This window comes from Mya arenaria, chromosome 12 (genome assembly GCF_026914265.1).
Source record: "Mya arenaria isolate MELC-2E11 chromosome 12, ASM2691426v1".
NCBI classification, from domain to species: domain Eukaryota; kingdom Metazoa; phylum Mollusca; class Bivalvia; order Myida; family Myidae; genus Mya; species Mya arenaria.
Window position 1 is genome coordinate 66,244,888 of NC_069133.1, and position 122,052 is coordinate 66,366,939.

General features: G+C 34.8%; 3 protein-coding genes across 8 annotated transcripts; all 3 read left to right on the plus strand.

Moving 5' to 3' along the window:
• The first annotated feature begins 293 nt into the window (after positions 1–293).
• On the plus strand, positions 294–31,180 carry LOC128212203 (uncoordinated protein 58-like). Of its 3 annotated transcripts, none has more exons than XM_052917531.1 (4): positions 294–486; positions 25,173–25,685; positions 29,636–29,844; positions 30,021–31,180. In XM_052917531.1, exons 1-4 carry the CDS (start codon positions 414–416, stop codon positions 31,065–31,067), a joined length of 1,842 nt encoding a protein of 613 aa, XP_052773491.1. In that variant the 5' UTR covers positions 294–413; the 3' UTR covers positions 31,068–31,180. The 3 variants fall into 3 exon arrangements, with proteins under 3 accessions (XP_052773491.1, XP_052773493.1, XP_052773492.1); XM_052917533.1 differs by lacking the exon at positions 294–486 and adding an exon at positions 22,319–22,422; XM_052917532.1 differs by lacking the exon at positions 294–486 and adding an exon at positions 22,655–22,779.
• A 3,279-nt stretch (positions 31,181–34,459) lies between these two features.
• LOC128212297 (uncoordinated protein 58-like) lies at positions 34,460–65,384 on the plus strand. 3 transcript variants are annotated; one of them, XM_052917680.1, is made up of 4 exons: positions 34,460–34,675; positions 59,383–59,895; positions 63,841–64,049; positions 64,225–65,384. In XM_052917680.1, exons 1-4 carry the CDS (start codon positions 34,603–34,605, stop codon positions 65,269–65,271), a joined length of 1,842 nt encoding a protein of 613 aa, XP_052773640.1. In that variant the 5' UTR covers positions 34,460–34,602; the 3' UTR covers positions 65,272–65,384. The 3 variants fall into 3 exon arrangements, with proteins under 3 accessions (XP_052773640.1, XP_052773642.1, XP_052773641.1); XM_052917682.1 differs by lacking the exon at positions 34,460–34,675 and adding an exon at positions 56,532–56,635; XM_052917681.1 differs by lacking the exon at positions 34,460–34,675 and adding an exon at positions 56,867–56,991.
• Positions 65,385–68,644: 3,260 nt separating this feature from the next.
• Positions 68,645–105,908, plus strand: LOC128210969 (uncoordinated protein 58-like). 2 transcript variants are annotated; one of them, XM_052915322.1, is made up of 4 exons: positions 68,645–68,878; positions 94,960–95,472; positions 103,124–103,332; positions 103,487–105,908. In XM_052915322.1, exons 1-4 carry the CDS (start codon positions 68,806–68,808, stop codon positions 104,462–104,464), a joined length of 1,773 nt encoding a protein of 590 aa, XP_052771282.1. In that variant the 5' UTR covers positions 68,645–68,805; the 3' UTR covers positions 104,465–105,908. The 2 variants fall into 2 exon arrangements, with proteins under 2 accessions (XP_052771282.1, XP_052771281.1); XM_052915321.1 differs by lacking the exon at positions 68,645–68,878 and adding an exon at positions 90,729–90,906.
• The last annotated feature ends 16,144 nt before the right edge of the window (positions 105,909–122,052 follow it).

Sequence of the window (122,052 nt, forward strand, 5' to 3'; positions counted from 1 at the left end):
TATAAAGTTTTTAGAACATGCATGGCGATAGGGAAGTCTATTCAATATAGATATACAATACAAATACAATAGACATTTTCGACGTACATTTGTAAAAAAGTCAATCCTGTTGTAATATTCTGACTCATGCCAGTCGACGAGTAATCTACTACCATCCTTCCGACTTCATTCGTTGTATTACTTTTTGTGTTTATTTAATGTAAACAACGCAAGCAGGTTTAAGTAGTTTTAACGCATTGTATTGCACGCAGACATCATATGAACTTCCCCTCAGTTTAAGTGGTGTACTCAGATAAAACACTTTCACGTTGTACATGCAGCTGTGCTGTTTTTTAGCAAACATTTCGATTGTACTTTTAATATAATATAGTGTGTGAAAATCAGTGAAAGTTTAAACAAGGATCCGTTTAACTATGGCGACTGTTTCTACTGGTGACGGTGATGACCTCCTTGACGACAGCAGCAGGTTGGAGACAGAGGGTCAAGGTAAACGTCATGAACAGATATTTTTATTTCTTCTTTTGCTTTTGTCAGATACAGGTATAAGAACCAAATTTAGAGAAAGTATTGCCTTGTTTTTATTTTCATTTTTGCATGCCAATATATGTTATCAGCTGCATAAAAATGTGGTGTTTATCATAATTTTGAGTAGTCTTCGTATAACCATGCAATAAAAGAGCAGAACTGTTCACTTGCTCTACATGACTAGATGTAAATGTTATGGATTTTTAATTAGCTGAGACCCATAATGCATTTGTACTCAGATTTGCAGCAATTTTGTCTTAAAGACTAGTCTCTTGAAACAGGTAGACAGATAGTCCTTCGTCACATAGGCAGTGCTGTATGTTGTGACTTGCATTCGATCATTAAACCATAGAAACATGTATAGTTGTACGGCAATTCCTCTGCTTAAAATCATTCAATTGATAAAAAGGAACACTTTATGTTTTAACGAGGAAAGTTTTAATCCCAAATATTATGTTGCTAACAAAGCCTTTTCATCTTATTTGTTTTTTGAAATTGAGTCATTTCATTTTATTTCGAAAACAAAATGAAATAGCTACAGAACGATACTCAATTTAAAAGATAAGAAATATTTAAGCAAAACACTATTTCATTTTTAATTACGTTACTTATACATTTGCGGATAATTGAAGCCTTTAGAAAGGGTCTAGTAAACATATTGAATTTCGGCAACAGTATTTAAGCTGTTCTAATTGAGTAGTTGAACTTACTTTTATGAGCAAATACTTAGAATCAACTGGCAGATACATAGGAACATAATTGTATTTATGTTAAACACAAGATGTAACGTTCGAGATGACTTCAATAATATTGAAAAATCTTGTTTCACAATCGTTGTTCAAATAAATAAGCCTTAAGTAATTATATTTTTATAACTTTACTAACACTATCGGCACAACAGAACATTAAGTGTCGCATTTTCCTATATCGGTTAACAATGGAGCTCTTATTTGAAACTCGTGATGATGTTTTATCATTGTTAAAACTACATTTGTTGTCATTTTAAATCTACGTTTCAATGTCTAATTCAATAAAACGACAACGAGTCCCTTTTTAACTTTTGAGTGTGAGTAAGTGTACGACGGAAGTTCAGTATGTAAAGCATAATTGCTAGGGTCATTCAAGCCGAGATTCTTATGAAACTGCTCCTAGGCTTGATCGACCCTAGCTGTGCTCACCTATAACAATGAACATCACAATCAGCTGATGTAAAAAAGGAAATATTTGAAGAATGGAACATTTGAAGGCTTATTTTGAAAACGCGTACGAAAAGGTTTGCTATTTTGATTTCAAGCCACTCGTTATTTTCCGCAGCTATTGCCATTCAATACCATTTTGTTATATGTCATTTTTAAGACTTTCAGACTACATGCTAATTATATGACATATCCTTCATTATTCCACCAAATCATAATTTTAAATCCATTTGAAATCATTGACAAATGACAAACATATGTATTATACAATATAATACATGGTTAACCATGGCTTTTGGTTGATAATTGCCCCAGTGGACGGAATAATTGCCCGAGGGTTTTAGCCATGTATTATTCTATAAATAACGTTGTCACGACGTTAGAATCTTGAGGTTTTCTTCACGTTGTAACAAGGTTACTTTTGGAAACCAAAACACAACCTTCATACAAGGTTTTCATATAGTCGGGACAATCTTGCAAAATAACGTTGTAATACAGCTTACAAATATATTTAGGCGATAGCGTTGTGACAACCTTGTGACACAGTTATACAATAACCTAATCATGCCATAACATTAACACATCACGGTATGTATTTGCTGGGTTAGAACTACTTTTATTGCCAATTATTGTAACTCTTCTTTTATTGGTCATGAATACCACACTTCTAAACAGCGTAAGCCAAATCACAGTAACGACTGATTAAGAAATTCAATATTTTATAGATTTTATATTTGTATGTAATTACTAATTTGTTGGTAACTAAAAAAAATATAGCGTTTAAAATAGCAATCCTAAGCATGTTTCAACATTTTCTTTGACCTGAATAATAGTGTATGATTCCTTTTGCTCATCATTTCAAACGAAAACAAAACATGCATCATCATAAATAAAATGTTTTATCATCCTGTATTTTTTTAGAAACTTGTCTTACCTATGAGTATATAATTACGGTTAAATTTATGTTTGAAACTATCAATTATTTTTTTTAACCCACATACATCATTTGAACGTTTAAAATATTTCTTCGCAAAAATGATGTTTCAACTGCGTAAAGTTGCCATGGAAATGGTATTATCCCATCAAACAAAATACGACGAGCTCGAAAGTTCACTCTTATCTCTTCATGGCCGTCAAACTCAAAATAGCAAGAGGTCTCACAGGTTATTCTTGCGCCTTCAAAGTAATGTATTTGTTCGCAAAAAATTTTTTTTAAGTTTTAATATTCAATTATAATACAATTCACTGTTCTAAACATATTTTGTGAAAAGCTTGTTATATTCAAAGTGCATTGTGGACGGGAGGCCGCACAAAGGCGTGTACTTTTAGCAAAAACAAATAATTATCCTCAAAAAATAAACAAAATATTAACAATAAAATGTTTATTTTAGTGCAAGATGGTATTCCATTTCATAGAAAAGTATTATGAAAATTCATATCTATCGTGAAATTAAATACTATCTTACACGAAATCAACAAATATTCTCTATAAATTCTATGAAAACAAACATTTCTGTTGCACGAAATATTAATGATTCGTTTATCAGATGCAATTTTGTTTGTAAATCCAAATACAATACATGTTATTTCTAAGAATATTAAAATTTAAATGTTCAAACGATCAAACGTTATACGCGGATGATAACAAGGGTTAAATATGATTGACAAATAACAATAATATTTCAAAAAGGATTTATATTAAAGCATGAAAGCTGTAGTATTGTATATTCATGGTTAGGTTTCAGTTTGAATAAGCGATTCCCTGTTTAAGTCATGCATATACTAGTTAACTGTTATTCCATGAATCGTAAACACATGCTTTAAACGATAAATAAATAATTGCCCATTGTATCCACGCATAACTAAAGCATAACATTCAATGTTCCAGATTTTATTGGCAAATCGGCATAAAATACCCATTGGCCATTAACAACATAAATATGGCAATAACATAATATCAACTATAGAGAACTGCGGAATATTAACATAGACATTATGTAACTATATAAAAAAGCAAAAGTTGTTACACCTTTAGAAAAAAATAAATAAACAAAGATTCACATTGTTATTACAAGGAACATTGTTATTGTACAAGGACAATAATTCTTTTATTCATGCTTCTTTAATATAGTTGTTCTTTTGCTTAGCATAGGTCGTTTAAACATATCCAAATTTGGCCATGGTATTCTACCTTGGTATTTAAAGCTTAAGAATCTTAATTTACTACAGCATATTAAACAATGATATTAATTTTCAATTAGATTAGCGTTACAGCATTTGCATAGTCCATTTTCTACCAGTATAATTTCCGGTTTCAATTTAAACCTGTTGGCAGATAACATACTGGAAGAATAACGTTTTCGTATATTATCATTTTTAATTTCAGCAAGATATTCTTCGTATTCATTGATATGGCATGGAAATATTGGTTTAAAAATTGCAAACGCTTTAAAAAGAAATGAACGATTTTCAAGATTTTAACTTGATGGCAATTTTTAGGGAGCTTCAAATTTTTGTTTTTCGCATAAACAATTGTCAAAAAGTTAATAATATTTACAGTCAACTTTACAGTCAATGTCAATGATCAAATCTAGCAGATAAAAAGATTGGTGATTTAGAAACAGTTAAAAACTACGTTTTCAAATGCAAAGAACTGCAGGAAGAACCTGATGCATTGGAATTTGATGGGGTGAATGAAAAGGTATCATGATTCCCCATTGTACAATATTTCAAAATATCCAGAAGGTGCTAATTCATATTCACCTTTTTCTTTCGAGGCCCTGGCAAAGAAAACTATCAAAACGACTTATACAGACAATACAAGTTAAGGAACATTACATATTGAACGTCCCTTATATCAAGGTAACAAAAAGAAGGAATTGAAACCATGAATTACAAATCCAGTTGCGACCAATAAAATATACGGCGTCTACTTTAAGATACCGAATCAATCTACAATGCTAATTCAGGGGCTTGAACATTTGGCATCGTATATGATTCAACAAACCTATAAGTTTTCAAAGTAGGTCTACAAGAAGACAATTGATACCTCCTTCACAAGATAAATGATAAGAATAAGGCTGTAAAATTGCTGAACCTTCTTTGCTTAGAGGTATTTAATCCTGTACTCTTTGATTCGGTGTTTACTCATAGAAAAGCAGCACCTGAAGTTCGCGTCAATTTTACTATAACATATGACAAAGGCTTGTTTTATCTCACAGGAAACAATACTATCGATGATATTATCAAAGCTTCCGGTAATGAATCAATGAATATTATTTAAACATGTGTTAATAAATATAAAGCATTGCTGTGGAGTCTACCGTCGGTTCCGGCTTAGTTAATTACTTTTGACTACAATTGACATCAAACAACAACAGCAAGTCAAACACAATATTACTGTCCCTTGTCGCCAGCATGACTAATTTCGTACTTAAAGTACAACACTATTTGACAAGAAGCACTGTTTTACCGATTTCAACAAAATTATAGAAGCATTAATGTTAATGTAATATTCCGTCTTAGCCTGAATAAAGAAACCTCATACATCTGTTCTAAACATTCTGCTTGTGAACGATGAATTGAATACACTCTTTGCACTACCCCTTTTTATTTATAATTTGCTCAACGAAATTAGAGCCTATGTAAGTATTGTAAACTACTGCTTTGTTTATTCGTTGTATGAGAAATCTAGTTCTGGGGATTTTACCTTCTCACAAATGTCTTCTCGTCATCATTTGACGAAGTTATTGTTAGTCATGAGAAACCCAGTACTATTGTTGTTTTTTCATGCAACTGCTATTTAGGATTGAGAGGCTCAGACATTTAAATGCTCGGGCTTTACAACCTGGCAAGCTAATTTGTGGTGGTTTCACCGGGTCAATTAAAACGGGGTTTCATAGTTTTTTAGACCCTCCACGACTGACCTTCCTTAAAATGCAACACACTCGTGCCAAATATAGGTCACGGTTATATTGTAGAACATATAAAGCTTTACGTTTACAGCAGCTTTTCTGAACGGATATTAATATATGTGTAAGCATATCGCATAGTAAATTGCTTTGAGAAATGTATATTAAAACACATGAAAACTATTTCACTTACATTTGCGTTTATTATGACTTAAGAAAGGTACCAAATATCGTAAAGACACTATAATATGCTATTACGACTACGTTTTGGAAGAACGAACACTCCCAACCTTTGTGCCTCAATCGTGAGCTAAGACTTATTTATATATACAATTTGGCAAGTTTGTGCTCCTTAATTTACAGTTATCGGTTCTATATTTTCTTCAAACAGATATATGTGACTTTAATAGCCATGTATACCTTCATATAATTTAGAAATCACGTGAATCTTTATCTGGTTGGATAGCCTCACGCCTTTGGAAATAAAGATATCTGTATTGGAACGTCAAAGACGCACTCGACTAAAGCTGGTACTAAAATTTCATCCAATGACAAATACGCAGTGCCAGTCCATACACAGTATACGGTGTGCACTATTTTTTAACATGAACAATTTTAACCGAACATTTTACTGGACTTTTTAGTAATGTTATGGGCTAATCAAACACATAACTGTTACCCATAACATGATCAATATAGTGTGGGTATTTGAGAAAACAATTAATGCCTTCATTAATTAATTTACATTGTCAGTTACTATTACTTTCTGGGTATATGTATGCCTTTCAAGCTATTATTAGAGACAGGGAATAATTCCTTCTAAAAACCTCATCACTTTACATTTTAGTTAGCATTGTTGTTCTATTTCAGTATTAAGGGTACGTCATAACCTACTATGATAATAAGGGTAATTTTGTGTGACTTTTATACCGCGCATACAACGGATGACTTATTCAAATGATGTCATACCACATAGTCAGCAAATCACTTGTCTCAGATATTGTTAGAAATACAGCAGATAAATAGTGGAAACGTTAAACTTCAAGAGCACTTACAGAGTGAAAGTTAACAATGGTGATCTTAGGAACGACGTTAACTTGTTCCAAACATCAGCCTTGTCTTCTCGCTCATATATGTCTCTTGAAGATGTGACGAAATCATTTATATTAACCTTTGAATATCTCTTTGAATCATTACATATGCATAGCCACTTTTCGACCAACTTGTTATGTTTCAGTGTATGTTATGAAGTTCTGCAGTACTGTATACACTAACTTCTTGAATCTGTGTTTCAGGCTCAATACACAAAACTGCATATCTACATGTTATTGAACAGTTGATATTTAAATAGAAAAAATGATTTAATTTCCCTTTTTTGTTGCAAAACAAATATATTTAACAGTTATCTTAAGATTTCTGTAAAATAATAACTATGAAATTTTCAAGACAGACACATATTCACTTGTCTGAGTCTGGCTCTCAAACAAAGACTCAAATTGTTAGTGAATACGAACCCTGTTTATTTTCAATCCAAAAGGCAGCCATTTGAAGAGATTGCTGCTTGTCATGCTTGATTTACCGGTACACTTGGTTATGTTACTCACGAAAATCCTAAATTCATCAAAATAAATAGATTCTGCCCAATGTTCATCAATAAAAAAATAATCCTCACTTTATAAACAGATGGACGGACGGCAAGCTCTAAAAATGTTTTTCTTTCCAATCAGTATCCTAAAGTAAAATTCTTAAATCTTCGAAATGTATTTCACTATACATGTTAGCCCCCTTGTTTCCAATAAAAATAATTCATTTATAAGTTGACAGGAAGGATGAGATACGTCATTTGTTTTGAGGGAAAATACACAAAGAGCTAAACTAGCTATTCAAATAGAGCAACGAACAGTCATACATAGTGATCTTATTCAAGAAGACTGTTTCGTTTCATGATTGTTGATAATATCAAAGTTGTATAGCAATATTAGCATAACGAACTTTTAAGAACGCTATGGCAAGTACTAATCAGAACTACTAAGACCTATAAATAGGGGGTATTATGATAGGGCGCTTTTTGAATACCATAGGACGGGTAAGGTCGAGGGATAAGGTATTGAAAAGGGTAAGCGAAAATTATAAACCATTGGTGCTAAAAGCAAAGGAGGGAGTCTATTGGATAGTTCTCGTAACATACTCGACGACGAACGCATGTGCGATGTAGACTCTGCTGCGTGTCATAGGAATTCACAGGAGTGAAGAAATATCACGTACTATGCACGCCGTCAGGTACTAGTTGTGGCTCTGAGAGCCAAGCTCAAAAACCTTCACCGCTAGTGCATACATTTTCGCAGTGGTGCACATTAAACATGATATAATATCACATTTTAGAGCTTCATTCTGGGGCGGTTATATTTTAAAATTGAGGTTTATGTTATAGTTTTCCTTTTCTGAAATATGTTTACGCTTTCCGGATCTGTTTTCTTCAGTCTATTTATATTATACATAAGCTTAATAAATGAGTTATTTATATTATTATTATGACAATGCTTTACTATAGCGCGTTCGACCATTACAATAAAAGGTGCATAAATGTCCATGAAAGAAAAAAAAACGTTTAAAACTTATGTTGAATATTGGTAGTACATGTAAAACTGCTGTCATACCAGATCCTTTTAATTTTATTTTAAACATAAATGTATTTTGAGTATGCCTTAATCGAGACCTCTCTTTTATAAGTAACCTTAAATGACAACCTGCCATCGGAAATTGATTTACAGTATAACATTAAAAGTTATGTGTACATCTGAGTAGTTCTTAGTAGATCTAAGTAGCTATTAGTCCGGTAATATAACACATATCATATGTCGCCATAATTTAATGTTCTAAGTCATGCTCAGGTGTATTGATTTCACATGGTAAGGGATTTGTGAGATATTCATACGTTCTTGAAACAGACACTTATCCGTTCTTTATGTGAAGCTTGTGATCATTTTCATGCTATGAATCTACCAACTCTAAGACCGAATTGACTTCATTGCGAAATTGCAGCGAGGAAAATGCATGGCTTGATAATTTCTGATAGAAATTCCGGTCCTTAAGTACAGACTAAAATATGTTAATGCACCATTAAAACACTAATCTGTGTGTTATACATTTTACCACAAAAACAAATCAATGTCAATTGTGCTAATCTTGCCTTCCCTTAATTGATATGTTAGTAAACAGTGTGATCGTACGCATATTCTTTTCTGATAAAATATTAACCATGCAAGAGGTCATATCATATCACATCGTCTTGTTTACTACCTGCTCATCAAAGATCTATGATAGGTTTTTTCAGTCTCGACTGATGTAGGAACCATCTGCGTAAATGAGTTGCTTCTTTCGTGCTAATTTATGGTGCACGTATGCTACATGACGGATTTGAAAACTCGTTTGCTGCACGAATTGAATGAAAATATTATAGATGTGTAGAATTGCTTATAAAGTTGTGTACTTGTTCAATTATTTCGCTATGGTTCAATAGGTAAAAGGGAATGGATCCGTGCATATGAATTCAATCATGCTTTTAATCCCAAGTGTGCGAAATGCATATCAAGTTGATGCCTGTTTTAGGTGTTCCAGAGATCGATTATTTTGTGTGGTACGTCAAAGACGGTAGGATGTTCGAATGTTTAGAGTGGAAGGTTAAAAACGGTAGGTTGTTCCAATGTTTAGGTTGGTAGGGTAGAGTCGATACACAGCTCGAATGTTAAAAGTGGTTGGTTAGAGTCGATAAGACATTCGAATGTTTTCGTGGTGTTATATGCGTTACACATGTTTACAATGTTATGTTCTACATTTTCTTCCTATTTGCTTTATCCTTCCGATTTCATTTGATATAGCTTGCTGTTCTAAAAATGAAAAGTTACTATTAGTATGTAATGCTTTTAGCAATTTCAATTGTATGCAATCTTGAGGTAATATTATGTTTTGAGTTCAGGCAATAGCCAAACGGAACACCTCGGTCTGTCATATAAAGCTTGCCGGCTATGATTGTTAGACTCCAAGATATCATATTTTCAATTTAAAGAAACTATAATATTAAAAAAATGTATCAACATAGCATATCTTTTCTGTAAATCGGTACATTCCTCTCTCTATTTAACAGACCCCAGACATCTCACCATCCAAGACGTTTATCTCTTTATACAAATGTTCCTTTTTACGTCTTTTCAGTCACAAGTGATTTCTTGTTCAAACGGAACGACAATTATCACCGAGAGTATTTCTTTGCATAATTGAAGTGTTGTTCCAAACAAATAAGTGATTTTACAGTTATAACCTTTTTTGTTTCGGTAACATATTTGAACGTCTAACAAGATACTTTTACGTCATATCTTCTTGAGACCATCACCTGCTGTTTGACATTAAAGATAAAAACTTAGACACACGATTGAGGCAACATTCTAACGGTGAGATGCGACTCAGATATCGTTTGAAATTTGTGTCTTTGTAAAATTTGTGGTTAAGTATAAACTTGATATATCGGGGTAAAGGAGGTGTTTTATAAGTATGGTTGTAGCGCAACGCCAAGCGCAGTTGTTTCCTGAATAGGTTTACTAGTACAATATGAAGTCAAAATCGTAATTATATGAGATGTAACAACACTAAGTCGGCCAAAGCAGAGACACTGGTAAATGAATTATACTTAACTATTAAAATATAAAGGCACAGATTTTTGAGGATTAATCTAGGATAACATCTCCTCTGTTTCATTAGTTCGTAGTCGTGTCTTTTGTTTAGTCTATGAATAACTTATTAAGCTATTGCTGGACATAAAACAGCTTGGAATTTAAAACCTGTCTTAGTGTATTTTTCCGAGCTCATTGTGTCTGTAGAAATCTGGTCCGTCCTAGATTTTCCGCTTTCGAAAGTGGCATATGTCTACAAAGCAACACAAACAGAAGATTTAAGGATATGACATTTCAAATTATCAATAATTATGCGAAAAACTAAACTTGAATTAATATCAGAAACTCTTATCTCACTTCTTGCTGCGAAACCCTTCTCAGTTTGATGCACTCATTTTAAAAAAGCGTTAATGGTTTATTATAAATATTTATCCCTCTTTAATTGTGCAAACTAAAATACCAGGTTGATTGATAAAGCATCCGTTTAACATCAGAACCATCCTAGCCACTTACAAACTGAAGAGGGCACTTATTATGCATTGTCGGATCCACTTGTAAAACGGAATGAACGGTGTGAAAACCGTGGTTGCCGACAATACTTATTATGAAGCTGTACAATTACAGGTTAAACTAATTACAGCCTAAATTATTTCTATTGATATTAAAAACTACCGAAATTTCAAAATGAAATTAGAAAAACCTATAAAATAAACGTTTCCATGAAGATTTATTTATTTTGAGGTATGCTCTTGTTGCCAATGCAAATAAATGATTGCTGTAAAGTTGGCATTTGGCAAGCGTCGGGAGTATATCGGTTCCAAAATTAACCTTCGACAGTTACCAAACAATGCATATTAAATACTAATAAACAGTTCAATACCGCTTTGACTCCGTGAAAACTTTCAGAATTCGGTTCGTACGTCGACCTTAAACTATATGTTAGTTATATGTATCTGTAATGATGACATTTATTGGCACAAACTTTACGAGACACTCCTGTTTCATAGCGTGCAACCATGAAAACGCATGCTTGTTTAGTATAAAAATGAGTCGAAATCTGTCCAGGGAAGTCTAGGTAATCTTTTAGGTAAAGGTACCATTATTTATGATTTTCAACATTCATTTTATCAACATTTTCCACACAGACAGTCATGAAAACATTCACATTTTTCAACACCTTACCAATGTAACGTTACTAAGCTAAGATTTTTCAATATATCTAACTAACAATAAAAGTGTCATGTCATGTTAAAAATAGCTATATTTTGTATAATTCTCAAAATCAACACATGAATATAATTATTTATATAATTATTAACAGCCAATATGACATAACCGATCGTGTAATTTGTTCCTCAAAAACAATAGAAATCACAAAGCAAATTACACTGTAAATTATATTAGAGATTACAGCGGGAATTTTGGATTAACATTACGTGTAACAATGGAACCTACAAAGGGAGGTGAATCACTGTCAGAATAACAATAGGAATAACATTGAGAATGGTTATATTTTGTGTGGTTATATCTGCTTTAACTTTAATGTCTTCATGTGTATTTTAATGTCTTTCAAACCGCCATAAGCGACAGTGTCACAAGATCTAAACTTCGTTTAACTATGACTAGAATCCCATAACCTTCAATGTGAGAACAAGGAAAATGCGACTTTAAAACGGGCATACAACCTAAAATATTGTTGGGTTTCACCAAACTAATCTAATGTTCCCATAACATGTCGTAATTTCAACCTTTTTCATGTACTTTAAACATTTTGTGAAGGATGCTTTGTAGTGTATGTGTGTTTTTGTTTAGACCAAGTCTGTTAATTGGTGATTAATTTGTTAATTGATTATTTGGTTATCGAACAAAATTGCGTATTGCCAATATTTTAAAGACGATATTGCCCAGATTGATTGAAAGACGATACGGTCCAGAGATTTGAAGACGACATGGAACAGACTGAAAGACATTAAAACATCAGTTATTCGTAAAGGAAAAACCGCTGACAAATTATTTTATAGAATGATTTTCATATGAATGGTACGTAGATACACGGGATAAATTTCCATGTTACAAAACAAATGCAAAGACTCTCACAACCTTCATTTTTCCACATAAATCACATCTTTAAAAAAAATAATGTCAGAAATTATGTTGCATATTTATTATACATACTATGTACGTGTTAATTTATATGAACACTATTAATTCCAATTGCTGATTTACATGAAATAGTTTGAATTGATATGTTTTCTCAGAAAGAAACATTTGTATATGTATGTATCACGTTTTCTTCGCACAAGGCCACATTTTAAATATGATGCCTTTTGTTGAACGCCCTCTATTTATTTTCAAAAGCTCATGTAACTGAGTAAAATTTATTTTAAATATTTTCTTGTTAATACAACCACGTTTATTTATGGCTTACAACTTTAATCTGATAAGAGTGATATAAGAAACTTACCGTGGAGAAATAAACGCTATTTAAGGTCACACAAAGGTTATAAATACAAACAACAGCAGAGCGGCTTGCTCATTTCTAGGAGTTCTTTGGAAATGTGGGCATACATTTAAGACTGAATGGGAATAACATTGGGAATGGCGATATTCTATAAATGTTATTAGTGCTTAAACTTAATCATTTATCTTGTCTTTATGTGTATATTAATGTTTTTCAAACCGTCATAAGAGACAGGGTCACAACATCGCATCTTCGTTTCAACAAGGTAAGCATCAAATAACTCTCATTGGGATAACAGGGAAAATTGGTGTGACTTCACATCGGGCATACAACATTATAACTATGTTAGGATCCATCAGACTTATAGAAAGATCCCTTAACGCCTCGTTATTACAACCAATGTGTTCTTAATGTATATTGCGTAGGAATTTATTGTAGTGAATGTATGTTTTTTCTTGACATTGATTGTTTTGGCACATTTCGGGGAATTGGTGATTCAAATGTAAATAAATTATTCGGTATATGGACAAAACGGTATACGCACATCGTCAATATAATTTAGAATTAATTGTGGAAATTACAATGCAAACTAAGGTTGGAATTGGGGTAGAGAATTACAGTTGGAATTACAATGGAAATTACATTGAAAATGGTAATATGTGTTAACTTAATCATCAATTTTCTTGTCTTCCTCTGTATTTTAATGCTTTTCATACCATTATTAGATACAGGGTCACAGGGTCAATAACGTACTTTAAAAACGGGGAAATTGTGTGACTTCACATCGGGCATACAAAGTTACAATGTTTGAATCCATCAAGCTAACAGAAAGATCCCATAGCACGTCATTTTCTTCATAAATCACATCTTATAAAAAATGCATCGCAGTGATTAGGTTGCATATATATTGCAAATACTGTGTTGATGCTAAATAATATGCTAAATAATATTAACACCAATAATACTTAATGTAATTGACTGAATTTTCGGTGAGCTCGTCAAATAAATTGTATTTTAGAACATTATAATCGTTGTAGTAGTGGTAGGAGTAGGAGGAGTAGAAGTAGTAGTAGTAGTGGGAGGAGGAGGAGGAGGAGGATTTGTGTCTTCTAGTCTGACGGTCTAGGTCATGTCGTCTGAAATGCATCGGCGATGGGCAAAGATACTCAAACATTCAAAAATGGTATACACGAAGGTACTGTGACTACTCGGGCAGAGTACCGGTTCTCGTATAGAAACGAATACAGGTATAAGGCGTTTGGTTGATATATATCGTATCGAGCGTTCGCGTATCGGTCAAAATATCGATGAAATAAAAACTTTAAAAAAATATTTTCTTCTTTTATTTTATATCATTTTCATCCATGCGCGCTGCCATATTTGTTTTCCGAAACAGTGTCCGGTAACGACGCCATCTAGTAGCACGGTACTACTGGCGGGTTTGGTCACCCAACAGGTGCGTGTATATAAATGAAAGTTTAATTGGGTAATGTTTCAAAGCACAATAAACAAATAAATAACCGATATAGACTAGCCAAAACTGGAGTTATAGTACAACAGTTAGAACTTAGGCTCCGTGGTAATTCAGCAAACATAATGATCAGATAATTAACTGGAGCGACTCACTTGCATGGTAAATTAGTGTGTGAATGTTCCACAGAGAGGATTTTACAGAACATTTCGTGACGTATACACTTCTAAGTGTTATTGTCTTTCATTTAAATTGCTTTCAAGTTCATAAGAATACAACAAAATTGGAATCCATATGAAAGTACTAAATAAATGCCTGCGATAGATCAAATGGCATTTTATGGCAGTGAATTGTATGTAACGTCCATGACGAGTCTTGTCATTGACGCCGCCGCTGATCAAACAGTTAAATTAATAATACGTCAATTGTCAAAGAAGCGTAATATTCAGTGTTGGAGTTGCTTTTATCCCAACAAATATTGCAAATAAAGAGTGAAAATATAAAACATGAATATCAAACACTTGGGATTCGGACTTATATGGCCATGCAGTAACCAAATATAACGATAAACTTCAATAGGAAAACATTGTGTGACGTCAGTTTGTCCGTATTTATATGCATTTTCAGAGAGCAATGTAGAAATTTCCATTCATTCAGACAAAATATTGTTACGACGTATTTCCTGACAATAATTGTGAAATATGTATTTTCTTCTGCTCAGTATGTTCTTGAAATGGTATTTCTGTATGAAAATACCACAGAGCTCAACGAAACATGCGTTTTTTACGTTTTGTTTAGATATTTTGAAACCATTTGACTCCCGTACACAAGAATGCTGATAATATTGATATGATAATGCTATAATCTCGGGCATGACCGAAACCTCTAAATACTTGTAATACGAGTCCTCGATCGTATTCAAATTAATTCCCAATGTACGAAATTCCAGTCACAAGTGATGTATATTCCTAGCTTGGTGACACAACGTCGTCCGTACGATAATGGGAGATAAAACCAAAACAAACATTCACTTTGATGCCAAGTGGTTATTTCGCAACTGGGTTGGTTCCTGTTGTAAGTTGAGTACTGAATGAATGGAACGAGGGCATATCAGTTAAAAGTGGCATGCCCTCGCAACTAACAAGGGTCCCTCCTTGTGTGCATTCATCCGTGGTCCAGAAGTAAGACACTGTTTATTTCTGTGTTTGATAGTGTATTATCAAAGTGCTCTTATCTAGTAGAAACTTGTGAAAACATGGATATAACCAGGTCGCTACTTTAATGCTTATTGATGATACAGGGATGCTACATGGCTCAGTAGAACACTAGTTGTATGCACTTATTGATATGCATAAATCAATAGTTGTTGTCAGTTATTGTGTTGTTGTTTTATTATTTGTGTATTTAACGGATATGAAAAAAATATATTCAAGATAAGGGGTTTATAATAGGATGTGGATGTTTAATGGATGATGCGAAACAGCTGCTTATAAATTTTGTGTATGCTATAGTTTCACGGAGGCTTCTTATAACCATGTAATAGAGTCATCAAAATTTACTTGAATGTTCTACATACGTTTACATGTCAAACGAATCGAATATGTCTTCGCGTAAACGTTATGGATATTTAATCAGCTGATGCTAAGGTATATCCAGTCTTTACACTAATTACTAAGATATTTTTTTTCTGGATATTACACATATAACTAATAGTTTGTAAAACGAGCAGTCCCTTGTTATTGACGGTGGTAGTTTTGTACTTAAGGCTTAATTGATGCACGCATCAATACGACACGACTGGCCTTGATTTTTAACAGAAAATAAAACGTTATAATTAATTTATAATTATAGTTGAGAGGCGGTGACGTGGGGTTTCTTTGAAACTGAATCTACCTTTAACCAAGTCTGTGTTAGCATTGAATGCTAATAGAAACATTCTAAGTATTGTATTGATTGCTGTCAACATCATGGTTTTTAGTAATTTGTCGTGAAGGATACCTCTTTCCCTGATGTAACACCTCTGACCAAAGCAGAATACAGATTTAAATTCTGAAATGGGAGAAACTTCATAATATTGGCAATATAAATGACGTCACTGCATTGACTGAAATTAATGAATAATGAATGAATCTCCGGAAGGTCAATGTAGCACTGTGAAACACTATACAACGCATCTACATTAACGACATACACATCGTGCATAGTGCTTTCAGATAATATGACAACTAAACGCATAGCAATACTAAAACAGTTGCTTTTAATGCATTGGTTCAATAAAGAAAGTGAATATTGGACCACATCTGGGCTCTTATTAATGAGTTACTAAAACAAACCTATATTTTCTGAGTGATCACAAAGCGGTGAGATATAGACTAGAGTTACAGAATTATTGAATAAGTAGATTTTGTCATAAAACAATACTTAAAAACAACATTTGTTAAGTGAAAAGCTGAGTGTATTTCTTCTTTGTGTTTAAATACAACTAGACTAAGTACGGTCATCGGTTGGAGCCCAAGGCGTATTTGTAGAAACAGGTGAACTGGTACAATATGAAATCGAAGTTGAAATTATATGAGATAAAACAAGACTAAGTCGACCAAAGCTGACACACTAGTCAATGAATTATACTACCCTATTAAGGTATAAAAGCAGAGGATTTATCTAGAATAGGATCTTCTCTGTTTAGTTACTTCGTAGTCGTATTATACTTTCTGACAAGAATACTTCGGAATAGCGGTGTTTCGGATTAACAATTTTCCGAAAATGACAGTGTTTCGCGAATTATAGATGACGTGAAATACTAAGTCGTGAAAATTGCAATGTCGGTTACACGTTACCAATACGATCAACTCGGTTTGAGTAATCTTTCGTATACAAAAATATTTGTTGATTTAGTGTTTTATAACTGACAAATAATTCGTTATTATACTACTTTATTGAAACAACGTAAAACATTTTAAACAAAATGACAGCACATATATGCATTCGAAACATAGCATAGTTTATAAAGAGCAAATTTAATTTTAAATAGCATTGAAATCACATTTTGATAACCCAGTATCGTTCGGTCTATTTTTTAAAGCATGATGTGATGTATCGTATGTTTGTAACATACGCATGCTCAATGTCATGTTTTAACCAGCGCTAATTGTGCTCCATTGTCACCTCAAGCCGATGCCCGAGTGCATTCGCAGTATGGTGTGAAAAACTATGCCTTTTTCTGTAGCTTTTTGCATATATATTGATCGAGTTCGAAATAAGAATTGATAAATAGGTGTGAAATACCAAATCGGAACCGTAGTTTTTACTTCGGAATAGCGATTTCGGATAAAAGACCAAAAATTTAGTCAATAAAGAAGGAGTAAAATCGGGACCGACAAAAAATCGAAATAGCGATAATTTCAGTTAAAAGGTATTCGGAATAGCGGTGTTCAACTGTACAACAAAAATAGTGTACAATTGTTACAAAAACTTTATTATGGTAAATAGTAAATGTTTGTTAGTTTGGTTTTGCCCTTTCATCATTTAAAATCTGGTTTTGCATATCTAATAAGTACACAAGAATGCTGATAATAAGAATATGAAAATTGGTCAACCATGTGGGACAGCGTTGTCGTCAGTATCGTCAACAAAAAGGTCCCATTACAAAACGATAATCGTCAGTAGGCAGAGCCTAACCATAAACTAGTGTGGCGTATATTACGTCTGTTATTGAACGTAGTCCCAGACAACAAAATTCAGAACACTTACTTAACGCACAACCTTGTGATTGAAAATAAGTATAAAGTAAAAATAAGTAAGTAAATTTGCAATGACTCGAGTAGTACATGCAGTAACTATTACATATTTTTGTGAAACTATGCCAAGATATAATATGACTATCTATTGTCAGTATGCTAAAAAAATAATCTGCACCGTCATTTTGATCATTTCTTAAGTTTGAACATACTGAAATTAGATGGTTCGTAAGTCACTGTATGAGAAATATTTAGTATGATATATAATCAATATAATTAATATTTTTTCCCAATTCTTCCTCCGCTTTATTTGAGCAAATTAAAATTCCAGGTTGATTAATATAACATACGTTTAACATATGAACCTACCTAGCCACTTATAAACTGAAGAGGACACGTTTAATGCATTATCGGATACCCCCGGTACTATTATAATGGAATTAACGGAATGAAGACTGAGGATGCCGACGACACTTATTATGAAGTTATCCCATTCGAAGGCAAAATTTTATAGAGCCCATTTTTTTATTGATAATTGAAATTAACGAAATTTCAAAACGACATAAGAAAACTAACACAAAAACTTTCCGTGAAAAATTATTTATTTCGAGGTATGTTTTTGTTGCCTATGTAAATGTATGGTTGTTGTATAATTGGTATTTGGCATGCGTCGGGAGTATATTTTTTTCCAAAATGAACCTTTAACAGTTACCACACAATGCGTATTAAATACTATTAATCAGTGCAATATCGCCTTGGCTCTGTGAGGACTTTTAGAATTATGGTCGTATGCCTATTTTCAACTGAATGCACTTGATCAAGTATACTTGGACTGGTCTTAATTATCAAGTTACATGTACCTGTAATGATGATATTAATTGGCACCAACTTTACGAGCCTCCCCTTTTTCATATTTTTCAAAATGTAAAATGCATGCTGTTTAGAATTAACAAGTACTGCAATCTGGTCAGGGAAGTCTAGGTCAACTTCAAAATAGGGATATCATTAATAATCAATTTCAGCATTTATATAATCAACATTTTCCTCACAGATAGTCATAAAAACATTCACGTTATAGAACACCGTGCCACTGTAACGATATTAAGCTAAGCTTATTCAATGTATTTAACTAACGAAAAGAGTGTAATATCATTTTAAAAATAGCCATACTTTATATTAATTTCAATTTCGCTATTGTTCAGTTATCTTCAATCTGGGCCGTATATATGTCGCTTAATCTGAGTTGTATCGTCCTACGCCTACGAGTAGTAGCGTTTTCAAATCTAAGCCGTTAAGTCTGCTTATCGGGGCTGTATGTTTCATCAACATTGACCAAATGGTCCGCTAGCCAACCCTGCCCGTTTTTACAACAACCTTTATGTAGTTTTCATATAAATATTGGCTGCATTGTCCATAAACCAGGTAAGTATTTTCTGTTAACCTTGGCCTTATAGTAAGACGAGCATGATCGTATCGTTCGTTCGTATCAAGTGTATCGGCGATGGGAAAAGCTACATGCTCTTTTTTATTATTCAGTCAAACATTCTCAAAAAATAATGTAAACGATGGTATTGTAATAATTCAAGTATGTGCATTCGGTACTGTTCCAACAAACACTAAACAAATGAATAACAGAAAAAGGACTAGCCGATCAATATAATTAAATATAATTACAGCAAAACAGTAAGAATTCAAGCTCCGTGTTAATTTAGCATTCTTGGTTTTTAGGCAAAGAAAAGGTTTAGTCAATTTTCTGGAGCAAATCTGGTATGAGTAAAATAGTGCGAGAATTATCTGCGGAGAGGATTTTACAGAACATTTCCTGAAGAATACATTTCATTGATTGTGCATCATTCAAATTATATTCATAGTACGAAGATCGCAACATCATCGGAATAGTAGAACAATTATGCTACTTATAGACCAAGTGACATTTTATTGCCGTTAATTGTATTTAATTGTATTTTACGTCGAAACTAGTGACGACATTGACGACGCCGCTGATCAAATAGATAATAAATACTACGTTCAATTGGCATAGAAGTGCAATGTAGTGAAGTTTTGAAGTTGGTTTTATCCCTAGAAAATTGACAATAAAGGAGACGGTATAAACATTGAATAGTCAAAACTTGGGATTCGGATATAAATGACCATGTAATGACCAGATAGTTTAATATGCCAATGAACCTCAATACGGAAACATTGTGTGACGTCAGTAAGTTCTGTGTAAATGCAGAGAGTAATGATAATATTCCATCCATTCAGACAAAATATTATTATGACATATTTCCTGACAATGATTGTAAAAAGGGATTTTATTCCGGTCATTAACCTTAAGAATGTTCTAGAAATAATTTCACTGTACGAACATACGGCAGGGCTCAATGAAACATGTGTTACACCTTTTGTTTAGACATTTCGAGCCAATTGGACTATGTTTTGCAGTTTATATGTCATTTATGATAATGCCCTTATCTCGGGCCCAACAGAAACATGCAAACATTTTAGCTCCGATCTTTTGGTCGTATTCAAATGAAATAACACGTACAGAATCACAGAGACTTCCTAGCATTGTAGTAAAATGTCTTTCGTACGATTATGAGATAAAGCGAAAAACTGCATAGTTGCAAACAAAAAACATTAAAGGACGTTGGTGCCAACTTGCTTCTTCGCAACTGGTCTATTTACTGATGTTAGTTGTGTACACTAGGCATGTGGGTCAACAAACCAGTAAAAAATGACATGCTCTTGCCGCTTACATGTGTTCATCACCTAAACCGGCGAATCCGTGGTCTAGTGGTAAAACACTTAACTGTTTTTCTCATGTCCGCTAATGTATTATCCAAGAACTCTAGTAGAATCTTGTGAAAACATGGATACTATCGGGTAGCTACGGTCAAGCTAATTGATAATACATGGATGCTATATGGCTCATTAGAAAACAAGTTGTATGAACTAAGCATTCAGCAATAGTGTTATTATCCTTTAGGCCACATAGAGCTGTGTATGGTTTTTATATGATTTGTGCGTTTAACGGATATTTATTATTTACAATTGTATTTAGGATTAGGGTTTTAAGTTAGACCTTTGGATGCTTAATGCATGATGGATGTATTAGATTTCCCAGAAGACCGCTTTCCAATATGAGTAAAAAAAGTACTTGACAGCGGAAATGTAATGATGTCCTTAGAAGAGATGAATATGTAGTACGTTTAATTTCTCACGTATAAGAATATTGCAATAAATTGAAAAATGAACACCTCCACACATTCCATTGTCATTCAAGTGTATGAAAGAAGCAGAGCATAACCAAGGCACGGGATACCTGATATTGGAGGCATGTCGATCGGTATCTTGATGTATATGAACATTTCTCCAAGGTTTTCTTCAATCTAAATTAAAGAGACCTAAAGGGCTTCCTACTGTAGTTTAAAAATAGTAGATAAAGGGATTGGCTGGTCATACTATTGAGTTATTTTGCAGACGACTTACCGCATATCATTTTTATATTATATGTAGTATTATGAACATATTATGAACTCAACATATAAAACATAGTTCAAGCTTTCTTCAATAACCCCTTGGGTGCCAGCAAAACTAATATACAAAATGATTCCGCAAAATATGATGCTGTCATGGCGATAATATCATCAATGCAAATTAATAATGCATATTCTGCTATGAGCAAACCACACCGATATCGCGCTAAGGGAATAAATTAATTTGGCGACAGGTTAAGTAGAATAAGAGTTTGATTAGTGAATAAGCCGGACACAGGAGTGTTTTCTCCGATTCAACACCCCCCCCCCCAACACACACACACACACACACACACACACACACACGGACACGCACGCGCACGCACACACACACACACACGAAACAACACCACATTCTGGTGTCACATCTTGCTTACGGGAGAAATAAATGTTGTTATAACTTGTCGTTTTTCACGTATTGTTTCAAAATAAAGCATACTATAAAACAGTTTCAACTTAATTAACAAGCTTACGAAGAAGATATTTTCTTGATGTAAAATTATTCACAGTTCATTTGCAAATACGTTTATATACCTTCACTACTTTTACTGAAGCCATAATGATTAAGCCGTAGATGAGAAAGCTCGTTTCAATCTGGGATTGTTTTACACAGATGAGAAATGTAAGAGGCTTCATTGACAAGTCTATCTGATTTGTTTCTCTTACTTGGCTTCAGCGAAGAACTAATGACAAGCATATTAATATTCGGTGCGAAAGTATTTATTTCTTCGGGACTTCCCAGGGTAGCGCAGTGACTAGGAAAATACGGCTGAGCATGCCAACACTGTTCAACGATCTCGACGGAACCAGCATGAGTAATGCAGATAAGCATCGGATGGCAAACACGTGTTTTTGAAGAAAGGATAAACATTACACTATTTTGCTTTTACAATCAACTGGATATATATTAATTTGGTAAAACAATATTTTGTTTGTTTCCGTTATATCACAAAATCGTTTAGCTGGTATCGCGATAACACTTAGTCGTTCAGGCGTGTGCCAGTAAAATAGTCTTATAAGAAAAAACTGATCATACCTGCTGTGCTAGAAGCCTTAGTATTGATTTTAATAGTGTTCTGTTTATTCTGCCTCAATATTGCTAAGTAATCTGAGATCCTAACTTGGCGTGTCTAATTACCGGCGTAAAGTATCATCCTACGATGCATTATCGAGTATTTTTAACGTGTTGAAGTTTTGAGATTTCAAAGTTATACAAAGTATAAATTCCAAACCATTCGGAGATAATATGTGTGAAAGGTATAGATACAAGTGGTAAGTGTAGAATTAATTATATTAACCTATCGCTGAACAACATCTTTATTATGAAAAAGAGCTGGTGGTTTGTGACAAAACGGATTATCATCAAAAGCATAATTTTCAAAAGTTGTATCAGCAATGTTATTTATCTAAAACAATATTTTACTCATATATTTTTGTAAGCTAATTGACAAATTTTACTTTCGGCTCTTTTGCACATTCTTCATGATTGCTCTCATATAAGCGATAAACTTGTTCAATTCTATTCAAAGTTGCAGTTCGCTTTAATGTACGAAAAAACATTCTTACATGCATTAAACCCTCACTCGTTATTTTTTACACTAGTTCCGTTTTATCACAACAAGTGCATGGTCCGTTTTAGCTCGTCCAGTTTGTATTTATACCCTCATTCATCCTAGTAATGCTTAATTGTTTCAATGCACAGGTGATATGGGTTTAAATTAATTTCAATAATGTGTGTGATGTAAGTTACGGTGGTGTTGACTTGTATTTTGATGTTGAGGCCTCTAACGCCAAATGTTTGCCTTTCCGTCATTCTCATGATATATTAAGAATATTCAAAATCAAAACCAATACTTTGTAATGTTCTGTAATAGTTTTACAATTCGTAATTAAATGCAGGTTTAAATGCCAACCAAAGCGTTTACGCCTAGACGAAGTTTAAAAGTTTGCCAACGGAATAAGTGATTAAATTTCTTTTTATTAAGCTTGCCGTAAAATCTTTTTCGGTAATTAAGGTTGCATTTACTTCATTGCATTCATTACGTAGAAAAAAACGTAGTTGCTTTTCCTGCGGGAATGTCTGCTACATGAAACACATGAGTTTTGTTTTATCTTTAAACTGTCAAGTTTTTATGCATAGCCCTGTTTTGGCAGGATTCGAACTGTTCTTGGCAAATGTATGTATGAGAATAGACATGGAAGTGATGGTATTTCTCGAAACTTACTCTTTAGTTCTTGCCAATTAGAGGCAGACGATACCATTGCTGTTATAAGTAATTAAAATATACTAACACTAATTATGCCGTTATGAGTCAGACAATATTTGTTCCACGAAAATATAAGTAGTGACGTACTTTCGTGCACGTCCGTCTTATTGTTATGAAGTTCGGACAAGGTCGTAATCTGGACTTAATTGGTTAATTAGGTACCATACCAAGCGCTTACTAACATCATTGTTTTTTTCAGTATTCAATTCGTCTTTGTAACTACAAATAAGCTGAAATGTGTTTATGGGTCCAAGTGTTGTTGACATGATCAAATGCTCCGTAATTAGAAATGTTTCTTCAAGTGTAGATCCCCTAACATGTCCGATTCTATGAAATCTGGCGATGTAAATACGTAATCAACGTAATCTTGTCCTGAGGATTTAGAGAACATCATTTTTTTGTCAAGTAATGAGAACATAAAAATAAGGAGAGTTCTAGCATTATTTGTAGTTGAACGAACTTTAGGTAAAGCAGACCTATGTACTTGCCAAAGTGTCCCTCTGGATTGGGATTTTCTTGTGCCGTTTGAGTTTATTTGTGTTTTGTTTTAACCTATTTATATTTATTGCTTTCCACAACAAATTGAAAAAGGCAATTAGGTAAATTGAAGGGAAAACATGTTGACACTAATATGGCCAGACATTTTATGGCATTAAAACGCTCTAAACATTTCAAAGGTACTTTAAAACCAATGGTGAACATTCTTGGCGGTTTCCAGCCTGTTTCCATGATACACATCACCATGCAGCCATCACTCGCTCATTAAGTATGGCTCATGTTATTTACACTCATAGTTCGTGTCTAGTTACATGATCGGAAGAAATATCTTATCTAATAGATAGTATATCAAAGAAAGTTGTGTTTATGAACTATCTTTGATATACCATCTTGAGGTTTTCTACATCCTTTCATTTCAGTTTTTTAATATATTTTTTCTCATATAAATAAGATTATCGGATTTTATATTTCATATTTATATCAAAACATTAGAAATCAATGGAAAGTTACGACCTTTAATGTACGTGGGCTGATCATTTGTTTCTATATTACATAGCTTTTAAAAAGAATGAAAATCATTCAAATCAAAATGCACAATGTCAATGAATTTCCGGTGAAATTAAATTCGATAACATTTTAAACTCATACAAAATATTACGGTTGCATTATTCTTTCATGATTGTATTATCAAGAATTGATTCTGTTATTAATTCAAAAGACTAGACCATTATCTGGTGCGTGCCTGTTGATTGATGGTTTAACTTGGTTGTTCATTTTACATAAATGTTTCATAACAATAAACAAGGTGCAGGGAAAATATTAGAGTGGATTAAAACTGAACATTTTCTCTATTGATTAGGTGTTAATGCTTCAATTCAAATTACACATAAATATTTTCAGAGGACACTCGTCTCCTGTACAAACCGGAAAAGTCGATGGACGCGGACGACGACCATTTGTCGGCATCAGTGGCCGGAAGTACGGACACATTGGCCACTGACGTCACCATTTCCTCGGAAAAGCTGACCCAGCCCGAGGGATGCCTTGGAAAGACTAGAAGAGTTGCCCAGGCCGTGTACAAGGCGGCGCGGTCCCTGGTTGGGCTTATCATCATTCTTATAGCATACACTGCGCTCGGCGCCGCCATATTTATGGCCGTGGAATCATATCATGAACAAAAATACAAATCCAACATTACGGATATTAGAAAGAATCTAATTACTCAATTACTGCAGTCAGTGAATCAGGTCCAAGACGTGAACAAGTTCAGGGCGGACACAAACAAGCTCTTAGTGGACTATGAATCGGCGATCCGGGAGGCGATTAAGAATGATGTGACCACGGACTCCACAGTAGAGGTGTGGACGTATTGGGGCAGCCTTTTCTTCGTATGGACTGTCTACACCACTATAGGTAATAAGTGTTCAGGTTATTTTATATAAAAATAATTCTCGCGCCTTGTACTGTCTTAAATCTTAGCATTTCGATACAAAGAACAAAATGATAGATAATACATTATTCCAATTCAATATTAGTTCTTTAATAAGAGACAGCATGTAATTGGATTTTTTAACGATAATTATATAAGGCAAATCCTTACAAACTGACATTCTTATTAGGACTTCAGGTTAAAGCAAATTACTTCTAAAAAAGTATAAAAAAAACATATTACTATATCAAACAAGCTATCTAACAATTATATTTGATACAATTGTAAGTTTTAGGGTTTTACTCATTCCATATTGTCAAAACATAACGATTATGCATAAAGTGCACCCACAGTTCACAATGCAATAGTGTCGCCTGTCATAAGAAGCTTTGTTGATCTGAATAGGATGCTTTTTTACAAATAAAGCCCGTTTTAATGTATTTAATGCTTGTTTTTTGCAGTAACATGGTAAAATATTAATACATTTTTTATCAACTATTTCAAACATAAACCACTTCCTTTTATAATAGGCCTTTGGTTTATTACTAACCCGTTTGGACATTTAGGGATTAGAAGAATCCCGTTTTGAACGTCTATTATTCTAGACTAGTACAGGACCCGCTAGTCAACTAGATTGTGGTGACGTCACGTTCCAAGTGTACAAGAAAATGTAATGAACATGTTTGCATCATTTATTTACTATCAAGCACTCAATAATTGCTAAACTAGTCATCTGAGTAATTACTGGATGCAACATAATAAAATATATAAAAAAAATAGTATACAGAATGCGAAAGACATAAACTTTTTCAAACACCAGAACACGTTCAAAATGTGCTTATTCTATGTGCAGTAGAAATCCAAACTTACCAGTGTTACAGATACAAAACTAAGATATATCAAAGCGATATAGTTTCTACTTAGAAATATTTGATGCCGTTTTCTTATCTCGTTATGATATGAGATGCAAAACACCAGCTCTATATACAATAATGTAATTAGTCCTTTTGATTGTACATGTAGTGTATTCAAAGATGTATTTGATTGGGAAATAATATGTATACTTTCTCAGACAAGGCCGCATGTTTTTGTTTTCAGTTAGAAAAATATTTTTTTCTCGATTTTTTTGTTTTTTTCGTTACTTATGCATATTCGGATATTTAAGGGAGAAATAACTACCTTTTTTAGATTAACAAAATAATTTCCTTTATTTTAATAAATGTTTTTTTTATCTTGTTCATATAGTGCTAGCGATTGCTTTTAGCTTTAGTTTTAAATTGAAATCATCTCCCTCCCTCTTTCCTACAAATGAATGCCTGAAAAAATGAACAATTTGAAAGGCTTTAGTTTTGTTATATTTCGTCAGCTTATGGTTGCTTTTTTAATATACTGTGCCATATGCACAGCAAACATTGTCAATGACAACATTTAATAACTCACGTGTGGTATACGGGATTAGCATTTTAATTTATCCACACGCTTTACAGTCTACCTATTCGGTACAGTTCCAATATGAGACTTATGTATATACGAAAACATAGAAAACACCCTCACACATGATACAAATAATACCGTAGGCTTTCCGCTCATGTATAGAAGTTTAGCTACTCGGGAATTGTAATATCTACTTATTAATAACATTTCTTACTCTTTTCTTTTGATATTGTTTCTAACAAATTTATCATATTATAGAAACGTGGCATGAACAGGTTTGTTACAGATGGAAGCACAAGCAATAAACCGAGAACGTTTTCAAATGCTCAAGGCATATCAGAACCAGTGCATATCCAAGTAATATCTACACTGTTTTCCTGCAAAATGTGCAAGCATTGAGCGAGATTACAAGTTAGACCGTGTTTTGAAACATAATTCTGTTTCTCTCGTCGAGTTTTATGTATTAAAACGATATCAACAAAAACAATGCAAAACTTTCAGTTAGGCCTAAACAAATAGCTTGTATGTTTCTTGTTACCCGACCGACTGTAATTATTTAACCATGGTCTAAATTTTAGATTTAATGATCTCTGGGCGGTTATAACGATATTTTAGTCGTCTTCACACTCATCCTATGTTAAATGGGAACGTTTCATTTTTTAGACCTTTGTATTGACTTTTAAAGAAATATATTTTACAGTACTACTGTGAGATTGTTTGAACTGCTCTTTAGTCATTTGTGATATTATTGTTGAACGAGGCGTAATCATGTTTAAATGTTTTAGCATATTTTTAGCACTTTTATGTATTTTATCATCGGATATATATATATTTGGAGAAAAAAAGAATATAATTATAATTCAGACGAGTCAATTCTTCTGCACACCTTTCGTTGTTCAAAAATGTGTCTACCTCAAACTAAAGCTTATTATTTCTTGGCGTTTGGTTTATTGATGTATGTATTTAAGATAAGAATCCCTAATAAATAGCAGCGACCGTCAGTTGCTTTATGATGAAATATTAACTTTATAACAATGTAAAACTGTTAACATATTTTACATGAATTGATTTATTTAACGAGTTCATGAAATTAGTTTGCAAACGAGCATTTGGCATGATTGCAAACACATTTCAAGGAATTGTGTATTATACGATGACGAGTGTCTTTTTATCACATGATTTTTGTCTGGTAATAACTATTAAAAAAACCTACAGTTTCAGCTGCGCCTATGACGAGAAGAAAAATACCGCAAACTTAAAAGCAATGTTATTTTACGCGTAACATGCATTTCAGAAATGTAGTACCTTGAAGAATTTAACACAAAATATATATCCGATCTTTTTAAATCTATTTAACAGTATAATGATAATTTTATGTCATTTTCAGAGAAAATGATAATAAAATACGCTCTTATAATTCACCTTTCCTGACTACAAATTGTAAAAAAAAAATATTGACGGAGTAACCCAAATTCCCCATGCAAACTGTTTATGCCATACACTTTCGCTTCTGAGGGAGGGGCGCAACCTTTGGCATGCGTCCCTCCCTCAGAACCGAAAGGTACGTCTTACGTCAATTCCTGTATCCGCTTCGATTTTAAATACTGGAGGTCTTTAAAATATACTTCGAGAAATAAAGAAGAACTACCTTTTTTCTAATATATCGATCATGAACAATAGAAACAATCGTATGAATAAATTGCTGGAATAGTTCCATGAGTATTTTTAGATGAATGGTCTTTAGGGCGTTTCTTAGTTAGATTGAAAATAATTATTAGAATATAAATTATTTTTAGACGGACACATTAGTGTTACCTCAGTTGAATACCATTTGAAATGTGTTCAACATATGAAACAGAGAAAAGTGGACTAAAGTAAAACGTGCTAATGAACACAAATATTATTTTGAATAACAATGCATTTAAAAATTCCGAAACACTCATGAACATGCGCAAATGTTTTCCTTTTATAATGTGCCATTTGCAGACCAATCATCGTGCTACGGACACGTCTACCCGGTGTGTTAGTTCGCATGATGGTGGGTGGGGGTAGGGTTACATTAACGTGTTTAAAAGGTTTATGTTATTGATACTGATCACATTGTTACATTTTCGGCTTGCAGAAACTTCAATTTAGCTTCTATAGGGCGAGTGTTGGTGCGTGTCGCTTCTATCGGGCGAGCGTGTGTGCGTGTCGCATCAACCGGGCGAGGGTGTGTGCGTGTCGCTTCTTCCGGGCGAGTGTCGGTGCGTGTCGCATCTATCGAGCGAGCGTCGGTGCGTGTAGCTTCTACCGGGCGAGTGTCGGTGCGTGTCGCTTCTATCGAGCGAGTGTCGGTGCGTGTCGCTTCTACCGGGCGAGTGTCGGTGCGTGTCGCTTCTACCGGGCGAGCGTGTGTGCGTATCGCTTATGCCGGGCATTGTATGCCCTTAGAGCAGTAAATATGTACACTGTTTAGGTTATCATTTTGTTTAAAATAACAATGTTTTCTGTCTTCCAGGTTACGGGAACATCTATCCCGTAACGGGTATCGGGCGTGTGTTAACGATCGTGTATGCGAGTGTGGGGATCCCCCTGGCACTCTTACTGCTGGCGGAACTGGGGAAAGTGTTCACCCGCGGTCTTAAATACCTGTGGGCGTTCGTTAGGAGGTACTACTACACCGGCTACTTCCGGAAGGTCCGATCAACGCTGCAGAATAAATATCAGGTAGCACTGTTTGTCTTCTACTGATAGTGTTTTTTTATTAAAACGCTCAACGCATTGAATTAATTGTACGCTATGTCTAGAGGACCGTTTAGACTGTGTATATGCTACTAGTGTTTGTATAACATTATTTTTTTTTATATTTAAAACACTTATTTTCAACTACTTGTGACAATCAGGTTACGAAGGCTGACTTTAAGAAGACGAGAAGCTCCAGCGCACCTGCTCTCGTAGAACAGGCGCACGTTGAAGCAATAGAGACGGATAGCCTGAAGGCAAAGAGCCTCCAAAGTCTTGACGACGAGGAGGCCGCGGCAGGGCAGCGCAGTCGCAGTAGTTCCAAGGTGGTGTATGGGTACGAGGTGGACGATGAGTTTAACCTTCCAATCAGTATTGCGATTGGTATCTTGTTTGTTTACATCATGCTGGGAGCGACCATGTACACGATATGGGAGGACTGGACATTTATAGAGTCATTCTATTTTGTATTTGTGTCGCTTTCAACCATTGGCTTCGGTGATGTTTTACCTGCACATCAGAAGTTTTTTATTATCTCATCCATATACATGTTTGTCGGGTTGTCATTGGTTTCTATGTGTATCAATGTCGCGATTGAGTTTTTCAACAGTATGTCCAAAAGGGCTAAGCAGAAAATGGGCGAGGCAAAAAAAAAGATAGGTGATAAAGTAAACCAGGTAAGCAAAAATGCGCGGGAAAAAGTATCAGGTATGAAAAACAATATCAAAGATGAAACAAGCAGGTTAAGGCAGAAGACAGATGCACGTCTCACTAACCTAAGAACAAACATTACTGATGAAACTTCCAAGTTCAAACATAAGACTGACAAAGCGTTTACTGGTATTAAAACTAACATATCAAACGAAACAACCAGATTTAAAAAGCGAGCAGATGAGAAATTCAGAAAAAGAGGGTCAACTCCGGACGGCGGTAGCCCAGCAAATATTTCCAGAGAAAAAGTAGCAACTGTAGACATTCCCGAAGACATACCTGCCGCCGACGACACATATAATTCAATTGGTGACGTCCAGTCAACCACCAGTGAAAATACAATATCACCAAAACATCGGAAGGAGTGTAAGAAAAGGGCCCCAACACCGCCTACATCACCTACAAAATCCTCAACAAGGTCCCCTACAAAATCGCCGACGCAAACATTTGCCTCACTCGGAGCGTTCAGAATTTCGGTGAAGAAAGACACCAAATAGATATCTGAAATGCCTGGGTGCACTAGTTTGTGTTTAGATGCCAATTTAACCAAGATAATTTAACTGCTGTCTATATGTAATGTTGATAATCAAGAATTAAAGCGATACAGATTTGCATTTGTTTTAATATAATTAAATTATATGAGTTGTATGTTGTATATTTTGTCAAATTGATCAATGACATATATACGTAAAATGTATAATAGAATCATTAAGGTAATTTGAAATGCATTTACCAAAATAATTTGACCAGGAATGTCGCAGACCCACGGCGCAATTATTTGGTAAATACGTACGAATTATTCTTTTACTATCTTAGTGTATGGTATTATATTTTGTCTAATGTTCCAGCATCTGTTAAAATCGACCGATTCACCCGATTAAAATCAATAGCGGCACACTGTTGATTTACGAAAATTACAACATGTCATACTCGAAAGAAACTGTCATCGCAATGGACAAATATAATTTCAAACACCAAATAAAGCAAATTAATAACTATCGGTTTATTGTTTTAAAGTGTTTTATTTTTAAACAACATGCGAAAAGCGGGACATTTGGTTATAATGTTCTAAGGGCTAATGACTGTGATTGTGTTTACTTTGTTTAAGTGACGTGTGTATTCCACCATGCATCCATATCTTGCTCAAACCTGCCATAATTGTATATAGTATCCAATGTGTGTTTCATTAACATACAAGTCAGCTCTTTGTTTTGTTTAAGTTTATGATTTTACGTACTTGACCTTTTACGCGATGCCATTTCAGTTTGTTAATTGCGCTGTTTGCATAATTTCTAAAACTGTTTAAACTCATCAATTTTACTGTTTAAAATTATGGATCCTGTGTAGATGTAAATGAATAAATCTTCATATAAGTCGTATATACGTTCAAGAATTTTCAATCAAGGGGTACGGTATATTCCTTGGTTATCTGACTTATTCTTATTCGCTATGTAATGTACGAAACCTTTATTTATTATTTACGAAATATTGGACATGTTTATTTTATTGTGATAACAACGATTCGAATAAGCACCAGGCAATAAACTATATGAACCATTTTAACAGCTCCTCACATAATTGTACATACAAATATTTTTTTAAACGCCTGTCTTGTCGGCTCACCTACTTTAAAAGTGGTCAACGGCTGTAACCATGACGTCGGCTCACTAACATGGAATATTTGTCAAAGGCTGTAGTATGACGTCCGGTCACTCACTCACATTTGTACTCTAATGTACTCTAAATATATTTTAGTACGATAGCCATTCACACATCTATTATAAATTCGGGTTTATGGCAGAAAGGTCTATGAAAAAATAGACGACTTTTCCAAATCATGTAGATCGACAAAGTACTCGCTACGAAATGAATGTTTATGTTCACCGTCAAATTTGCACATCATGATATGGAGTAAATAGGGCAGATCCTCTATTGTTATTGTCCCACTACTCGTGTGGGATTTAAAGGCGGGAAGGTCCAGTGGCAAAACGAATATTTATGCAAAAGGCTACAGAAACAAGCTCAGTAGCAAAACGTCTAAACATAGACCCGGTTTAGTGCCACTGGGCAAACGCCAAAGACATAGAACACAAAATCACAAACAAGAAACATAGAAGAACAGCACAAAAACTCCACAAACAGCACAGTGCAAACATACTATATATATATATATAAAATAGGTATGTTTATCAAGAATTGTCAGGTACCGCCTTGGAACGTTCAGTAAAATGTAAATTTACTGGGGGTTTAAACCAGTTTACGTGAACAAACCTCACTCTTATCCCAACAATCCTTAATAAAGATAAAACGCAAAAGGTAAATCTTATCAAAGTAGATAAGACTTGGTAAACAAAGACTTGGGAAAATCAAATAGTCATATTGAGTTAAAGGGAGACCAGCAATTACCATTTGGCAGTCTACTCACGCATTTTTTAGAATGCAGACTTTAAAAATTATTTAATAATATTTGCTACACAGAAATTGGATAGGCCATGAAGGGGGTCATGAAGGGGTTTCAGTATGCAAATAAAAAGAAGCACGTTATTAGCATCAGAGCCAAAACAGATAACTGTGAATAATGAGGCTATGTAATTGCTGTATATCGTGCAAAATAAGGTTGAAATGGTTAATTAATAGATTTCGTTTGTTCCGTAAAGCTATGTTGGAGAAGGTTTTATTGCAACATATTTTGCTAGACGTTTCTTCAATTGATGTATTTGTTAACATGCTGATGTTGTTCGCCTTCAAAGAAGATTTCTTGATGAGCTTTCTGTCTGATAATTTATAATTCAAGTACTCTAATCTCGCAGATTCAAATTCACTTTTGACGTTCGTTTGGATGGATGGGCTTCATATCAATCGATCCATAGCAAGTACGGATTGCGTTCAACAAAGTTTGAATGTATCCATCGTTTGCGTTTAAAACGACCCAATTAGTTAAAATTTCAAAAATATATTTTTTCATAAAAAAATTCGTGTCAGGTGTTATACCAAAACGTAAATGGTGCACGTCATTCAATGGTGTCCTTTCGGAATGGCGACATATGCCTGACGTAAAATTTAGTTTTTCGAAATGCGCAATAAATACTCTCATGTTAACATGTTTTTTTACTAAATATAAATGATATTATTATGAGCGTTTCAGTGTTACTTTTTGTAATTTCATTTTATTCAAATACCCTATAAAATCATAAAAGCATAAAATATATATGACCAAAGGCTCGAAATCGCACGATGCTGCTCATATAAGCACAATGTGCGCGCATCGGATGAGTTTACCTTAATCAAGAAAGGGAATGACGTCAAACGCGTGACGGTTCATGCAAGTCAGCAGACATACCATTTGAACCTCGATTACGCTACGTCACTCGCAATCATGGAAGAATGTTTCATAGTTTAATTATTCATAAGGGTGTCAGACAAATAGTGCATCATTATTGCTAATCTGTGAACATGCCTATCGGTGCAAAACATACTTATCATGTGAGTCTGATCCGTTCGATAGACCGCCTTGTATGAATCGATGAGACAATGAGCCAGCTGTATCTTTATATAATATAATCGATGTATAGCAAACATGTGTGAGGTGTTTTAGGAAGAATACAGGACTTCTCTCTCTTATAAAGTTTTTAGAACATGCATGGCGATAGGGAAGTCTATTCAATATAGATATACAATACAAATACAATAGACATTTTCGACGTACATTGGTAAAAAAGTAAATCCTGTTTTAATATTCTGACTCATGCCAGTCGACGAGTAATCTACTACCATCCTTCCGACTTTATTCGTTGTATTACTTTTTGTGTTTATTTAATGTAAACAACGCAAGCAGGTTTAAGTAGTTTTAACGCATTGTATTGCACGCAGACATTATATGAACTTCCCCTCAGTTTAAGTGGTGTACTCAGATAAAACACTTTCACGTTGTACATGCAGCTGTGCTGTTTTTTAGCAAACATTTCGATTGTACTTTTAATATAATATAGTGTGTGAAATTCAGTGAAAGTTTAAACAAGGATCCGTTTAACTATGGCGACTGTTTCTACTGGTGACGGTGATGACCTCCTTGACGACAGCAGCAGGTTGGAGACAGAGGGTCAAGGTAAACGTCATGAACAGATATTTTTATTTCTTCTTTTGCTTTTGTCAGATACAGGTGTAAGAACCAAATTTAGAGAAAGTATTGCCTTGTTTTTATTTTCATTTTTGCATGCCAATATATGTTATCAGCTGCATAAAAATGTGGTGTTTATCATAATTTTGAGTAGTCTTCGTATAACCATGCAATAAAAGAGCAGAACTGTTCACTTGCTCTACATGTCTAGATGTAAATGTTATGGATTTTTAATTAGCTGAGACCCATAATGCATTTGTACTCAGATTTGCAGCAATTTTGTCTTAAAGACTAGTCTCTTGAAACAGGTAGACAGATAGTCCTTCGTCACATAGGCAGTGCTGTATGTTGTGACTTGCATTCGATCATTAAACCATTGAAAAATGTATAATTGTACGGCAATTCCTCTGCTTAAAATCATTCAATTGATAAAAAGGAACACTTTATGTTTTAACGAGGAAAGTTTTAATCCCAAATATTATGTTGCTAACAAAGCCTTTTTATCTTATTTGTTTTTTGAAATTGAGTCATTTCATTTTATTTCGAAAACAAAATCAAATAGCTACAGAACGATACTCAATTTAAAAGATAAGAAATATTTAAGCAAAACACTATTTCATTTTTAATTACGTTACTTATACATTTGCGGATAATTGAAGCCTTTAGAAAGGGTCTAGTTAACATATTGAATTTCGGCAACAGTATTTAAGCTGTTCTAATTGAGTAGTTGAACTTACTTTTATGAGCAAATATCTAGAATCAACTGGCAGATACATAGGAACATAATTGTACTTATGTTAAACACAAGATGTAACGTTCGAGATGACTTCAATAATATTGAAAAATCTTGTTTCACAATCGTTGTTCAAATAAATAAGCCTTAAGTAATTATATTTTTATAACTTTACTAACACTATCGGCACAACAGAACATTAAGTGTCGCATTTTCCTATATCGGTTAACAATGGAGCTCTTATTTGAAACTCGTGATGATGTTTTATCATTGTTACAACTACATTTGTTGTCATTTTAAATCTACGTTTCAATGTCTAATTCAATAAAACGACAACGAGTCCCTTTATTCTAACTTTTGAGTGTGAGTAAGTGTACGACGGAAGTTCAGTATGTAAAGCATAATTGCTAGGGTCATTCAAGCCGAGATTCTTATGAAACTGCTCCTAGGCTTGATCGACCCTAGCTGTGCTCACCTATTACAATGAACATCACAATCAGCTGATGTAAAACAGGAAATATTTGAAGAATGGAACATTTGAAGGCTTATTTTGAAAACGCGTACGAAAAGGTTTGCTATTTTGATTTCAAGCCACTCGTTATTTTCCGCAGCTATTGCCATTCAATACCATTTTGTTATATGTCATGTTTAAGACTTTCAGACTATATGCTAATTATATGACATATCCTTCATTATTCCACCAAATCATAATTTTAAATCCATTTGAAATCATTGACAAATGACAAACTTATGTATTATACAATATAATACATGGTTGACCATGGCTTTTGGTTGATAATTGCCCCAGTGGACGGAATAATTGCCCGAGGGTTTTAGCCATGTATTATTCTATAAATAACGTTGTCACGACGTTAGAATCTTGAGGTTTTCTTCACGTTGTAACAAGGTTACTTTTGGACACCAAAACACAACCTTCATACAAGGTTTTCATATAGTCGGGACAATCTTGCAAAATAACGCTGTAATACAGCTTACAAATATATTTAGGCGCTAGCGTTGTGACAACCTTGTGACACAGTTATACAATAACCTAATTATGCCATAACATTAACACATCACGGTATGTATTTGCTCGGTTAGAACTACTTTTATTGCCAATTATTGTAATTTTATTGGTCATGAATACCACACTTCTAAACAGCATAAGCCAAATCACAGTAACGACTGATTAAGAAATTCAATATTTTATAGATTTTATATTTGTATGTAATTACTAATTTGTTGGTAACTTAACAAAATATAGCGTTTAAAATAGCAATCCTAAGCATGTTTCAACATTTTCTTTGACCTGAATAATAGTGTATGATTCCTTTTGCTCATCATTTCAAACGAAAACAAAACATGCATCATCATAAATAAAATGTTTTATCATCCTGTATTTTTTTAGAAACTTTTCTTACCTATGAGTATATAATTACGGTTAAATTTATGTTTGAAACTATCAATTATTTTTATTACCCCACATACATCATTTGAACGTTTAAAATATTTCTTCGCAAAAATGATGTTTCAACTGCGTAAAGTTGCCATGGAAATGGTATTATCCCATCAAACAAAATACGACGAGCTCAAAAGTTCACTCTTATCTCTTCATGGCCGTCAAACTCAAAATAGCAAGAGGTCTCACAGGTTATTCTTGCGCCTTCAAAGTAATGTATTTGTTCGCAATTTTTTTTTTTTTTTTTTTCATATTCAATTATAATACAATTCACTGTTCTAAACATATTTTGTGAAAAGCTTGTTATATTCAAAGTGCATTGTGGACGGGGGGGCCGCACAAAGGCGTGTACTTTTAGCAAAAACAAATAATTATCCTCAAAAAATAAACAAAATATTAACAATACAATGTTTATTTTAGTGCAAGATGGTATTCCATTTCATAGAAACGTATAATGAAAATTCATATCTATCGTGAAATTAAATACTATCTTACACGAAATCAACAAATATTCTCTATAAATTCTCTGAAAACAAACATTTCTGTTGCACGAAATATTAATGATTTGTTTATCAGATGCAATTTTGTTTGTAAATCCAAATACAATACATGTTATTTCTAAGAATATTAAAATTTAAATGTTCAAACGATCAAACGTTATACGCGGATGATAACAAGGGTTAAATATGATTGACAAATAACAATAATATTTCAAAAAGGATTTATATTAAAGCATGAAAGCTGTAGTATTGTATATTCATGGTTAGGTTTCAGTTTGAATATGCGATTCCCTGTTTAAGTCATGCATATACTAGTTAACTGTTATTCCATGAATCGTAAACACATGCTTAAAACGATCATTAAATAATTGCCCATTGTATCCACACATAACTAAAGCATAACATTCAATGTTCCAGAATTTATTGGCAAATCGGCATAAAATACCCATTGGCCATTAACAACATAAATACGGCAATAACATAATATCAACTATAGAGAACTGCGGAATATTAACATAGACATTATGTAACTATATAAAAAAGCAAAAGTTGTTACACCTTTAGAAAAAATAAATAAACAAAGATTCACATTGTTATTACAAGGAACATTGTTATTGTACAAGGACAATAATTCTTTTATTCATGCTTCTTTAATATAGTTGTTCTTTTGCTTAGCATAGGTCGTTTAAGCGTATCCAAATTTGGCCATGGTATTCTACCTTGGTATTTAAAGCTTAAGAATCTTAATTTACTACAGCATAATAAACAATGATATTCATTTTCAATTAGATTAGCGTTACAGCATTTGCATAGTCCATTTTCTACCAGTATAATTTCCGGCTTCAATTTAAACCTGTTGGCAGATAACATTGTGGAAGAATAATTTTTTCGTATATTATCATTTTCAATTTCAGCAAGATATTCTTCGTATTCATTGATATGGCAGGGACATATTGGTTTAAAAATTGCAAACGCTTTAAAAAGAAATGAACGATTTTCAAGATTTTAACTTGATGGCAATTTTTAGGGAGCTTCAAATTTTTGTTTTTCGCATAAACAATTGTCAAAAAGTTAATAATATTTACAGTCAACTTTACAGTCAGTCAATGTCAATGATCAAATCTAGCAGATAAAAAGATTGATGATTTAGAAACAGTTAAAAACTACGTTTTCAAATGCAAAGAACTGCAGGAAGAACCTGATGCATTGGAATTTGATGGGGTGAATGAAAAGGTATCATGATTCCCCATTGTACAATATTTCAAAATATCCAGAAGGTGCTAATTCATATTCACCTTTTTCTTTCGAGGCCCTGGCAAAGAAAACTATCAAAACGACTTATACAGACAATACAAGTTAAGGAACATTACATATTGAACGTCCCTTATATCAAGGTAACAAAAAGAAGGAATTGAAACCATGAATTACAAATCCAGTTGCGACCAATAAAATATACGGCGTCTACTTTAAGATACCGAATCAATCTACAATGCTAATCCAGGGGCTTGAACATTTGCCATCGTATATGATTCAACAAACCCATAAGTTTTCAAAGTAGGTCTACAAGAAGACAATTGATACCTCCTTCACAAAATAAATGATAAGAACAAGGCTGTAAAATTGCTGAACCTTCTTTGCTTAGAGGTATTTAATCCTGTACTCTTTGATTCTGTGTTTACTCATAGAAAAGCAGCACCTGAAGTTCGCGTCAATTTTACTATAACATATGACAAAGGCTTGTTTTATCTCACAGGAAACAATACTGTCGAGGATATTATCAAAGCTTCCGGTAATGAATCAATGAATATTATTAAAACATGTGTTAATAAATATAAAGCATTGCTGTGGAGTCTACCGTCGGTTCCGGCTTAGTTAATTACTTTTGACTACAATTGACATGAAACAACAACAGCAAGTCAAACACAATATTACTGTCCCTTGTCGCCAGCATGACTAATTTCGTACTTAAAGTACAACACTATTTGACAAGAAGCACTGTTTTACCGATTTCAACAAAATTATAGGAGCAATAATGTTAATGTAATATTCCGTCTTAGCCTGAATAAAGAAACCTCATACAACTGTTCTAAACATTCTGCTTGTGAACGATGAATTGAATACACTCTTTGCACTACCCCTTTTTATTTATAACTTGCTCAACGAAATTAGAGCCTATGTAAGTATTGTAAACTACTGCTTTGTTTATTCGTTGTATGAGAAATCTAGTTCTGGGGATTTTACCTTCTCACAAATGTCTTCTCGTCATCATTTGACGAAGTTATTGTTAGTCATGAGAAACCCAGTACTATTGTTGTTTTTTCATGCAACTGCTATTTAGGATTGAGAGGCTCAGACATTTAAATGCTCGGGCTTTACAACCTGGCAAGCTAATTTGTGGTGGTTTCACCGGGTCAATTAAAACGGGGTTTCATAGTTTTTTAGACCCTCCACGACTGACCTTCCTTAAAATGCAACACACTCGTGCCAAATATAGGTCACGGTTATATTGTAGAACATATAAAGCTTTACGTTTACAGCAGCTTTTCTGAACGGATACGAATATATGTGTAAGCAAATCGCATAGTAAATTGCTTTGAGAAATGTATATTAAAACACATGAAAACTCAGACTATTTCACTTACATTTGCGTTTATTATGACTTAAGAAAGGTACCAAATATCGTAAAGGCACTATAATATGCTATTACGACTACGTTTTGGAAGAACGAACACTCCCAACCTTTGTGCCTCAATCGTGAGCTAAGACTTATATATATATACAATTTGGCAAGTTTGTGCTCCTTAATTTACAGTTATCGGTTCTATATTTTCTTCAAACAGATATATGTGACTTTAATAGCCATGTATACCTTCATCTAATTTAGAAATCACGTGAATCTTTATCTTGTTGGATAGCCTCACGCCTTTGGAAATAAAGATATCTGTATTGGAACGTCAAAGACGCACTCGACTAAAGCTGGTACTAAAATTTCATCCAATGACAAATACGCAGTGCCAGTCCATACACAGTATACGGTGTGCACTATTTTTTAACATGAACAATTTTAACCGAACATTTTACTGGACTTTTTAGTAATGTTATGGGCTAATCAAACACATAACTGTTACTCATAACATGATCAATATAGTGTGGGTATTTGAGAAAACAATTAATGCCTTCATTAATTAATTTACATTGTCAGTTACTATTACTTTCTGGGTATATGTATGCCTTTCAAGCTATAATTAGAGACAGGGAATAATTCATTCTAAAAACCTCATCACTTTACATTTTAGTTAGCATTGTTGTTCTATTTCAGTATTAAGGGTACGTCATAACCTACTATGATAATAAGGGTAATTTTGTGTGACTTTTATACCGTGCATACAACGGATGACTTATTCAAATGATGTCATACCACAGAGTCAGCATAGCACTTGTCTCAGATATTGTTAGAAATACAGCAGATAATTAGTGGAAACGTTAAACTTCAAGAGCACTTACAGAGTGAAAGTTAACAATGGTGATCTTAGGAACGACGTTAACTTGTTCCAAACATCAGCCTTGTCTTCTCGCTCATATATGTCTCTTGAAGATGTGACGAAATCATTTATATTAACCTTTGAATATCTCTTTGAATCATTACATATGCATAGCCACTTTTCGACCAACTTGTTATGTTTCAGTGTATGTTATGAAGTTCTGCAGTACTGTATACACTAACTTCTTGAATCTGGGTTTCAGGCTCAATACACAAAACTGCATATCTACATGTTATTGAACAGTTGATATTTAAATAGAAAAAATGATTTAATTTCCCATTTTTGTTGCAATACAAATATATTTAACAGTTATCTTAAGATTTCTGTAAAATAATAACTATGAAATATTCAAGACATACACATATTCACTTGTCTGAGTCTGGCTCTCAAACAAAGACTCAAGTTGTTAGTGAATACGAACCCTGTTTATTTTCCATCCAAAAGGCAGCCATTTGAAGAGATTGCTGCTTGTCATGCTTGATTTACCGGTACACTTGGTTATGTTACTCACGAAAATCCTAAATTCATCAAAATAAATAGATTCTGCCCAATGTTCATCAATAAAAAAATAATCCTCACTTTATAAACAGATGGACGGACGGCAAGCTCTAAAAATGTTTTTCTTTCCAATCAGTATCCTAAAGTAAAATTCTTAAATCTTCGAAATGTATTTCACTATACATGTTAGCCCCCTTGTTTCCAATAAAAATAATTCATTTATAAGTTGACAGGAAGGATGAGATACGTCATTTGTTTTGAGGGAAAATACACAAAGAGCTAAACTAGCTATTCGAATAGAGCAACGAACAGTCATACATAGTGATCTTATTCAAGAAGACTGTTTCGTTTCATGATTGTTGATAATATCAAAGTTGTATAGCAATATTAGCATAACGAACTTTTAAGAACGCTATGGCAAGTACTAATCAGAACTACTAAGACCTATAAATAGGGGGTATTATGATAGGGCGCTTTTTGAATACCATAGGACGGGTAAGGTCGAGGGATAAGGTATTGAAAAGGGTAAGCGAATATTATAAACCATTGGTGCTAAAAGCAAAGGAGGGAGTCTATTGGATAGTTCTCGTAACATACTCGACGACGAACGCATGTGCGATGTAGACTCTGCTGCGTGTCATAGGAATTCACATGAGTGAAAAAATATCACGTACTATGCACGCCGTCAGGTACTAGTTGTGGCTCTGAGAGCCAAGCTCAAAAACCTTCACCGCTAGTGCATACATTTTCGCAGTGGTGCACATTAAACATGATATAATATCACATTTTTAGAGCTTCATTCTGGGGCGGTTATATTTTAAAATTGAGGTTTATGTTATAGTTTTCCTTTTCTGAAATATGTTTACGCCTTCCGGATCTGTTTTCTTCAGTCTATTTATATTATACATAAGCTTAATAAATGAGTTATTTAAATTATTATTATGACAATGCTTTACTATAGCGCGTTCGACCATTACAATAAAAGGTGCAAAAATGTCCATGAAAGAAAAAAAAAACGTTTGAAACTTATGTTGAATATTGGTAGTACATGTAAAACTGCTGTCATACCAGATCCTTTTAATTTTTTTTATTTTAAACATAAATGTATTTTGAGTATGCCTTAATCGAGACCTCTCTTTTATAAGTAACCTTAAATGACAACCTGCCATCGGAAATTGATTTACAGTATAACATTAAAAGTTATGTGTACATCTGAGTAGTTCTTAGTAGATCTAAGTAGCTATTAGTCCGGTAATATAACACATATCATATGTCGCCATAGTTTAATGTTCTGCGTCATGCTCAGGTGTATTGATTTCACATGGTAAGGGATTTGTGAGATATTCATACGTTCTTGAAACAGACACTTCCGTTCTTTATGTGAAGCTTGTGATCATTTTATTCATGCTATGAATCTACCAACTCTAAGACCGAATTGACTTCATTGCGAAATTACAGCGAGGAAAATGCATGGCTTGATAATTTCTGATAGAAATTCCGGTCCTTAAGTACAGACTAAAATATGTTAATGCACCATTAAAACACTAATCTGTGTGTAATACATTTTACCACAAAAACAAATCAATGTCAATTGTGCTAATCTTGCCTTCCCTAAATTGATATGTTAGTAAACAGTGTGATCGTACGCATATTCTTTTCTGATAAAATATTAACCATGCAAGAGGTCATATCATATCACATCGTCTTGTTTACTACCTGCTCATCAAAGATTTATGATAGGTTTTTTCAATCTCGACTGACGTTGGAACCATCTGCGCAAATGAGTTGCTTTTTCGTGCTAATTTATGGTGCACGTATGCTACATGACTGATTTGAAAACTCGTTTGCTTCACGAATTGAATGACAATATTATAGATGTGTAGAATTGCTTATAAAGTTGTGTATTTGTTTAATTATTTCACTATGTTTCAATAGGTAAAAGGGAATGGATCCGTGCATATGAATTCAATCATGCTTTTAATCCCAATTGTGCGAAATGCATATCAAGTTGATGCCTGTTTTAGGTGTTCCAGAGATCGATTATTTTGTCTGGTACGTCAAAGACGGTAGGATGTTCGAATGTTTAGAGTGGAAGGTTAAAAACGGTAGGTTGTCCCAATGTTTAGGTTGGTAGGGTAGAGTCGATACACAGCTCGAATGTTAAAAGTGGTTGGTTAGAGTCGATAAGACATTCGAATGTTTTCGTGGTGTTATATGCGTTACACATGTTTACAATGTTATGTTCTACATTTTCTTCCTATTTGCTTTATCCTTCCGATTTCATTTAATATAGCTTGCTGTTCTAAAAATGAAAAGTTACTATTAGTATGTAATGCTTTTAGCAATTTCAATTGTATGCAATCTTGAGGTACTGTTATGTTTTGAGTTCAGGCAATAGCCAAACGGAACACCTCGGTCTGTCATATAAAGCTTGCCGGCTATGATTGTTAGACTCCAAGATATCATATTTTCAATTTAAAGAAACTAAACTATAATATTAAAAAAATGTATCAACATAGCATATCTTTTCTGTAAATCAGTACATTCCTCTCTCTATTTAACAGACCCCAGACATCTCACCACACAAGACGTTTATCTCTTTATACAAATATTCCTTTTTACGTCTTTTCAGTCACAAGTGATTTCTTGTTTAAACGGAACGACAATTATCACCGAGAGTATTTCTTTGCATAATTGAAGTGTTGTTCCAAACAAATATGTGATTTTACAGTAATAACCTTTTTTGTTTCGGTAACATATTTGAACGTCTAACAAGATACTTTTACGTCATATCTTCTTGAGACCATCACCTGCTGTTTGACATTAAAGATAAAAACTTCGACACACGATTGAGGCAACATTCTAACGGTGAGGTGCGACTCAGATATCGTTTGAAATTTGTGTCTTTGTAAAATTTGTGGTTAAGTATAAACTTGATATATCGGGGTAAAGGAGGTGTTTTATAAGTATGGTTGTAGCGCAACGCCAAGCGCAGTTGTTTCCTGAATAGGTTTACTAGTACAATTTGAAGTCCAAATCGTAATTATATGAGATGTAACAACACTAAGTCGGCCAAAGCAGAGACACTGGTAAATGAATTATACTTAACTATTAAAATATAAAGGCAGAGCTTTTTGAGGATTAATCTAGGATAACATCTCCTCTGTTTCATTAGTTCGTAGTCGTGTCTTTTGTTTAGTCTATGAATAACTTATTAACCTATTGCTGGACATAAAACAGCTTGGAATTTAAAACCTGTCTTAGTGTATTTTTCCGAGCTCATTGTGTCTGTAGAAATCTGGTCCGTCCTAGATTTTCCGCTTTCGAAAGTGACATATGTCTACAAAGCAACACAAACAGAAGATTTAAGGATATGACGTTTCAAATTATCAATAATTATGCGAAAAACTAAACTTGAATTAATATCAGAAACTCTTATCTCACTTCTTGCTGTGAAACCCTTCTCAGTTTGATGCAATCATTTTAAAAAAAGCTTTAATGGTTCATTATAAATATTTCTCCCTCTTTAACTGTGCAAACTAAAATACCAGGTTGATTGATAAAGCATCCGTTTAACATCAGAACCATCCTAGCCACTTACAAACTGAAGAGGGCACTTATTATGCATTGTCGGATCCACTTGTAAAACGGAATGAACGGTGTGAAAACCGTGGTTGCCGACAATACTTATTATGAAGCTGTACAATTACAGGTTAAACTAATTACAGCCTAAATTATTTCTATTGATATTAAAAACTACCGAAATTTCAAAATGAAATTAGAAAAACCTATAAAATAAACGTTTCCATGAAGATTTATTTATTTTGAGGTATGCTCTTGTTGCCAATGCAAATAAATGATTGCTGTAAAGTTGGCATTTGGCAAGCGTCGGGAGTATATCGGTTCCAAAATTAACCTTCGACAGTTACCAAACAATGCATATTAAATACTAATAAACAGTTCAATACCGCTTTGACTCCATGAAAACTTTCAGAATTCGGTTCGTACGTCGACCTTAAACTATATATTAGTTATATGTATCTGTAATGATGACATTTATTGGCACAAACTTTACGAGACACTCCTGTTTCATAGCGTGCAACCATGAAAACGCATGCTTGTTTAGTATAAAAATGAGTCGAAATCTGTCCAGGAAAGTCTAGGTAATCTTTTAGGTAAAGGTACCATTATTTATGATTTTCAACATTCATTTTATCAACATTTTCCACACAGACGGTCATGAAAACATTCACATTTTTCAACACCTTACCAATGTAACGTTACTAAGCTAAGATTTTTCAATATATCTAACTAACAATAAAAGTGTCATGTCATGTTAAAAATAGCTATATTTTGTATAATTCTCAAAATCAACACATGAATATAATTATTTATATAATTATTAACAGCCAATATGACATAACCGATCGTGTAATTTGTTCCTCAAAAACAATAGAAATCACAAAGCAAATTACACTGTAAATTATATTAGAGATTACAGCGGGAAATTTGGATTAACATTACGTGTAACAATGGAACCTACAAAGGGAGGTGAATCACTGTCAAAATAACAATAGGAATAACATTGAGAATGGTTATATTTTGTGAAGGTTATATCTGCTTTAACTTTAATGTCTTCATGTGTATTTTAATGTCTTTCAAACCGCCATAAGCGACAGTGTCACAAGATCTAAACTTCGTTGAACTATGACTAGAATCCCATAACCTTCAATGTGAGAACAAGGAAAATGCGACTTTAAAACGGGCATACAACCTAAAATAATGTTGGGTTTCACCAAACTAATATAATGATCCCATAACATGTCGTAATTTCAACCTGTTTCATGTACTTTAAACATTTTGTGAAGGATGCTTTTGTAGTGTATGTGTGTTTTTGTTTAGACCAAGTCTGTTAATTGGTGATTAATTTGTTAATTGATTATTTGGTTATCGAACAAAATTGCGTATTGCCAATATTTTAAAGACGATATTGCCCAGATTGATTGAAAGACGATACGGCCCAGAGATTTTAAGACGACATGGAACAGACTGAAAGACATTAAAACATCAGTTATTCGTAAAGGAAAAACCGCTGACAAATTATTTTATAGATTGATTTTCATATGAAAGGTACGTAGATACACGGGATATACACGTTTTACAAAACAAATGCAAAGACTCTCACAACCTTCATTTTTCCACATAAATCACATCTTTTAAAAAAATAATATCAGAAATTATGTTGCATAGTTATTACACATACTATGTACGTGTTAATTTATATGAACACTATTAATTCCAATTGCTGATTTACATGAAATAGTTTAAATTGATATGCTATGTTTTCTCAGAAAGAAACATTTGTATATGTATGTATGTATCACGTTTTCTTCGCACAAGGCCACATTTTAAATATGGTGCCTTTTGTTGAACGCCCTCTATTTATTTTCAAAAGCTCATGTAACTGAGTAAAATTTATTTTAAATATTTTCTTGTTAATACAACCACGTTTATTTATGGCTTACAACTTTAATCTGATAAGAGTGATATAAGAAACTTACCGTGGAGAAATAAACGCTATTTAAGGTCACACAAAGGTTATAAATACAAACAACAGCAGAGCGGCTTGCTCATTTCTAGAAGTTCTTTGGAAATGTGGGCATACATTTAAGACTGAATGGGAATAACATTGGGAATGGCGATATTCTATAAATGTTATAAGTGCTTAAACTTAATCATTTATCTTGTCTTTATGTGTATATTAATGTTTTTCAAACCGTCATAAGGGACAGGGTCACAACATCTCATCTTCGTTGCAACAAGGTAAGCATCAAATAACTCTCATTGGGATAACAGGGAAAATTGGTGTGACTTCACATCGGGCATACAACATTATAACTATGTTAGGATCCATCAGGCTTATAGAAAGATCCCATAACGCCTCGTTATTACAACCAATGTGTTCTTAAAGTATATTGCGTAGGAATTTATTGTAGTGAATGTATGTTTTTTCTTGACATTGATTGTTTTGGCACATTTCGGGGAATTGGTGATTCAAATGTAAATAAATTATTCGGTATATGGACAAAACGGTATACGCACATCGTCAATATAATTTAGAATTAATTGTGGAAATTGCATTGCAAACTAAGGTTGGAATTGGGGTAGAGAATTACAGTTGGAATTACAATGGAAATTACATTGAAAATGGTAATATGTGTTAACTTAATCATCAATGTTCTTGTCTTCCTCTGTATTTTAATGCTTTTCATACCATTATTAGATACAGGGTCACAGGGTCAATAACGTACTTTAAAAACGGGGAAATTGTGTGACTTCACACCGGGCATACAAAGTTACAATGTTTGAATCCATCAAGCTAACAGAAAGATCCCATAGCACGTCATTTTCTTCATAAATCACATCTTATAAAAAATGCATCGCAGTGATTAGGTTGCATATATATTGCAAATACTGTGTTGATGCTAAATAATATGCTAAATAATATTAACACCAATAATACTTAATGTAATTGACTGAATTTTCGGTGAGCTCATCAAATAAATTGTATTTTAGAACATTATAATCGTTGTAGTAGTGGTAGGAGTAGGAGGAGTAGAAGTAGTAGTAGTAGTAGTGGGAGGAGGAGGAGGAGGATTTGTGTCTTCTAGTCTGACGGTCTAGGTCATGTCGTCTGAAATGCATCGGCGATGGGCAAAGATACTCAAACATTCAAAAATGGTATACACGAAGGTACTGTGACTACTCGGGCAGAGTACCGGTTCTCGTATAGAAACGAATACAGGTATAAGGCGTTTGGTTGTTATATATCGTATCGAGCGTTCGCGTATCGGTCAAAATATCGATGAAATAAAAACTTAAAAAAAATATTTTCTTCTTTTATTTTATATCATTTTCATCCATGCGCGCTGCCATATTTGTTTTCCGAAACAGTGTCCGGTAACGACGCCATCTAGTAGCACGGTACTACTGGCGGGTTTGGTCACCCAACAGGTGCGTGTATATAAATGAAAGTTTAATTGGGTAATGTTTCAGAGCACAATAAACAAATAAATAACCGATATAGACTAGCCAAAACTGGAGTTATAGTACAACAGTTAGAACTTAGGCTCCGTGGTAATTCAGCAAACATAATGATCAGATAATTAACTAGAGCGACTCACTTGCATGGTAAATTAGTGTGTGAATGTTCCGCAGAGAGGATTTTACAGAACATTTCGTGACGTATACACTTCTAAGTGTTATTGTCTTTCATTTAAATTGCTTTCAAGTTCATAAGAATGCAACAAAATTGAAATCCATATGAAAGTACTAAATAAATGCCTGCGATAGATCAAATGGCATTTTATGGCAGTGAATTGTATGTAACGTCCATGACGAGTCTCGTCATTGACGCCGCCGCTGATCAAACAGTTAAATTAATAATACGTCAATTGTCAAAGAAGCGTAATATTCAGTGTTGGAGTTGCTTTAATCCCAACAAATATTGCAAATAAAGAGTGAAAATATAAAACATGAATATCAAACACTTGGGATTCGGACTTAAATGGCCATGCAGTAACCAAATATAACGATAAACTTCAATAGGAAAACATTGTGTGACGTCAGTTTTTCCGTATTTATATGCATTTTCAGAGAGCAATGTAGAAATTTCAATTCATTCAGACAAAATATTGTGATGACGTATTTCCTGACAATAATTGTGAAATATGTATTTTCTTCTGCTCAGTATGTTCTTGAAATGGTATTTCTGTATGAAAATACCACAGAGCTCAACGAAACATGGGTTTTTTACGTTTTGTTTAGATATTTTGAAACCATTTGACTCCCGTACACAAGAATGCTGATAATATTGATATGATAATGCCATAATCTCGGGCATGACCGAAACCTCTAAATACTTGTAATACGAGTCCTCGATCGTATTCAAATTAATTCCCAATGTACGAAATTCCAGTCACAAGTGATTTATATTCCTAGCTTGGTGACACAACGTCGTCCGTACGATAATGGGAGATAAAACCAAAACAAACATTCACTTTGATGCCAAGTGGTTATTTCGCAACTGGGTTGGTTCCTGTTGTAAGTTGAGTACTGAACGAATGGAACGAGGGCATATCAGTTAAAAGTGGCATGCCCTCGCAACTAACAAGGGTCCCTCCTTGTGTGCATTCATCCGTGGTCCAGAAGTAAGACACTGTTTATTTCTGTGTTTGATAGTGTATTATCAAAGTGCTCTTATCTAGTAGAAACTTGTGAAAACATGGATATAACCAGGTCGCTACTTTAATGCTTATTGATGATACAGGGATGCTATATGGCTCAGTAGAACACTAGTTGTATGCACTTATTGATATGCATAAATCAATAGTTGTTGTCATTTATTGTGTTGTTGTTTTATTATTTGTGTATTTAACGGATATGAAAAAAATATATTCAAGATAAGGGTTTTATAATAGGATGTGGATGTTTAATGGATGATGCGAAACAGCTGCTTAGAAATTTTGAGTATGCTATAGTTTCACGGAGGCTTCTTATAACCATGTAATAGAGTCATCAAAATTTACTTGAATGTTCTACATACGTTTACATGTCAAACGAATCGAATATGTCTTCGCGTAAACGTTATGGATATTTAATCAGCTGATGCTAAGGTATATCCAGTCTTTACACTAATTACTAAGATATTTTTTTTCTGGATATTACACATATAACTAATAGTTTGTAAAACGAGCAGTCCCTTGTTATTGACGGTGGTAGTTTTGTACTTAAGGCTTAATTGATGCACGCATCAATACGACACGACTGGCCTTGATTTTTTAACAGAAAATAAAACGTTATAATTAATTTATAATTATAGTTGAGAGGCGGTGACGTGGGGTTTCTTTGAAACTGAATCTACCTTTAACCAAGTCTGTGTTAGCATTGAATGCTAATAGAAACATTCTAAGTATTGTATTGATTGCTGTCAACATCATGGTTTTTAGTAATTTGTCGTGAAGGATACCTCTTTCCCTGATGTAACACCTCTGACCAAAGCAGAATACAGATTTAAATTCTGAAATGGGAGAAACTTCATAATATTGGCAATATAAATGACGTCACTGCATTGACTGAAATTAATGAATAATGAATGAATCTCCGGAAGGTCAATGTAGCACTGTGAAACACTATACAACGCATCTACATTAACGACATACACATCGTGCATAGTGCTTTCAGATAATATGACAACTAAACGCATAGCAATACTAAAACAGTTGCTTTTAATGCATTGGTTCAATAAAGAAAGTGAATATTGGACCACATCTGGGCTCTTATTAATGAGTTACTAAAACAAACCTATATTTTCTGAGTGATCACAAAGCGGTGAGATATAGACTAGAGTTACAGAATTATTGAATAAGTAGATTTTGTCATAAAACAATACTTAAAAACAACATTTGTTAAGTGAAAAGCTGAGTGTATTTCTTCTTTGTGTTTAAATACAACTAGACTAAGTACGGTCATCGGTTGGAGCCCAAGGCGTATTTGTAGAAACAGGTGAACTGGTACAATATGAAATCGAAGTTGAAATTATATGAGATAAAACAAGACTAAGTCGACCAAAGCTGACACACTAGTCAATGAATTATACTACCCTATTAAGGTATAAAAGCAGAGGATTTATCTAGAATAGGATCTTCTCTGTTTAGTTACTTCGTAGTCGTATTATACTTTCTGACAAGAATACTTCGGAATAGCGGTGTTTCGGATTAACAATTTTCCGAAATGACAGTGTTCGCGAATTATAGATGACGTGAAATACTAAGTCGTGAAAATTGCAATGTCGGTTACACGTTACCAATACGATCAACTCGGTTTGAGTAATCTTTCGTATACAAAAATATTTGTTGATTTAGTGTTTTATAACTGACAAATAATTCGTTATTATACTACTTTATTGAAACAACGTAAAACATTTTAAACAAAATGACAGCACATATATGCATTCGAAACATAGCATAGTTTATAAAGAGCAAATTTAATTTTAAATAGCATTGAAATCACATTTTGTAACCCAGTATCGTTCGGTCTATTTTTTAAAGCATGATGTGATGTATCGTATGTTTGTAACATACGCATGCTCAATGTCATGTTTTAACCAGCGCTAATTGTGCTCCATTGTCACCTCAAGCCGATGCCCGAGTGCATTCGCAGTATGGTGTGAAAAACTATGCCTTTTTCTGTAGCTTTTTGCATATATATTGATCGAGTTCGAAATAAGAATTGATAAATAGGTGTGAAATACCAAATCGGAACCGTAGTTTTTACTTCGGAATAGCGATTTCGGATAAAAGACCAAAAATTTAGTCAATAAAGAAGGAGTAAAATCGGGACCGACAAAAAATCGAAATAGCGATAATTTCAGTTAAAAGGTATTCGGAATAGCGGTGTTCAACTGTACAACAAAAATAGTGTACAATTGTTACAAAAACTTTATTATGGTAAATAGTAAATGTTTGTTAGTTTGGTTTTGCCCTTTCATCATTTAAAATCTGGTTTTGCATATCTAATAAGTACACAAGAATGCTGATAATAAGAATATGAAAATTGGTCAACCATGTGGGACAGCGTTGTCGTCAGTATCGTCAACAAAAAGGTCCCATTACAAAACGATAATCGTCAGTAGGCAGAGCCTAACCATAAACTAGTGTGGCGTATATTACGTCTGTTATTGAACGTAGTCCCAGACAACAAAATTCAGAACACTTACTTAACGCACAACCTTGTGATTGAAAATAAGTATAAAGTAAAAATAAGTAAGTAAATTTGCAATGACTCGAGTAGTACATGCAGTAACTATTACATATTTTTGTGAAACTATGCCAAGATATAATATGACTATCTATTGTCAGTATGCTAAAAAATAATCTGCACCGTCATTTTGATCATTTCTTAAGTTTGAACATACTGAAATTAGATGGTTCGTAAGTCACTGTATGAGAAATATTTAGTATGATATATAATCAATATAATTAATATTTTTTCCCAATTCTTCCTCCGCTTTATTTGAGCAAATTAAAATTCCAGGTTGATTAATATAACATACGTTTAACATATGAACCTACCTAGCCACTTATAAACTGAAGAGGACACGTTTAATGCATTATCGGATACCCCCGGTACTATTATAATGGAATTAACGGAATGAAGACTGAGGATGCCGACGACACTTATTATGAAGTTATCCCATTCGAAGGCAAAATTTTATAGAGCCCATTTTTTTATTGATAATTGAAATTAACGAAATTTCAAAACGACATAAGAAAACTAACACAAAAAACTTTCCGTGAAAAATTATTTATTTCGAGGTATGTTTTTGTTGCCTATGTAAATGTATGGTTGTTGTATAATTGGTATTTGGCATGCGTCGGGAGTATATTTTTTTCCAAAATGAACCTTTAACAGTTACCACACAATGCGTATTAAATACTATTAATCAGTGCAATATCGCCTTGGCTCTGTGAGGACTTTTAGAATTATGGTCGTATGCCTATTTTCAACTGAATGCACTTGATCAAGTATACTTGGACTGGTCTTAATTATCAAGTTACATGTACCTGTAATGATGATATTAATTGGCACCAACTTTACGAGCCTCCCCTTTTTCATATTTTCAAAATGTAAAATGCATGCTGTTTAGAATTAACAAGTACTGCAATCTGGTCAGGGAAGTCTAGGTCAACTTCAAAATAGGGATATCATTAATAATCAATTTCAGCATTTATATAATCAACATTTTCCTCACAGATAGTCATAAAAACATTCACGTTATAGAACACCGTGCCACTGTAACGATATTAAGCTAAGCTTATTCAATGTATTTAACTAACGAAAAGAGTGTAATATCATTTTAAAAATAGCCATACTTTATATTAATTTCAATTTCGCTATTGTTCAGTTATCTTCAATCTGGGCCGTATATATGTCGCTTAATCTGAGTTGTATCGTCCTACGCCTACGAGTAGTAGCGTTTTCAAATCTAAGCCGTTAAGTCTGCTTATCGGGGCTGTATGTTTCATCAACATTGACCAAATGGTCCGCTAGCCAACCCTGCCCGTTTTTACAACAACCTTTATGTAGTTTTCATATAAATATTGGCTGCATTGTCCATAAACCAGGTAAGTATTTTCTGTTAACCTTGGCCTTATAGTAAGACGAGCATGATCGTATCGTTCGTTCGTATCAAGTGTATCGGCGATGGGAAAAGCTACATGCTCTTTTTTATTATTCAGTCAAACATTCTCAAAAAATAATGTAAACGATGGTATTGTAATAATTCAAGTATGTGCATTCGGTACTGTTCCAACAAACACTAAACAAATGAATAACAGAAAAAGGACTAGCCGATCAATATAATTAAATATAATTACAGCAAAACAGTAAGAATTCAAGCTCCGTGTTAATTTAGCATTCTTGGTTTTTAGGCAAAGAAAAGGTTTAGTCAATTTTCTGGAGCAAATCTGGTATGAGTAAAATAGTGCGAGAATTATCTGCGGAGAGGATTTTACAGAACATTTCCTGAAGAATACATTTCATTGATTGTGCATCATTAAATTATATTCATAGTACGAAGATCGCAACATCATCGGAATAGTAGAACAATTATGCTACTTATAGACCAAGTGACATTTTATTGCCGTTAATTGTATTTAATTGTATTTTACGTCGAAACTAGTGACGACATTGACGACGCCGCTGATCAAATAGATAATAAATACTACGTTCAATTGGCATAGAAGTGCAATGTAGTGAAGTTTTGAAGTTGGTTTTATCCCTAGAAAATTGACAATAAAGGAGACGGTATAAACATTGAATAGTCAAAACTTGGGATTCGGATATAAATGACCATGTAATGACCAGATAGTTTAATATGCCAATGAACCTCAATACGGAAACATTGTGTGACGTCAGTAAGTTCTGTGTAAATGCAGAGAGTAATGATAATATTCCATCCATTCAGACAAAATATTATTATGACATATTTCCTGACAATGATTGTAAAAAGGGATTTTATTCCGGTCATTAACCTTAAGAATGTTCTAGAAATAATTTCACTGTACGAACATACGGCAGGGCTCAATGAAACATGTGTTACACCTTTTGTTTAGACATTTCGAGCCAATTGGACTATGTTTTGCAGTTTATATGTCATTTATGATAATGCCCTTATCTCGGGCCCAACAGAAACATGCAAACATTTTAGCTCCGATCTTTTGGTCGTATTCAAATGAAATAACACGTACAGAATCACAGAGACTTCCTAGCATTGTAGTAAAATGTCTTTCGTACGATTATGAGATAAAGCGAAAAACTGCATAGTTGCAAACAAAAAACATTAAAGGACGTTGGTGCCAACTTGCTTCTTCGCAACTGGTCTATTTACTGATGTTAGTTGTGTACACTAGGCATGTGGGTCAACAAACCAGTAAAAAATGACATGCTCTTGCCGCTTACATGTGTTCATCACCTAAACCGGCGAATCCGTGGTCTAGTGGTAAAACACTTAACTGTTTTTCTCATGTCCGCTAATGTATTATCCAAGAACTCTAGTAGAATCTTGTGAAAACATGGATACTATCGGGTAGCTACGGTCATGCTAATTGATAATACATGGATGCTATATGGCTCATTAGAAAACAAGTTGTATGAACTAAGCATTCAGCAATAGTGTTATTATCCTTTAGGCCACATAGAGCTGTGTATGGTTTTTATATGATTTGTGCGTTTAACGGATATTTATTATTTACAATTGTATTTAGGATTAGGGTTTTAAGTTAGACCTTTGGATGCTTAATGCATGATGGATGTATTAGATTTCCCAGAAGACCGCTTTCCAATATGAGTAAAAAAAGTACTTGACAGCGGAAATGTAATGATGTCCTTAGAAGAGATGAATATGTAGTACGTTTAATTTCTCACGTATAAGAATATTGCAATAAATTGAAAAATGAACACCTCCACACATTCCATTGTCATTCAAGTGTATGAAAGAAGCAGAGCATAACCAAGGCACGGGATACCTGATATTGGAGGCATGTCGATCGGTATCTTGATGTATATGAACATTTCTCCAAGGTTTTCTTCAATCTAAATTAAAGAGACCTAAAGGGCTTCCTACTGTAGTTTAAAAATAGTAGATAAAGGGATTGGCTGGTCATACTATTGAGTTATTTTGCAGACGACTTACCGCATATCATTTTTATATTATATGTAGTATTATGAACATATTATGAACTCAACATATAAAACATAGTTCAAGCTTTCTTCAATAACCCCTTGGGTGCCAGCAAAACTAATATACAAAATGATTCCGCAAAATATGATGCTGTCATGGCGATAATATCATCAATGCAAATTAATAATGCATATTCTGCTATGAGCAAACCACACCGATATCGCGCTAAGGGAATAAATTAATTTGGCGACAGGTTAAGTAGAATAAGAGTTTGATTAGTGAATAAGCCGGACACAGGAGTGTTTTCTCCGATTCAACACCCCCCCCCCCAACACACACACACACACACACACACACACACACGGACACGCACGCGCACGCACACACACACACACACACGAAACAACACCACATTCTGGTGTCACATCTTGCTTACGGGAGAAATAAATGTTGTTATAACTTGTCGTTTTTCACGTATTGTTTCAAAATAAAGCATACTATAAAACAGTTTCAACTTAATTAACAAGCTTACGAAGAAGATATTTTCTTGATGTAAAATTATTCACAGTTCATTTGCAAATACGTTTATATACCTTCACTACTTTTACTGAAGCCATAATGATTAAGCCGTAGATGAGAAAGCTCGTTTCAATCTGGGATTGTTTTACACAGATGAGAAATGTAAGAGGCTTCATTGACAAGTCTATCTGATTTGTTTCTCTTACTTGGCTTCAGCGAAGAACTAATGACAAGCATATTAATATTCGGTGCGAAAGTATTTATTTCTTCGGGACTTCCCAGGGTAGCGCAGTGACTAGGAAAATACGGCTGAGCATGCCAACACTGTTCAACGATCTCGACGGAACCAGCATGAGTAATGCAGATAAGCATCGGATGGCAAACACGTGTTTTTGAAGAAAGGATAAACATTACACTATTTTGCTTTTACAATCAACTGGATATATATTAATTTGGTAAAACAATATTTTGTTTGTTTCCGTTATATCACAAAATCGTTTAGCTGGTATCGCGATAACACTTAGTCGTTCAGGCGTGTGCCAGTAAAATAGTCTTATAAGAAAAAACTGATCATACCTGCTGTGCTAGAAGCCTTAGTATTGATTTTAATAGTGTTCTGTTATTCTGCCTCAATATTGCTAAGTAATCTGAGATCCTAACTTGGCGTGTCTAATTACCGGCGTAAAGTATCATCCTACGATGCATTATCGAGTATTTTTAACGTGTTGAAGTTTTGAGATTTCAAAGTTATACAAAGTATAAATTCCAAACCATTCGGAGATAATATGTGTGAAAGGTATAGATACAAGTGGTAAGTGTAGAATTAATTATATTAACCTATCGCTGAACAACATCTTTATTATGAAAAAGAGCTGGTGGTTTGTGACAAAACGGATTATCATCAAAAGCATAATTTTCAAAAGTTGTATCAGCAATGTTATTTATCTAAAACAATATTTTACTCATATATTTTTGTAAGCTAATTGACAAATTTTACTTTCGGCTCTTTTGCACATTCTTCATGATTGCTCTCATATAAGCGATAAACTTGTTCAATTCTATTCAAAGTTGCAGTTCGCTTTAATGTACGAAAAAACATTCTTACATGCATTAAACCCTCACTCGTTATTTTTTACACTAGTTCCGTTTTATCACAACAAGTGCATGGTCCGTTTTAGCTCGTCCAGTTTGTATTTATACCCTCATTCATCCTAGTAATGCTTAATTGTTTCAATGCACAGGTGATATGGGTTTAAATTAATTTCAATAATGTGTGTGATGTAAGTTACGGTGGTGTTGACTTGTATTTTGATGTTGAGGCCTCTAACGCCAAATGTTTGCCTTTCCGTCATTCTCATGATATATTAAGAATATTCAAAATCAAAACCAATACTTTGTAATGTTCTGTAATAGTTTTACAATTCGTAATTAAATGCAGGTTTAAATGCCAACCAAAGCGTTTACGCCTAGACGAAGTTTAAATTTGCCAACGGAATAAGTGATTAAATTTCTTTTTATTAAGCTTGCCGTAAAATCTTTTTCGGTAATTAAGGTTGCATTTACTTCATTGCATTCATTACGTAGAAAAAAACGTAGTTGCTTTTCCTGCGGGAATGTCTGCTACATGAAACACATGAGTTTTGTTTTATCTTTAAACTGTCAAGTTTTTATGCATAGCCCTGTTTTGGCAGGATTCGAACTGTTCTTGGCAAATGTATGTATGAGAATAGACATGGAAGTGATGGTATTTCTCGAAACTTACTCTTTAGTTCTTGCCAATTAGAGGCAGACGATACCATTGCTGTTATAAGTAATTAAAATATACTAACACTAATTATGCCGTTATGAGTCAGACAATATTTGTTCCACGAAAATATAAGTAGTGACGTACTTTCGTGCACGTCCGTCTTATTGTTATGAAGTTCGGACAAGGTCGTAATCTGGACTTAATTGGTTAATTAGGTACCATACCAAGCGCTTACTAACATCATTGTTTTTTTCAGTATTCAATTCGTCTTTGTAACTACAAATAAGCTGAAATGTGTTTATGGGTCCAAGTGTTGTTGACATGATCAAATGCTCCGTAATTAGAAATGTTTCTTCAAGTGTAGATCCCCTAACATGTCCGATTCTATGAAATCTGGCGATGTAAATACGTAATCAACGTAATCTTGTCCTGAGGATTTAGAGAACATCATTTTTTTGTCAAGTAATGAGAACATAAAAATAAGGAGAGTTCTAGCATTATTTGTAGTTGAACGAACTTTAGGTAAAGCAGACCTATGTACTTGCCAAAGTGTCCCTCTGGATTGGGATTTTCTTGTGCCGTTTGAGTTTATTTGTGTTTTGTTTTAACCTATTTATATTTATTGCTTTCCACAACAAATTGAAAAAGGCAATTAGGTAAATTGAAGGGAAAACATGTTGACACTAATATGGCCAGACATTTTATGGCATTAAAACGCTCTAAACATTTCAAAGGTACTTTAAAACCAATGGTGAACATTCTTGGCGGTTTCCAGCCTGTTTCCATGATACACATCACCATGCAGCCATCACTCGCTCATTAAGTATGGCTCATGTTATTTACACTCATAGTTCGTGTCTAGTTACATGATCGGAAGAAATATCTTATCTAATAGATAGTATATCAAAGAAAGTTGTGTTTATGAACTATCTTTGATATACCATCTTGAGGTTTTCTACATCCTTTCATTTCAGTTTTTTAATATATTTTTTCTCATATAAATAAGATTATCGGATTTTATATTTCATATTTATATCAAAACATTAGAAATCAATGGAAAGTTACGACCTTTAATGTACGTGGGCTGATCATTTGTTTCTATATTACATAGCTTTTAAAAAGAATGAAAATCATTCAAATCAAAATGCACAATGTCAATGAATTTCCGGTGAAATTAAATTCGATAACATTTTAAACTCATACAAAATATTACGGTTGCATTATTCTTTCATGATTGTATTATCAAGAATTGATTCTGTTATTAATTCAAAAGACTAGACCATTATCTGGTGCGTGCCTGTTGATTGATGGTTTAACTTGGTTGTTCATTTTACATAAATGTTTCATAACAATAAACAAGGTGCAGGGAAAATATTAGAGTGGATTAAAACTGAACATTTTCTCTATTGATTAGGTGTTAATGCTTCAATTCAAATTACACATAAATATTTTCAGAGGACACTCGTCTCCTGTACAAACCGGAAAAGTCGATGGACGCGGACGACGACCATTTGTCGGCATCAGTGGCCGGAAGTACGGACACATTGGCCACTGACGTCACCATTTCCTCGGAAAAGCTGACCCAGCCCGAGGGATGCCTTGGAAAGACTAGAAGAGTTGCCCAGGCCGTGTACAAGGCGGCGCGGTCCCTGGTTGGGCTTATCATCATTCTTATAGCATACACTGCGCTCGGCGCCGCCATATTTATGGCCGTGGAATCATATCATGAACAAAAATACAAATCCAACATTACGGATATTAGAAAGAATCTAATTACTCAATTACTGCAGTCAGTGAATCAGGTCCAAGACGTGAACAAGTTCAGGGCGGACACAAACAAGCTCTTAGTGGACTATGAATCGGCGATCCGGGAGGCGATTAAGAATGATGTGACCACGGACTCCACAGTAGAGGTGTGGACGTATTGGGGCAGCCTTTTCTTCGTATGGACTGTCTACACCACTATAGGTAATAAGTGTTCAGGTTATTTTATATAAAAATAATTCTCGCGCCTTGTACTGTCTTAAATCTTAGCATTTCGATACAAAGAACAAAATGATAGATAATACATTATTCCAATTCAATATTAGTTCTTTAATAAGAGACAGCATGTAATTGGATTTTTTAACGATAATTATATAAGGCAAATCCTTACAAACTGACATTCTTATTAGGACTTCAGGTTAAAGCAAATTACTTCTAAAAAAGTATAAAAAAAACATATTACTATATCAAACAAGCTATCTAACAATTATATTTGATACAATTGTAAGTTTTAGGGTTTTACTCATTCCATTTGTCAAAACATAACGATTATGCATAAAGTGCACCCACAGTTCACAATGCAATAGTGTCGCCTGTCATAAGAAGCTTTGTTGATCTGAATAGGATGCTTTTTTACAAATAAAGCCCGTTTTAATGTATTTAATGCTTGTTTTTTGCAGTAACATGGTAAAATATTAATACATTTTTTATCAACTATTTCAAACATAAACCACTTCCTTTTATAATAGGCCTTTGGTTTATTACTAACCCGTTTGGACATTTAGGGATTAGAAGAATCCCGTTTTGAACGTCTATTATTCTAGACTAGTACAGGACCCGCTAGTCAACTAGATTGTGGTGACGTCACGTTCCAAGTGTACAAGAAAATGTAATGAACATGTTTGCATCATTTATTTACTATCAAGCACTCAATAATTGCTAAACTAGTCATCTGAGTAATTACTGGATGCAACATAATAAAATATATAAAAAAAGTATACAGAATGCGAAAGACATAAACTTTTTCAAACACCAGAACACGTTCAAAATGTGCTTATTCTATGTGCAGTAGAAATCCAAACTTACCAGTTTACAGATACAAAACTAAGATATATCAAAGCGATATAGTTTCTACTTAGAAATATTTGATGCCGTTTTCTTATCTCGTTATGATATGAGATGCAAAACACCAGCTCTATATACAATAATGTAATTAGTCCTTTTGATTGTACATGTAGTGTATTCAAAGATGTATTTGATTGGGAAATAATATGTATACTTTCTCAGACAAGGCCGCATGTTTTTGTTTTCAGTTAGAAAAATATTTTTTTCTCGATTTTTTTGTTTTTTTCGTTACTTATGCATATTCGGATATTTAAGGGAGAAATAACTACCTTTTTTAGATTAACAAAATAATTTCCTTTATTTTAATAAATGTTTTTTTTATCTTGTTCATATAGTGCTAGCGATTGCTTTTAGCTTTAGTTTTAAATTGAAATCATCTCCCTCCCTCTTTCCTACAAATGAATGCCTGAAAAAATGAACAATTTGAAAGGCTTTAGTTTTGTTATATTTCGTCAGCTTATGGTTGCTTTTTTAATATACTGTGCCATATGCACAGCAAACATTGTCAATGACAACATTTAATAACTCACGTGTGGTATACGGGATTAGCATTTTAATTTATCCACACGCTTTACAGTCTACCTATTCGGTACAGTTCCAATATGAGACTTATGTATATACGAAAACATAGAAAACACCCTCACACATGATACAAATAATACCGTAGGCTTTCCGCTCATGTATAGAAGTTTAGCTACTCGGGAATTGTAATATCTACTTATTAATAACATTTCTTACTCTTTTCTTTTGATATTGTTTCTAACAAATTTATCATATTATAGAAACGTGGCATGAACAGGTTTGTTACAGATGGAAGCACAAGCAATAAACCGAGAACGTTTTCAAATGCTCAAGGCATATCAGAACCAGTGCATATCCAAGTAATATCTACACTGTTTTCCTGCAAAATGTGCAAGCATTGAGCGAGATTACAAGTTAGACCGTGTTTTGAAACATAATTCTGTTTCTCTCGTCGAGTTTTATGTATTAAAACGATATCAACAAAAACAATGCAAAACTTTCAGTTAGGCCTAAACAAATAGCTTGTATGTTTCTTGTTACCCGACCGACTGTAATTATTTAACCATGGTCTAAATTTTAGATTTAATGATCTCTGGGCGGTTATAACGATATTTTAGTCGTCTTCACACTCATCCTATGTTAAATGGGAACGTTTCATTTTTTAGACCTTTGTATTGACTTTTAAAGAAATATATTTTACAGTACTACTGTGAGATTGTTTGAACTGCTCTTTAGTCATTTGTGATATTATTGTTGAACGAGGCGTAATCATGTTTAAATGTTTTAGCATATTTTTAGCACTTTTATGTATTTTATCATCGGATATATATATATTTGGAGAAAAAAAGAATATAATTATAATTCAGACGAGTCAATTCTTCTGCACACCTTTCGTTGTTCAAAAATGTGTCTACCTCAAACTAAAGCTTATTATTTCTTGGCGTTTGGTTTATTGATGTATGTATTTAAGATAAGAATCCCTAATAAATAGCAGCGACCGTCAGTTGCTTTATGATGAAATATTAACTTTATAACAATGTAAAACTGTTAACATATTTTACATGAATTGATTTATTTAACGAGTTCATGAAATTAGTTTGCAAACGAGCATTTGGCATGATTGCAAACACATTTCAAGGAATTGTGTATTATACGATGACGAGTGTCTTTTTATCACATGATTTTTGTCTGGTAATAACTATTAAAAAAACCTACAGTTTCAGCTGCGCCTATGACGAGAAGAAAAATACCGCAAACTTAAAAGCAATGTTATTTTACGCGTAACATGCATTTCAGAAATGTAGTACCTTGAAGAATTTAACACAAAATATATATCCGATCTTTTTAAATCTATTTAACAGTATAATGATAATTTTATGTCATTTTCAGAGAAAATGATAATAAAATACGCTCTTATAATTCACCTTTCCTGACTACAAATTGTAAAAAAAAAATATTGACGGAGTAACCCAAATTCCCCATGCAAACTGTTTATGCCATACACTTTCGCTTCTGAGGGAGGGGCGCAACCTTTGGCATGCGTCCCTCCCTCAGAACCGAAAGGTACGTCTTACGTCAATTCCTGTATCCGCTTCGATTTTAAATACTGGAGGTCTTTAAAATATACTTCGAGAAATAAAGAAGAACTACCTTTTTTCTAATATATCGATCATGAACAATAGAAACAATCGTATGAATAAATTGCTGGAATAGTTCCATGAGTATTTTTAGATGAATGGTCTTTAGGGCGTTTCTTAGTTAGATTGAAAATAATTATTAGAATATAAATTATTTTTAGACGGACACATTAGTGTTACCTCAGTTGAATACCATTTGAAATGTGTTCAACATATGAAACAGAGAAAAGTGGACTAAAGTAAAACGTGCTAATGAACACAAATATTATTTTGAATAACAATGCATTTAAAAATTCCGAAACACTCATGAACATGCGCAAATGTTTTCCTTTTATAATGTGCCATTTGCAGACCAATCATCGTGCTACGGACACGTCTACCCGGTGTGTTAGTTCGCATGATGGTGGGTGGGGGTAGGGTTACATTAACGTGTTTAAAAGGTTTATGTTATTGATACTGATCACATTGTTACATTTTCGGCTTGCAGAAACTTCAATTTAGCTTCTATAGGGCGAGTGTTGGTGCGTGTCGCTTCTATCGGGCGAGCGTGTGTGCGTGTCGCATCAACCGGGCGAGGGTGTGTGCGTGTCGCTTCTTCCGGGCGAGTGTCGGTGCGTGTCGCATCTATCGAGCGAGCGTCGGTGCGTGTAGCTTCTACCGGGCGAGTGTCGGTGCGTGTCGCTTCTATCGAGCGAGTGTCGGTGCGTGTCGCTTCTACCGGGCGAGTGTCGGTGCGTGTCGCTTCTACCGGGCGAGCGTGTGTGCGTATCGCTTATGCCGGGCATTGTATGCCCTTAGAGCAGTAAATATGTACACTGTTTAGGTTATCATTTTGTTTAAAATAACAATGTTTTCTGTCTTCCAGGTTACGGGAACATCTATCCCGTAACGGGTATCGGGCGTGTGTTAACGATCGTGTATGCGAGTGTGGGGATCCCCCTGGCACTCTTACTGCTGGCGGAACTGGGGAAAGTGTTCACCCGCGGTCTTAAATACCTGTGGGCGTTCGTTAGGAGGTACTACTACACCGGCTACTTCCGGAAGGTCCGATCAACGCTGCAGAATAAATATCAGGTAGCACTGTTTGTCTTCTACTGATAGTGTTTTTTTATTAAAACGCTCAACGCATTGAATTAATTGTACGCTATGTCTAGAGGACCGTTTAGACTGTGTATATGCTACTAGTGTTTGTATAACATTATTTTTTTTTTATTTAAAACACTTATTTTCAACTACTTGTGACAATCAGGTTACGAAGGCTGACTTTAAGAAGACGAGAAGCTCCAGCGCACCTGCTCTCGTAGAACAGGCGCACGTTGAAGCAATAGAGACGGATAGCCTGAAGGCAAAGAGCCTCCAAAGTCTTGACGACGAGGAGGCCGCGGCAGGGCAGCGCAGTCGCAGTAGTTCCAAGGTGGTGTATGGGTACGAGGTGGACGATGAGTTTAACCTTCCAATCAGTATTGCGATTGGTATCTTGTTTGTTTACATCATGCTGGGAGCGACCATGTACACGATATGGGAGGACTGGACATTTATAGAGTCATTCTATTTTGTATTTGTGTCGCTTTCAACCATTGGCTTCGGTGATGTTTTACCTGCACATCAGAAGTTTTTTATTATCTCATCCATATACATGTTTGTCGGGTTGTCATTGGTTTCTATGTGTATCAATGTCGCGATTGAGTTTTTCAACAGTATGTCCAAAAGGGCTAAGCAGAAAATGGGCGAGGCAAAAAAAAAGATAGGTGATAAAGTAAACCAGGTAAGCAAAAATGCGCGGGAAAAAGTATCAGGTATGAAAAACAATATCAAAGATGAAACAAGCAGGTTAAGGCAGAAGACAGATGCACGTCTCACTAACCTAAGAACAAACATTACTGATGAAACTTCCAAGTTCAAACATAAGACTGACAAAGCGTTTACTGGTATTAAAACTAACATATCAAACGAAACAACCAGATTTAAAAAGCGAGCAGATGAGAAATTCAGAAAAAGAGGGTCAACTCCGGACGGCGGTAGCCCAGCAAATATTTCCAGAGAAAAAGTAGCAACTGTAGACATTCCCGAAGACATACCTGCCGCCGACGACACATATAATTCAATTGGTGACGTCCAGTCAACCACCAGTGAAAATACAATATCACCAAAACATCGGAAGGAGTGTAAGAAAAGGGCCCCAACACCGCCTACATCACCTACAAAATCCTCAACAAGGTCCCCTACAAAATCGCCGACGCAAACATTTGCCTCACTCGGAGCGTTCAGAATTTCGGTGAAGAAAGACACCAAATAGATATCTGAAATGCCTGGGTGCACTAGTTTGTGTTTAGATGCCAATTTAACCAAGATAATTTAACTGCTGTCTATATGTAATGTTGATAATCAAGAATTAAAGCGATACAGATTTGCATTTGTTTTAATATAATTAAATTATATGAGTTGTATGTTGTATATTTTGTCAAATTGATCAATGACATATATACGTAAAATGTATAATAGAATCATTAAGGTAATTTGAAATGCATTTACCATAAATAATTTGACCAGGAATGTCGCAGACCCACGGCGCAATTATTTGGTAAATACGTACGAATTATTCTTTTACTATCTTAGTGTATGGTATTATATTTTGTCTAATGTTCCAGCATCTGTTAAAATCGACCGATTCACCCGATTAAAATCAATAGCGGCACACTGTTGATTTACGAAAATTACAACATGTCATACTCGAAAGAAACTGTCATCGCAATGGACAAATATAATTTCAAACACCAAATAAAGCAAATTAATAACTATCGGTTTATTGTTTTAAAGTGTTTTATTTTTAAACAACATGCGAAAAGCGGGACATTTGGTTATAATGTTCTAAGGGCTAATGACTGTGATTGTGTTTACTTTGTTTAAGTGACGTGTGTATTCCACCATGCATCCATATCTTGCTCAAACCTGCCATAATTGTATATAGTATCCAATGTGTGTTTCATTAACATACAAGTCAGCTCTTTGTTTTGTTTAAGTTTATGATTTTACGTACTTGACCTTTTACGCGATGCCATTTCAGTTTGTTAATTGCGCTGTTTGCATAATTTCTAAAACTGTTTAAACTCATCAATTTTACTGTTTAAAATTATGGATCCTGTGTAGATGTAAATGAATAAATCTTCATATAAGTCGTATATACGTTCAAGAATTTTCAATCAAGGGGTACGGTATATTCCTTGGTTATCTGACTTATTCTTATTCGCTATGTAATGTACGAAACCTTTATTTATTATTTACGAAATATTGGACATGTTTATTTTATTGTGATAACAACGATTCGAATAAGCACCAGGCAATAAACTATATGAACCATTTTAACAGCTCCTCACATAATTGTACATACAAATATTTTTTTAAACGCCTGTCTTGTCGGCTCACCTACTTTAAAAGTGGTCAACGGCTGTAACCATGACGTCGGCTCACTAACATGGAATATTTGTCAAAGGCTGTAGTATGACGTCCGGTCACTCACTCACATTTGTACTCTAATGTACTCTAAATATATTTTAGTACGATAGCCATTCACACATCTATTATAAATTCGGGTTATGGCAGAAAGGTCTATGAAAAAATAGACGACTTTTCCAAATCATGTAGATCGACAAAGTACTCGCTACGAAATGAATGTTTATGTTCACCGTCAAATTTGCACATCATGATATGGAGTAAATAGGGCAGATCCTCTATTGTTATTGTCCCACTACTCGTGTGGGATTTAAAGGCGGGAAGGTCCAGTGGCAAAACGAATATTTATGCAAAAGGCTACAGAAACAAGCTCAGTAGCAAAACGTCTAAACATAGACCCGGTTTAGTGCCACTGGCAAACGCCAAAGACATAGAACACAAAATCACAAACAAGAAACATAGAAGAACAGCACAAAAAACTCCACAAACAGCACAGTGCAAACATACTATATATATATATATAAAATAGGTATGTTTATCAAGAATTGTCAGGTACCGCCTTGGAACGTTCAGTAAAATGTAAATTTACTGGGGGTTTAAACCAGTTTACGTGAACAAACCTCACTCTTATCCCAACAATCCTTAATAAAGATAAAACGCAAAAGGTAAATCTTATCAAAGTAGATAAGACTTGGTAAACAAAGACTTGGGAAAATCAAATAGTCATATTGAGTTAAAGGGAGACCAGCAATTACCATTTGGCAGTCTACTCACGCATTTTTTAGAATGCAGACTTTAAAAATTATTTAATAATATTTGCTACACAGAAATTGGATAGGCCATGAAGGGGGTCATGAAGGGGTTTCAGTATGCAAATAAAAAGAAGCACGTTATTAGCATCAGAGCCAAAACAGATAACTGTGAATAATGAGGCTATGTAATTGCTGTATATCGTGCAAAATAAGGTTGAAATGGTTAATTAATAGATTTCGTTTGTTCCGTAAAGCTATGTTGGAGAAGGTTTTATTGCAACATATTTTGCTAGACGTTTCTTCAATTGATGTATTTGTTAACATGCTGATGTTGTTCGCCTTCAAAGAAGATTTCTTGATGAGCTTTCTGTCTGATAATTATAATTCAAGTACTCTAATCTCGCAGATTCAAATTCACTTTTGACGTTCGTTTGGATGGATGGGCTTCATATCAATCGATCCATAGCAAGTACGGATTGCGTTCAACAAAGTTTGAATGTATCCATCGTTTGCGTTTAAAACGACCCAATTAGTTAAAATTTCAAAAATATATTTTTCATAAAAAAATTCGTGTCAGGTGTTATACCAAAACGTAAATGGTGCACGTCATTCAATGGTGTCCTTTCGGAATGGCGACATATGCCTGACGTAAAATTTAGTTTTTCGAAATGCGCAATAAATACTCTCATGTTAACATGTTTTTTTACTAAATATAAATGATATTATTATGAGCGTTTCAGTGTTACTTTTTGTAATTTCATTTTATTCAAATACCCTATAAAATCATAAAAGCATAAAATATATATGACCAAAGGCTCGAAATCGCACGATGCTGCTCATATAAGCACAATGTGCGCGCATCGGATGAGTTTACCTTAATCAAGAAAGGGAATGACGTCAAACGCGTGACGGTTCATGCAAGTCAGCAGACATACCATTTGAACCTCGATTACGCTACGTCACTCGCAATCATGGAAGAATGTTTCATAGTTTAATTATTCATAAGGGTGTCAGACAAATAGTGCATCATTATTGCTAATCTGTGAACATGCCTATCGGTGCAAAACATACTTATCATGTGAGTCTGATCCGTTCGATAGACCGCCTTGTATGAATCGATGAGACAATGAGCCAGCTGTATCTTTATATAATATAATCGATGTATAGCAAACATGTGTGAGGTGTTTTAGGAAGAATACAGGACTTCTCTCTCTTATAAAGTTTTTAGAACATGCATGGCGATAGGGAAGTCTATTCAATATAGATATACAATACAAATACAATAGACATTTTCGACGTACATTGGTAAAAAAGTCAATCCTGTTGTAATATTCTGACTCATGCCAGTCGACGAGTAATCTACTACCATCCTTCCGACTTCATTCGTTGTATTACTTTTTGTGTTTATTTAATGTAAACAACGCAAGCAGGTTTAAGTAGTTTTAACGCATTGTATTGCACGCAGACATTCATATGAACTTCCCGTCAGTTTAAGTGGTGTACTCAGATAAAACACTTTCACGTTGTACATGCAGCTGTGCTGTTTTTTAGCAAACATTTCGATTGTACTTTTAATATAATATAGTGTGTGAAATTCAGTGAAAGTTTAAACAAGGATCCGTTTAACTATGGCGACTGTTTCTACTGGTGACGGTGATGACCTCCTTGACGACAGCAGCAGGTTGGAGACAGAGGGTCAAGGTAAACGTCATGAACAGATATTTTTATTTCTTCTTTTGCTTTTGTCAGATACAGGTGTAAGAACCAAATTTAGAGAAAGTATTGCCTTGTTTTTATTTTCATTTTTGCATGCCAATATATGTTATCAGCCTGCATAAAAATGTGGTGTTTATCATAATTTTGAGTAGTCTTCGTATAACCATGCAATAAAAGAGCAGAAGCTGTTCACTTGCTCTACATGTCTAGATGTAAATGTTATGGATTTTTAATTAGCTGAGACCCATAATGCATTTGTACTCAGATTTGCAGCAATTTTGTCTTAAAGACTAGTCTCTTGAAACAGGTAGACAGATAGTCCTTCGTCACATAGGCAGTGCTGTATGTTGTGACTTGCATTCGATCATTAAACCATTAGAAAAATGTATAATTGTACGGCAATTCCTCTGCTTAAAATCATTCAATTGATAAAAAGTAGATGTTACTTTATGTTTTAACGAGGAAAGTTTTAATCCCAAATATTATGTTGCTAACAAAGCCTTTTATCTTATTTGTTTTTTGAAATTGAGTCATTTCATTTTATTTCGAAAACAAAATCAAATAGCTACAGAACGATACTCAATTTAAAAGATAAGAAATATTTAAGCAAAACACTATTTCATTTTTAATTACGTTACTTATACATTTGCGGATAATTGAAGCCTTTAGAAAGGGTCTTAGTTAACATATTGAATTTCGGCAACAGTATTTAAGCTGTTCTAATTGAGTAGTTGAACTTACTTTTATGAGCAAATATCTAGAATCAACTGGCAGATACATAGGAACATAATTGTACTTTATGTTAAACACAAGATGTAACGTTCGAGATGACTTCAATAATATTGAAAAATCTTGTTTCACAATCGTTGTTCAAATAAATAAGCCTTAAGTAATTATATTTTTATAACTTTACTAACACTATCGGCACAACAGAACATTAAGTGTCGCATTTTCCTATATCGGTGAACAATGGAGCTCTTATTTGAAACTCGTGATGATGTTTTATCATTGTTAAAACTACATTTGTTGTCATTTTAAATCTACGTTTCAATGTCTAATTCAATTAAAACGACAACGAGTCCCTTTATTCTAACTTTTGAGTGTGAGTAAGTGTACGACGGAAGTTCAGTATGTAAAGCATAATTGCTAGGGTCATTCAAGCCGAGATTCTTATGAAACTGCTCCTAGGCTTAATCGACCCTAGCTGTGCTCACCTATTACAATGAACATCACAATCAGCTGATGTAAAACAGGAAATATTTGAAGAATGGAACATTTGAAGGCTTATTTTGAAAACGCGTACGAAAAGGTTTGCTATTTTGATTTCAAGCCACTCGTTATTTTCCGCAGCTATTGCCATTCAATACCATTTTGTTATATGTCATGTTTAAGACTTTCAGACTATATGCTAATTATATGACATATCCTTCATTATTCCACCAAATCATAATTTTAAATCCATTTGAAATCATTGACAAATGACAAACTTATGTATTAATACAATATAATACATGGTTGACCATGGCTTTTGGTTGATAATTGCCCCAGTGGACGGAATAATTGCCCGAGGGTTTTAGCCATGTATTATTCTATAAATAACGTTGTCACGACGTTAGAATCTTGAGGTTTTCTTCACGTTGTAACAAGGTTACTTTTGGACACCAAAACACAACCTTCATACAAGGTTTTCATATAGTCGGGACAATCTTGCAAAATAACGCTGTAATACAGCTTACAAATATATTTAGGCGCTAGCGTTGTGACAACCTTGTGACACAGTTATACAATAACCTAATTCATGCCATAACATTAACACATCACGGTATGTATTTGCTCGGTTAGAACTACTTTTATTGCCAATTATTGTAACTATTCTTTTATTGGTCATGAATACCACACTTCTAAACAGCATAAGCCAAATCACAATAACGACTGATTAAGAAATTCAATATTTTATAGATTTTATATTTGTATGTTATTACTAATTTGTTGGTAACTAAACAAAATATAGCGTTTGAAATAGCAATCCTAAGCATGTTTCAACATTTTCTTTGACCTGAATAATAGTGTATGATTCCTTTTGCTCATCATTTCAAACGAAAACAAAACATGCATCATCATAAATAATATGTTTTATCATCCTGTATTTTTTTTGAAACTTGTCTTACCTATGAGTATATAATTACGGTTAAATTTATGTTTGAAACTATCAATTATTTTTTTTACCCCACATACATCATTTGAACGTTTAAAATATTTCTTCGCAAAAATGATGTTTCAACTGCGTAAAGTTGCCATGGAAATGGTATTATCCCATCAAACAAAATACGACGAGCTCGAAAGTTCACTCTTATCTCTTCATGGCCGTCAAACTCAAAATAGCAAGAGGTCTCACAGGTTATTCTTGCGCCTTCAAAGTAATGTATTTGTTCGCAATTTTTTTTTTTAGTTTTTAATATTCAACTTATAATACAATTCACTGTTCTAAACATATTTTGTGAAAAGCTTGTTATATTCAAAGTGCATTGTGGACGGGAGGGCCGCACAAAGGCGTGTACTTTTAGCAAAAACAAATAATTATCCTCAAAAAATAAACAAAATATTAACAATACAATGTTTATTTTAGTGCAAGATGGTATTCCATTTCATAGAAAAGTATTAATGAAAATTCATATCTATCGTGAAATTAAATACTATCTTACACGAAATCAACAAATATTCTCTATAAATTCTATGAAAACAAACATTTCTGTTGCACGAAATATTAATGATGTGTTTATCAGATGCAATTTTGTTTGTAAATCCAAATACAATACATGTTATTTCTAAGAATATTAAAATTTAAATGTTCAAACGATCAAACGTTATACGCGGATGATAACAAGGGTTAAATATGATTGACAAATAACAATAATATTTCAAAAAGGATTTATATTAAAGCATGAAAGCTGTAGTATTGTATATTCATGGTTAGGTTTCAGTTTGAATATGCGATTCCCTGTTTAAGTCATGCATATACTAGTTAACTGTTATTCCATGAATCGTAAACACATGCTTAAAACGATAATAAATAATTGCCCATTGTATCCACGCATAACTAAAGCATAACATTCAATGTTCCAGAATTTATTGGCAAATCGGCATAAAATACCCATTGGCCATTAACAACATAAATATGGCAATAACATAATATCAACTATAGAGAACTGCGGAATATTAACATAGACATTATGTAACTATATAAAAATGCAAAAGTTGTTACACCTTTAGAAAAAAATAAATAAACAAAGATTCACATTGTTATTTCAAGGAACATTAATATTGTACAAGGACAATAATTCTTTTATTCATGCTTCTTTAATATAGTTTTTCTTTTGCTTAGTATAGGTCGTTTAAACATATCCAAATTTGGCCATGGTATTCTACCTTGGTATTTAAAGCTTAAGAATCTTAATTTACTACAGCATAATTAAACAATGATATTCATTTTCAATTAGATTAGCGTTACAGCATTTGCATAGTCCATTTTCTACCAGTATAATTTCCGGCTTCAATTTAAACCTGTTGGCAGATAACATTACTGGAAGAATAACGTTTTGCGTATATTATCATTTTCAATTTCAGCAAGATATTCTTCGTATTCATTGATATGGCATGGAAATATTGGTTTAAAAATTGCAAACGCTTTAAAAAGAAATGAACGATTTTCAAGATTTTAACTTGATGGCAATTTTTAGGGAGCTTCAAATTTTTGTTTTTCGCATAAACAATTGTCAAAAAGTTAATAATATTTACAGTAAACTTTACAGCAGTCAATGTCAATGATCAAATCTAGCAGATAAAAAGATTGATGATTTAGAAACAGTTAAAAACTACGTTTTCAAATGCAAAGAACTGCAGGAAGAACCTGATGCATTGGAATTTGATGGGGTGAATGAAAAGGTATCATGATTCCCCATTGTACAATATTTCAAAATATCCAGAAGGTGCTAATTCATATTCACCTTTTTCTTTCGAGGCCCTGGCAAAAAAAACTATCAAAACGACTTATACAGACAATACAAGTTAAGAAACATTACATATTGAACGTCCCTTATATCAAGGTAACAAAAAGGAGGAATTGAAACCATGAATTACAAATCCAGTTGCGACCAATAAAATATACGGCGTCTACTTTTAAGATACCGAATCAATCTACAATGCTAATCCAGGGGCTTGAACATTTGCCATCGTATATGATTCAACAAACCTATTAGTTTTTAAAGTAGGTCTACAAGAAGACAATTGATACCTCCTTCACAAGATAAATGATAAGAACAAGGCTGTAAAATTGCTGAACCTTCTTTGCTTAGAGGTATTTAATCCTGTACTCTTTGATTCGGTGTTTACTCATAGAAAAGCAGCACCTGAAGTTCGCGTCAATTTTACTATAACATATGACAAAGGCTTGTTTTATCTCACAGGAAACAATACTGTCGAGGATATTATCAAAGCTTCCGGTAATGAATCAATGAATATTATTAAAACATGTGTTAATAAATATAAAGCATTGCTGTGGAGTCTACCGTCGGTTCCGGCTTAGGTTATTACTTTTGACTACAATTGACATGAAACAACAACAGCAAGTCAAACACAATATTACTGTCCCTTGTCGCCAGCATGACTAATTTCGTACTTAAAGTACAACACTATTTGACAAGAAGCACTGTTTTACCGATTCAACAAAATTATAGGAGCATTAATGTTAATGTAATATTCCGTCTAAGCCTGAATAAAGAAACCTCATACAACTGTTCTAAACATTCTGCTTGTGAACGATGAATTGAATACACTCTTTGCACTACCCCTTTTTATTTATAATTTGCTCAACGAAATTAGAGCCTATGTAAGTATTGTAAACTACTGCTTTGTTTATTCGTTGTATGAGAAATCTAGTTCTGGGGATTTTACCTTCTCACAAATGTCTTCTCGTCATCATTTGACGAAGTTATTGTTATTCATGAGAAACCCAGTACTATTGTTGTTTTTTCATGTAACTGCTATTTAGGATTGAGAGGCTCAGACATTTAAATGCTCGGGCTTTACAACCTGGCAAGCTAATTTGTGGTGGTTTCACCGGGTCAATTAAAACGGGGTTTCATAGTTTTTTAGACCCTCCACGACTGACCTTCCTTAAAATGCAACACACTCGTGCCAAATATAGGTCACGGTTATATTGTAGAACATATAAAGCTTTACGTTTACAGCAGCTTTTCTGAACGGATACGAATATATGTGTAAGCAAATCGCATAGTAAATTGCTTTGAGAAATGTATATTAAAACACATGAAAACTCAGACTATTTCACTTACACTTTGCGTTTATTATGACTTAAGAAAGGTACCAAATTCGTAAAGACACTATAATATGCTATTACGACTACTTTTTCGAAGAACGAACACTCCCAACCTTTGTGCCTCAATCGTGAGCTAAGACTTATTTATATATACAATTTGGCAAGTTTGTGCTCCTTAATTTACAGTTGTCGGTTCTATATTTTCTTCAAACAGATATATGTGACTTTAATAGCCATGTATACCTTCATATAATTTAGAAATCACGTGAATCTGTATCTGGTTGGATAGCATCACGCCTTTGGAAATAAAGATATCTGTATTGGAACGTCAAAGACGCACTCGACTAAAGCTGGTACTAAAATTTCATCCAATGACAAATACGCAGTGCCAGTCCATACACAGTATACGGTGTGCACTATTTTTTAACATGAACAATTTTAACCGAACATTTTACTGGACTTTTTAGTAATGTTATGGGCTAATCAAACACATAACTGTTACCCATAACATGATCAATATAGTGTGGGTATTTGAGAAAACAATTAATGCCTTCATTAATTAATTTACATTGTCAGTTACTATTACTTTCTGGGTATATGTATGCCTTTCAAGCTATAATTAGAGACAGGGAATAATTCCTTCTAAAAACCTCATCACTTTACATTTTAGTTAGCATTGTTGTTCTATTTCAGTATTAAGGGTACGTCATAACCTACTATGATAATAAGGGTAATTTTGTGTGACTTTTATACCGTGCATACAACGGATGACTTATTCAAATGATGTCATACCACATAGTCAGCATAGCACTTGTCTCAGATATTGTTAGAAATACAGCAGATATATAGTGGAAACGTTAAACTTCAAGAGCACTTACAGAGTGAAAGTTAACAATGGTGATCTTAGGAACGACGTTAACTTGTTCCAAACATCAGCCTTGTCTTCTCGCTCATATATGTCTCTTGAAGATGTGACGAAATCATTTATATTAACCTTTGAATATCTCTTTGAATCATTACATATGCATAGCCACTTTTCGACCAACTTGTTATGTTTCAGTGTATGTTATGAAGTTCTGCAGTACTGTATACACTAACTTCTTGAATCTGGGTTTCAGGCTCAATACACAAAACTGCATATCTACATGTTATTGAACAGTTGATATTTAAATAAAAAAAATGATTTAATTTCCCATTTTTGTTGCAATACAAATATATTTAACAGTTATCTTAAGATTTCTGTAAAATAATAACTATGAAATATTCAAGACATACACATATTCACTTGTCTGAGTCTGGCTCTCAAACAAAGACTCAAGTTGTTAGTGAATACAAACCCTGTTTATTTTCCATCCAAAAGGCAGCCATTTGAAGAGATTGCTGCTTGTCATGCTTGATTTACCGGTACACTTGGTTATGTTACTCACGAAAATCCTAAATTCATCAAAATAAATAGATTCTGCCCAATGTTCATCAATAAAAAAATAATCCTCACTTTATAAACAGATGGACGAACGGCAAGCTCTAAAAATGTTTTTCTTTCCAATCAGTATCCTAAAGTAAAATTCTTAAATCTTAGAAATGTATTTCACTATACATGTTAGCCCCCCTTGTTTCCAATAAAAATAATTCATTTATAAGTTGACAGGAAGGATGAGATACGTCAGTTGTTTTGAGGGAAAATACACAAAGAGCTAAACTAGCTATTCGAATAGAGCAACGAACAGTCATACATAGTGATCTTATTCAAGAAGACTGTTTCGTTTCATGATTGTTGATAATATCAAAGTTGTATAGCAATATTAGCATAACGAACTTTTAAGAACGCTATGGCAAGTACTAATCAGAACTACTAAGACCTATAAATAGGGGGTATTATGATAGGGCGCTTTTTGAATACCATAGGACGGGTAAGGTCGAGGGATAAGGTATTGAAAAGGGTAAGCGAAAATTATAAACCATTGGTGCTAAAAGCAAAGGAGGGAGTCTATTGGATAGTTCTCGTAACATACTCGACGACGAACGCATGTGCGATGTAGACTCTGCTGCGTGTCATAGGAATTCACAGGAGTGAAGAAATATCACGTACTATGCACGCCGTCAGGTACTAGTTGTGGCTCTGAGAGCCAAGCTCAAAAACCTTCACCGCTAGTGCATACATTTTCGCAGTGGTGCACATTAAACATGATATAATATCACATTTTTAGAGCTTCATTCTGGGGCGGTAATATTTTAAAATTGAGGTTTATGTTATAGTTTTCCTTTTCTGAAATATGTTTACGCCTTCCGGATCTGTTTTCTTCAGTCTATTTATATTATACATAAGCTTAATAAATGAGTTATTTATATTATTATTATGACAATGCTTTACTATAGCGCGTTCGACCATTACAATAAAAGGTGCAAAAATGTCCATGAAAGAAAAATAAAACGTTTGAAACTTATGTTGAATATTGGTAGTACATGTAAAACTGCTGTCATACCAGATCCTTTTAATTTTATTTATTTTAAACATAAATGTATTTTGAGTATGCCTTAATCGAGACCTCTCTTTTATAAGTAACCTTAAATGACAACCTGCCATCGGAAATTGATTTACAGTATAACATTAAAAGTTATGTGTACATCTGAGTAGTTCTTAGTAGATCTAAGTAGCTATTAGTCCGGTAATATAACACATATCATATGTCGCCATAGTTTAATGTTCTGCGTCATGCTCAGGTGTATTGATTTCACATGGTAAGGGATTTGTGAGATATTCATACGTTCTTGAAACAGACACTTCCGTTCTTTATGTGAAGCTTGTGATCATTTTATTCATGCTATGAATCTACCAACTCTAAGACCGAATTGACTTCATTGCGAAATTGCAGCGAGGAAAATGCATGGCTTGATAATTTCTGATAGAAATTCCGGTCCTTAAGTACAGACTAAAATATGTTAATGCACCATTAAAACACTAATCTGTGTGTTATACATTTTACCACAAAAACAAATCAATGTCAATTGTGCTAATCTTGCCTTCCCTTAATTGATATGTTAGTAAACAGTGTGATCGTACGCATATTCTTTTCTGATAAAATATTAACCATGCAAGAGGTCATATCATATCACATCGTCTTGTTTACTACCTGCTCATCAAAGATCTATGATAGGTTTTTTCAGTCTCGACTGATGTTGGAACCATCTGCGTAAATGAGTTGCTTCTTTCGTGCTAATTTATGGTGCACGTATGCTACATGACTGATTTGAAAACTCGTTTGCTGCACGAATTGAATGACAATATTATAGATGTGTAGAATTGCTTATACAGTTGTGTATTTGTTTAATTATTTCACTATGTTTCAATAGGTAAAAGGGAATGGATCCGTGCATATGAATTCAATCATACTTTTAATCCCAATTGTGCGAAATGCATATCAAGTTGATGCCTGTTTTAGGTGTTCCAGAGATCGATTATTTTGTGTGGTACGTCAAAGACGGTAGGATGTTCGAATGTTTAGAGTGGAAGGTTAAAAACAGTAGGTTGTTCCAATGTTTAGGTTGGTAGGGTAGAGTCGATACACAGCTCGAATGTTAAAAGTGGTTGGTTAGAGTCGATAAGACATTCGAATGTGTTCGTGGTGTTATATGCGTTACACATGTTTACAATGTTATGTTCTACATTTTCTTCCTATTTGCTTTATCCTTCCGATTTCATTTAATATAGCTTGCTGTTCTAAAAATAAAAAGTTACTATTAGTATGTAATGCTTTTAGCAATTTCAATTGTATGCAATCTTGAGGTACTGTTATGTTTTGAGTTCATGCAATAGCCAAACGGAACACCTCGGTCTGTCATATAAAGCTTGCCGGCTATGATTGTTAGACTCCAAGATATCATATTTTCAATTTAAAGAAACTAAACTATAATATTAAAAAAATGTATCAACATAGCATATCTTTTCTGTAAATCAGTACATTCCTCTCTCTATTTAACAGACCCCATACATCTCACCATCCAAGACGTTTATCTCTTTATACAAATGTTCCTTTTTACGTCTTTTCAGTCACAAGTGATTTCTTGTTTAAACGGAACGACAATTATCACCGAGAGTATTTCTTTGCATAATTGAAGTGTTGTTCCAAACAAATATGTGATTTTACAGTAATAACCTTTTTTGTTTCGGTAACATATTTGAACGTCTAACAAGATACTTTTACGTCATTATCTTCTTGAGACCATCACCTGCTGTTTGACATTAAAGATAAAAACTTCGACACACGATTGAGGCAACATTCTAACGGTGAGGTGCGACTCAGATATCGTTTGAAATTTGTGTCTTTGTAAAATTTGTGGTTAAGTATAAACTTGATATTTCGGGGTAAAGGAGGTGTTTTATAAGTATGGTTGTAGCGCAACGCCAAGCGCAGTTGTTTCCTGAATAGGTTTACTAGTACGATATTGAAGTCAAAATCGTAATTATATGAGATGTAACAACACTAAGTCGGCCAAAACAGAGACACTGGTAAATGAATTATACTTAACTATTAAAATATAAAGGCAGAGCTTTTTGAGGATTAATCTAGGATAACATCTCCTCTGTTTCATAAGTTCGTAGTCGTGTCTTTTGTTTAGTCTATGAATAACTTATTAACCTATTGCTGGACATAAAACAGCTTGGAATTTAAAACCTGTCTTAGTGTATTTTTCCGAGCTCATTGTGTCTGTAGAAATCTGGTCCGTCCTAGATTTTCCGCTTTCGAAAGTGACATATGTCTACAAAGCAACACAAACAGAAGATTTAAGGATATGACGTTTCAAATTATCAATAATTATGCGAAAAACTAAACTTGAATTAATATCAGAAACTCTTATCTCACTTCTTGCTGCGAAACCCTTCTCAGTTTGATGCACTCATTTTAAAAAAAGCTTTAATGGTTTATTATAAATATTTCTCCCTCTTTAACTGTGCAAACTAAAATACCAGGTTGATTGATAAAGCATCCGTTTAACATCAGAACCATCCTAGCCACTTACAAACTGAAGAGGGCACTTATTATGCATTGTCGGATCCACTTGTAAAACGGAATGAACGGTATGAAAACCGTGGTTGCCGACAATACTTATTATGAAGCTGTACAATTACAGGTTAAACTAATTACAGCCTAAATTATTTCTTTTGATATTAAAAACTACCGAAATTTCAAAAAGAAATTAGAAATACCTATAAAATAAACGTTTCCATGAAGATTTATTTATTTTGAGGTATGCTCTTGTTGCCAATGCAAATAAATGATTGCTGTAAAGTTGGCATTTGGCAAGCGTCGGGAGTATATCGGTTCCAAAATTAACCTTCGACAGTTACCAAACAATGCATATTAAATACTAATAAACAGTTCAATACCGCTTTGACTCCGTGAAAACTTTCAGAATTCGGTTCGTACGTCGACCTTAAACTATATGTTAGTTATATGTATCTGTAATGATGACATTTATTGGCACAAACTTTACGAGACACTCCTGTTTCATAGCGTGCAACCATGAAAGCGCATGCTTGTTTAGTATAAAAATGAGTCGAAATCTGTCCAGGGAAGTCTAGGTAATCTTTTAGGTAAAGGTACCATTATTTATGATTTTCAACATTCATTTTATCAACATTTTCCACACAGACGGTCATGAAAACATTCACATTTTTCAACACCTTACCAATGTAACGTTACTAAGCTAAGATTTTTCAATATATCTAACTAACAATAAAAGTGTCATGTCATGTTAAAAATAGCTATATTTTGTATAATTCTCAAAATCAACACATGAATATAATTATTTATATAATTATTAACAGCCAATATGACATAACCGATCGTGTAATTTGTTCCTCAAAAACAATAGAAATCACAAAGCAAATTACACTGTAAATTATATTAGAGATTACAGCGGGAATTTTGGATTAACATTACGTGTAACAATGGAACCTACAAAGGGAGGTGAATCAATGTCAGAATAACAATAGGAATAACATTGAGAATGGTTATATTTTGTTAAGGTTATATCTGCTTTAACTTTAATGTCTTCATGTGTATTTTAATGTCTTTCAAACCGCCATAAGCGACAGTGTCACAAGATCTAAACTTCGTTGAACTATGACTAGAATCCCATAACCTTCAATGTGAGAACAAGGAAAATGCGACTTTAAAACGGGCATACAACCTAAAATAATGTTGGGTTTCACCAAACTAATATAATGATCCCATAACATGTCGTAATTTCAACCTGTTTCATGTACTTTAAACATTTTGTGAAGGATGCTTTTGTAGTGTATGTGTGTTTTTGTTTAGACCAAGTCTGTTAATTGGTGATTAATTTGTAAATTGATTATTTGGTTATCGAACAAAATTGCGTATTGCCAATATTTTAAAGACGATATTGCCCAGATTGATTGAAAGACGATACGGTCCAGAGATTTGAAGACGACATGGAACAGACTGAAAGACATTAAAACATCAGTTATTCGTAAAGGAAAAACCGCTGACAAATTATTTTATAGATTGATTTTCATATGAAAGGTACGTAGATACACGGGATAAATTTCCATGTTACAAAACAAATGCAAAGACTCTCACAACCTTCATTTTTCCACATAAAGCACATCTTTTAAAAAAATAATGTCAGAAATTATGTTGCATATTTATTACACATACTATGTACGTGTTAATTTATATGAACACTATTAATTCCAATTGCTGATTTACATGAAATAGTTTGAATTGATATGCTATGTTTTCTCAGAAAGAAACATTTGTATATGTACGTATCACGTTTTCTTCGCACAAGGCCACATTTTAAATATGATGCCTTTTGTTGAACGCCCTCTATTTATTTTCAAAAGCTCATGTAACTGAGTAAAATTTATTTTATATATTTTCTTGTAAATACAACCACGTTTATTTATGGCTTACAACTTTAATCTGATAAGAGTGATATAAGAAACTTACCGTGGAGAAATAAACGCTATTTAAGGTCACACAAAGGTTATAAATACAAACAACAGCAGAGCGGCTTGCTCATTTCTAGGAGTTCTTTGGAAATGTGGGCATACATTTAAGACTGAATGGGAATAACATTGGGAATGGCGATATTCTATAAATGTTATTAGTGCTTAAACTTAATCATTTATCTTGTCTTTATGAGTATATTAATGTTTTTCAAACCGTCATAAGAGACAGGGTCACAACATCTCATCTTCGTTGCAACAAGGTAAGCATCAAATAACTCTCATTGGGATAACAGGGAAAATTGGTGTGACTTCACATCGGGCATACAACATTATAACTATGTTAGGATCCATCAGACTTATAGAAAGATCCCATAACGCCTCGTTATTACAACCAATGTGTTCTTAATGTATATTGCGTAGGAATTTATTGTAGTGAATGTATGTTTTTTCTTGACATTGATTGTTTTGGCACATTTCGGGGAATTGGTGATTCAAATGTAAATAAATTATTCGGTATATGGACAAAATGGTATACGCACATCGTCAATATAATTTAGAATTAATTGTGGAAATTACAATTGCAAACTAAGGCTGGAATTGGGGTAGAGAATTACAGTTGGAATTACAATGGAAATTACATTGAAAATGGTAATATGTGTTAACTTAATCATCAATTTTCTTGTCTTCCTCTGTATTTTAATGCTTTTCATACCATTATTAGATACAGGGTCACAGGGTCAATAACGTACTTTAAAAACGGGGAAATTGTGTGACTTTACACCGGGCATACAAAGTTACAATGTTTGAATCCATCAAGCTAACAGAAAGATCCCATAGCACGTCATTTTCTTCATAAATCACATCTTATAAAAAATGCATCGCAGTGATTAGGTTGCATATATATTGCAAATACTGTGTTGATGCTAAATAATATGCTAAATAATATTAACACCAATAATACTTAATGTAATTGACTGAATTTTCGGTGAGCTCATCAAATAAATTGTATTTTAGAACATTATAAACGTTGTAGTAGTGGTAGGAGTAGGAGGAGTAGAAGTAGTAGTAGTAGTAGTGGGAGGAGGAGGAGGAGGATTTGTGTCTTCTAGTCTGACGGTCTAGGTCATGTCGTCTGAAATGCATCGGCGATGGGCAAAAATACTCAAACATTCAAAAATGGTATACACGAAGGTACTGTGACTACTCGGGCAGAGTACCGGTTCTCGTATAGAAACGAATACAGGTATAAGGCGTTTGGTTGATATATATCGTATCGAGCGTTCGCGTATCGGTCAAAATATCGATGAAATAAAAACTTAAAAAAAATATTTTCTTCTTTTATTTTATATCATTTTCATCCATGCGCGCTGCCATATTTGTTTTCCGAAACAGTGTCCGGTAACGACGCCATCTAGTAGCACGGTACTACTGGCGGGTTTGGTCACCCAACAGGTGCGTGTATATAAATGAAAGTTTAATTGGGTAATGTTTCAAAGCACAATAAACAAATAAATAACCGATATAGACTAGCCAAAACTGGAGTTATAGTACAACAGTTAGAACTTAGGCTCCGTGGTAATTCAGCAAACATAATGATTAGATAATTAACTGGAGCGACTCACTTGCATGGTAAATTAGTGTGTGAATGTTCCGCAGAGAGGATTTTACAGAACACTTCGTGACGTATACACTTCTAAGTGTTATTGTCTTTCATTTAAATTGCTTTCAAGTTCATAAGAATGCAACAAAATTGGAAATCCATATGAAAGTACTAAATAAATGCCTGCGATAGATCAAATGGCATTTTATGGCAGTGAATTGTATGTAACGTCCTTGACGAGTCTCGTCATTGACGCCGCCGCTGATCAAACAGTTAAATTAATAATACGTCAATTGTCAAAGAAGCGTAATATTCAGTGTTGGAGTTGCTTTAATCCCAACAAATATTGCAAATAAAGAGTGAAAATATAAAACATGAATATCAAACACTTGGGATTCGGACTTAAATGCCATGCAGTAACCAAATATAACGATAAACTTCAATAGGAAAACATTGTGTGACTTCAGTTTGTCCGTATTTATATGCATTTTCAGAGAGCAATGTAGAAATTTCCATTCATTCAGACAAAATATTGTTATGACGTATTTCCTGACAATAATTGGGAAATATGTATTTTCTTCTGCTCAGTATGTTCTTGAAATGGTATTTCTGTATGAAAATACCACAGAGCTCAACGAAACATACGTTTTTTACGTTTTGTTTAGATATTTTGAAACCATTTGACTCCCGTACACAAGAATGCTGATAATATTGATATGATAATGCCATAATCTCGGCATGACCGAAACCTCTAAATACTTGTAATACGAGTCCTCGATCGTATTCAAATTAATTCCCAATGTACGAAATTCCAGTCACAAGTGATGTATATTCCTAGCTTGGTGACACAACGTCGTCCGTACGATAATGGGAGATAAAACCAAAACAAACATTCACTTTGATGCCAAGTGGTTATTTCGCAACTGGGTTGGTTCCTGTTGTAAGTTGAGTACTGAACGAATGGAACGAGGGCATATCAGTTAAAAGTGGCATGCCCTCGCAACTAACAAGGGTCCCTCCTTGTGTGCATTCATCCGTGGTCCAGAAGTAAGACACTGTTTATTTCTGTGTTTGATAGTGTATTATCAAAATGCTCTTATCTAGTAGAAACTTGTGAAAACATGGATATAACCAGGTCGCTACTTTAATGCTTATTGATGATACAGGGATGCTACATGGCTCAGTAGAACACTAGTTGTATGCACTTATTGATATGCATAAATCAATAGTTGTTGTCATTTATTGTGTTGTTGTTTTATTATTTGTGTATTTAACGGATATGAAAAAAATATATTCAAGATAAGGGTTTTATAATAGGATTGCGGATGTTTAATGGATGATGCGAAACAGCTGCTTAGAAATTTTGAGTATGCTATAGTTTCACGGAGGCTTCTTATAACCATGTAATAAAGAGTCATCAAAATTTACTTGAATGTTCTACATACGTTTACATGTCAAACGAATCGAATATGTCTTCGCGTAAACGTTATGGATATTTAATCAGCTGATGCTAAGGTATATCCAGTCTTTACACTAATTACTAAGATATATTTTGTTCTGGATATTACACATATAACTAATAGTTTGTAAAACGAGCAGTCCCTTGTTATTGACGGTGGTAGTTTTGTACTTAAGGCTTAATTGATGCACGCATCAATACGACACGACTGGCCTTGATTTTTAAACAGAAAATAAAACGTTATAATTAATTTATAATTATAGTTGAGAGGCGGTGACGTGGGGTTTCTTTGAAACTGAATCTACCTTTAACCAAGTCTGTGTTAGCATTGAATGCTAATAGAAACATTCTAAGTATTGTATTGATTGCTCTCAACATCATGGTTTTTAGTAATTTGTCGTGAAGGATACCTCTTTCCCCTGATGTAACACCTCTGACCAAAGCAGAATACAGATTTAAATTCTGAAATGGGAGAAACTTCATAATATTATCAATATAAATGACGTCACTGCATTGACTGAAATTAATGAATAATGAATGAATCTCCGGAAGGTCAATGTAGCACTGTGAAACACTATACAACGCATCTACATTAACGACATAATACACATCGTGCATAGTGCTTTCAGATAATATGACAACCAAACGCATATCAATACTAAAACAGTTGCTTTTAATGCATTGGTTCCATAAAGAGAGTGAATATTGGACCACATCTGGGCTCTTATTAATGAGTTACTAAAACAAACCTATATTTTCTGAGTGATCACAAAGCGGTGAGATATAGACTAGAGTTACAGAATTATTGAATAAGTAGATTTTGTCATAAAACAATACTTAAAAACAACATTTTTTCAGTGAAAAGCTGAGTGTATTTCTTCTTTGTGTTTAAATACAACTAGACTATGTACGGTCATCGGTTGGAGCCCAAGGGGTATTTGTAGAAACAGGTGAACTGGTGCAATATGAAATCGAAGTTGAAATTATATGAGATAAAACAAGACTAAGTCGACCAAAGCTGACACACTAGTCAATGAATTATACTACCCTATTAAGGTATAAAAGCAGAGGTTTTTGAGGATTTATCTACAATAGGATCTTCTCTGTTTAGTTACTTCGTAGTTGGATTAAACTTTCTGACAAGAATACTTCGGAATAGCGGTGTTTCGGATTAACAATTTTCCGCAAATGACAGTGTTCGCGAATTATAGATGACGTGAAATACTAAGTCGTGAAAATTGCAATGTCGGTTACACGTTACCAATACGATCAACTCTGTTTGAGTAATCTTTCGTATACAAAAATATTTGTTGATTTAGTGTTTTATAACTGACAAATAATTCGTTATTATACTACTTTATTAAAACAAAGTAAAACATTTTAAACAAAATGACAGCACATATATGCATTCGAAACATAGCATAGTTTATAAAGAGCAAATTTAATTTTAAATAGCATTGAAATCACATTTTGTTTACCCAGTATCGTTCGGTCTATTTTTAAAGCATGATGTGATGTATCGCTTAACTCTCATTTTCTGACATCGATGTTTGTAACATACGCATGCTCAATGTCATGTTTTAACCAGCGCTAATTGTGCTCCATTGTCACCTCAAGCCGATGCCCGAGTGCATTCGCAGTATGGTGTGAAAAAACATATGCCTTTTTCTGTAGCTTTTTGCATATATATTGATCGAGTTCGAAATAAGAATTGATAAATAGGTGTGAAAAAATCGGAACCTTATTTTTTACTTCGAAATAGCGATTTCGGATAAAAGACCAAAACTTTAGTCAAACAAAGAAGGAGTAAAATCGGGACCGACAAAAAATCGAAATAGCGATAATTTCAGATAAACGGTGTTTGGAATAGCGGTGTTCAACTGTACAACAAAAATAGTGTACAATTGTTACAAAAACTTTATTATGGTAAATAGTAAATGTTTGTTAGTTTTGTTTTGTCCTTTAATCATTTACAATTTGGTTTTGCATATCTAATAAGTACACAAAAATGCTGATAATAAGAATATGAAAATTGGTCAACCATGTGGGACAGCGTTGTCGTCAGTATCGTCAACAAAAAGGTCCCATTACAAAACGATAATCGTGAGTAGGCAGAGCCTAACCATAAACTAGTGTGGCGTATATTACGTCTGTTATTGAACGTAGTCCCAGACAACAAAATTCAGAACACTTACTTAACGCACAACCTGGTGATTGAAAATAAGTATAAAGTAAAAATAAGTAAGTAAATTTGCAATGACTCGAGTAGTACATGCAGTAACTATTACATATTTTTGTGAAACTATGCCAAGATATAATATGACTATCTAGTGTCAGTATGCTAAAAAATAATCTGCACCGTCATTTTGATCATTTCTTAAGTTTGAACATACTGAAATTAGATGGTTCGTAAGTCACTGTATGAGAAATATTTAGTATGATATATAATCAATATAATTAATACTTTTTTTCCCAATTCTTCATCCGCTTTAATTGAGCAAATTAAAATTCCAGGTTGATTAATATAACATACGTTTAACATATGAACCTACCTAGCCACTTATAAACTGAAGAGGACACGTTTAATGCATTATCGGATACCCCCGGTACTATTATAATGGAATTAACGGAATGAAGACTGAGGATGCCGACGACACTTATTATGAAGTTATCCCATTCGAAGGCAAAATTTTATAGAGCCCATTTTTTTTATTGATAATTGAATTTAACGAAATTTCAAAACGACATAAGAAAACTAACATAAAAAACTTTCCGTGAAAATTATTTATTTCGAGGTATGTTTTTGTTGCCTATGTAAATGTATGGTTGTTGTATAATTGGTATTTGGCATGCGTCGGGAGTATATTTTTTTCCAAATTGAACCTGTAACAGTTACCACACAATGCGTATTAAATACTATTAATCAGTGCAATATCGCCTATGGCTCTGTGAGGACTTTTAGAATTATGGTCGTATGCCTATCTTCAACTGAATGCACTTGGATCAAGTATACTTGGACTGGTCTTAATTATCAAGTTACATGTACCTGTAATGATGATATTAATTGGCACAAACTTTACGAGCCTCCCCTTTTTCATAATTTTCAAAATGTATAATGCATGCTGTTTAGAATTAACAAGTACTGTAATCTGGTCAGGGAAGTCTAGGTCATCTTCAAAATAGGGATATCATTAATAATCAATTTCAGCATTTATATAATCAACATTTTCCTCAGCAGATTAGTCATAAAAACATTCACGTTATAGAACACCGTGCCACTGTAACGATATTAAGCTAAGCTTATTCAATGTATTTAACTAACGAAAAGAGTGTAATATCATTTTAAAAATAGCCATACTTTATATTAATTTCAATTTCGCTATTGTTCAGTTATCTTCAATCTGGGCCGTATATATGTCGTTTAATCTGAGTTGTATCGTCCTACGCCTACGAGTAGTAGCGTTTTCAAATCTAAGCCGTTAGGTCTGCTTATCGGGGCTGTATGTTTCATCAACAATGACCAAATGGTCCGCTAGCCAACCCTGTCCGTTTTTACGACAACCTTTATGTAGTTTTCATGTAAATATTGGCTGCATTGTCCATAAACCAGGTAAGTATTTTCTGTTAACCTTGGCCTTATAGTAAGACGAGCATGCTCGTATCGTTCGTATCAAGTGTATCGGCGATGGGAAAAGCTACATGCTCTTTTTTATTATTCAGTCAAACATTCTCAAAAAATAATGTAAACGATGGTATTGTAATAATTCAAGTATGTGCATTCGGTACTGTTCCAACAAACACTAAACAAATGAATAACAGAAAAAGGACTAGCCGATAAATATAATTAAATATAATTACAGCAAAACAGTAAGAATTCAAGCTCCGTGTTAATTTAGCCTTCTTGGTTTTTAAGCAAAGAAAAGGCTTAGTCAATTTTCTGGAGCAAATCTGGTATGAGTAAAATAGTGCGAGAATGATCTACGGATAGGATTTTACAGATTTGCCTGGAGAATACATTTCATGGATTGCGCATCATTAAAATTTTATTCATAGGACGAAGATCGCAACATCATCGGGATAGTAGAACAATTATGCTTCTTATAGACCAAGTGACATTTTATTGCCGTTAATTGTATTTAATTGTATTTTACGTCGAAACTAAGTGACGACATTGACGACGCCGCTGATCAAATAGATAATAAATACTACGTTCAATTGGCATAGAAGTGCAATGTAGTGAAGTTTTGAAGTTGGTTTTATCCCTAGAAAATTGACAATAAAGGAGACGGTATAAACATTGAATAGTCAAGACTTGGGATTCGGATATAAATGACCATGTAATGACCAGATAGTTTAATATGCCAATGAACCTCAATACGGAAACATTGTGTGACGTCAGTAAGTTCTGTGTAAATGCAGAGAGTAATGATAATATTCCATCCATTCAGACAAAATTATTATTATGACATATTTCCTGACAATGATTGTAAAAAGTGATTTTATTCCGGTCATTAACCTTAAGAATGTTCTAGAAATAATTTCACTGTACGAACATACGGCAGGGCTCAATGAAACATGTGTTACACCTTTTGTTTAGACATTTCGAGCCAATTGGACTATTGTTTTGCAGTTTATATGTCATTTATGATAATGCCCTTATCTCGGGCCCAACAGAAACATGCAAACATTTTAGCTCCGATCTTTTGGTCGTATTCAAATAAAATAACACGTACAGAATCACAGAGACTTCCTAGCATGGTAGTAAAATGTCTCTCGTACGATTATGAGATAAAGCGAAAAACTGCATAGTTGCAAACAAAAAACATTAAAGGACGTTGGTGCCAATTGGCTTCTTCGCAACTGGTCTATTTACTGATGTTAGTTGTGTACACTAGGCATGTGGGTCAACAAACCAGTAAAATATGACATGCTCTTGCCGCTTACATGTGTTCATCACCTATACCGGCGAATCCGTGGTCTAGTGGTAAAACACTTAACTGTTTTTCTCATGTCCGCTAATGTATTATCCAAGAACTCTAGTAGAATCTTGTGAAAAACATGGATACTATCGGGTAGCTACGGTCATGCTAATTGATAATACATGGATGCTATATGGCTCATTAGAAAACAAGTTGTATGAACTAAGTATTCAGCAATAGTGTTATTATCCTTTAGGTCACATAAGAGCTGTGTATGGTTTTTATATGATATTGTGTGTTTAACGGATATTATTATTACAATTGTATTTAGGATTAGGGTTTTATGTTAGACCTTTGGATGCTTAATGCATGATGGTTGTATTAGATTTCCCAGAAGACCGTATTCCAATATGAGTAAAAAAAGTACTTGACAGCGGAAATGTAATGATGTCCTTAGAAGAGATGAATATGTAGTACGTTTAATTTCTCACGTATAAGAATATTGCAATAAATTGAAAAATGAACACCTCTACACATTCCATTGTCATTCAAGTGTATGAAAGAAGCAGAGCATAACCAAGGCACGGGATACCTGATATTGGAGGCATGTCGATCGGTATCTTGATGTATATGAACATTTCTCCAAGGTTTTCTTCAATCTAAATTAAAGAGACCTAAAGGGCTTCCTACTGTAGTTTAAATATAGTAGATAAAGGGATTGGCTGGTCATACTATTGAGTTATTTTGCAGAAGACTAACCACATATCATTTTATATCATATGTAAGTATTATGAACATATTATGAACTCAACATATAAAACATAGTTCAAGCTTTCTTCAATAACCCCTTGGGTGCCAGCAAATCTAATATACAAAATGATTCCGCAAAATATGATGCTGTCATGGCGATAATATCATCAATGCAAATTAATAATGCATATTCTGCTATGAGCAAACCACACCGATATCGCGCTAAGGGAATAAATTAATTTGGCGACAGGTTAAGTAGAATAAGAGTTTGATTAGTGAATAAGCCGGACACAGGAGTGTTTTCTCCGATTCAACACCCCCCCCCAACACACACACACACACGCACACGCACACGCACACACACACACGCACACACACACACACGAAACAACACCACATTCTGGTGTCACATCTTGCTAACGGGAGAAATGAATGTTCTTATAACTTGTAGTTTTTCACATAAGTAGTTGTTTCAAAATAAAGCATAATATAAAACAGTTTTAACTTAATTAACAAGCATACGAAGAAGATATTTTCTTGATGTAAAATTATTCACAGTTCATTTGCAAATACGTTTATATACCTTCACTACCTTTACTGAAGCCATAATGATTCAGCCGTAGATGAGAAAGCTCGTTTCAATCTGGGATTGTTTTACACAGATGAGAAATGTAAGAGGCTTCATTGACAAGTCTATCTGATTTGTTTCTCTTACTTGGCTTCAGCGAAGAACTAATGACAAGCATATTAATGTTCGGTGCGAAAGTATTTATTTCTTCGGGACTTCCCAGGGTAGCGCAGTGACTAGGAGAATACGGCTGTGTATGCCAACACCGTTCAACGATCTGGACGGAACCAGCATGAGTTAATGCAGATAAGCATCGCATGGCAAATTATAACACGTGTTTTTGAAGAAAGGATTAACATTATACGCTTTTGCTTTTACCAGCTACTGGATATATATCAATCTGGTAAAACAATATTTTGTTTGTTTTCGTTACGTCACAAAATAGATTTAGCTGGTAATCGCGATAGCACTTAGTTGTTCAGGCATGTGCCATTAAAATAGTCTTATAATATATAAGAAAATACTGATTATACCTGCTGTGCTAGAAGTCTTAGTATTGATTTCAATGGTGTGCTGTTTATTCTGCTTTAATATTGCAAAGTAATCTGAGATCTTAACTTGGTGTGTCGAATGACTGCGTGTCTCATTACAGGGAAAAGTATCATTCTACAATGCGTTATAGAGGGCTTAAAACATGTTGAAGTTATACAATTTCAAAGTTATAGGTTATAAATTCCAAACAATTCGGAGATTTTATGTGTGAAAGGTATAGATACAAGTGGTAAGTGTAGAATTAATTATATTAACCTATCGCTGAACACTCTCTTAATCATAAGAACGAGCTGGTGATTTGTTACTAACCGTATCACCATTAAAATGGACCAATTTACACGTCAAAATGGTCAACGTCAAAAGTGTAACAAAATAAATAAAGCATAATTTTTCGAACATAGTTTAAACAATGTTATTCATATTAAGACAATAATTTAATCATATATTTTTGTAATCTAATTGACAAATATTGTTTGCGACTCTTTTGCAAATTCTTCATGATTGCTCTTATATAAGCGACAGATCCGTTCCATTATTTTTAAAGTTACATGGTTGCTTAAATGTTCGAAACACATTCTTACATTCATTAAACCCTCAATCGCTATTTCTACACCAGGTCAGTTTTATTTCAACAAGTGCATTGTCCGTTTGAGCTCCTCATGCAGTTTGTATTGGTACCCTCATTCTTGATAGATCTTCCTAGCAAAGAATATCATTGTTTCAATGCAAGGTAGATATGAGTTTAAATTTGTTACAATAATGTGTGTTGTGTGTTACGGTGATGATGACTTGTATTTTGATGTTAAGGTCAATAATGCAAAATGTTTCCCCTTCTGCCATTCTAAATATATATTAGTAATATTCAAGATCAAAACCAGTGTTTCGTAATGCTGTGTAATTTGGTACAATTCGTAAATAAATACACGTTTAAATGCCTATTAAAGCATTTACGTCTAGACGAAGTTTAAAAGTTTGCCAACGGAATAAGTAATTAAAGATGGTAAAAATCCTTTATATTCAGTTTGCCGTAAAATTCCTGTCAGTAATTAAGGTTGCCTTTACTTTATTGTATCTATTCTGTAGTTCAAACGTAGTTGCTTTTCCTACGGCAATGTCAAACACATGAGTTTCTTGTTATCTTTAAAAAGTTTATGTATATAGCCCTGTGTTGGCAGGATACAAACTGTTCTTGGCAAATTAGTGTATGAGAATAGACGTGAAAGTGATGGTAGTTCTCGACACCGACTGTTTCGTTATTGCCAATGTGAGGCAGACGAAACCATTGCTGTTACAAGTAATTAATATATACTAACAATAATTATGCCGTTATGAGTCAGACAATATTTGCTCCACGAAAATATAAGTATTGACGTACTTTCGTGCACGTCCGTTTCATTGTTATGAAGTGCGGACAAGGTCGTAATCTGGACTTAATTGGTTAATTAGGTACCATACCAAGTGCCTATTATGCCAAAAAAAAAATACCTGTGTTTCCGGTTACATGGCGAAATTTATCTTCGACTACCGTATTTTCCCGCCAATTTTGCCCATGAAATCTGGTGTTGTTTATATACAATACTCGTTTATAAGTCGCGATCGGTTTTTAGAAAAAATCCAGCACTTCAATTTCTACAATCTGTGATAATTAAACAGTCAATTATTAACTAAATAAATTTTGTTAAATTTGCTTGAGGAAAATCGCCGATTTTCTTGTCAACTGTGAGTTCCGTAAACTAGGCATTCAAGTGGAGGTAAGTTAATAATAGAACAAGTAAACGCGGATATGGATTTATTTTACGTATCTCATTTTCGTACAATCAAAGTTTCATTCATATTAGTAGTGAATTCAAAAATTTCGGTCATTGTTTTAAGATTCCCAGACGACGATTATTGATAATTATTTTTTCGATCGTATGCTATTCTCCTACCAGCCTAGGCGAAATCCTGGCAATCAAATGGGATCATACGGTATCCGACCGACCGAATTAAATACAAACCATAGCCACGCGCCTTTGATCTTATCACCGCTCGTGCTCTGACGTCACAAATTGTACGGTTTGATCCGCAGCCGACACATTCAAATAAATGTGTTGTTAACTTTCGCAGGTTTTTGTTTGGATTTCAGTTGATGGGACTTAAATAAGGCGAAATAAATAACCGTTGATATTTGCGGATACATTAATGTAACGATTAATGAAATGCGTATTGGAACCTGGCAGTTAGTCTGCATAAATTCGCAAAGTCTAATCGTAAGAAGCCTGCATGATATACACAAAGCCTTATCGTAAAAAGTAAGTTTTATTATGGACATGGATAAATAACACCGCGAACTATAATCCTAAATATTTTCATTATAAAGACAGCAAAATATGTCTTCTGTGATCAACCACGTGTTTGGACCGTAAAAATACGTTTACCAATTTGAAGATATCGGACAGGGTTCGCCGCCCTCCGCCATTTTGTTTTCCTGTTGACAAAGGGTCTCGGTAATACATACTCAGGAATTAAAGTTTATTCTCCGGGGACATAGAAAAAAGATAAACAACGAAAATAATGACGATATATTTAAGAAATATTTTTTATGATAGAATTTAAGGAAAATAAATAAAAAAAATCTTTATGTCTAAAATAAAGATTAGGTTCGGCGAGAAAAAAATAGGGTCGGTCGGGTTACCGGAAACACAGGTATTTTTTTTTTTAGCCTTAACATCATTGTAGTTCAATGTTCAATTCGCCTTCATTTTCGGACGTTTAAAATAACTCAATATAAGCTGAAATGTGTTTTATGCGTCCAAGCGGTGTTGCCATGATCAAATGCTCCATTTTAGGAATGTTTCTTCTGGCGTTGTAAATACGTTATCAACGTAATCTTGTCTTGAGGATTTAGAGAACATCATGTTTTTGTCAAGTAATGAGAACATAAAATTAACTAGAGTCCTAGCATTATTCGTATTTCAACGAACTTTAGGTTGAGCAGAACTATGTACATGTACTTGCCAGTGTCCCATCGGGATTGGTTTTTCTTGTGTTTGAGTTTATTGGTGTTTGTTTTAACCTTTTTATACTTAATTGCTTTCCACAACAAATTGAAAAAGGCAGTTACGTAAATTGAAGGGAAAACATGTTGACACTAATATGGCCAGACATTTTATGGCATTAAAACGCTCTAAACATTTCATCAGGTACTTAAAACGAATGGTGAAAATTCTTGGAGGTTTTCAACCTGTTTCCATGATACACAACACGCTGCAGCCATCACTCGCTCATTAAGTATGGCTCATGTTGTTTACACTCATTGTTCGTGTCTAGTTACATGATCGGAAGAAATCTCTTATCTAATAGATAGCATATCAAAGAAAGTTGTGTTTATGAACTATCTTTGATGTACTATCTTGAGGTTTTCTACATCCTTTCATTTACATTTTTTAATATCTTTTTTCTCATATAAATAAGCATATCGGATTTTATATTTTGATATTTATATGAAAACATTATATAACAATTCATAAGTTACGACCTGTAATGTACGTGTGCTAAACATTTGTTTCCATATTACATAGCTTTTAAAAAGAATGAAAAAACCTTCAAATCAAAATGCACACTGTCAATGAATTTCCGGTGAAATGAAATCCGATTACATTTTAACTCGTACATAATATTACGGTTGCATTATTCTTTCATGATTGTATTATCAGGAATTGATTTTGTTATTAATTCAAAAGACTAGACCATTATCTGGTGCGTGCCTGTTGATTGATGGTTTAACTTGGTTGTTAATTTTACATAAATGTTTCATAACAATAAACAAGGTGCAGGGAAAATATTAGAGTGGATTAAATCTGAACATTTTCTCTAATTATAAGGTGTTAATGCTTCAATTGAAATTACTGAAATATATTTTCAGAGGACACTCGTCTCCTGTACAAACCTGAAGGGTCGATGGACGCGGACGACGGTCATTTGTCGGTGTCAATGGCCGGGAGTACGGACACATTGGCCACTGACGTCACCATTTCCTCGGAAAAGCTGACCCAGCCCGAGGGATGCCTTGGAAAGACTAAAAGAGTAGCCCAGGCCGTCTACAAGGCGGCGCGGTCCTTGGTGGGGCTTATCATCATTCTTATAGCGTACACTGCGCTCGGCGCCGCCATATTTATGGCCGTGGAATCATATCATGAGCAAAAATACAAATCCAACATTACGGATATTAGAAAGAATCTAATTACTCAATTAGTACAGTCAGTGAATCAGGTCCAAGACGTGAACAAGTTCAGGGCGGACACAAGCAAGCTCTTAGTGGACTATGAATCGGCGATCCGGGAGGCGATTAAGAATGATGTGACCACGGACTCCACAGTAGAGGTGTGGACGTACTGGGGCAGCCTGTTCTTCGTATGGACAGTCTATACCACTATAGGTAATAAGTGTTCAGGTTATTTTATATTAAAATAATTCTCGCGCCTTGTACTGTCTTAAATCCTAGCATTTCGATACAAAGAACAAAATGACAGATAATACATGATTCCAATGCATTATTAGTTCTTTAAAAAGAGACAGCATATAATTGGAAGTTTTTAACGATGTTTTTATATGGTAAATCCTAACAAACTTACATTCTTATTGGGACTTCGAGTTAAAGGATATTATGTCCAGAAAAAGTAAAAAAAAATATTGTAATGTTATTAATTAGGTGGTTTCATATTGGCCCAGTTATTTGTCCAAGGTTAACTGTATTTCCTGAGCCCGAAAGGGTGAGGGCAAATACAGCTTATCGAGGACAAATAACTGGGCCAATATGAAATCACCTAATTAATAAGTATTTCTAACTATTACCATTTTGGTTAAAAACATTCTTGTAACTTACCATTAGTTCACATTGAAGCCGTATGAATCCGTATTCATCCCTTATTAATTCATGGTGTCTGCTTTTCTACACTTGGCTTTGCTGATTTTTACATGCATCCTTAAGGTGACATTGCACATACTTATGAATAAAGCACTGTACATTGTAAAAAGTAAAAGGCATGTTTTTTCGTCTTAATTTCGTAAATCGTTTGCCAAACGTAAAATGTTTCACCTTCGTCGTCCATTTTGTCGGTGTACAAAATCATAATCCCCTAGAATCAATCCTTACTCACTCTATCTTACTAATTCGATCTTGTACTAAGACGAAAAACAACATGTAGAGTATACAAATGTTTAATTTGTTGTAAGCGTCATGGCCAATCAACTGTACATACACAAACATTTTCACATATTTCAACATTTACTAACATAAACAACACATTTTCATTGAAATTATTCAAAAAGCATTGATATATCTATGTAACAACACAACTTTTGTTAAACATAAAGACAAAATTTTGTATATCATAATGTATACTGATTTCAAGAATATAATGATGAGTTCCGATGTTTGCTATGAATGAACCCGATAAGTTTTTTGAAATAAAAAAAAAAAAAAACGTCGGACATGCTTGTACACAGCTTGGTGACCATGCGCTGAATGAATCACTCAATATTGCACGGTAAACACGTGCTCGATAGAGCGCGAAATCATAGCGCCCCCAGGCGTATCGTTTCGGAACGATACAAGGGGAAACAATTTTCTCCTAATTCTTTTCAATCAAACGTAGAAAATTATATTTGTCGTAAAATCCACCAACGGGTTAAATACAACTGCAATATCAAACCGTACAAAGTGGTTCAATTATTCAATAGGTTCAAGTATCATAATAGGTTTATACGAAGCACAAAACTTTCAAAACAGCCGGAAACGGAAAACAAAATGGCTACCTTAAAAAAATTCTAGCATATTTCTCATATCAGGAGAGTTTCGATAGCCAATGAAAATGGCCCAATTCTCAAATCCTATATTAGGCAAGTTTTGTAGGCAATCAAAACGGAGGTAACTCATATTAGCCGAGTTTGGTTGATATTGGCCGAGTTTGGTTGATATAAACCGAGTTTGGTTGATATTGGCCGAGTTTGGTTGTATTGATAATGAGCGAGTTCTGGCATATATTGTCTTCAATTGTATGGTATTGGTACCGCAATGGTCTCTGTATCTCGTCAAACACGTAATAGTTGATTAATAATGTATCAAACAAGCTTTATAACAATTATATAGTATTTCAAAAACTCAATATCCAACGAACAATTTTAAGTTTTAGGGTTTTTCTCATTCGATACTGCAAAAACATAACGATTATGCATGAACGACACCCACAGTTCACAATGCAATAGTGTCGCCTGTCATTAGAAGCTTTGTTGATCTGAATAGGATACTATTTTACAAAGAAAGCCTGTTTTAATGCATTTAATGCTTGTTTGTGCAAAGTACTTTTGCAGTTACATGGTAAAATACGAATACATTTTTATAAACTATTTCAAATATCAACCACTTCCTTAAATACAATTTTGTTTTTTAATACCCGCTCTGTTTTCAACCTACCCGTTTGGACGTTTAGAGATTAGAAGAATCCCGTCTGGAGCGTCTGTTATTCTAGACTAGTACGGCTGACCGCTAGTCAACTTGATAACTGTGTCGTCGCGTCTATTATTCTAGACTAGTACGGCTTACCGCTAGTCAACTTGATAACTGTGTCGTCGCGTCTATTATTCTAGACTAGTACGGCTTACCGCTAGTCAACTTGATAACTGTGTCGTCGCGTCTATTATTCTAGACTAGTACGGCTTATCGCTAGTCAACTTGATAACGGTGACGTCACGTTCCAAGTGTACAACAAGATGTAATGAACATGTTTGCATCATTTATTTACTATCAAGCACTCAATACTTGCTAAACTAGTCATCTGAGTAATTACTGGATGCAACATAATAAAAATATATAAAACATAGCATACAGAATGTGTAGCCTGAACTGCGAAAGACATAAACTTTTTCAAACACCAGAACACGTTCAAAAAATGCTTATTCTATGTGCAGTAGAAATCCGAACCTACAAGGTTTACAGATCTATATAAAACTAAGATATATCTAAGCGATATAGTTTCTACTTCGAAATCATAGAGTTTGATGCCGTTTTTCTTACCTCGTTATGATATGAGATGCAGAACACCAGCTCTGTAAATAATAATGTAATTAATCATTTTTATTGTAAATATGTGTGCTTTCTCAGACAAGGCTGTATGTTCTTGTTTTCAGTTAGAAGAAAAACGTTGATGTTCTAGTTCATAATCAAACACACATTGACAATAAATGTAAGGAAGATCACTCGGTGAATTGACATTTTTAGTTGTGTAAGTTTCGGACAATTTTAAAACTGTATAGCATGTGTGGAAATATAATGGGACCAGTTCTGGCACTTTCTGTTAACACAACAATCGCCCAAAGCGATTAGAGGTTGGTAGAGTTAGTGGTATATAATGCTCTGTCCTGTCATTTTTTCTGCTCGTTTGTACTTTATGACAATGGCAATGATATAAACGAAACTTAAACATTGTTTCTATATTTTTATCTATAACTACACGGTGCTTACAGAATGATAAATGAGTCATTAAACGCGTGTTTGGTTTATAATACTGGTGGGTAATGTAACCGCTGTTTACCGTGTTGTCAAGGACACCGTTCAATAACTCGCGTTTGGTACACGGAATTAGCGTTGTTATTTATCCACACGCGTTACAGTCTACCTACTTAATACAGTTCCAATATGAGACTTATGTATATACGAATACATAGAAAACATTCTCACACATTATACAAATAATACGTAAGCTTTCCGCTCATGTCTAGAAGTTAAGCTACTCGGGAAGTGGAATATCTTCTTAGTAATAAAATTTCTTACCCTCTCTTTTGGTAGTGTTTTTAGAAAAAGTCTCATATTATAGAAACGTGGTATGAACAGGCTTTTTACAGATGAAAGCACAAGGAATATACCGAGAACGTTTTCAAATACTCAAGGCATACCAGACCCAGTGCTTTCCAAATAATATCTCTACACTGTTTTCCATGTTCTGGCATTGAGCGACATTACAGGTCAGTCCGCCTGTTGAAACAAAATTCTGTACCTCTCGTCGAGTTTTTTGTATTTCTCGTTGAGTTTTATGTATTAATACGATATCAACAAAAACAATGCAAAACTTTCAAGTAAGCCTGACCAAATATCATGTGTGTTTCCTGCTTCAAGACCGACTGTTATTGTTTAACCAAGGTCTAAATTTTAGATTTTATTTTTTCTCTCACCTCAGATAAGTAGATCCAATAATTTAACAATGCTAGAAATTTTTATCTTGCCCACGGGCGAAGATAAAATGCCCTTATGGAACTCCTTTTTATTGGTCACCACATTGTAATTATCTCCCTTGTTGATGACTGTCGTCTGTAACATCATGGAAATCTTGTCTTGTGACCTCGTTTCCGGAAAACACCCTACGCTCGGGTCGGAATGAACATATCTTACACGAGCGGCCATGGAAGATACTTATATTCTTTGGCCCACTAGTGATAACAACGATAATTTCGTCGTCTTCACACCAATCCTGTATTAAAGTTCATTTTTTGACATTTAAGGCTTTTAAAGAAATATCTTTTACAATACTTCTGTGAGATTGTTTGAACTGCTCTATAGTTATTGGTGATTTTATTGTTAAACGAGGTGTATTGTTTTAAACTAAGTTGAATTAAGTGTAAATGTTTTAGCCTACTCTTGTGCATTCTGATGTATGTCATCACTGGATATATATTTTGGAGAAAAAAGAAAATAATTATACTTTAGACGATTCAACTATGGACACATTTCGTATTTCAAATAGTGTGTCTCCCTAAAACTAATGGTTATCATTTCTTGGCATTTGATATACTGAAGTTTCGATTCAAAATAAGAATCACTAATAAATAGAAACGAGCGTCAGTTGCAATTAGCTAGCATTTGGCATGATTGCAAACACATTTCAAGGTGTTGTGTATTATACGATGACGCGTGTCTTTTTATCACATGATTTTTTTAGGTAATAAATAACAAAAATACCTACAGTTTCACCTGCGCCTATGACGAGTAGAATACCGCAAACTTAAAAGCAATGTTATTTTCTGCGACACATGCATTTCAGTAATGTAGTACCTCGAAGAGTTGAAAATAAAATATATATTCGATCTTTTTAATTCCATTTAAGAGTAGAATGATATTTCGATGTTATTAAAAAAGAACCGCAAAATGAATACTAAACTTTTATCACAATGTCAATTGTGACTTCATACCCGGTTAGATTACATATTAATTGTGTCATACGTAAATGGCCACTAGCCGATTTAAAGGGGGCGGTCTTTTAGGGCGTTTATAAGTTAGATTGAAAATGTTTTAAGAATATGAATTATTTTTAGACGGACGCATTAGTGTTACCTCGATTGAAAACCATTTTAAATGTTTTCAGCATATGATACATAGAATGATTGGACTTCAAAAAAAGTTGATAATGAAAACAAATACTATTTGAATTACAATGCATTTAAAAGTCACGGATTGCTTATGAACATGCGCAAATGGTTTCGTTTGTCTTGTGCCATTTGCAGACCATTCACCATGCTACTGACACGTCTTCCCGGTTTGTTAGTTCGAGTGAGGGGAGTGAGGAGGGTGTGTGGGGGGAGGGGTGGTGGTACATTTACATGTTGAACAAGGTTTATGTTATTGATACTTAACACATTTTTACATTTTCGGTTCGCAGAAACTTCTACCTAACTTCTACCGGGCGAGTGTGTGTGCATGTCGCTTCTACCGGGCGAGTGTGTGTGTGTGTGTGTGTGTCGCTTTTACCGGACGAGTGAGTGTGCATGTCGCTTCTACCGGGCGAGTGTATGTGCATGTCGCTTTTACCGGGCGAGTGAGTGTGCGTGTCGCTTCTACCGGCCGAGTGAGTGTGCATGTCGCTTCTACCGGGCGAGTGTGTGTGCATATCGCTTCTACCGGGTGAGTGTGTGTGTGCATGTCGCTTCTACCGGGCGAGTGAGTGTGCATGTCGCTTCTACCGGGCGAGTGTGTGTGTGCATGTCGCTTCTACCGGGCGTCTGTGAGTGAGTGTCGCTTCTACAGGGCGACTGTGTGTGCGTGTCGCTTCTACCGGGCGACTGTTTGTGCATGTCGCTTCTTCCGTGCTAATGTGTGTACGTGTCGCTTCTACCGGGCGACTGTGTGTGCGTGTCGCTTCTTCCGTGCGAGTGAGTGTGCATGTCGCTTCTACCGGGAGACTGTGTGTGCATGTCGCTTTTACCGGGCGAGTGTGTGTGTGTGTGTCGCTTTTACCGGGCGAGTGAGTGTGCATGTCGTTTCTACCGGGCGAGTGTATGTGCGTGTCGCTTTTACCGGGCGAGTGAGTGTGCATGTCGAATCTACCGGGCGAGTGAGTGTGCATTTCGCTTCTACCGGGCGAGTGTATGTGCGTGTCGCTTTTACTGGGCGAGTGAGTGTGCATGTCGCTTTTACCGGGCGAGTGAGTGTGCATGTCGCTTTTACCGGGCGAGTGAGTGTGCATGTCGCTTTTACCGGGCGAGTGAGTGTGCATGTCGCTTTTACCGGGCGAGTGAGTGTGTGTGTCGCTTTTAACGGGCGAGTGAGTGTGAATGTCGCTTCTACCGGGCGGGTGTGTGTGCATGTCGCTTCTACCGGGCGAGTGACTGCGCATGTCGCTTCTACCGGGAGACTGTGTGTGCATGTCGCTTCTACCGGGCGAGAGTGTGTGTGTGTGTGTGTGTGCGTGTGCGTGTGCGTGTGCGTGTGTGTGTGTGTGTGTCGCTTTACCGGGCGAGTGAGTGCGCATGTCGCTTTTACCGGGGGAGTGTGTGTGCATGTCGCTTCTACCGAGCGAGTGAGTGTGCATGTCGCTTCTACCGGGCGAGTGAGTGTGCATGTCGCTGCTACTGGGTGAGTGAGTGTGCATGTCGCTTCTACTGGGCAAGTGAGTGTGCATGTCGCTTCTTCCGGGCGAATGAGTGTGCATGTCGCTTCTACCGGGCGAGTGTGTGTGTGCATGTCGCTTCTACCGGGCGTCTGTGTGTGAGTGTCGCTTCTACAGGGCGACTGTGTGTGCATGTCGCTTCTACCGGGCGACTGTTTGTGCATGTCGCTTCTTCCGTGCGAATGTGTGTTCGTGTCGCTTCTACCGGGCGACTGTGTGTGCGTGTCGCTTCTTCCGTGCGAGTGAGTGTGCATGTCGCTTCTACCGGGAGACTGTGTGTGCATGTCGCTTTTACCGGGCGAGTGTGTGTGTGTGTGTCGCTTTTACCGGGCGAGTGAGTGTGCATGTCGTTTCTACCGGGCGAGTGTATGTGCGTGTCGCTTTTACCGGGCGAGTGAGTTTGCATGTCGAATCTACCGGGCGAGTGAGTGTGCATTTCGCTTCTACCGGGCGAGTGTATGTGCGTGTCGTTTTACTGGGCGAGTGAGTGTGCATGTCGCTTTTACCGGGCGAGTGAGTGTGCATGTCGCTTTTACCGGGCGAGTGAGTGTGCATGTCGCTTTTACCGGGCGAGTGAGTGTGCATGTCGCTTTTACCGGGCGAGTGAGTGTGTGTGTCGCTTTTACCGGGCGAGTGAGTGTGAATGTCGCTTCTACCGGGCGGGTGTGTGTGCATGTCGCTTCTACCGGGCGAGTGACTGCGCATGTCGCTTCTACCGGGAGACTGTGTGTGCATGTCGCTTCTACCGGGCGAGAGTGTGCGTGTGCGTGTGCGTGTGCGTGTGCGTGTGCGTGTGCGTGTGTGTGTGTGTCGCTTTACCGGGCGAGTGAGTGCGCATGTCGCTTTTACCGGGCGAGTGTGTGTGCATGTCGCTTCTACCGAGCGAGTGAGTGTGCATGTCGCTTCTACTGGGCGAGTGAGTGTGCATGTCGCTGCTACTGGGTGAGTGAGTGTGCATGTCGCTTCTACTGGGCAAGTGAGTGTGCATGTCGCTTTTACCGGGCGAATGAGTGTGCATGTCGCTTCTACCGGGCGAGTGTGTGTGTCGGTGCTCACGTACTACGTTGTATACCTTAAAGAAGCTAACTTTGTACACTGTTTAGCTTATGTTTTTGTTCAAAATAACAGTCTTATTTTTCTCCTGTGTTGCAGGTTACGGGAACATCTACCCAGTTACGGGTATCGGGCGTGTGTTGACGATCGTGTATGCAAGTGTGGGGATCCCCCTGGCGCTCTTATTGCTGGCGGAACTGGGGAAAGTGTTCACCCGCGGTCTAAAGTTCCTGTGGGCGTTCGTAAGGAGGTACTACTACACCGGATACTTCCGGAAGGTCCGCTCAACGCTGCAGGATAAATATCAGGTAGCCCTATTTGCTTTCTTTTCATTTAAGTAGTGTTTTTATCAAAACGCTCAACGCATTGAACTGATTCTACGCTATTTCAAATTTGCTACTAGTGTTTGTAAAGCAGTTTTTGTATTACAAACACTTTTTCCAACTACTTGTGTACAATCAGGTTACGAAGTCGGACTTTAAGAAGACACGAAGCTCCAGCGCCCCTGCCCTCGTGGAACAGGCGCACGTTGAAGCGGGAGAGGCGGATAGCCTGAAGGCAAAGAGCCTCCAAAGTCTTGACGACGAGGCGGCCGCAGCCGCGGCGGGGCAGCGCAGTCGCAGTAGTTCCAAGGTGGTGTATGGGTACGAGGTGGACGATGAGTTTAACCTTCCAATCAGTATTGCAATCGGTATCCTGTTTGTTTACATCATGCTGGGGGCAACAATGTACACGATATGGGAGGACTGGACATTTATAGAGTCATTCTACTTTGTATTTGTGTCTCTTTCAACCATTGGCTTCGGTGATGTTTTACCTGCACATCAGAAGTTTTTCATTATCTCATCGATATACATGTTTGTCGGTCTGTCATTGGTTTCTATGTGTATCAATGTCGCGATTGAGTTTTTCAACAGTATGTCCAAAAGGGCTAAGCAGAAAATGGGCGAGGCAAAAAGAAAGATAGGTGATAAGGTAAACCAGGCAAGCAAAAATGCGCGGGAAAAAGTATCAGGTATGAAAAACAATATCAAAGATGAAACAAGCAGGTTAAGGCAGAAGACGGATGCACGTCTCACTAACCTCAAAACAAACATTACTGATGAAACATCCAAGTTCAAACATAAGACTGACAAAGCGTTTACTGGTATTAAAACTAACATATCAAACGAAACAACCAGATTTAAAAAGCGAGCAGATGAGAAATTCAGAAAAAGAGGGTCAACTCCGGACGGCGGTAGCCCAGCAAATATTTCCAGAGAAAAAGTAGCAACTGTAGACATTCCCGAAGACATACCTGCCGCCGACGACACATATAATTCAACTGGTGACGTCCAGTCAACCACCAGTGAAAATCCAATATCACCTAAACGCCGAACGGATGGTAAGAGAATGGCCCCAACACCGCCTACATCACCTAAAAAATCCCAAACCAAGTAACCTACAAAATCGCCGACGCAAACATTTGCCTCACTCAGAGCTTTCAAAATTTCTGTGAAGAAAGATTTGATAGAAACGTGAAAATTATATGTGTAATAGCTTGTGGTAAGATGTCAAATACACCAAGACAGGTTAATTGTTCTATATAATATATATATTTGACATGTTATTAAAGAATTAAAGCGATAACGATTTGCATTAGTTTCGACATATATGATGATATTGTTATAAATATCTGGATGCATACAATTAATAATTATGTAATGGTTAAGGAAATTTAATTGCATTTACAAAAATAAATTGACAAATAATGTCGCAAACACACAGCGCATTTATTTGGTAAATGCATACTTATAATACATTTACCATCTTAGTGTATGATATTATATTTTGTCTACTGATCCAGTCTCTGTTTAAATCACCCGCTGAAAATCAATAACGCCCCACTGTTGATTTACCAAAATAACGTGTTGTCATATTCGAAAGATATTGCCATCCCACTGGCAAGTACAATTTCCAACACCAAATTATGCAAAATAAGATCTATCGGTATATTGTATTAAAATGAACATGCATTTCATTTTCAAACTACATGCGTAAAACAGGTATTGAAACCGATAAACCGATATTGGATATACGGGGCGCTAAAACCATATCATATATGGTTTCCTTTGCCCCGTATAACAGATATCGGGTCACCTTCAAACCCCGTAAGTTATAACAATTTTCTAAAGGCTAATTACTGTGATTGTGTTTTCTTTGTTTGTCAATATCTTGCTCAAACCATTTTATAAATTATCAAATGTGTGTTGATTAACATACAAGTCAACTTTTTGTTCATTCTATTAAAGTTCATGATATTATGCATTTGACCTTTACGCGATGTCATTTCAGTTTCTTAATTACGCTGTGTGTTCCCCATTTCCAAACAGTTATAAATCCATTCTTTTTAATGTTTCATACATATTTAGTTGTTTTAAATGATGGGCCCCGTAAAGTTTGAAATGAATACAGATTCGTGTAAGTCGTATATATGTTACGGACCATTCAATCAAGGGTGTGGTGTCCCCTGTTTCTCTGACTTATTCTTATTAAAAATATAATAATCATGCTCAAAACCAAGTACATAAGCATCATAGGTTTTTTTCTGTCTAATGTACGACACCGTATATTGTACATGATTATTTGATTATGATAACAAACTACTAATTTACTACTCAGTTACCCCCTAATCACTACTGCGCTGTGCATCATAACGTTTTGTTACGGAAAGGAAGTATCGTGTTTGCCGATGATAGTGTAACAGAAGATGATATGTTTTTCTGAATCTTTGTGTCAAATACAGTGATTTTTTATGTTTGCATTCTGCTTGTATGCCCTTGTTGAGATACTGTTTGTTGTTCATGTTTATGTGAATTATCCAATTAAACAATTACCATGTAAATTGTTTTATTTTCGATTGTTATTCCATAATGTAAACGATTCGAGTCAATAATCTATATGAAGCATTTTAGTATTTCTTATTGTATAAAACATGGTCTTAGGATAATTGTGTTCATACAAACTTACTTCTCTTGTCGGCTCACTCACTCGTGATTAAAATGTGAAAATGTGATAGGCACCGTAAACCGACGTCGACTTACCCACTCGGAATAGAGGGCAGGTGCGTAGCCTGACGACCACTCGCTCAGGGGACCAGGGGACGTTACCCGAAGTCCGCCCATGAACTCGCTTGTCAGTTTTCATGGAATTTGTAAAAACATAGTTAAGTATTCTATTTCAGAATCCCAGTGTTAGTGTCACTGAATAAATAATGAAAAAGATATCCACTCACCTCAATTAAAACTCTAACGTATTGTTTATGTTCACCAGTAAGAGGTTTCAGTGTTTGAAGCAGTGATCAAGGTCAAGTATAAAGTAATAATACTTGGCAGACAAGTTACAAAGTTGATGACTATGTAGAACAAATATGCGTAACGCTTTCGATTCATTTTAATGTCAATGTATTTGGCAAGGCATGGCGTGTGTTTTAACATTATTAAAGACCGTTGGATTAGAGCGAAACGTTCACGTACCGATAAAAATGGAATCATGTCGACCATATGACCAGGGTCCAAGTCAGTGTATAATGCTCACTGAAACTACAGAAATTCGTTCAAACTCGATTTATTTGGTATATTTGATAGTTGTCAAGCAACAGTTCCAGCGTATATGACAGTATGGACATGCTGATATGGTAGGACACAGGCAAAGTCGTCTTAAAATTACTGGAAAATACAAAAACATTTCGTTCGGTCTTTATTGGTGAATAAAAAAAGTATACAGTCACTTTAAAGGGAAATGTTTTAACCAATAACCGGATTTGTTTGAGGCTCCGAGCTTTTCTGAAAGCCTAAATTTAATCGATTAGAAAATGGAAATGAAATTGGTGTAAATCTTTTTCAACAAAAAAATAATTTTAATTGTCGGTAAACATATGTGTCTGAAGCTGAACAGTTGTTTCCAACTTAATTGAAAAATTTCAAAGGCTATTTTTCAAAGTGCAACTGTAATATCAAAACAGTAGCAATCATTCGAATGAACAGTGTGTTACATAAACACGATTTAGAAATGTTTGTCAAAAGTAACAAATTGTTATTTGGCTGAGTCTTCGTGAGATAATTCTGCTCAAATGCTGTTATTTTATAAGAGTCACAATCTCTACTAAAACATGACCTTATCATCTTTATGATGTGGAAGACAGGACAATACTTTAATGTTTAGACTGGTGTTTTAGCAGGGTCATTTGTTTTACCAAATACTGTCAAAAACAATACTTTCGGACAAACATCTTGTCACAAATACCGACTAGTATAAAAAAGAACCCAGGTTCGGTAACACTAAAGTATAGGTGAGGCTACTTTGATATCGGTTAATTTTCAACCATGATGGAATCAAGCATATTGTTATTCGGAACGTTCTGTTGAAATCTGGTAAGCACGTGCCATTGCCTTTACAGAGATGCATTCGGAGCTCCTCGGCCATTTTATCGAAAACAACCTCGGATATATGCCGGTACATCAGTTGAGGTAGTTCGTAAAATTTTAAATTATATCATAAATTAAATGTACTGTGCTATAGTTGTATTTATTGATCTAAGTTTAAATTAATTGCCAGTGAATTGAATTATTGCAAACATTATAAAGATTCCCAAGAGTTAAGTCATAAAGTTTAACTGCTAAACAAAATTACTGCGCGATCTACTTGCAGCGGACTTAAACGTACACTTTTTGAGAATGTAAACCGTCCAAATACATCCGAGGTTGTTTTCGATAAAAATGGCCGAGGAGTTCCGAATGACAGAGATGTAATCGACTCCTTAATTGTTCAATGCTGCCTCGGTAAAACACAGCTTTCTACAGATAGATTTTTTCAAACAGCAGTGGTATTAATTATTTTAAACGAAAATAAGTATTGTTTTCTCAACATGTATCTATGGTTTCATGCTCACTCAAAACCAGTGACTGAATAGTAAGTATTGGAACATTTTTCCATTACCAAAAGTAGATACAAGGCACTGCTCAAATTGGTTGAGGGCGGTATTTTCAAAACTAATTTCATCGATCGCTTTGGATTTTATGAAAAATTATTATAAAGATATAATTTGCTTTAGAGACATAGCGTGCACTACTTTACTTCAGGATTAAACGTATTCCGACAAGTAAACATATTCAACACGGCTTCTTTCTTGATGAAATGACGTATTGCTAGGCGAGATAATCATAATCACAAGTATACTCATTTTTAGACTATCTGCGCATGCCATTTTGTGTCTCAATGCGCTCTATGTTTAGCAGAATGACGTCGAAACCATACAAATGGATTGGTCGTGTTGCAGTCCGAGTATGAGTTTTTGCTTGTTCGGCTATTTCCGCGCTGTAATTATGTATCCCGGCGTTTGATTTTTAGCAGATTATAACTATTTTTAAATCGTTATATTTATAAGATTAATGAGGGTCAAGATAATGGAGGCTCTGGTAGGAAGATAACATACAGTATTGATATTCACTTTAGTTTAGCCCATGATGTTTCAGAAATTATTACCGACCGCAAGTGTCCCATCGCCTGCAGGATTTGTTATTTAAACCTGACGTGACCCTGAAGCACGCTTAATTATTTGTAATGGTGAATTTATTTGACTCTATGAGATAAGAAACAAATACAATTATTGTCTTAGTGTTAAAATAGTTGTATCTCAGGTTTCACATTGCTAATGCTTCAAATATTATTTATTATATATTAATTGTAATTTACCTGCTACATAATAACAAGATAGTTTTCATTCTATGATTTTAGGCGTTTATATTTCTAATGAGATGTTTTCATTTTTTGCATAAAACTTCGTTCCGGTGTATTCCTGGCATTGTTTTAGACATTAGGCTTTCAATTTATATAAGCACACATGCCCTGATACGACAGTGAGTCATGCATACGTTTGGTGAAGCAAAGTAGTTTGGATTAAACCTGTTTAACATCCAAAGAGTACGGCATTCATAACAGCACTAGTACTGTTCCACATAGGTACTTACATTAAACATAAATAACATTAAATTTATCAATAAACTTTAAAAAGCACAATCATATTCTCATTCATAAAAACAGACTAGTTCCGATAATCTAAAAATAGTTTCAACTTCATTAACTGACCTATATTCTAAACATAGTCTCTACATACATTAACTGACCACATGTTTGTCCTCACCGCGGGAAAACGACCATCTGATAAGCTCTGCATTTAAAAGGTATTATTGCTAAAGTTGCTCGTAAAAATAAAATCATTTTCCTTAAAGAATTAAAACGTGTAAGTTCATAAAATTTGTCTAACGTATGCTATCTAATCAAAGCACCGAAAAACCTTTAGACGCGATTGAAGCGCGCATTTACTGTAACTTCAAATACATGGGGATACGTCGACTGAATTGATATAAAGCTGTGCATTTTGAATGGAATTATTGCTGAAGTTGTTTGTAAAATCATGATTTTCCCTAAACAAAACGTGTATGTTAATAAAAGGAAATGATATATATGATGTATTTATTTTCCTATCGTATGATATCTAATCAAATCAACGAAAAACCTTTAGAAACGAGTGAAATGGGGCATGCATTGTAACAATAAATACATGGGGATGGGGGATTACGACGATTGAAGTGACATTTACAAAAACAAAATGACACAAGACGCCCTAAAATAGATGAAGATATGTTTGTTTCCTCGCCCAGTGTGGGCACAAGCGGTCTTGGCCCTTGGCATATTTTTCACCTTTATCTATGTGCCCTTCACCCATTCCCATAGTTCAAATCGAATTTGCAACTCACATATTTGCCCGCAGATGGTCTTTCAGCGCTTCGCGCTTTGATTTCTGTTAGATTCTGTATGATACAAAAGACCAAAACCCCACGCACATGGCTGAACTTAATCGATGCAGAACATCTCTAAACACATGGCTTGTCGGTGGGTTCAATATTATATTATTTTCTGCAAATCTTTTGCAATTAAAACGAATAAGTTTCTTTCTGTGGTCCTTTACTTATTTAGATCGGTATAAACGACTGATAACATTGAACAATGTACACATAGTAAGTTTTATTTCGAGAAGTATATGCAAATGCATGAACAAAAATGCATGGAATAATAATAATAAGGTAATAATAATAATAATAATTATAATAATAATAACAAAATTGAGACAGTTTCTCCCGTATACAAATGACACACATGCACGTAATACTATATCAAAGATTAGAAGCAACTATTAAACTGCTTTGTCTTTTCTAATACTATGACTAATACTATAACTAATACTATGACTAATACTATAACTAAACGATGTTATTCTTCTAGTCGAATGACTGAGACAATATACAACTATATGAATAGATGGAAACAGAACTGGCCCAGTCCAAAACTGTTTTGTCACTAGTGTATGACATAATGCATGAACCACAGGTAAATCTCTACAGCCTTATTGGTTAAGGTCAGCTGATAATGTCTGACATGCTTTTAAATTCTAGATCGTCTCCCAGGACGGAAAGAGCGACCATGTCCGATATAAAGTTGTCTGAGGGGGCCGCCGGAAGAGGAGCTGTCGGTGAAATTTTAACACTGGGCTCACTTGGCTTCTTCGATGAGCTATTTTTCGGCAGGTCCCCTGAGTTTTGTGCACTAAGGCTAGGTTTTTTAATTTCCGGTGGGAAAATGGGTGGAGGATGGTCAGGCGCCTGTCCACCTGGAATGCTTGTTTGTATTGTTGCCGGCTGCATGGTCTCAAACGTGCCCGGGTCAATACCGAGCATTGAAAATGAACCATGATCAATATCACTAGGGTTCATCGCACCGTCATCTGGTCGGCCATGGTCATTAGTATGCTCATGGGGCTTGAGAGTGTGGTCTCTAACGTCATTTAAGCTCACCTGGAAGGGGAGGTTCCGCGTGTTAGGAGGTATTTCTTCTGACAGAGGGTTCACAGAAAACACCGGAATGCTGGATAGAGAAAGGTCTTTGAAATCATCGGTTATATCATCTGACCGTACACTCTCAAATTCAGCGGCCACATCGCTCCACGAAGTCCTACCCAGTAGCTCCAAGCCTTCTATCGGTGCCGCCATCTCCTTCCGGTCATCTGACAAATCTCTTGAACGTTCTGAAGATGAGTGAGTGAACCCGTCATCTGACAGGTCGTCAAACATTGACGTCGCCCGCGGTATACCTTGTTTATCGGCATGCTGTATGTCTCTGTGAAATCCGCCTACGTGCCAAGTGCCATGACCCATATCATCCGGCTGGTCCATACGACGATCATCATGATCCATATCCCTGCGGTGATTGAATGCCATATCGCCTGGATGTAACAATTGACTGCCGCGGTGACCTTGCTCCTGTATCATATGTCCACTGCTGTGCCTTGGGGGACTAGAGCCGACATGGCCTGATTGTAATGAATGCCCACTTCCGTGCCCTTGATTTGGAACCATACGGCCCGACGTCAGGGAATGACCGCCATTATGCATGTTGTGATCCTGATTGATATGGTCTGAATGTAAGAAATGGGCGCCATTTTGAGCAGTGTGGCTGGATCGTAGAATACCAGTGTCAAAACCGGAAAAATGATTTCCGTGCATAGCACGCGATGATGGATCAACAGATGAGCTGAGAAGGCCCGCGCCTCCTAAAGTGGGTATCATGTTGGGGTGAACACTTGAAGGATCGAACTTCCTGTCAAATAAATTGGCCACACCATTTTCAACATCGTCCTTAAAGTCGTCTTGGTGACGTTGGAAGTGTGCAGACATCGAGGCATGTGTTTGGCCTGTATGTGAGGGGAGTTGCCTGTTCAAGTGATTGTTTACACCACCTAAGTTAGTGTTAAAGTTTCCAGCAGAGTGACCAATCACGCCCCTATTCGTCTGCGTACCAGCTAAGACCCCTTGAGAAGACTGACCATGATCACTGATAAGCCGTCCTCTATGTCGTTGATTGGAACCACTAGACTGGAAACCCTGGTCAAAGCGCTTGTCAAAACTGTCGTCTATCTTTCCGAGTTGAACCTGAGAAATGTGTGAAACGAACCCTCCGTCACGCTTGTCATCGTTTTCCCATCCATCAGATCCGCGGTCATCGTTTCTGAAGCGTTCGTCGTCGTCATCATCGTCAAACCTGTTATTAAAATCATCGTTAAATCGTTGGAAAGGAAAGTGTTGTGCTGGCGCCGCTCTAAAAGTTCCTCTAGAGTCATCATCAAAGCGGTCCTTGTCGTCGAATATACCATCGTCGTCGTCATTGAATCTAGATCTGAAAAACATCTGTCTTTGCCTCTGTAAGCCTAATATCCCTACACTTTGTGGCAGATTCCTCATCAGCTGCACATTTCGTGCTTGAGGTATTCCGAAATTCATCATTGGAGAGAATGGTGGTTGCATTTGTTCCAATCCTGGTCGTTTGTACTTTTTACGTTGAAGAAAAATTCTTTCTTTCATCGATTTGTTCATAAGGTGTTTTACGAATTGGGCCTCGTTCTGCATTTGCTTCTGTCGAACTAAAATATTATTCTTGATAAGTTTTTGCCTAAGTAAGCGTTTCTTCAAAAGTAAAGACACTGGCTTCTTTCGTAGTTTCACCATAGGGATTATTGGTTTAAATATTTTTGGATGTTGAATAGGCAGTCCTCTAAACGGAACCATATGGCGAGGAGGACCTATCATCCTGACAGGTGGAGCCCTTAGTACGCCTGCTCGGCGGAAGTAAGATGGCCGGAATGTGGCGCCACCTAGCGCGATTATACTCGCCAAGAACGACCAGTACAGCAACGTTGTGGGAGTCTTCATGTTGGTCAAACCCAGTCTAAAAAAAACATAACATAATAACTTTATGTTAACGTCTTAATATTTTTCTTTGAGAATTGTTAAGAATCCTTTCCCTGAAGCATTTGCACCATATTCATTTAACATAATTATCATCATCATCATCATCATCATCATCATCATCATCATCATCATCATCACCACCACCACCACCACCACCACCACCACCACCACCACCACCATCATCATCATCACCACCACCACCACCACCACCACCACCACCATCATCATCATCATCATCATCATCATCATCATCACCACCACCACCACCATCAGCAGCAGCAGCAGGACTTTTCGCGCAATCATACTGTCAGTGTTCTTGTAAAACATTAATTCGTCAATTATAAAGTTCTTCTAAGATAATAAGACAGCAGTAATGTTATAAAAATGTAAAAAGTGACAAAGTACTGCTTAAGATAACGTTGATAATAATAATAATAATAGTAGTAGTAGTAGTAGTAGTAGTAGTAGTAGTAGTAGTAGGAGTAGGAGTAGGAGTAGGAGTAGTAGTAGTAGTAGTAGTAGTAGTAGTAGTAGTAGTAGTAGTAGTAGTAGTAGTAGTAGTAGTAGTAGTAGTAGTAGTAGTAGTAGTAGTAGTAGTAGTAGTAGTAGTAGCAGCAGCAGCAGTAGTAGTAGCAGAAGTAGCAGCAGTGGTAGTAGTAGTACTAGTAGTAGTAGTAGTAGTAGAATTAGTAGTAGAATTAGTAGTAGAATTAGTAGTAATAGAAAAAGGAGTAAATATCATATCATAATCATAATTTAAAATAACTTTATTTGATATCATTTAAAAAATAACTATTTAAAACAACATTTTTAAAAGCACTTTATAAATATGTTCTTTACTATCACCTTTATATTTAAATATTGTTTACACACTCTTTTCTGAATTGAACATAATAACACTTCAATATTCAATTTTCTTCAACCAGGCAGTCGATCAATTACAAATCTAGAATTGTGTTCAATTATGTTCGTATATGTCATTAGTCTGCGACGTTATCATCGTATGCGATGCAATATTTGTAAAAATGAGACACTCACTTGTATAAGAAGGAGCCATGCCATTAAGATTAGGCACGACATCCAGCAGTTATTGAGCTTGTATTAAAGCTGCACTCTCACAGATATACCGTTTTTACAAAAAAAAATAATATTTTTTGTCTTGGAAAGTAAAAATCCTTGCGTAAATATCTGCAAACCAATGATGAAAGATTGCTGACAAAAGATCAGGTCGCAGTTTTTCATAGTTCCGTTCGAAAATTACTGTTTATGGATTAAACTGTTACTAGAGGTTTATGAAAAAGGCATAAAACATCCATTTTGAACTTCAATATAAAAATCTGCGATCTAATTTTTTGTCAGCAGTCTTATGTAATTCATGGTTTCCATGCATTTTCGCAAAAAAATGGCTCGTTCCAAGACAAAAAAAATTATAATAAGTTGTCAAAACGTTCAATCTGTGAGAGAGCAGCTTTAATCCATTGTAGAGCGATCGCTTTAGTATTAGTAAGGCCGTCTTTGTAACTTTATTTATGTCATTCGAAACTCTTCGGCCATTTTTCATCGAAAATAACCTCGGATGTATATGGATCGTTAACAATGTCAGAAATGTTTTACATTTAACTACGCTGGAAGGAGATCGCGTAGTAATTGCAATTTAGCTGTTTAACTTAATGAATTTACTTCAAAGACTCTTAATTATTAAGGCAATAATTCACTGACAGTCAATTTAAATTCAGATATACAACATATACGCGTTAAAACACTATATTTAAGTTATACTATTACTTAAAAGTTTACGGGTACGTCTGCAGACATACCGGCATACATCCGAGGTTGTTTTTGCTGGAAAATGTCCGAGAAGTACCGAGTGTATTTATGTAATAATATTTTTTTTTGCTCCAAACATGACAGCAATAATCAAGTATTTGAAAAGTATATGTATTTTAAAAATTGTTCTTTGCACATATAGTATCTTTAAAACAAAGTCCAAGCAGATTTTGCACAGCTATATTTTCAAAGACTATTCCACTGATTGTTAAAATCATATAAACGGCTTGCTTTATGTTGCGTCTAAATAACCATATTTATTAGGATTAATTTAGATAATTAAAACATGCAATTTATTTTGCATCAATCGGCAACTACCAAAATTTCGTTTTCTCTGGTTGGATATTAGGCATTATTGTAATATGTGTACAATTTACTATATTAATAATCAAATATTTACCTTTGAACGTGTAGACAATCCTTAAATGTATTTGTTTCACAGAACTACCCCCCTTCGGCGAGCGCTTTACTGCTGGAATGAACTCGAAAAGAGAAAGAATATTATTTTATTATATTTGAAACTTTACCTAATTAGGTCTAGACAGCAATAATCATTAAACATATTAAATTTGACAATAAACCGCTAGTTTATTTCTATTACAGTCAGTGAAGGGTATTTTACAGGTAATGATTATGTAAACTAAGTAATTATAAGTCATTGTCTCGCGACCTTGACAGCTGACATTGACATGGCGGGAAAATTAGGGCTCTCTTGTTATATGTAGAAAACCAATTAGTATAGCCATTAGCCTGTCAACTGACCGTGTTAAACATTGGGGACAGGCAGTTAATGCATAATGATACATACTCAAATAGAAATGATGCATTTAAATAAATAATAATAATAAATAATAATAATAAATAATAATAATAATAATAATAATAATAATAATAATAATAATAATAATAATAATAATAAAAATAATAAAATAATAATAATAATAATAATAATAATAATAATTATAATAATAATAATAATAATAATGATTTATTCATAAATAATTAGTAGTAGTAGTAGCAGTAGTAGGTTGCATCAACATGCCCTTTTTCTTATATACTTAACTTAAGTATTATAACCTTTGTCAAGTTTGTGCGTCTATTTATATAAAAAATATAACTTTATCAGTTATTTGTTTCCATCTGCATGGATAGTACCCGCAACGCTATTCTGTTGCGTTTGATAAAAGGAGACACATGTACACAAAAACAAAGTTATCAATAAACATAGACAGTCAATTCAAAATACTAGTAAACAGTTCTATGAAGGAAATATTTTAAGCTTTAACATGATACTAAAAGTGTGAATGGTTCAGTTAATATGAGAATTAAAGTAGAGACATAGGTTTCTATTTTGTTGATATATAAACTGTTTAAGATCAATTTTAATACAATAATATCTGATTTTGCAAAAGAAAAAAGGGAAATCTAGCCATCTACGTAACATGTAAGATGTAACTGTAGTATACAATGAGATTCTAGATATTGTATGCACAATAAAGTTATTATAAATTGGCCATCTTTAAATATCCATAGTTTACACTTTTCTGTTTTTGGGGAACCACTTGGAATATTCATCTCGCAAAAGTTTTGAGATCTTTCTGCTTCTGATAAAGTCACAATGTTGATGCAACACCTTTATGTAGTGTCCGTGACCGTGTAGTTTCCGTGGCCGTGTAGTCTCCATGACCATGTAGTTTCCGTGACGGTGAAGTTTCCGTGACGGTGAAGTTTCCGTGACCGTGGAGTTTCCGTGACGGTGTAGCGTCCGTGACAGTGTAGTTTCCGCGGCGGTGTAGTTTCCGTGGCGGTGTAGTTTCCGTGGCGGGGTAGTTTCCGTGGCGATGTGGTGTCCGTGACGGGGTAGTTTCCGTGACGGTGTAGTGTCCGTGGCGGTGTAGTTTCTGTGGCGGTATAGTTTCCGTGACCTTGTAGTATCCGTGACGGTGTAGTTTCTGTGACGGTGAAGTTTCCGTGACGGTGTAGTTTCCGTGGCGGTGTAATGTCCGTTACGGTCTAGTTTCCGTGACAGTATAGTGTCCGTGAAGGTATAGTGTCACCGACGGTACATAGTGTCAATGGAATTGAGCCAACAGATTCTTCCATTATTTATTTTTTCATTTTTTCATGAAATGTAGATACAACATTGCCCTAATACATACACAAGTCAATAGTATATTAATATATTTCATGGATATAACAATGATAGAAATATGAAAAATAAAGTTTTTTTCTCATAAATAAATGCCTTACACTGAGAGTTTCTTTCTAGAGTAAATGGTTTTACATACATGGAATTAATAAAAATGAAAGTTTATCATTTTGAACTGATAATAATAGAAAAGGTGTTTTATACGGACTCTTCGATTGGCCACATCTGACAGCCATAAGTGTCAGATTAGGATTACGCCTCGAACCGTTGTCAATAGCTCATAAGTATAGGTAGAAATAAATACAGAGCAAGACTGGAACATCACTTTACATGTTTTATTGTTATGCAACTATTTCAAAGTTGAGTTTACATTAAGTACGGAAAATCATCACAATTCCAAGAACCATGTCGGAAAATAGTGCATTGAGCTAATGTTTCATGTTAGCATATACCCGACTTTGAATAAAGGTTTTTGTACTTTGTAACTTATGCTATCCAATAAATTGCATTTCTAAAAAGCATTATAGCAAACCGTTACTAATGAAAAAAGGATGGAAACACACATAGTGTATAAGCACGATTGAAATATCACGTTTAATACTTATAACTGAGTTAAAATTCAGACGATCGCATCATTCAAAATAATTTAAAAAACAACAACAAATCTCTGACTATTATTGCAAACATAACAATATAATTCATGTAAGAATGATGAAGTACATCACATTACATAATTGTTAATATCATAATAATGTCAAACACACACGGACAAGACAATACACTATAACAGGCTTTGGTTTAATTATTATTAAATATGTTATGACCACCTAACGCAACTAACTTCAAACAACAACAACAACAACAACATCAACATATATATATATATATATATATATATATATATATATATATATATATATATATATATATATATATATATATATATATATATATATATATCTAACAACATGTTTACCATACCAATTTAAAATAAGAAAATGTGAACATTCAAATATCTAGAATAAAGTTTCATTCAAACCAAGATGCTAGAAATTTGCTAGCATTTGTTAAACTTGAAAAAATGCTTGTTTAAACTTTTTATAAATCTTTTTCAAAAACCCTAACATCAGTGACGTTTGCAAAACAAAAATGAAAAGGCTCGAGAAAACTCTACATAAATATTCAGGAACTGTCTCTCAAACTCCAGCGAATCAAAACTCGACCCACGATGTACCGCCAAAAGAGTAACTTCAAATGGCTAGCGTTCGGCAATTCAAAGAGCGTATTTTAAAGGCCTAGTTTAAGAACTCTATAAGTGACCCCCCCCCCCCCCACACACACACACACACACACACAAATAAACGTGTATTTGTACACAACCTCTGTTAATTGATCTTAATCTTATTGCCTTATGTCTTATCAGATCTCCAATATGAGTATCCTGCTTAACAATTTTCGATATTTTATTATAAAAATGGACCATAATTGGCCCTGAGCCAATAAACGAATACACAGGAAATTGGCCCCTACTGTGACACCAGTGCAATTAACAGGAGATGCACAACGGGTCCAAATTTCTCGAAACTTCTTAAGTCTCTTATAACCGGATTAAGCTAAGCTCACTATTTTTGTTTTTCAAAAATTTGCATAATATTTACTTCTTTAAGAGTTGTTATACTTTAAATAGGAATTATCTGTATGTTGATTACATTCAACCATTTTTCATTAATCAAACTTCAATAATAGTATATATTTTGGCTAATTGAAATAAGCTTCTTAAGCCTGTTAAGCTTAAGAAGTTTCGAAAAATTGGGGCCAGGGGATTATCATGCCAGACATTCCTTAAACTAGGCCTTTAAGCTAGGATTGAATTGGCCAGTATATACGAAACCAAAACAAACTGTACGAGTGTAGGACAAAATCCCCCCCCCCCCCGACCAAAATCCCTCCCACTCATTTTAGTATAGGTGGACATAATCCTCCCCCCCCCCATCAATTTTTCATGGCGGACTTTATCCCTCCCATCAGTTTTATAAGGCAGACATAATTTCCCCCATCATTTTTTTCTAGGCAGACCCCCCCCCCCCCCAAAAAAAAAAAATAAAATAAATAAATTAAAAAAAAAAAAATATTTTTTTTTAGTTTTAATATTTACTGCATGGATTTTGTCCAGGGGGATTTGGTCCGCCTCCCAAACTGTACATAAACGGATGCTTTGTGGTTGTATGAGCCTGCAAGTAAGTTCCACAATAAAACGTATAAGAATACGCGCATTCGCTGACCATGGCAGTTGACTTTCACTGATGTGTGCGGTTGATTGACAGCTTACAGATGTTACTCTTGAGTCGAAATCCACTTGTTGTGTTTGGACGGAACACAACCCGCGATTATCCAATGCACCAAAATCTTTAAATCTAGTTTCATTTACACACACTCGTATTCTATCTAGCCATTGGGCACGGTCGAACCCGCAAAGACCTTATGGTAGGTGCTTTATCAAAATAAAAGAGTACTTTTTAAGTGTCGCCGCTAAACGACCCATTTAGTCAGTAGTTAAAATATAATTCACTATAATCAACGTAAAACCTTAATGAGATACAATGTCTTCATCTTCGTATTTAAAAAAAAATATAACAATAACTATCATTACACATTTTTTGTAACGTATAAGCTTTTTTCTGTTTTAAATTATGTATTTTTCTGTGTATAATGCACCAATCAATTGTAACCACGCCCCCCAGGTCCGGGAAATAGCGGGGACTTTGACTTACGATCCAGCCAAGCCCGGGTAAAATCCCCGCCCTGCGGAGACGAACTGCTGGTAAAATCCTCGCCCTGCGGAGACGAACTGCTAGTAAAATCCTCGCCCTGTGGAGACGAACTGCTGGTAAAATCCCCGCCCTGTGGAGACGAACTGCTGGTAAAATCCTCGCCCTGCGGAGACGAACTGCTGGTAAAATTCCCGCCAACTGCCCTCGCAACCCAGGGACCCTTATAAGGCCCATTCCCCGCTATATTTGGCGCAGAGACAAAACCACCGCATTCACCTGGCACTGCGGGGCCACCTGGAAAGTAAAAACACGGCCCATTTCCTCGGCTATCCCCGGTATACCTTGTGGGGTGGGGATGTGGTTTCTATTGACTGGTGCATAAATATACAATCGTTTGTACTACATGTACATGGTTTGTTACTATGTATTCACGTTGATATTGTACATTACACAGGTTTGTTGACGATGTACATTGTACATGTTGAAAATACAATATCTGTCTGTCCGGCCGTCTGTTAGTAAAACCCCTGAATAGCTTAATGGAAATCTGTTTGCCCTGGTTGTCTTCATATACATTTTAAATTATAGTTTACAATACGAAACTATGTTACGTCTGAGACGTTACTGTAAACTCCACCTATCAAACTGTTCGCATTTAACAGTTTCGGCGAATTTTTCGCACGCACACGCACACACTTATTTGTCTGTAAGCTTTTTAAGGAACTGAGCCACTCTTATGTTAACACCAGACCATACAGTTGTTTCTTGGCATAGAACTGTCTTATGTCACGTTTAAATTATTGACCATTATCTCCATGGGTCAGTTTGAAATACAGTTATGTTGAGTCACAAACACGTATGACATATCGGTTTTTTTTCAGAAAAAAATAACGAAAATTTCACAAGATATTTCGAATAAAGTTGTTTTATATGTTTAGAAAATCATATCTATCACACGCCAAAAAAACAACAAAATCGGATATAATCGATGTTGAAACGTATTTTCACAGCCCACCGCGTATAGTGTATGTTGTGTTCACGTAATTGTCAAATATAAAGGATACCTTTAAAGGACAGGGTTCGTGAAACTGCAGTGCTACTCGGGGGCGCGGTGCTTTTTACTTATCCATTTGTACTATCGTCCGTCCATCCTAAATTAATCAACAGGAACGTGGGCACCTACACGTTGTCAGGAGTTTTCAAACATAATTTTCAACCATGCAGTGGCGAAGAGATGATTATATAGAACCATGAATAATTACACGCAGAAAGAATTTCATTTAGGCCCGCTATGTCCCCCGGGGTTAGGGTAAGATAACGGATAGGTTTACGTTACTCTCCTGTAAAATTATTACTGATGGAAAAGACATGCTGAGCCCATGCTAGGTTCAAGGTCATAATTATAGAAAGTACAGGGTTAAAGTCTTGATATTCCAACCAAAACACAATGTAAGATTTCAAATATTACCCTTAGTCATGGCTTGAATGTACATTCAGAGAGATGTTACTATAATTGAGCTGAGGAATATTCCACACAACTTTTGGAACCATGTTGTGTCATATAATATGCCCAGGGCGATCCTTGGTGTTGCAGTCCAACTCAATACCTAACAAGAGGATCAATTTTGCTCATCTGAGAAATTAAAGAAGCACTGTTTGTTTATTTGAGTTTATCAAGGTCTGCTTCCGCCCATTGGCTGCGTTATAGTTTGACCCCGCCCTGACGCCATCATAACTTAAATTGTGTTAAAATACCATTAGTCACACGATATAGAAGTGACAGCAATTTGCAGTCAAATCCAGACATTGGAAGCCTTGAAGAAACATAGTGAGATACAAGAGATCCAGGTGCGATACCCTTGCTCTTTGCGAAGAAACGTCTTCATTCTTTGATGTGCTCGGTATAAAGCACTGATACACGAAATGCAACTTATCTGGGTTGAACTAGTACTAGGTACACCATTTTCTCAGTATTACCCTTTAAATGCAGAGCGCTAGGAATGGGAGCTACTGGTACCCTATTTTAACGTTTTTTGGTTTTCCGCGGCCGGGGTATGAACCCACAACTTTCTTAACCCAGAGCGAACACTGGACGGTCGGAGCGGAAATTAGAGGAGCAAGTGATTGCTAAGCAATTCATTTACTGCTATGTCAAAGGGTGATTGCGTCGGAAGCAAAGACCAAAAGTGGTTGCCATGGCAACGTCAGGAAGAATTTAGATTTTGCATGGATACGTTACGCTATGAAGCGAGTGTTTGTACTGACATTTTTTAAAATGATGTGAATTGTTCCGCGTTGTTATGACATATTAACACGAGTTAGAGCGAATTATATTTTCATAGGTAACCAACTCACTTGAAAGGAAAATCGTGTTTGTTCAGTGTGTGTATACCACGTGATAAATTACGTCATAAATGCGATGTCGGAAGGCAATATTTC

Coding starts and splice junctions, on each gene's coding strand:
- LOC128212203 (XM_052917531.1), top strand. CDS start 414: ATGGCGACTGTTTCTACTGGTGACGGTGATGACCTCCTTGACGACAGC. Junction 487..25,172: donor GTTGGAGACAGAGGGTCAAG/GTAAACGTCATG, acceptor AAATATTTTCAG/AGGACACTCGTCTCCTGTAC. Junction 25,686..29,635: donor GACTGTCTACACCACTATAG/GTAATAAGTGTT, acceptor TCTGTCTTCCAG/GTTACGGGAACATCTATCCC.
- LOC128210969 (XM_052915321.1), top strand. CDS start 90,804: ATGCAGATAAGCATCGCATGGCAAATTATAACACGTGTTTTTGAAGAA. Junction 90,907..94,959: donor ACTGGATATATATCAATCTG/GTAAAACAATAT, acceptor ATATATTTTCAG/AGGACACTCGTCTCCTGTAC. Junction 103,333..103,486: donor CGCTGCAGGATAAATATCAG/GTAGCCCTATTT, acceptor GTGTACAATCAG/GTTACGAAGTCGGACTTTAA.
- LOC128212297 (XM_052917680.1), top strand. CDS start 34,603: ATGGCGACTGTTTCTACTGGTGACGGTGATGACCTCCTTGACGACAGC. Junction 34,676..59,382: donor GTTGGAGACAGAGGGTCAAG/GTAAACGTCATG, acceptor AAATATTTTCAG/AGGACACTCGTCTCCTGTAC. Junction 64,050..64,224: donor CGCTGCAGAATAAATATCAG/GTAGCACTGTTT, acceptor TGTGACAATCAG/GTTACGAAGGCTGACTTTAA.